Here is a 143,395-nt window from a genome sequence, read left to right on the forward strand (position 1 = left end):
TTGGAAATGTATATCCATTCCTTTTTGATTTATTATAGAGATTTTTTGGGTGGTGGAACAGTTTTTTGGTGGAGTTTTTTTTTGTTTGTTTGTTTTTGTTTGTTTTTATAATAATCATTTGCAACAATATTTTTGTTTTGTGTTTGTTTTGTCCACAATAAAGAGAATAAAATAAAGCAAGTAAAAAGTTAAATGATACTACTTAAAATATATTATAGTCTTAAACTCCTTTAATATTTATGCAATGTACACTCCTATCATAATTCTGTTTACTGCAATTTCTAATCATGAGAAATCCATAGTTGTGAGAAAAAAATTCCTACTATGACTACTAGCCACAGTGTGCTTCTTGGATGTTAGTGTACTGATGTTTAACAAAAAACAAAATTAATAACCTTTAAAACGAAATAATTCTTGGTCCTCTGTTTTTTCAGTGTTACTTGGGTTTTAATAAGCAGATATCATTTGGAAGAATTGAACATAATTTATTGAGACAGAGCAATTAGATAATATATTTGGTGATTTAGAGTCCAATGACCCATCATGGCAGAATGGAATCCCAGTGGCAATAGAATTCAGGACAGGATAGTGAATTCAGGATAGAGACTGGTAGTGGTGATGGCGAAGATAGAGGCTTGGGTGGAGCTCTGTATGACTTAAGTAAGTTGGAGAGGATGTGGTGTTGGAGTCAAATTGTTAAATGTAGTCATTGTAGTACTTAAATTTGTAAGTCTTAGTTCAAACTATGTGATCAAAGAAATTCCTTTGTTTCTGTTCCCCTCCCCAGCCTGTTGAATGGTATAGTGAGGATGTTTTACTTCCTGCCCTTTATGTGCTCACCTGTGTTTGTATATGGTGAGACCGTTAGAGGGGTTAAGCCATATACAGGGTGGGGGAGATGACCCTTTTAGGAGCAAGAAGTCACACAAATGCACCCCCAAACACAAACACACACACACTCACGTGCATCTACACACACAGATTCTCTCTCTCTCTCACTCACATGCACACACACACACACACACACACACACACACACACACACACACACACACACACACACACACACACACACACACACACACACACACACAGTGCCTTATCTTTTGTAACCATAGGGTTTTTTTTACAATGAGTGTAAACTGTGTGTCACAGAATAAAAGGGCTGCAGGGGAAGCTGGTTCTTCGAAGTGGTCTGACACCGAGGGCAGAAGGGCTGCTCTGAGATCCTTCCCTTGCTAGCATGTGAAAAACGGTTGAGCTGTTCGTCTTGCTTTGTTAACGGGAATACGTTTCTGAACCAGCGGGGCTGCTGAAGTGCAGACCCAACACGTGGGTTGCATTAATAAGAGTCTGAAAGGGAGAATGAAAGAGCACTGAGATTTAAACCACAGAATGGAGGTTAATTAGTTAAAAAAGAGGAAAGGGGGGGTTGGCCAAGAAGATGATTGTGATGATTAGTGCAATGTCAGTTTTGAGTTTTATGTTTGTATTGAGCTGTTTACAAAGATATCATGCATGTATTCATTGTACTCATCATATGAAGTTTTTCTTCCTCATTAAAATGTTTCAGATAGAGCTGTTTCACACAAGGTTATGATAAAAAATAAATTATTCCTCCTTCAATTCTACGGTTTTACATATCACACACTGCTTCTGCAATTTACTTTAATGACCTTGCATATTATGTAATGTTTACTTTCAATTGAGGCTGCATTTAAATTATTTTAGAACCCGCTTTTTAATTTTTTAAATATGTCCTCATACATTAAACGTTAGAACGGAAAGATGATTTACTTTCCTTTTTACATAACTGTAGGAATGGAACATAGTGGCAGTAAGTTACGTTTAACTGCTGATAAAGATAACATGATTTTTATATAGTCCTCATACATAAACTTCTAGGAATAAATTTTTGAAATCTCTTCCCGTTTTGGTTCCTGTTCTATTCTTAAAACAGACCGTTGTTAGTTTTTAACAATAATTCTACTTTTAAACAATGACTGTAAAATGTAATGCATAAGGACCCCAAGGATATCAATGAAATGAGTTGCCAAACTAGTTCTATTAAAGAGTGGAAAAAGGACTCATCTAAAGTCTAAGGAGCTTGGAAAGAAAAGCATCTGGACTTCTTTAAGTTGCTTGAAGACGTTTCACCTCTCATTCGAGAAGCTTCTTCAGTTCTAGGGTGTTAAGGCATCTGGGAAGGGACCTCAAAATTTGATTATAGATGGCACACAGTTGGTGAAAACCAGCTCCTAAACCACCTCCTCTTTTCAAAGATGGCCGTTCATAGTGGACATAGATGGCTTCTTTTCGCTACTCTGTCAAACCTCTGTCCAAAATGAGAAGACTGGCATCCTCAAAAGAGTGACCTTTGTCCTTTAGATGCAGATGAACCGCAGAGTCTTGTCCCGTGAAGGCGGCTCTTCTATGTTGTACCATGCGTTTATGAAGTGGCTGTTTGGTGTCTCAAATGTAGAGGTCTGAGCATTCCTCACTACACTGTACAGCATACACTACATGGTTAAGTTTGTGTTTAGGAATTTTGTCTTTCGGACAAACCAGTTTTTGTCTGAGTGTGTGGCTGGGTTTGAAGTACACTGAGATGTTGTGCTTGGAGAAGACTCTCCTGAGTTTCCTGATTTTTTCTCTTTGTATGAATCCTAATTTAGTAAGTTGTGTACTGTGATGAGCAAGGTCCTTTATCCTGGTCTCCAGGAGGATGTGTAATGTTCACTGTTCTCTCTTGAGGACAAGGCAGTGAACTTCCATTAACTAGAGGAGTGAGATCTATTGAAAGAAAGAATTTAAAAAATATATACAGAGACTTGCATGCACTTCATGCATTTCTGTTGTAAAAGTTTCAAGTATTTAAGTTTAGCAATGAAAATATTTAAATTTGCCTTGTACACTGAAGATAAAAATGGTGCTCCCTCCCTTGAGGTAATCTCTGGATTGGATGTCTTCCAAAGATGCAAAATAATATCTACCATACAGGTTATTAGCATAGATGAGCTCATTGTTCAGCAAATTCCTGAGTCACGGCCATCAGTAGACTGCAGTGAAAGCCTGATTGATAGGAACCCTAACTCAAAGTTCCTTACAGCAGTGGAGGAAAAAGAAATAATGGATATTGTAAACATGTGTAAATACAAAACATCCACTGATTGTAACGACATTAACATGAAAATTGTCAAAAAGGTCATAGAAGGAATTCATAGAACCACTAAAATACATCTGCAGCTTATCATTTCAGACTGGAAAAGTTCCAAACAAAATGAAAATAGCTAAAGTTGTTAATTATTAAATTAATTATGTTAAACAACAGAACAGGAACCAAAATAGGAGTTATCTATTCCTTGAAGTTTTATCTATGAGGACATAATAAAAAATCATGTTATCCTTCCCACCAGTTGCACGTAACTTACTGCTAGTTGCAGTGACACTGGTGGTCCTGTGCTGGCCTATGTGTGGATTGCCTCTGGCAATCCTGATCTGGGCCACCAAAGGGCCATCATCCTTTGCGGTATGTGAGCCATGTGTAAGTTGTGTTCAGCCACGGGCCAGTTGTAGACACACTGCTGACCCTGTGCTGGCCCAGATGTCAGCCTGATGTGTACCTTAATCAAGCCATGTAATAACAAAATGTGCTGGAACATAATAGTGCAAAAGTAACTGTGACAGTGACATGAACTATGTCATATTTTGAACTATGACATAATTTCATAGTTCAAGCTTCTTTAGGAAGTGACTGTGATCAGCAAAGATATCCTAAATGTGGCAGATGTAGGTTGAACAAGAAACGTGATTATTAATGTTTTATAAAGAAACTGCTTTTCAAATGTAGCAGACCATATGGGAATACTGTAATCTATATCATGGTTTAATTGTGTGTCTTTGTGGGTTTGATAGACTTAATCCCTTATACTTTCCAAGTGACATCAGCCTAGCACTCACTCATTTTTAACGAGGTAGAGAAACTTCCTGTTAAAACTTATCTACAATTTCTACACTGAGCTCAGTGGTTATATGCATGGTATCTTCTTAAAAAAACATTGTTGCGTTTGAGGAAGTTCCTTATGTCTTCCCATATGTACAACATACTGTACATTCTTGCATGTAACAGTATGTTCCACCCCTATAGTTATGCGAAAATGAAAGTAAACCACCTTTCCATTCTAAGGTTTAATCTATTTAAAAAGCAAGGAAAATGCAGAAGCAGTGTATGATATGTAAAACTTTGGAATTGAAAGAGGAATAATTTTATTTTTATTATGAAACAGTCAGCTTTATCTGAACAAACTACTTCTCTCAGCAGCCAGTTGAGTTGTGGCTTTTTTCTATACGTACCTTCCAAATGCTTCAATGATCAGGGTTTGGAGTTTGAGGCAAACTTCCATTCAACTTCTAATATTTACTGTCGCAAGCTCCTTTGAGCGCTCAGTAAGGAAGACCTACCATGCATTGATGATACCATTCTTGAGCTTAGGGTTCTGAGCTGTGAAAAAGGTTTAGGCATTCAGGGTAGCAATGTTAAGTTGTACCACAGCTGCTTCTATGTTTTACACTTGTAGGTGCCAACCATCTAGTCCAGGGGTGTGAACTCCAGGCCTCGAGGGCCGGTGTCCCGCAGGTTTTAGATATCACCCTGTTTCAACACACCTGAATCAAATTATTAGTTCATTACCAGGCTTCCGGAGAACTTCAAGACATGTTGAGGTGATAATAGTAAAATGAGAATGTGATCAGTTATGTTTTCCCCATTTCTGGTATTTTCATCCACCTTTTGTTATTAGACATATGGGAATGCTTCACTGCAACATGTATTTTGGTGTGGCTGTGTGCCTTCGTGTGTTTGATAGACATAATGTCTGATAATGTTTTATAAATCCCAAGTGACATCAGCCCTACCTTGTTATGGTCTGATGTGCATAATTTGCTCATTCTAATGAGGTAGAGAAACTTCCTGTTAATAATTATCTACAATTTCCACATTTGTTCTAAGTGCAATGGTTGTATGCATGATATCTTTTTAAAAAGCTCATTACAAACATCAAACTCAATACTGACATTACAATAATCCAATCATCTTCTTGACCCCATTTGAGCTAATCAACCTCCACTCTGTGTGATTTAAATCTCAGAATGCTCTCCTCATTTATGCAAACCACTTTCTCCCCATCGTCACCTTGCCTGAGGTCCATTCAAGCTTCAATCTTCATCTTCACCACCTCAACTGTCTAGACCCTGGGGGATTCTTTCCTAAATCATATTGCCACTGAGATTCCATTCTGCCATGATGAGTCATTGGACTCTAAAACGCCAAATTAATTAATATCTCTATCTCAGTAAATCATTTTCAGTTCTTCCAAGTGATCTCTTCTTATTTACATTCAAGCAACACACACACAAAAAACAGAGGACCAAGAATGTTTTTGATTTAAAGGTTTTATTTTATGTTTTCTTAAACATCAGTACACCAACAACCAAGAAAGCACACTGTGGCTAATCATTGTAGTATATTTTTCCTCACTATATTTTAATAACGTCAAACTCATGTAGATTTCTTTGGTTTACTGCAATTTTCAATCACAAGAAATCTACATCTACTATCATATGATTAAAGACTTATATTAGTCAAATGGAGTTTTAAACTTAGATATAGATAGATATTTTACATACTTCTCATTTCACTTTTTGCTTGATTTATTTAGTTTTATTTTCTATATTGTGGAGAAAAAAACAAACAAACAAAAATATTGTTGCAAATGATTATTTTAAAAACAAAAACCACAATGAAAAGTTCCTCCACCAAAAAAACAAATCGCTATATTAGGAAAATCTATAATAAATGAAAAATGAATCAATACAGTAAAATAATAAACAATATCTAAAATGAATCTGGAAGTGTCATTGGTGCTGTCCATGTAACGAGTCCAGATGTGGATGATCAAGATCACATCAAGGCATCAAAAGCATCAGTGCTAGCAGGAGGGTGAGGACAGGAGAGGCCATCATACCAGGAGAGAAAGTGCTACTGCAGAAAGACAGGAATTAATTAAATAAGTCATGTACAGATAAGCTCCTGATAAGTACAGAAATTCTGAATTGATATCACTGCTTTTGTGTTTGTGCAAAATCTATGTGGGCTTCAAACTGCAACAAATGATGACTATTCTTAAACACAGCTTTTTGTGTTGAGCGCTATCATTGGTATAACATCTAAATTTTTCATGTCCACACACATTGTTATAAACAGAACATGTTTGAGAACATTTTTGTGTCTGGAATTGGAATTGTGGTGGGTGAGATCTTGTAAACATCAAAGCATTTCTTAACAGGTATGTTAAAACTTTTTAGCGTTAGTTTTAGTGTTTCTGTTTGAAAGAAACACTTTCTATTTATTAAAAATCAGGAAATGTTTGAGAACATTGCAGTACCTGCCATCTGTTGTGTATGAGGTAGGAATTGAGGTGGTTGAGATCCTGTAAAAGTTAAAGCATTTTTGGAGTAAATTAAAACTTGTTAGAGTTTCACCTGCATTAACTTTTACATCTAGCAACGACACTTATTCTTGCGAGGTGCTCAAAAATGCATGAGAAAATCGTAGTATCTCTCATCATATGTCATATATATTGTTTCAAATGACATGTTGTATCTTCACATGAATTGTAATTTAATAATATGTCCTACTGTGATGAGCAGTTTCCTTTATCCTGGTCTCCAGGAGGATGTGTAATTTTTACTGTTCTTACTTGAGGACATGGCAGTGAACTTCCATTAACTAGAGGTGTGAGATCTATTGGAATAAAGAAATTAAAATAATCATAGAAAACTTAATTTTGATGTTGTGTGAAATGATTCAAATGTTTCATACATTTCTGTTGTAAAAGTTTCAAGTAATTGTACTTGAAACTTAAAATATAAGTTTAGGAATTAAATTATTTTAATTTGCCTTGTACACTGAAGATAAAAATGGCACTCCCTCCTTTGAGGTAATCTCTGGATTGGATGTCTTCCAAAGATGCAAAATATCTACCATACAGGTTATTAACATAGATGGTCTCATTGTTCTCATCAACAATTTGAGTTCCAACATCACGAGGTTTGCCCCAAGCAGGTACACCTGTTTATAGAAAGCATATGTAACATAGTGTTTAATAATTTAGTTAGTAGAATTTTTTTAAGCATTACTTCATGTTTCTGCAAACGTACCAGTGGAGGTGAGCAGATTTGGGTCAGTGGTGAGACTCGTTTGCCTTGACATTTGTAGCTGGATGTTGGGGTTCTGATCCACCATTTGGACAGTAAATTGCCTTTGTGGGCAAGGCCATTGCAGCTGGTCATCATAGACACCAGAGACAAGTTGCACATATACTCCAAAATCTGTCTGGCGGAGATATAATGCTACCCGGTAAGCATAGCCCTCACTGGAATACTGGCGTGGGCTATATATCAGGGCCGGAGTATGAGTACTGTTCCAAAATCTCTCAAAATTATTAATCTGCCAGGTTCCATCTGGACACTCAAGCTCTGACAGATTGATGTCATCAATAGAGAAGCCACCTGTAGAGTTTCCTGCTCCTTTACGAACCTCAAACTCCACCTGGAACTGCTTGGTGGCATTTAGAGGAACATGGTGGAGAGTCCAGCGAGATGTTGGTGGACCTGGAAGGAGAATTTTTGGAGTAATAGGTGGATGTGAGGTATGTCTTCATGACAAAATGTGAAACATTTATACTTTCTCTGGAGAAAATCATCATAAATAATCACGCAAATGATTCATTACCACTGATCTGTCCCATGAGGTAGCGACTTCCTGTGGAGTCCCATTTATCTTGAAACTCTCTTATCCAGATGTTAAGTTCATCTGTCTGGCTCCCATTGTTGTAATAGTAGAACTGCAGACACTGGACACGACACTTCCTCTGGGGACTCATCCTCTTTGTCTCCAGCCAGGCTGAGTCTCCCTTCTGACCTGATTCTGTGCTAGCATACATGAAGTAACCTGCATCCTGACCTACAACACAGTTCAAAATTATCTTACATCAGATCTTTAAGTCTTAAGTATCAAAAGTATTTATTATTATCTCTGGCAGCTTACTTTTGATGTTAGTAATGCTGAGGTGGAAAACTAGATTTTTCCATTTAAAATGGTAAATGGCCTGTATTTGTATAGCGGTTTTACTAGTCCCCTCTAGGGACCCCAAAGCACTTTACACACCCAGTCATCCACCCCTTCACACACACATTTACACACTGGTGGAGGCAGCTACAGTTGTAGCCACAGCTGCCCTGGGGCAGACTGACAGAAGCGAGGCTGCCATATCGCGCCTTTCTGGCCAACACCAGTAGGTGGTAGGTGAAGTGTTTTGCCCAAGGACACAACGACTGAGACTCTCCGAGCCGGGGCTTGAACTGGCAACCTTCTGATTACAAGGCGAACTCCCAACTCTCGAGCCACGATCGTAATAAAAACTGCAATAAAAAAAAGGAATATTTGAAACCTTACCTTGACCACCATTTCCACTGGGTAGATTGGTGTGGTCTGAGCTGGGACCACCATAAACACCAGTTACCATTTCCCAGCCATTGCCACTCTTTGAACAGCGGTTCATTTGACACATGGTCCCATTAGTAAAGCCACAGTACATCTTAAAGGCAATGGATGAGCCTGTAGAGATGAATTAAAAGTGCAAGGGTTTTTTTTTCCAAGGAAGATTGGAGGGAAAAGGCAAAATTGTCAACTCACAAAACTGTAGTCATCTCAAGTGAGTGAATTGTTTCGGTGTGAGCAATTTTCTACACACATTCAGCACTTTTAGGCTTAGTTAATTGTTTACAATGAGCAACAGAAAGTTGATCTTTGGAGTACCCATGATATTGCTGAAATTGCAGCCTGACACATAGCAATCCCGGCATGTTGATTTTTGTATGAATTAAACAAATAGAGTGGGATTATTTGCTGATTATAAATTGACCATAGGTGCGAATATGAGCATGGTTGTCTGTTTAAATTATTTTCAAATCATAATTGTGACTTTTCTTAAAACAAATAGACTTGATCATTGTGCCAGTTCAAAAAATGATCATAACAGATATTTTGGAATTCAATAATATATAAATTTATCATTTATCATGAATACAAGTAAAAAACCCCAGTAAAGAGCCCTACTAAGTTTAAATGCACATAGTAACTCTAAAAACAATGTAAAAACTATTTACAAATGTTAAGTGTAACAAAGAAAACGGTTACTTTCTATTGGTTAAGAGCAAAATATTCTCATGGTGTTCTTAGTAACTTTAACCAATAATCCTGGAGTATTCCTAAAACTGGATGCTGGTCCCCATAACCTTTGAGCACTTACTGCATTTGTAGAGTAGATTCAGCTCCTGAACATCACTAGTACTCATTTCCACTCGTTGACCAATAAGATTCTGGAATTTGGGGTCTTTGGTGATAATTGTAGATCCATTGCCATTGGTGAAATCATTGTTGCCATAGTGCATCACGGACAAATAGTCATATGGGACTCCGTGGATGGTGCTCTCATCACTGCCGACTATTCTAAAATTATGCTTGTAAACTATAAAAATTATATATAAAAGCCAAACATCAGATACAGTACACTTAACTGAAAAAATTTTGATAACATGAGAGAAGGTCAAATCATAAAAGGAAATATTTTGTATACTCACTATAGTGATTTTATTGATTTTATGACTCTATCTCAAATTATTAAATAGTTATGATTTTATTTTAACAATTTCAGAGTGGTTATTATATTTTTGCAGACTGCTTTATACAGCTTTAAGATAAGTATTTGAATAGAAATAGCGAACAAAGACATTAACATTGTTATAATTAGTATATGTGTTAACCAAACCTTCTAGGATGTTTTCAAAGTTAATCGTCACATAATCATCTCTGTCATATCTGGACTGTTCATGGTAGAAGCCAAGAGCATGAAGGAACTCATGTTCAACAATGCCAATGTAACCACAGCCTATTCCAATGGAGAGTTTCTGTCCATTGGAAAATCTTCGTCCAATGTATGACCAACATCTGAAATTAAAGGCAGAACACTGATGAATATTTGTCCTATAACTGGTTATGTATTCTGTAATTTATTTAGCGTAATCTATAAAATCACAATTAAATAAATTAGAGAACAAAAACATAACCATTCTTAAAAATTTCACAGTATTCATCTTGTTCTTTTGTTAGAACTATATATCCAGGGGTGCACATACAGTGGCTTGCAAAAGTATTCGGCCCCCTTGAAATTTTCCACATTTTGTCACATTACAGCCACAAACATGAATCAATTTTATTGGAATTCCACGTGAAAGACCAATACAAAGTGGTGTACACGTGAGAAGTGGAACAAAAATCATACATGATTCCAAACATTTTTTACAAATAAATAACTGCAAAGTGGGGTGTGCGTAATTATTCAGCCCCCTGAGTCAATACTACAAAAAGATTTCCCAAGCCTTGAACATCCCACGGAGCACTGTTCAAGCAATCATTCAGAAATGGAAGGAGTATGGCACAACTGTAAACCTACCAAGACAAGGCTGTCCACCTAAACTCACAGGCCGAACAACGAGAGCGCTGATCAGAAATGCAGCCAAGAGGCCCATGGTGACTCTGGACGAGCTGCAGAGATCTACAGCTCAGGTAGGGGAATCTGTCCATAGGACAACTATTAGTCGTGCACTGCACAAAGTTGGGCTTTGTGGAAGAGTGGCAAGAAGAAAGCCATTGTTAACAGAAAACCATAAGAAGTCCCATTTGCAGTTTGCCACAAGCCATGTGGGGAACACAGCAAACATGTGGAAGAAGATGCTCTGGTCAGATGATGGAAATGGAACTTTGTGGCCAAAATGCAAAACGCTATGTGTGGCGGAAAACTAACACTGCACATCACTCTGAACACACCATCCCCACTGTCAAATATGGTGGTGGCAGCATCATGCTCTGGGGGTGCTTCTCTTCAGCAGGGACAGGGAAGCCGGTCAGAGTTGATGGGAAGATGGATGGAGCATGTTTGGAATCATGTATGATTTTTGTTCCACTTCTCACGTGTACACCACTTTGTATTTGTCTTTCACGTGGAATTCCAATAAAATTGATTCATGTTTGTGGCTTTAATGTGACAAAATGTGGAAAAAGTGGTTGCAGAAGGTGAGATGGCTTCAAACAAATGATGAATGCACAGAGATGTGGTGCAGAATATCCCATGAAAAACAGTAAAGCCAGTGCCTTGAAAAACAGTGAAAAACAGTGCCTTTTATATTATATAAAAGGCACTGTTTTTTTCCGCTAGAGTGGAAACTAGCGGCACCACTTTTCCAAGAATACACGCTTCTTTTGCGGTTCGGACTCCTTCTGACATTTCTTTGGAGGTGGAGGGACACCAAAGTAATTGCTTAAAGGAGCTTGCTTCTTCGACATCTTTAAGAGTTCTAAACAAATGTCTGCCCTCCTCCAGAAAATCTTATGCACGCAAATGTGTGTTGCAACTTCTTATCTGGTGCATGTCTTTGATATTGACAGCGTATGCGCACCTGCGGACTTATGTGCACCCCTGTATATATCACAAATTAAACTAAAAGAACAAAAAATCTAATTGAAAAATCAGCATAGTCATTTTTAGAATATTTATGCTAATTGCGGCTAAGTAGGACAACAACAACAAAGAGCAGAAAAAAACATACCCATTTAACTGTTTGACAGAAATGTAATAGTCCTCAGAGTCCCTTGGTTTGAAGTCAATGCATGATTTCAATCTGAACTGGTCAAATGCTCTCAGAATGACTCCTTTAGAATTAATGTCTACCGTTGTTGTGTTATAGAGATTAAAAGAAAAGAAGAAGATATTTTAGACAACCAATAAAGGTCCTTTGCCTTGCCCATGCATTTTGCTCTAAGGCGCTAAAGCATACAGTTATAAACATTTTTTCCGGTTTTAGCAAAGGCGTGGGTGGTTACTTTGCATAACTGGATGATACAAAACTATTCCATTAAAGTAGCTCTGTGCACTCGCATATGCTGCTGTTTTTTGTTTTGTTTTTTTTCATTATGTGGCTTCTATGTGTAAAAAGAGTCCAGCTGACATGGAAAAAATGCATTTTCCGGTATGACATCACAAAGATGTGTTCCCATAGGAATAAAGAAATAAAGATTTCTTTCAGGCGTATTTGTAAGAAAACACATATTTACCAAGGTCATTATTTAAGAGGTAGGGGACTGGAGGTGTCCATAGGATGCTTTCATTAATGATGGTACTCCTCTGCTTGCCTATTGGCTAAAGTATAAGAAACATGTATATTGTGACATAATGCAGTAAGTTACTATGCACACAGATGTTTTTAGAATAAATACATTTTTATCTTCATAACAAAGACTCACCTCCAAAATATCATCATGTAAAAATTCTAAAATACAATTTAAAAAATGAGAAACAAGTCAAGTCATATTCAAGTACAGTTGCATGAAGCCAAAAGAACAAAAATCTCCTTATAAAAAGGTTTAGTTATAAGTAGATGTTGAACTTTACCCTTGTTTATTTCAGGAATGTCCTTTTCTTCACCAACATCTACAAAAACAGATGAGGCACTTTTGTATACAGTTTTTTTTAATATTTAAAAAAAAAAGAAAATTTCATCAAATGATGTGGAAAATTAAAAAATTAGAACTTACCCACTATTTCTAGTCCATTCTGTAAAAATATCAACGTAGTATTAAAATAAATGTTCCATCATTTAACATATTTTATGTAGTACTGTGAATGTATTTTTTTGTTTTTTCTTTTGTTTTTTCTTTTTTTTACATTTTAAGCTTTGATAGAAAACACACACTATACTTGTTGGTCAACATGCAAAATTAAAACTTTTTTTTTTTGAAAAAACAAAATCATTGTTTGTAGCTGATATTTAATATTCAATATTATTGTCAAAGATCTTCATTACAAAACAAACCAGACAAATAATAAAAAAAAATCTCTTTAAGTTCTCTTTGCATATTGATATTCACGATTTCTGAAATATCACTATGCAACTAATCACTTACTAGGTTTAAGGAGAATGCTTCAGAAATTGCCATGATCACAAAAATAAAAGCACATCCTTCCATCCTCATGGTGCGTCTTTGATGAAACTTAAGTCAATAGATTAGAGAGATTCTACCAAGAATGAGGAAAAGCAATCACAAAATTAAAAAAATATATAAATATTAAAGATTTATATATATCAAACTTTATGTTTGTTCTTATAGAAATATGAAACCTGTCTTTACCTTGTGCCACTCTTGTCTCTTACTCATCTGCATGAGAAGTTGTGCCTGTGACAGGAGTGTTAGAACCAGTTTTATACCACTAAAGCTACGTGCTTGACACATCAGGGAGTCATGCATATTCTATCTAGATTTGGTCCTGCTTTAGCCCACATCATCATTTCCTGTTATCTGATGTCTGTGACATTAACAAATCATGAGTATTTGCATTACTTAAAGACATTCCACTTCACACCTAGTTTTTACCAGGAAAACATGAACAACAGTTGATAACAATAATAAACTCAACATTTGACTATGAACTTTTGTCTTTTACTCTTAGTGGAGAACATACTTTTTTTATGTGTGTAATTGATAGATGACCTAAGGTACTATATTATCTTTCATCTGTCTCTGCTGTGAAACAAATATTTTGTTGTGGGAGTTGGCTGTGGCTATGGATCTAAGTCGTCTACTTCATCAAATCTTCTGTTTTCTTTTATTTGTAAAAATGTTTAAAGAGGACTGATTAATGAAATCTCTCAACTTTAACTGTTTTCAGTTGTATAACAAGGCTTTGTCTGTCAGGCTTGGATGCTGCAATATTGTTCTATAATGGCCAACTCATTTCCCTGATGATGATACTTGAGTACAAAGTCTACAAAGATTTTTTCAGCTCCAGTTTTGGAGCTTTCACCCTTGTTGGGTGAAATGATCCATAGCAACTACAATGTACTTATATACTCCATTACAAGCTTCTAGATCCAGATCCAGTGATTCTCTGTTCGACTTGTTTGGAGCTTTCTGTTCCAGGCAGCTAATGATCACTCAATAATCCATATCTCTTTGCATATGTGTTATTTATCATACTGAGTGTCTGTTCTACTCTAAGATGACACTGTGGATTTTATGCGCTTGTGTTCTACATCCAGGGCTTCCAGAATATTACAGGAAAATTAACAGGGTGTAAACAAGTAAACAGTAAAAGGTAGAGCAATCAGCACACAAAGTAACTTGTTAATTGCAGTCTGACAGATAATACAAGATAATACAAGACGTTTCCTTCAAAAAACAACATAGCAGTACAAACTAGGTATAAAGAGCATAAGGAGAATATGTATTGTGATAAAAGGATAAAACCATTTGCCACACACTGAGTAAGGACATGTTCAGCCTAGACAGTTGTTCTGTGAGGAAGCATTCAGAAATCGGCTACTTTATCACAGTTCTGCTTTATCACAGTTCTGCTTTATAAAACTGAAATGTGTCTAAAAGACAATGAAACACATTTTTTTTACTACCAGATTCTGACTAATCTATTACTGGCAAGAATCTAAACTACAACCGGCTGTTGGCAAAAACAGAAAAACAGAAAAATTCAAGCAGTATTCTAACACTTTTTAGATTCAACAAATAACAGGGTTAATAACAGGGCCTTTTTTTTTCAAGAAGTTGTAAAACAGATACAGGTCTGTTCCTACAAATGCCCTGCTGACTAATGTACTGTGACATGTTCTCTGTGCAGAAATGCAATGATAAACCAGAAATACTGGAAACCTCAACGTAAGGGTTGCTTTTCTATTCTGCACTGGAAAAAAGGCCATGGTGGATTTACTTGATTCAATAGTGCACATTGGTTGCACACAAATGTTTTACTTTGGCAGAAACTTAGACAAATAAGTTAAATCAACACAACTTATTCCTATTCAATAAACCTGTACATTTTGTGTTCAGAAAATGTGATTGAAACATGTTTAGATGAAGTAAGTTGAGCTCTTGGAATATTTTAATCCTTCACAATTTTGTCATTTTATTTCAACACTATTCAATAACTTTTACCCCGGTACTACTTGGTCACTTAAATACTACATGTTGTCTTTATATTACATAATGTTCAACAAAGTCTAGAGTCTGGTTACCATAAAAAGTAAATGGATCTGCAACAACTACAATACTCCTATCTTTAGCCTGGTTGCAAGGGCATAACCCTGAAGTGATAGATCACCAGGCAGGGTACAGCCTGGCCAGCTCACCAGTCTATCACAGAGACAAACAACCATTCACGCCAAATTGTGGATTTAAACCCAGGACCTTCTTACTGTGAGGCAACAGCACTAACCACCATGCCACCAATATAGGACCACCAAAAGTGGGAAAGCTATTATTTCAAGGCATGCAGATTTTTCTTTACATTTTCAACCTTGACAGGTTAAACCACAATAAAAAGCAATATCATACACGTGCAAGCAATCATACACGTGGTGTGTGTATAGTTTTCTGCCTCTTATAACTTCAGTGTTTTGCTGTAGTTTGAATTCTCATGTGATCTTGTTAATTTCATGAGTTCAGCAACTAACCACTCTTACTGGATTGTATCAGATCATCTCAACAAGAACAAATTAAGTTGTTAATTTTCATATAGATCCTACATGATTTAATTACGTTCAAGATAGAAACATGACATTTTTGTGTTCAAATTAAAAGGTAGAGTTTTTTAATGTAACAACCACCCAATTTACTTCTTTCGGTTTACCAAAAAAGTAAATTGGGTGGTTGAGGCAGCTGCTCGACTTGACTGAGATGGATGCCTTTGTCAAACCACGGTCCAAAGCGTGCAAGACTGAAATTCCGTGCGATGTTGTGGGATTTAACATTGCTTCACTCGAACATGATATGAACAATTTAATCTACCCTCTACAGGATTTATAAAAAATCTACACTAGATGTAATAAATAAAAAATATGTGGTCCTTACCAGGTTCTAAAATTATTTAAATACAACCTCAGATACAGCACATAAAAATATACAGTCAGAATATATAAAAAAACTGCAGAAGAATCAGAGGATGCATTTGATACATAAAACCTGCAATATCCACCCATGAGCTAAGCATTTCTACCAAAATATTCTGTATTATTAGTATTTTTACCATGAATGTGTAATACTGAAAACAACTTTCCCTATACATACACATCACTGGTGACCATTGGTGCGTTTAAACTGCTTTGTTAAAAAAAAAGATCAAGATAAAAACCTCTGCCATAGTTTGCTAACCTTTTATCTTGATATAATAATCCAAACAGTAGTCACTGTTGCAGTTAAGGAAGTTTCATATCTCTTCCCAAATGTACAGCATAGTGTACATTCTTCCATGAACAGTAACTAACTGCCAGTATTTTCCACCCCTACAGTTATGTGAAAAAGAAAGTAAACCAATGTCAAGGTGTGCCACAGCACCATGGGCCATCACTATGTTTTACATTTGTAGGTGCAGTTGTAGGTGACAACCATCTTGTCCATGGTAGAATGAGAATGTGATCAGTTGTGTTCTTCCCCTTCCCCTTATTTTCTTTCTGACATAGCTAACCATGATAAGACTGCCACTGCAAACCAATATTCTGTAAACCTTCCTGAATTTGGAAGGCTTCATCAGAGGAGGGATGCCGACCTTGTCCTATTGTAGAGTCCCCACAATAGTGTCTCAAGAAGACTCTAGACAAGAGGCTACTGCACAACTGCTGGACAATGTTTTCCCTCAGATTCTTCTGTACTTCTTCCCCTGTTTGTCTCCCTGTATAAACCATTCCATCGATGCATGCATAGAGGATGCATGCATCACAAACCCTGAAGGTCTTTAGGCCATACTAGTCGGACTTGTTTGGCATGAACTTTACAAATTTGAACCTACCCCTAAATGGCACAAAGCTGTTTATATTAAATATTCTTAAATATTCTTCTTAAGCGGTGACACTCTTTATGGTCCATTAGGTATATATTCCTGACAGTTGATAAGAATCAAAGGTTCACATGAAATTCCATATTCATTTTTGACTCACTTATGGAAGTTTGTGGTAGTAAAACAAAAACAAAAATGTTGTAAAATGTACTAAAGGTAATTTAAATATTTAAATGGCATGATATCAAAAACATGTTGTTTTTTTTTTAAGAAATAGCTAGAATATGAAATAATTACAACTTTTCATTACAAAAGTATTGCAAGCAAAAACAACCCCACAGGGTCATTTTGACTCACTTATACATCCAAGGGTTGAGTTAAAATCGCTGCATTATGAGTGATCCTGAGTGGAGTTGCATGATGTCATGGTTTAGTCACGCATATCTCCTGCATCACTTGAAAGTCAAAAGGTATCTTATGTACGAAAATAATGTCACAGCTTAAGCTTTTATAGGAAGTGACTAGTAATCAACAAAGGTGCAATCTGCATTTTGGCGTAGTTGTGTGCCTGTGTGTGTTTGATAGACATAATACCTCATATTGCCAAGTGACATCAGCCCCACCTTTTGATGGTTTGGTCTGGATCATTCAATCATTTTACCGAGGTAGAGAAACATCCTGTTAACACTTATGTAAAAAGCTCATTACAAACGTCAGTCTCAGTACAGACATTACTCTAATTCAATCATCTTCTTGTCCCTTTTTTAACTAATCAACCTGCACTCAGTGTGGTCTCAGTGCCCTCCATTCTGCCTTTCAGATTCTCGTTTATGCAACCCACTTCCTCAGCATATCCACCATATCCAAGTCATTCAGAGCTCCAGTCCTCATCTTCGTCTTCACCACTACCAATGTCTAGACCCTTGGGGATCCTGTCCTAATCCTATCACCACTGGGATTCCATGCTGCCATGATGAGTCATTAGACTCTAAATTGCCAAAATAATTAATTTCTCTATCTTAGTAAATTATGTTCACCACTGCCAAATGATTAAAATCGAAGTAACGCTGAAAAAAATCATGAACCAAGAATGTTTGTGTGTGGTGGAGCTGTGGTCCCTGGGTCAGCTGCAGGGGAGGGGTGGTGCAGTGAGCTCAAGGGGCGGAGGTGGAGGTGATTGGACTAATGAGATATTCCTTTTTATAGTGAGATGGGAGAACAGAAGGGGGGAGTGTGTGAAAAGCTGTCGTTCACGGGTGCCAAACCATAGAAATTATGTGTGTAAAATCAATAAAGCTAAATTGATCACAAGAAGAGTGTGTTCTGTTGATTTTCATTTTGTTTTAAATGGTATTTATTTATTTTTGTTGAACATCAGTACGCCAACATCCAAGAAAGCACATTGTTGCTAATCATAGTAGTATAGTCCCCCCCCACACACACAGTATATTATAGTAACTTCAAACTATGTGGACTGCACATGATTGAAAACTGCAGTAAACAAAACTGTCATATGATTATAAATTGATATTGGTCAAAAGCAGTTTAAAAGCTACACATATTTTACATATTTTTTGCTTGCTTTATTTTAGCCACTATATTGTATACACAAAATGAAAACATTGTTGCAAATGATTATTATTAAACCAACAACCACAATGAAAGGTTTCACCACCGAAAAAGCAAATCATTATATTAGAAACATCTATAATAAATCAAAAAGGAACAGATAGTTATCAGGTCATACAGAAGCAAAATCCAAAAATAACAAAAAGTAATCTGGCAGCGTCAATTGTGCTGCTCATGTAAAGATTCCAGATGTGGATGAAATACACATCAGGGTATCAAAAGCAGCAGCGCTAGCAGGAGTGTGAGGAAAGGAGAGGCCATCATACCAGGAGAGAATCCAAAAAGGCTAAAACACAAAGAAACGAATTAAGGAATTAAATGAGTTATACATTTCAGAAGAAGGTGTACATCGCCATCAGCACTGTTGTGTTTTACAGGGCATAATCTATGTGGGCTGTAAGCTGCAACAAATAATACACTCAGTTGTCTTATAATTTTACACATTGGTACTGAAAACAATTCATTATTATGGCAAATGTGAATTACAGACATTCTGATTGGCTGGTGACTATATTCTTGTGGGTCACTGCATAAATCATTATTACCCATGCAAGAAATACATGGGCAGAGACAAAAGACTTTAATATTAGCATTACTAGTGTCATCATCATCACTGGGCAAGGTCATGTGTAAGTCAAAGCATTATACGGTATGTATATGAAAATAACATGTTGATTTCAAATCCTGCATCAAATATTGAAATGATTACAGCTTCCTTTCTTTTTCTTTTGTCTACTCCATTAAGTGTTCACCACTGCAGATCAGCTTTCACCATCTCACCCTATTCATCCATTGGTACACCAAGCCTCTGCATGTGCTGCTTCACTATAGGTTTTGCTGATGACTATCCTTAAATAAAGCTTTTTGTGTTGAGCACAAAATTATACCGTGTTCAGCAGTAGAATGTCTAAAATTTCAGGTCCAATAGAGTTTACAGCTTGTGACAACAACACAATCTTACAAACGGATGATTGGTGTACCTGTCATCTGTTGTCTCTGGAATTGGAATTGTGGTAGGTGAGATTCTGTAAACAACAAAGTATTTTTAACAGGTAGGTCAAAATTCTTATATGTGTAAGAGTTTTAGTGTTTCTGGCTGCAAGAAACACATTCTATTTATTAAAAAAAAACTGAAATGTTTGAGAAATGTGGAGTACCTGCCCTCTGTTGTGTCTGGAATTGGAATTGTGGTGGGTGAGATCCTAAGAGTGTCAAAACATATTTTTCAGAGGTATCTCTAAAATTTTACATGAATAACAGTTCTGTTTCTGTTTGAAAGAAAAATGTTCGAGAAAATTGGAGTACCTGTCATTTGTTGTTTTTGGAGTTGGAATGGAGGTGGTTGAGATCCTGTAAAAGCATTTTTGAGAGGTCTATTAAAACTTTCATGGGTGCAGAAGTCAGTGCTAGAGTTTCTAGCACTAGCGTGCACTAGCTTTCAGATCTAGTAACAACAGACATACAAACTGCTTACTGCTATTTTCTTATGAATTTATATATTGTTTCATATGATATGTTTTCTCTTCATATGAATCCTAATTTAATAAATTGTGTACCGTGATGAGCAAGGTCCTTTATCCTGGTCTCCAGGAGGATGTGTAATATTCACTGTTCTCACTTGAAGACATGGCAGTGAACTTCCATTAACTAGAGGAGTGAGATCTATTGAAAGAAGAAATTCAAAATATGTATACAGAAACTTGCATCACTTCATGCATTTCTGTTGTAAAAGTTTCAAGTACAATATTTAAATTTAGCAATGAAAATATTTCAACTTGCCTTGTACACTGAAGATAAAAATGGCACTCCCTCCTTTGAGGTAATCTCTGGATTTGATGTCTTCCAAAGATGCAAAATAATATCCACCATACAGGTTATTAGCATAGATGAGCTCATTGTTCTCATCAACAATTTGAGTTCCAACATCACGAGGTTTGCCCCAAAAGGGAACACCTATTTATAGAAAGCATATGTAACATAGTGGTTAATAATTTAGTTAGTAGATTTTTTAAGGATTACTTCATTTTTCTGCAAACGTACCAGTGGTGGTGAGCAGATTTGGGTCAGTGGTGAGACTCATTTGCCTTGACATCTGTAGCTGGATATTGGGGTTCTGATCCACCATTTGGAGAGTAAATTGCCTTTGTGGGCAAGGCCATTGCAGCTGGTCATCATAGACACCAGAGACAAGATGCACATATACTCCAAAATCTGTCTGCCTTAGATATAACGCTACCCGGTAAGCATAGCCCTCACTGGAATACTGCCTTGGGCTATATATCAGGGCCGGAGTATGAGTACTGTTCCAAAATCTCTCAAAATTATTAATCTGCCAGGTTCCATCTGGACACTCGAGCTCTGACAGATTGATGTCATCAATAGAGAAGCTGCCTGTAGAGTTTCCTGCTCCTTTACGCACCTCAAACTCCACCTGGAACTGCTTGGTGGCATTTAGAGGAACATGGTGGAGAGTCCAGCGAGATGTTGGTGGACCTGAAGTTAGAATTTTTAGATTAATAGGTGAATGTGAGGTATGTCTTCATGACAAAATGTGAAATATGAAACATTTATACTTCATCTGGAGAAAATTATCATAAATAATCACGCAAATGATTCATTACCACTGATCTGTCCCTTGAGGTAGCGAGTTCCTGTGGAGTCCCATTCATCTTGAAACTCTCTTATCCAGATGTTAAGTTTGTCTGTCTGGCTCCCATTGTGGTAATAGTAGAACTGCAGACACTGGACATGACACTTCCTCTGGGGACTCATCCTCTTTGTCTCCAGCCAGGCTGAGTCTCCCTCCTGACCTGATTCTGTGCTAGCATACATGAAGTAACCTGCATCCTGACCTACAATGTTGTTCAAAATTATCTTACATCAGATCTTTAAGTCTTAAGTATCAAAAGTATTTATTATTATCTCTGGCAGCTTACTTTTTATGTTAGTAATGCTGAGGTGGAAAACTAGATTTTCCATTTAAAACTGTAATAAAAACTGCAATAAAAAAACAGAATATTTGAAACCTTACCTTGACCACCATTTCCACTGGGCAGATTGGTGTGGTCAGAGCTGGGACCACCATAAACACCAGTTACCATTTCCCAGCCATTGCCACTATTTGAACAGCGGTTCATTTGACACATGGTCCCATTAGTAAAGCCACAGTACATCTTAAAGGCAATGGATGAGTCTGTAGAGATTAATTAAAAGCGCAAGTTTTTTTTTCCAAGGAAGATTGGAGGGAAAAGGCAAAATTGTCAACTCACAAAACTGTCATCTCAAGGGAGTGAATTGTTTTGACGTGAGCAATTTTCTACACACATTCAGCACTTTTAGGCTTAGTTAATTACTGACAATGAGCAACAGAAAGTTGATCTTTGGAGTACCCATGATATTGCTGAAATCGCAGCCTGACATATAGCAATCCCGGTATGTTGATTTTTGTATGAATTAAACAAATGGGGTGAGACTATTTGCTGATTATAAATTGGCCATAGGTGCGAATATGAGCATGGTTGTCTGTTTGTTTAAACCCTTTTCAAATCATAATTGTGACTTGTTGAACTTTTCTTAAAACAAATAGACTTGATCATTGTGCCAGTTCAAAAAGTGATCATAACAGATATTTTGGAATTCAATAATATATCAATTTATGGCCTCATGAATATAAGTAAAAACCCCCAGTAAAGAGCCCTACTAAGTTTAAATGCGCATAGTAACTCTAAAAACAATGTAAAAACTATTTACAAATGTGAGTGTGAGAAAGAAAACGGGTCACGTGGTTACTTTCTATTGGTTAAGGGCACAATATTCTCATGGTGTTCTTAGTAACTTTAACCAATAATCCTGGAGTATTCCTAAAACTGGATGCTGGTCCCCATAATCTTTAAGCACTTACTGCATTTGTATAGTAGATTCAGCTCCTGAACATCTCTAGTACTCATTTCCACTCGTTGACCAATAAGATTCTGGAATTTGGGGTCTTTGGTGATAATTGTAGATCCATTGCCATTGGTGAAATCATCTTTGCCATAGTGCATCACGGACAAATAGTCATATGGGACTCCATGGGTGGTGCTCTCATCACTGCTGACTATTCTAAAATTGTGCTTGTAAACTATAAAAATCATATATAAAAGCCAAACATCAGATACAGAAAACAGATACTGAAAAGATTTTGATAATATGAGAGAAGGTCAAATCATAAAAAGAAATATTTTGTATACTCACTATAGTGATTTCATTGATTTTATGACTCTATCTCAAATTATTAAATAGTTATGATTTTATTTTAACAATTTCAGAGTGGTTATTACATTTATGCAGACTGCTTTATACAGCTTTAAGATAAGTATTTGAATAGAAATATCGAACAAAGACATTAACATTGTTATAATTAGTATAAGTGTTAACCAAACCTTCTAGGATGTTTTCAAAGTTAATCGTCACATAATCATCTCTGTCATATCTGGACTGTTCATGGTAGAAGCCAAGAGCATGAAGGAACTCATGTTCAACAATGGCAATGTAACCACAGCCTCTTCCAATGGAGAGTTCCTGTCCATTAGAAAATATTCGTCCAATGTATGACCAACATCTGAAATTAAAGGCAGAACACTGATGAATATTTGTCCTATATCTAGTTATGTATTCTGTAATTTATTTAGTTTAATCTATAAAATCAGAAAAGAAATAACAAAAACATAACCATTCTTAAAAATTTCACAGTATTCATCTTGTTCTTTTGCTAGAACTATATATTTTGATTTGATATACCTTTATTAGTCCCACAAGGGGAAATTTCATAAGGCTGGCGACCTATTGCACGCAATGGCAGCACCATCTTACCCTCTGACCATACATACATTACACAAAACATCACATGGGGAAGACAGGTCAGAGAGGTATAACAATGGGAAATGCACCACATGAGGAAAGATAAGGAGAAAAAAATAACTCCCCCCAGACTGAGCTCCAACAGGGAGACCAGTTTGAGAACAGAAAAAAAACACCTCTGCACATAGCACATGAAAAAAACTCTTAATACACCAAAGAAACACATGACAAGCAACAGGGGTGGGTAAAGGGTGAGAGACAGCCAATTTAGACAGTACATCCAGGCCTGCAGCCTGTGCGCTGGTCTCCTTGATCCACCGTCAGCATCGGAAGGGAATAAGCGTCGAAGGCGTTTGGAAAGGGAGGGGGGATGAGTGTGTGCATATCAGTGTATATGTATGTGTGTGCGTGTCCAGAGTTCAGCTGAGACAGTGTCCTTCGCCCTGCTAGGCTAAGTAAACAGTCTTCCAGCCAACCCAGGTGGCCTTGCATGAAATGGGAAGGAACAGTCTAAACAGTCGTTATCAGGGTGTTTTTGTTCGGCTCCAGCCTTGCGAACGCAGCTGGCGCTGAGAGGGTATCCACATGAAGTGATGGTGCTTCTTACTTTAGTGGGAACAGCTCATATGAATTTCAAAGCAGTTCTACAGTCCAACACTGGTCTCTCAATCTCCCATTGGAGAGCCGCGAGCTTCGCCATACTTGCGTTTTGTGATGTTGTCATTTCTTGTGCTCAAGGGGCCGATTCTGAGAACTCACGACAGTGTGCCTCCCCGAGATGTCATCCAATTTGCGTTCAGAGATGTTATTCCGAGCTAGCCCTCCGAGATGTAATCCAGTCTGCAGTCAGAGATCTTATTCTGAGTATTCACAGCAGCCGTAGCCTTTCCAAGATTTTATCCGTGCTGCACTCAATGAGCCCATTTTGAGAAACTCACGCCTCTTCCCATCGTTTCAATCCCAGCGGGCAGCCTTGTGGGGGTTTGAACAGCCGGTTCCGCTTTCTTAATTCTTCGATAAGTCAGGGCCAAGCCAGCTCCGATCAGCCAGAACCCTGTTACCATGGTTCCAAATAGGTAGATATCTTCAGCACTCAGGCTCACCCAAGCCCAAACTTCTCGTTCAGAAAGGGGTGTCAATTGCATTTAGGGACCAGTTGATCCAATCCATAATTCCTCTTTTAGGTTTTAGAGAACAGACTGTGAGAGAATGTTCCACGGAAAAGTAATACAAAAAACACGAGACTAGACAAGGACATAAGAGGCTAAGCAGGGAAGCTAAGGGAGAGGACGAGGAGAGGAGAAAAGTGCGACCGCCTTCGTCAAGAGCAAGAGCAGAAGTGTATATATATATATATATATATATATTTAAAAACAAATTAAACTAAACTAAACGAACAAAAAGTCTAATTGAAAAATCAGCAGAAATTTTATTTTTAAAAACAACAACAAAGAGCAGAAAAAACATACCCATTTAACTGTTTGACAGAAATGTAATAGTCCTCAGAGTCCCTTGGTTTGAAGTCAATGCATGATTTCAACCTGAATTGGTCAAATGCTCTCAGAATGACTCCTTTAGAATTAATGTCTACCGTTGTTGTGTTATAGAGATTAAAAGAAAAGAAGAAGATATTTTTAGACAACCAATAAAATTCCATGCATTTTACTCTAAGGCTATAAAGCATGCAGCTATAAATTTTTTTTTTTTTTTTTCCAGTTTTAGCAAAGGCGTGGGTGGTTGCTTTGCAAAACTATTAAAGTAGCTCTGTTCACTCGCACATGCTGCTGTATTTTTTTCAATATGTGGCTTCTATGTGTCAAAAGCGTCAAGCTGGTATTCAGGTATGACATCACAAAGATGTTTTTCCATAGAAATAAAGAAATAAAGATTTCTTTCAGGTGTATTTATAAGAAAATACATATTTACCAAGGTCATTATTTAAGAGGTAGGGGACTGGGGATGTCCACAGGATGTTTTCATTAATGATGGTACTCCTCTGCTTGCCTATAGGCTAAAGTGTAAGAAACATGTATATTGTGAAATAATGCAAAGTTAGTATGCACACAGATGTTTTTAGAATAAATACATTTTTATCTTCATACAAAAAAACTCACCTCCAAAATATCATCATGTAAAAATTCTAAGATAAAATTTAAAAAATTAGAAACAAGTCACTAATATTCAAGTACAGTTGCAGGAAGAACAAAAATCTCCTTATAAAAAGGTTTAGTTATAAGTAGATGTTAAACTTTACCCTTGTTTATTTCAGGAATGTCCTTTTCTTCACCAACATCTACAAAAACAGATGAGGCACTTTTGTATACAGTTTTTTTTAATATTTAAAAAAAAAATTAAATTTCATCAAATGATGTGGAAAATTAAAAAATTAGAGCTTACCCACTATTTCTAGTCCATTCTGTAAAAATATCAATATAAAATTAAAATAAATGTACCATCATTTAACATACTGTATGTAGTACTGTGAATAAATGTTTTGTTTTTTTTTCCATTTTAAGCTTTGATAGAAAACACACACTATACTTTTTGGTCAACATGCAAAATTAAAAAAATATATATATTTTTGAAAAACCAAAATCATTGTTTTTAGCTGATATTTAATATTTAGTGTTATTGTTCAACAAACTTGATTACAAAACAAACCAGACAAATAATAAAAAAAAATCTCTTTAAGTTCTCTTTGCATATTGATATTCATGATTTCTGAAATGTCACTATGCAACTAATCACTTACTGGGTTTAAGGAGAATGCTTCAGAAATTGCCATGATCACAAAAATAAAAACACATTCTTTCATCCTCATGGTGCGTCTTTGGTGAAACCTAAATCAATAGAGATTCTACCAAGAATGAGGAAAAGCAATCACAAAATTAAAAATATATATAAATATTAAAGATTTATATATATCAAACTTTATGTTTTTTCTTATAGAAATATGAAACCTGTCTTTACCTTGTGCCACTCTTGTCTCTTACTCATCTGCATATGAAGTTGTGCCTGTGACAGGAGTGTTAGAACCAGTTTTATACCACTAAAGCTACGTGCTTGACACATCAGGGAGTCATGCATATTCTATCTATTTTGGTCCTGCTTTAGCCCACGTCATCATTTCCTGTTATCTGATGTCTGTGACATTAACAAATCATGAGTATTTGCATTACTTAAAGACATTCCACTTCACACCTAGTTTTTACCAGGAAAACATGAACAACAGTTGATAACAATAATAAACTCAACATTTGACTATGAACTTTTGTCTTTTACTCTTAGTGGAGAACATACTTTTTTTATGTGTGTAATTGATAGATGACCTAAGGTACTATATTATCTTTCATCTGTCTCTGCTGTGAAACAAATATTTTGTTGTGTGAGTTGGCTGTGGCTATGGATCTAAGTCATCTACTTCATCAAATCTTCTGTTTTCTTTTATTTGTAAAAATGTTTAAAAAGAGGACTGATCAATGAAATCTCTCAACTTTGACTGTTTTCAGTTGTATAACAAGGCTTTGTCTGTCAGGCTTGGATGCTGCAATATTGTTCCATAATGGCCAACTTATTTCCCTGATGATGATACTTGAGTACAAAGTCTACAAAGATCTTTTCAGCTCCAGTTTTTGCTGACTTGTTGGGTGAAATGATCCATAGCAACTACAATGTACTTATATCCTCCATTACAAGCTTCCAGATCCAGATCCAGTGATTCTCTGTTCGACTTGTTTGCAGCTTTCTGTTCCAGGCAGCTAATGATCACCCAATAATCCATATCTCTTTGCATATGTGTTATTTATCATGCTGAGTGTCTGTTCTACTCTAAGATGACACTGTGGATTTTATGCACTTGTGTTCTACATCCAGGGCTTCCAGAATATTACATCTCCTGGAAGTCACAATATACCAGTCACAATATTCAAAAATGGTAGTTAATGAAATTAATTATCAATATAATCCATAGTTACTTGTTGTATTTAAAAGTTAAACTTTAAAGTGTTGATTTTAATTGTGACCATGACTTACTGCTATGATAAAGACTATTTAACTTAGACAGTAGGACGTTATTTCAAGGATTTTCCAGGATTGCTTACTATCATAATGTCACCCTCCATTAAATCCAGGCTTGAAGGAAGATGGGTTATTACACTTGTTACGGAAGCTACAACAACAACAACAACAACAACACACTCTTGCTCCCAACTCTCAGTCTGATGCCTGGTCAGGAATCCCTTATCAATTTTCACCAACTCATTTTTCTGATTTGTTCTTCTTCAAGCATGGAAAATTAACAGGGTGTAAACAAGTAAACAGTAAAAGTTAGAGCAATCAGAACACAAAATAACTTGTTAATTATAGTCTGACAAAGATAATACAAGAAGTTTCCTTGTATATTATGATAAAAGGATAAAACCATTTGCCACACACTGAGTAAGGACATGTTCAGCCTGGACAGTTGTTCTGTGAGGAAGCATTCAGAAAGCGGCTACTTTATCACAGTTCTGCTTTATAAAATTGAAATGTGTCTAAAAGACAATCAAACAATATTTTTTTACTGCCAGATTCTGACTAATCTATTACTGGCAAGTAATAGATTAGCAAAAACTGTTGGCAAAAATGGAAAAAAGAAAATTTCAACCAGTATTCTAACACTTTTCAGATTTAACCAAGGCACATTAATAACAGGGGTTTTTTTTTCAAGAAGTTGTAAAACAGATACAGGTCTGTGCCTACAAATGCCCTGCTGACTAATGTACTGTGACACGATCTCCGTGCAGAAATGCAATGATAAACCAGAAATACTGGAAACCTCAACGTAAAGGGTACTTTTCTATTCTGTATGCATCAAGGCTTTTGCTTTGCTACATTATTGAGGACCCAAATGTGGTTCTAAACATTTGGAATCAGGACTCAAACATGTGCTTAGAAGTAAAGTATACATAGCTCTTAAAAAAGTGAACTTATATGTAACTGTGAATTTTCCCAAATACAAATAAAAATCCTTTGATTGTTTTTAATCAGATCGTGGCGATCGTGGCTCAAGAGTTGGGAGTTCGCCTTGTAATCGGAAGGTTGCCGGTTCGAGCCCCAGCTTGGACAGTCTCGGTCGTTGTGTCCTTGGGCAAGACACTTCACCCGTTGCCTCCTGGTGGTGGTCAGAGGGTCCGGTGGCGCCAGTGTCCGGCAGCCTCGCCTCTGTCAGTGTGCCCCAGGGTGGCTGTGGCTACAATGTAGCTTGCCATCACCAGTGTGTGAATGTGTGTGTGAATGGGTGGATGACTGGTTGTGTAAAGCGCTTTGGGGTCCTTAGGGACTAGTAAAGCGCTATACAAATACAGGCCATTACCATTACCATAATGTCAATGTCTAAAGTGTGAAACTTCCAGCTTTACTAACTGTGTGTAAAACTATACATCAAGTGAAAGTACACACGTGTGCAGACTACCAAAAATTAAAACCCATGTCTCCCCTTGGCAGCACACACTACTTTCTTAATGCCACGAAGCAAACACGGGGCTGGAAGGAATGAGCTGCACATAAAAAAAAAAATCCAAAATCTTAAATATAATAATTGTGTATATATATATATATTTGTTTATTTATAGAACCTGCATACAAAGGCAAAACCTTGTTTATATTAACATTTATTAACAGTCATATTTCACTTGTGAACCACTTCATTTGATGTTTTTACATTTCTAAACTTTATCACACAACCCTTTCGACAGTTAACACTAATGCACTCAGAATTCGCAGTAGCAGCTGCCATGACACCGTATAATAACAAAAACCAATGACGGGTGTGACAGCGGTCTGTTCACCTTTCTGACACCTAAAGGAAAGAATTTTATCTTGTTTTGAGACCAAGCTGTTCCACATTCTTTGAAGCAACATCCTTATTTGCACTCTGCTTTAGAGCCACATGATTTAGACTAGCTCACACGCGAGGAAGGTATCACTCAGATTTAGTAAAAAACACAGTAAAAGTAAAACAAAGATCTATGAATATTCATCATGTTAATAGAGTTTAACATAGGTGCGAGTGCCTATGCTTGCCCCCACCCCCCCGAAAACAAACAGAATACAAGGACAGACCACTGGCTGTAAAAATGTGAAAGGAATGAGAGATGTGCATCAGAGATAAATAGAGGCTCATGTCCATATGTGGGTTCCTGGAAAGGGGAATAATGGTAAGTGTTAATGCTGGTAATTTGCACAAACATCTCTGATGTGGTGGATGATTGTCGTTACACAGAAAAACACTGTTGAAACACTCAGATAAAATTATTTCCCTATGTTAGAGCAAAGATAGGCATTGTTCTAGAACAGAAAGAACCCATCTGCAAACATACAAAGAGGCGACCAACTTTATTGGTTAACACAGAATAGATGTAATAGGTAAAGCCTTATTCTGGCTTTTGGTATAATTTTGAATAATAAAAAATAGAGGTAATGTTGATATGGCGAACTACCATCATTGCAAGCATTGAAATAAGTTTTTTTTTTTCATTTGCTGCCATTTTATTTTGCCCGCACACACTCAGTACCAATAATCTCTGCCTATTTTCTGTGCATTCAAAATGATGTTCAAAAGAAATTATTATTATCCATTGACAAAATGTTTTACTTTGCAAATTTTAAATTTGCATCCTAAATATTGAGGATGTGATTTGACTGCAGACCACTGGCTGTAAAAATGTGAAAGGAATGAGAGATGTGCATCAGAGAATTCAAGCAGTATTCTAACACTTTTTAGATTCAACAAATAACAGGGTTAATAACAGGGTTTTTTTTTCTTCAAGAAGTTGTAAAACAGATACAGGTCTGTGCCTAAAAATGCCCTGCTGACTAATGTACTGTGACACGTTCTCTATGCAGAAATGCAATGATAAACCAGAAATACTGGAAACCACAACGTAAGGGTTACTTTTCTATTCTGCACTGGAAAAAAGGCCATGGTGGATTCACTTGATTCAATAGTGCACATTGCACACAAATGTTTTACTTTGGCAGAAACTTAGACAAATAAGTTAAATCAGCACAACTTATTCCTATTCAATAAACCTGTACATTTTGTGTTCAGAAAATGCGATTGAAACATGTTTAGATGAAGTAAGTTGAGCTCTTGGAATATTTTAATCCTTCACAATTTTGTCATTTTATTTCAACACTATTCAATAACTTTTACCCCGGTACTACATGGTCACTTAAATACTACATGTTGTCTTCATATTACATAATGTTCAACAAAGTCTAGAGTCTGGTTACCATAAAAACTGAATGGATCTACAATACTCCTATCTTTAGCCTGGTTGCAAGGGCATAACCCTGAAGTGATAGGTCACTAGGCAGGGTACAGCCTGGCCAGCTCCCCAGTCTATCACAGAGACAAACAACCATTCATGTCAAATTGTGGATTTGAACCCAGGACCTTCTTACTGTGAGGCAACAACACTAACCACCATGCCACCAATATAGGATCACCAAAAGTAGGAAAGCTATTATTTCAAGGGGTGATGCAGAACTTTCTTTACATTTTCAACCTTGACAGGTTAAACCACAATAAAAAGCAATATCATACACGTGGTGTGTGTGTAGTTGTCTGCCTCTTATAACTTCAGTGTTTTGCTGTAGTTTGAAATCTCATGTGATCTTGTTAATTTCATGAGTTCAGCAACTAACCACTCTTACTAGATTGTATCAGATCATCTCAACAAGAACAATTTAAGTTGTTAATTTTCATATAGATCCTACATGATTTAATTACGTTCAAGATAGAAACATGACATTTTTGTGTTCAAATTAAAAGGTAGAGTTTTTTAATGTAACAACCACCCAATTTACTTCTTTCAGTTTACCAAAAAAGTAAATTGGGTGTTTGAGGCGGCTGCTCGACTTGACTGAGATGGATGCCTTCGTCAAACCACGGTCCAAAGCGTACGAGACTGAAATCCCATGCGATGTTGTGGGATTGAACATTGCTATATTATTGACTTACTTCACTCAAACATGATATGGACAATTTAATCTACCCTCTCTGCATCTTAAGTAGTTTCTACAATATAGAGTTACACTTAACTTTAATGCATGAGGCACTTACATAAATCCAATAGCTGGCCAATCCCTTTTTTTCAGTGTGTATGCCTCAAGCCTTTTGCTTTGTTATATTATTGAGGACCCAAATGTGGTTCTAAACATTTGGAATCAGGACTCAAACATGTGCTTAGAAGTAAAGTATACATAGATCATAAAAAATGAACTTATGTGACTGTGAATTTTCCCAAATACAAATAAAAATCCTTTGATTGTTTTTAATCTGTGTGTATAACTATACATCAAGTGAAAGTACACACGTGTGCAGACTACCAAAAAAAAAAATAAAAATGAAAGCCCATGCCTCCCCTTGGCAGCACACACTACTTTCTTAATGCCACGAAGCAAACACGGGACTGTAAGGACTGAACTGCACATAAAAATAAAATCCAAAATCTTAAATACAATAATAATTGTATGTGTGTGTGTGTGTATATATATATATATATATATATATATATATAAAAAAAAATATATATATATATATATATATATATATATATATATATATATATATATATATATATATATATATATATATATATACGTCGCCCGGATCAACAAGGTCCGCGTCAGGTGTTGAGGAACCAGGGCACCCTGACGAGAAGTGGGCTACTGGAACAAGAAGGCATCGGTGGGCAAGAGACGAAAACAGGGCGTTGTTGGAATGCTACTACGCAAGTAACCCCGGCGGAAGGGGCTACATGAATAGGATGAGGGACCTATGGATTCTTCGATTCCCAACATCCACAATGACGGCGAAACAACTAGTAGCTCAGTGTTCCAACATTCGAAAGAAGGGACTGCTTTCACAGCTAGAGATTGACGAGGTACAACATAAATGCTACGGCAAGGAGGAGTCAGGACACCAGGTTAAGGGGGGAGATATCATCACCCCCACCCGAGATTGGGTACAAAGCCCCAAGTGCGGTAGGAGAAGGATCGTTGAGTGTGAGAGGAACTGACCTGAAATATAGGATCATGGCCAAGCTTGAAACCTGGATCCCCCGAAGCCGGTTACCAAGATTACGTGAAGTACCCTCAGAAGGTCTGCTAGAGGATGTTAATGCAGCACTACGGACAATACCTACAACCACGATTACCGACACTAACAAGCTGATCTACAATACGGCAGCAGTGATCAGTGAGATGCTTGGCTACAAGTTGAACAGCCACACGGGGCAGTACCCTCCATGGAGAAGGAGGCTAGAGGGCAAGATCAAAGTAGCACGGAGGGAGGTTAGCCAACTAATGGAGTTGCAGAAAGGTGCGACAAAGAAGGTGCATAAGAAATACAGCAAGCTGTCCAAACCTGAGGCCTTGGAAACTGCCAAGCAAAGACTCACAGCCTTGGCCAGCCGCTTGAGGAGGTACACCAGAGAGATAGAAGGCAGGAGAATAAACCAGCTGTTCTCCACAGAACCAGCAAAGGTGTACTCTCAGTGGCAAGGGAACAATAATAAGAGAACAGCACCACCAAGGCTGGAGACGGAGCAATACTGGAAGAGCATATGGGAGAAGGAGCAACCCATAACGGCAATGCTCAGTGGCTAGTGGATCTGAGGGCAGACCATAGCGACCTCCCTGAACAGGGTCCAGTAACCATCACAGTGGCAGATATCCAAGAAAGGATCTCCAGTATGAAGAGTTGGACAGCACCAGGGCCCGACATGGTTCACGCCTACTGGCTAAAGAAGCTGACTGCACTCCACGAGCGTCTGGCAGAACAAATGAACCAGCTGCTAGTTAACGAGGGACACCCGGAATGGCTAACCGAAGGTCGGACGGTCCTGATCCCCAAGGACCCCAAGAAGGGACCAGTCCCCTCCAACTACCGACCAATAACCTGCCTCAGTACTACATGGAAGCTCCTGTCAGGCATCATATTGGCTAAGATGAACAGGCACATGGGTCAATACATGAGCGGGACACAGAAAGGAATTGGCAAGAATACCAGAGGTGCAAAACACCAGCTACTGGTAGACAGAACAGTCAGCCAAGTCTGCAAGACCAGACTGACCAACCTCTGCACTGCCTGGATTGATTACAAGAAGGCCTATGACTCAATGCCCCACAGCTGGATACTGGAATGCCTAGAATTGTACAAGATCAATGGGACCCTAAGAGCCTTCATCAGGAACTCAATGGGAATGTGGCGTACAACACTAGAGGCCAACTCCAAGCCCATAGCACAAGTCACCATCAAGTGCGGGATCTACCAAGGAGATGCTCTGTCCCCACTGCTGTTCTGCATAGGCCTGAACCCCCTCAGTGAGATCATTAACAAGACTGGCTACGGATACCGACTACGGAATGGAGCAGTTGTCAGCCACCTCCTGTACATGGATGACATCAAGCTGTATGCCAAGAGTGAACGAGACATCGATTCACTGATCCACACTACCAGGCTATACAGTAATGACATTGGAATGTCGTTCGGGCTGGAGAAGTGTAGTCGGATGGTAACAAAGAGAGGGAAGGTAGTCAGAACTGAAGGGATTGAACTACCAGAAGGCAACATTGCAGACATAGAGGACAGTTACAAGTACCTGGGGATCCCGCAGGCGACTGGGAACCATGAAGAGGCCGCTAGGAAAGCTGCAACCACCAAGTACCTGCAGAGGGTCAGGCAAGTCCTGAGGAGTCAGTTGAACGGTAAGAACAAGATCCGGGCCATCAACACGTACGCCCTGCCCGTGATCAGGTACCCTGCTGGGGTAATAGGCTGGCCAAAGGAGGAGATAGAAGCCACTGACATAAAGACAAGAAAGCTCCTTACCATGCATGGAGGGTTTCACCCCAAGTCCAGCACCCTGAGGCTGTACGCTAAGCGGAAGGAAGGGGGCCGGGGACTGGTGAGTGTCAGCACCACAATCCAGGATGAGACAACGAACATCCAAGAATACATCACGAAGATGGCCCCAACTGACAGCGTGCTCAGTGAATACCTCAGGCAGCAGAAACCCAAGAAAGAGGAGGGAGACGAGGAACCATCATGGAAGGACAGGCCCCTGCACGGTATGTACCACCGGCAGATAGAGGAGGTGGCTGATATCCAGAAATCCTACCAGTGGCTGGACAAAGCTGGACTGAAAGATAGCACAGAGGCACTAATCATGGCAGCACAAGAACAAGCTCTGAGTACAAGATCCATAGAGGCTGGGGTCTATCACACCAGGCAAGACCCCAGGTGCAGGCTGTGTAAAGATGCCCCAGAGACAATCCAGCACATAACAGCAGGGTGCAAGATGCTAGCAGGCAAGGCGTACATGGAACGCCATAACCAAGTGGCCGGCATAGTGTACAGGAACATCTGTGCCGAGTATAACCTGGAAGTCCCGAGGTCAAAATGGGAAATGCCCACAAGGGTGGTGGAGAATGACCGAGCTAAGATCCTGTGGGACTTCCAGATACAGACGGACAAAATGGTGGTGGCTAACCAACCGGACATAGTGGTGGTAGACAAACAGAAGAAGACGGCCGTAGTGATCGATGTAGCGGTTCCGAATGACAGCAATATCAGGAAGAAGGAACACGAGAAGCTGGAGAAATACCAAGGGCTCAGAGAAGAGCTCGAGAGGATGTGGAGGGTGAAGGTAACGGTGGTCCCCGTGGTAATCGGAACACTAGGTGTGGTGACTCCCAAGCTAGGCGAGTGGCTCCAGCAGATCCCGGGAATAACATCGGAGATCTCTGTCCAGAAGAGCGCAGTCCTGGGAACAGCTAAGATACTGCGCAGGACCCTCAAGCTCCCAGGCCTCTGGTAGAGGACCCGAGCTTGAAGGATAAACCGCCCACAGGGGCGTGCTGGGTGTTTTTTTATATGGATTTTATTTTTATGTGCAGTTCATTCCTTCCAGCCCAGTGTTTGCTTCGTATATATATATATATACATATATATATATATATATATATATATATATATATATATATATATATATATATATATATATATATATATATATATATATATATATATATATATATATATATATATATATATGTATTATTTATAGAACCTGCATACAAAGGCAAAACCTTGTTTATATTAACATTTATTTTCAGTCATATTTCACTTGTGAACCACTTCATTTGATGTTTTTACATTTCTAAACTTTGTCACACAACCCTTTCGACAGTTAACACTAATGCACTCAGAATTCGCAGTAGCAGCTGCCATGACACCGTATAATAACAAAAACCAATGACGGGTGTGACAGCGGTCTGTTCACCTTTCTGACACCTAAAGGGAAGAATTTTATCTTGTTTTGAGACCAAGCTGTTCCACATTCTTTGAAGCAACATCCTCATTTGCACTTGTTTTGTTTGTTTTTTTTGTCTTTTGTTTTTCTTCCCCTTTAGTTAAGGCATTGTATGTCTGTCTGCTTTAGAGCCACATGATTTAGACTAGCTCACACGTGAGGAAGGTATCACTCAGATTTAGTAAAAAACACAGTAAAAGTAAAACAAAGATCTATGAATATTCATCATGTTAATAGAGTTTAACATAGGTGCGAGTGCCTATGCTTGCCCCCCCCCCCCCGAAAACAAACAGAATACAAGGACAGACCACTGGCTGTAAAAATGTGAAAGGAATGAGAGATGTGCATCAGAGATAAATAAAGGCTCATGTCCATATGTGGGTTCCTGGAAAGGGGAGTAATGGTAAGTGTTAATGCTGGTAATTTGCACAAACATCTCTGATGTGGTGGATGATTGTCATTACACAGAAAAACACTGTTGAAACACTCAGATAAAATTATTTCCCTTTGTTAGAGCAAAGATAGGCATTGTTCTAGAACAGAAAGAACCCATCTGCAAACATACAAAGAGGCGACCAACTTTATTGGTTAACACAGAATAGATCTAATAGGCAAGGCCTTATTCTGGCTTTTGGTATAATTTTGAATAATAAAAAATAGAGGTAATGTTGATATGGTGAACTACCATCATTGCAAGCATTGAAATAAGTTTTTTTTTAAATTTGCTGCCATTTTATTTTGCCCGCACACACTCAGTACCAATAATCTCTGCCTATTTTCTGTGCATTCAAAATTATGTTCAAAAGAAATTATTATTATCCATTGACAAAATGTTTTACTTTGCAAATTTTAAATTTGCATCCTAAATATTGAGGATGTAGTTTGATTAAGTTTGAATAATATGAGAGGCAGGCATGTGGAAAAAGCTCAAATGTGTACCTATTGAAACAAACTGTGAAAATGTATGAGTTCAATTTCAAAGAGTGCATTTTCATTGTATAGTTATATTTTAATTTAATTTAATTAACATTACAGCTTTATTCTTTGTAAATTTGATAAGTTTAACTTGTTGTACTTGTAATCATCTAACTTTGTACAGCAACATTTGTGTGCATCTTAACCTGACCTAACTGCAGTCCAGAAATTTGAACCACTAAAAACATTATTTTATTTACATTTTACAATAACAACAAATTTGTATAACATTTAGTAAATAATGGTTTATTTGCTCAATAAAATTATTAAAAGGATAAAATAAGCTTTTATTAATAATTATTAATGGTCCAATAAAATAATGCTTCATATCAACATCATGTGCACTTATGGTGATGTAGTTTAACCTAGTTTTGTACTGAGAATTCTCAGTAGGAGCTATCATGACATGCAACAATGACAAAAGGCATGGCAAGACAATGACGTGCTATTTTCCATTCTGAAGAATAAGGAAAATGGGGTTTTTTTGCAGTCAAACTACCAGCATTTACGCATTCTTTTGCTGACCAGCTGACCATAAAGGCCTGATTCACACAGTCTCCTCTGATCAGTTGATATAGAGATGTGTCTGCTACTAGAACTCTGTGTGGCATTTATCTGGGCACTGCTAACTTGTGATATCTGACACTGGTGACTCTGATGAATTTATCCTCAGCAGCAGAGGTGATTCCTGGTGTTCCTTTCCTCGGGTGGTCCTCATTGTGAGCCAGTTTCGTCGTAGTGCTGAATGATTCTTAGGACTGCACATGGGGACACATTCAAAGTTTTAGCAATTTTCTGGACTGACTGACCTTCAGTTCTTAAAGTAATGATGGACTGTTGTTTCTCGTTACTTAGCTGATTGGTTCTTACCATAATATGTATTCTAAGAGTTGTTAAATAGGGCTGTCAGCTGTGTACCAACCTGACTTCAGCAAAACACAATTGATGGTCCCAAATCCATTAAGAAGACAAGAAATTCCACAAATGAACCCTGACAAGGCAGAGCTGTAAAGTTGAAACCATATCAGGTGACTACATCATGAAGCTCATTGAGAGAAAGCCAAGGGTTTGCAGCAATGCCAAAAAAAGCAAAGGTTATCTACTTTGAGGAATATAAAATATAAAACATATTCATATTTATTTATCAATTTTTTCTTTGCTACAATTCATATAATTTATGTCATCAGTATGTATCTACAGTGTAGAAAGCAGTGAAAATAAAGAAAAAACATTGAATGAGAAGGTGTGTCCAAACTTTACCACTCGATGGCAGTGTAACCTTGTTTTAGGACAGAAAACCTTCATGTTTACAGTGTCACATGGGGCATTGTAGTTGCTAGGAAAAGCTTTTAATGTTGTTGTTTTTTTCTTTTATGATTGACAAATTGATATGACCTAAAAAGTAATATGTAACAATGTAACAAAAGTATTAGACTTGAAGGTTTGTTAAGGAAAATGACCAAGTATGCGGTATGTATTTGAGTATTATATCTGTACATATCGAAGAATTTAAGCCTGTAGGAGTAGGAGTTATATAAAAAAAAAGGCAAATCAAGTAATTTCAACAAATAGAATGACAGTCATGTAGGAAAGTTGTACTATTGATATTCATACATATTCTGATTTTAATAGCAGAAAACAAATTATGAACAAACCATGAACAAATAAGATTTATTACCATATCATAACAGCTTTATTTATAAAGCAATTTAAAATAAAACCAGGGTTCACAAACTGCTGTACATACACAAATAGCATAACCACAATGAAATAAAAATAAGATAAGATAAAATAAAATAAATAAATAAATGAATAAAATCAAATAAAACATGTTAAAATAAATTGAGCCAACCCCTAAAAGAGAGCCAAAGGCTTCAGCATATAAATATGTTTTAAGAAGAGTTTTAAACTCAGAAAGAGTTTTCACAAATTACCTGTGGGGAGTCAACACCAACAGTCTGTAGAGCTTAGAGGACCGTGTCAATAGTTTTAAATAAGGCGTGAGGCTTACAGGAATTTGCCTGAATAATAGCAGCAAAATGTTTTCTCTTAACAGTTTTCTGATATGAATTCCAGTAAAACTGTAATATTTGGTATGAAAGCTGAAGTTTATCCTTCTTCCATTTACGTTCAGCTCTCCTACACTTTCTTCTGACAGCACGGGTGGCTTCATTCAGACCTGAACCCTTCAGCTTAAAGGGGGCCACCGACTGAGTAAAACCATGAGCTGAGCTCTTCTGGATCATTAAATATAGAATCAGGAAAGCTGCTGTTCTGATTAAAAACAACAGAGAACTGACCAGCAGTGGATGGGTTAAAAATACCACCGCTCTGAGCAACAGCAGGAGGATTAACTTTAGTACAAGAAAGGGAAACCTCAAGACAGGCTTATGGTCCAGCCATACAGCATCACAGACCTCTAAGTTAAAGACCGGTAAACCGCGAGTTAAAACAAGATCCCATATTTTTGTGTAGGCACAGACACAGGTTTGGCGAGTGTACGCTAAAAGAGAGTAAACTCAAGCACATAAAAAATAGCCTAAATAGCACAAACAAACACAGCAGGAACAGAGCTAGATGGCAAGCCCAACACACTGGTGCCATCTTGGGCACAGGACCAAGATACTTGATAGCCATCACGTGGGAACGGCAAAGCTAGACTGTGTACAAAGGGAGGAAATTCAAGATAGAAAATGGGCCATACAATAAGACAACATCCTCTTGGGGCAAAGAAAACTAAAAGTCAGTGCTTTGAAATGTTCTGGTCAAAACCATGACCTGAAGGGTTCTGGACAAGCTGCCCATGTCAGGAAAACACCAGCATGGCAGAATTGAATGTGTTCCTCTAGGCTGGTGACTAGGACTGATCAATGTAAATGTTTAGTTGCACAAAGTGGTAAATCAAATATTTAAATAATTGATCATTGCCTAAATTATTAAAAAAAAAATCCATATTTAGTTAGTTTTCCTTAATATACTCTGAAAACTTGCAGAAAATTAAAAAAAAAACCCACAAAAACATATGAGGTTGTTTTATGATGTATTTATAGGGGACTCTGAAAACTTCCAGAGCTGTAACCAAACGTTTCCAGCAGAGGTACATTTGGAGGTTTAAACACTGGCATGGAAAATGTGAAAATGATGATATGTTGCATACAACAGTTTTCTCATGGCAATTTCAAATGATTCTAAATTCCAGGTACTAGGTGAAATTGTTATGTTAGATTTTTCTTTCTTGTCAAGAACGTCTCTTCATAACAACACTGCTCTAAAGCATGGCCATATTCATATGATTGAGAAACAAACGCCATGACCTGAGATCATTTCTAATGATCCAATGACGTGCGATACTTATCTTATCACTGCTTGTCAATCAGAGAAGAAAAGGTCTAGTAACAACCTGTTATCTACATCAAAACAAAATCAGATCGCTGTTTGCTTTCGTGGTGTACAAGGCAAGATGTGTCTTGTTCGGGGGAAAAAAAGAAAAAAAGAACCTAGTGGACTGTGTTGTAGAGTTTAATGGGAGCAGATACCAGCAAAGGCTCCTTAACAATACCTTTTGGCCATTTTGACTGATAAGAGAATCTGAATAGTTCTTTTTGCTCCCCACACAAGTGCTAATGAGGTATAAAGACAGGCTGAAACACAAATATTTGTGATCAGATTTGCATTTCAAAAGTCTCACGGAGCTTTTATAGCAATTTGAGGAGCGTGTCTCTCATTGAATGCAATCCTTATCACTAACTGCATTTAGGGAAGAATGGATGCTAAGGATTTAGATTTATTTATGTAGGACAGACCTTTAGACATACAAGTAAATTGCCCATTGAATCAGTCAAAAACAAAGCAGAGCAGTAGTAAATAATCAGGAAACAGATGTTTCGTGTGTGTTGTGTGTGCATGTGAATGCGTTGTTATTGTTATTGGACTCTGACCCTCCACGTTGGATGCTGGCACTGTCAGTAGGGGCAAGATAAGAGGGATAAGACCAGGCGTTATACAGTTACAACAACAGGATGATGCACAGTTTCAGGGTTTTGTGGGGGGTGGGGGGTTCAATAAATGCAAAATATGTCAAATTTCATGACAATCTAAAATCCTAAATTCTTTGAATCGAAGGGATTAACTTCTTAGTCACTTGGATTACATTGGTCAGCTTTTTTTTTAGTTTTGCTGTTGATATATGTAATGTGTAGTTTTAATGGCAAGCATTGAGAAGAACAAAAGTGCCTCTGGGAAAACTAGAAGCCGAAACTCTTGCAGAAGCCAGGACATGTTAAGACATTGGAGTCAAAATACTTTTTGCCTCCTGGGGGAAAAAAAAGAAAGAAAAAAAAAGCAAACACATGCATGAAGAGACACACACACACACACTACTGTTTCTTGTGACCCCGTGTGGTCCCTCCATCTATTTGTGCATCACTCAAACACATGGAAGAATTCACTGTTGTGTGCTTTCAGAACCACTTCTCATCATACTTTGTCATAGTTTGTGTTGAAACAAGATCGTGATGAGATTTCTTTCTAGAGTTTCACTTTGTGTAAAAGAGAGAAGTCGATACAAAAGTTAGCCAGATGAATAATTTCCAGATTTTTGTATTTATTTCAGATAACTTAGTGAAATTACAAAAGGGTCACAGTTTCAAACGTCACAACACAATAAAAACTGAATATTTACATTTTTGATAAGTGCAGGGATTTGTTTTAATATGTTTGCACTTATCCATAAATAATGTGGTGGAGGGTGGGGTGCAAAGACTTTAATATTGTCAGATATTCAATTATTGTATTTCTTCAAAACAGAGGTAGACCAGCAAGTCTTTGAAAATGATATAGTAGATGGAGGGTGACTTAGTTTGTGTTGACAAAGGACTGGTAGAGGGACATGAGTTGGGCCTGGAGGTCTTGGGCATAGGGGTCGAGCTTTTCCTTAAGGTCTTCTGCATAAGGGGCAACCATTTGTTTCACCAGGTGCGCTCTGTGAGTGAGCTCTACATGGACTTTTTCAGTCATAGGGGCAACACGTTTTTGGAAGTCCCGCAGGTGCTGGTCCACTTTCTGCTTCAGGTCATCTGTGTAGGGACCCAGTTGAGACTGCAGATCCTTTACACTCTTCTCCAAGCTGGTCTTTAGCTCCTCACTCTTCTGCATCAGGGTGGTCCTTAGGGCTTCAGAGTCCAGGGAATCTGCATAAGTAACCAACTCTTGCTTGAGCTGCTCCACTCTCTGATGAACCTGGATCTGCATGTTCTCAGTGTAGGGCTGGAGCTTCTCCTTGACTGTGTTTAGTTCCTGCGTGACACGTTCTCTCAACACATCAGCCTCTGTGGTAACTTTGGTGATCAGGTCCTGGGCTGCAGGCTGAAGCTGTTCCTGGAGGGTGACTGCATACTTGCTGGCTAAGTCAGCGCTTTCTGTCAGCCGGGCACTAGAGGACAGATAGTGATTGCCAGATCATCAGTGGCTTGAATGACCCAATAACAGTCATGAGGCATATGCTCATCATAGGGCCAGTCATGCTAGTGCAGTGTGTCAAAGAACTTACTTGACTTCTTGTCCAATTGGAGAGTTTCTTATCATCTGGAGTGTATCATCAGCTGTCTGTGTGGCCTTGGCAATGTAATCCCAGAAAACATCGCTCAGCACTTCCAACTGTGGCTTGGGAGCATCAGCATAGAAAAGGTTGGCATGGCAGCCTGTTGGATGGAAACACGCGTGGTGTGAGAACAGTACAGATGTTCAGTTAATTATTGCCATTGCCATTAACTTTGAACTATAATCAGAAAGTCTTGATGCATGCTCAATCATCCAGGTAAGGAAATCACAAAAAGTTGATTGTGTTCATCTGGATGTAGCGTTTTCAGTGAGAAAAAGGTTTTGTCATTCATCCAAGTGACTTCTTTAGTCTCTGTGAGAGACTCATCCAACTGGCTGACACTTGGATTCTTTCAGTGAAAATGCTACGTCCAGATCAACAGAATCACGTTTTTGGGATATAATTAAGAAGCTTGAAAATTACCAGAGAGCGCTGCGACGACTAGTACCATAAACACCTTCATGACTGCAACTAGCTGAAAAACAATAACAGTCTGATTAAGTTTTAAGTAGTCTTAAAAAGGTCATAACTTTTAGATTTGCTTCTTAAAATGTTGTTTAAAACATAGTGAGATTCTCACCTGCTTTGGGCTTGTGTATCTCTTGAGGTTTAGTGTATGTGTGAGTGTGTTGGAACAGTGCTTCCGTGTATATATACTGATGTCAGATGACAGTAATAGTTAAGAGCACAAAGTCCAGAAGTCCTTGCCATGTTGTAACACCACTTTTTTCTGGTTACTATTGTGGTAGCACTTCTGGATTTTAGTATTCTCCTAATGTGAATACATTTATCACTCAACAATAAATCTTGTATTAGTTCTTCTCTCACCCCTCTCTATAAAGTCTCTAGGGTATCATCGGCTTATTAACTGCCCACATTGCTGTTCAGCACTACCAGCCTCTAGATAACTTCAGATAACTTTGGTATGCTAAGATTAGTGGACTTTGTATGAGGGTCAGTGTGACTTAAGTAGTATGAGATGCTTAAATGGTTTCTTAAATTGAAAACTGTGGTTTAAAAAGACCTCAAAATAATCATGTATAATAAGATTTTCTTTCACTTAGGGTACATAGGTACATTATTTTTTAGCTACTGACATAGTGGTACCTTATTCCTTTGATTGGCATAGATACTGGGGTATGTTAAGTTATTAAAAGAAACTGTTAGAAGAAAGAGTAAGTAAATGTTATTTCCAACTCTCTGGAATGACTTAAAATTTTCATCATAACGACAAGCAATCATTAAGGGTGGAAGCATATCTGACATATTTACATGAAGCACGCTAAAAGCAATTTTCTGTAAATAAGACCTGTCTATGAGATGTATGCATTATGTTGTACATCATGAATTGTGCATAATGAATTGACCCACAGGAGTATTGAAAAACAATAAGGTTTAAAAAGAGAAATGTACTGCTTTTAGTGTCAAAAACAAGTAGAAACTGTTTGATATTTGATTTCCTTAATGGAATATTAAGGTAGAGGTTAATAATCTACATTCAGTTATAATACAATATGCCAAATGTCACTATCCATAGTAAAAATGTTTGATTTTCTATAGCTTAGAAAAGTAAGTGACACCTGTGGAAGTAACTATTCTCCCACAGGTAGTTTCAGTTGATGCTGATATTGTTTATATTGTTGGTAAGACCTGAGCCCTATAGGCAGGGATAGCTCAGTAGGTAGAGTGGTGGCCCCATGATCGGAAGGTCGGTGGTTTGAATCCACTGAACTGCTACCCTGAGGTACCCCTGAGCAAGGTACCATCCCTACACACTGCTCCCCGGGCGCCCAATGGCTGCCCACTGCTTCACAGAGTGAATGGGTTAAATGCAGAGAGGAATTTCCCCATTGGGATCAATAAAGTATACTTCCTTCCTTTCTTTCTATTACTATTATATAACTTGTCTGTGCAGACTTCTAGGTCTGCAGAGATAAGACCTAGAAGACAATGACATTGGATTCTATTGTACCTACAGAACTGTCTTAATTCCTCATGGCATATATTCAACTACTGGAAACATTCCTCTGAGATTCTGGTCCATACTGACATGAAAGCATCACACAGTTTCTCCAGATTTGTTGGTTGTGCCTCCACGATGCAAATCTCATGTTCGACCATATTCAAAAATTGATCTATTGGATTGTTGGACGGAAACGTTAATTTGTACTTTTGTCAGACAATTTTTTTCAGCTTTATAAATAGTCAAACTGCACTCACAGTACTTTCTAGAGGTACCATTTTCAATAAAAAAAAAAAAAAAATTCTGGTAAAATTGAGATTCAAGTTTCATACACATCCACTTGAGAAAAAGAGAAGAACAACAGGAAAAAATGAAATAATTAATACTCAGAACTCTAAAGTGGTTTCTGGCAATTGGACTATGGCATGTCTGACGTGAAACCGCAGCTACTTTGGCCTTCACAAGCTGACAGTGCTCAAGTCTGCTAACCTTTGGTCAGACTTACACATAGGCCTGCTGAACACTGCCCTGACACAGAAGCAGTGTTGCTGGCAAAATGTAATACTAAGAGAGACAATAAAATACCTACTGTACACGTAATCAAGTAGGACAACAAAGACATTAAAGAGATAGACTCTATCTGTCTTGGCAGAGGATTATCACTGACTTGGAAAAAACCTATCAGCTAAGTGATTACAGACTAGCCTGTGTGGGTCGGTTGAGGTTAGACTTATGGATTTTGTATCACTCTAACAGTGGTCAATCATCAAAATACAGCATTTGAGTAGTTTTTAAATTGAAGACAATAGGTGTTCTTGGTTTTTTCTTGTTTTTTAATGGACAACTCACAAATGATGACTAATGTGTACTTGTGTATATTGGGGTATACGCTCAGTGTGTATTCGTGTCAAAGAGGCGTGCTGCATGGATTATCTGGCACAAGATGTCAGCAAAGATAGCTGAGTGAGGCAAGGTGACAGCAAAGCACTAATGTTTGGACTTTGTGATCATTGCTGTCTGCCTTGCTATATAAGCCTCAGTTCCTCACCAGTTTAATACAAGCACTACCAAGTGGACTTACAGATACACTAACAAACTCAGGTAAGATGGAGAGCTAAAAGAAACTTTCTTTGACTGTTAACTGTGTTGTTAACATGCTGTGGTAACTAACTGGTCTTTTCTTGTTACAGTGTCTAAGAGCCATGAAGGTCCTTGCTGTGCTCGTCCTAGCTGTTTTCACTGGTGAGTATAAGAAAAATCATTATTCTACTATAAATTTTGGCTCATGAGAACATATATACATAATTAGCAACTATTCCGCTCAAGATAAAGAAAATCGTTGGTGTTCAGTGAATATGACCTGTATAAATGTCAAATCCCAGTGAATATACAAAGCTGAAATATCTGCACTACTCTGAATTTATTCATGTCTCCATTAAACAGGCTGCAATGCCAACCTTTTTTATGCTGATGCACCAAAGCCACAGCTGGAGGTGGTGACTGATGCCTTCTGGGATTATGTTGCCAAAGCTACACAGACAGCTGAAGAAACCGTGAAGATGATTAGATCATCTCAGTTCGGACAGGATGTCAGGTAGATCATACAAAACTTGCTAATTATGTTAACAGACAACAAATTATAGTATTGCCTAAAATATTCAGGATAAGCTAGAAATATAACTGCGCTGCCTTGTATTCACTATCTTTTTTTTTCTTATTATTTTAATCTAGTGCCCGCCTGACAGAAAGTGTTGATGCTGCCAACAAGTATGCCGTCACCCTCCAGGAGCAGCTTCCACCTACAGCCCAGGACCTGATCACCAAAGTCACAACAGAGGCTGATGTGTTGAGAGATCGTGTGATCCAAGAGCTGAGCACAGTCAGAGAGAGGCTCGAGCCTTACACTGACAACATTCAGACACAGGTCCAGCAGAAGGTTGAGCAGCTCAAACAGGAGGTGGCCACCTACACAGATTCCCTGGACACTGAGGCCCTGAGGACCACCCTGACGCAGAAGAGCGAAGAGCTAAAGACCAGCCTGGAGCAGAGCGTGAAAGACCTGCAGACTCAGCTTGGTCCCTACACTGATGACCTGAAGCTGAAGGTGGACCAGCATCTGCAAGACTTCAAGGAGAAAGTGGCCCCCTTGACTGAGCGGGTGCAGAGTCAGATTGCACAGAGAGCCCAGCAGGTGAAAGAAATGGCCACCCCCTACGTTGATGAGCTGAGGGAAAGGCTGGACCCATATGCTCAGGACCTCCAGTCTCGTCTCACCTCCCTTTATGAATCCTTTGTTAAAGCCAATTAAGTTAACATCCACCTCACATGAAATAGAAAAACGTGCATCTAAAGTGCATCTAAAGAATTCCAAATACCAAGGACATGTTCCTGGTATCTGGAATTTAAAAAAAACAAAACAGACGTTGTATGATATATTTACAGTTTTAAAAAAAGTTGATACATACAAAAAATATGTGTTGGTCTGTGACCACAAACAGTTTTCATGTTGTAGAAAATAAAGTGAAAGCAAAACTATAATTTCTGAGCGTGTTGTCTTATTTGAGTCAAGGTGATGTTAGATAAGTGTGGGTACCTGGAAAATATATTTCTTTAAAATTTAACACAAGAAGTAACTAGACAAAATTTTAAAAAAAAAGATTTGTACCATGACCTAAGAGATTTATGGTTTGTTCATGTTAGTTGGCTTTAAAAGCACTTTTTCTCAGGACTGGTGATTTGATGACTCATTAATAGCTATTATAGAAATTTTTTCATGCTATAAAGTACATAGATCTGTATGAGGTTTTACTTGTAGATTTGGGCTACTTGGACAGCTGGAAGGAAGCTTGTACATTGCCATTTAGCAAAAATCACTGGTTAAGCTTTCTTGTTTGTTCAGTGGCTGCTTGCAAAGGTTGGGCCCCCCGGCACACCCCTGTTAGATAAAATTGTGGGTATTGGACAGGGCATGTTCAGGTTTGTTTCTGCAAGTCTGGAAGTTCATAAACATCTCCAGCTCCCACTTTGTTTTCGCTTTTGTGCCTCCATCCCCGCTGCCAGATTGCTCCCACGCTGCCTTACCCAATGGCAAACAACATTCCTCTGCTCTGCCCCAAGCTGTCACAGACTCTCCACAATGTTAACTCTCCAAGATCAGCTTAAAGTTTACAATATTATTCTTACTATTATTAAAACATAATATCTTGGTTTAAGAAAAACTGTATGACAATGGAAGAAAAAAATAGGAGAAAACAAAAAAAATGTTTTGAGCTCCTGGCTCACTTTTAATTTTGCTCACTTTGACACAGAATTCGGTTGAAAAAAAAAATACAACATAGACAAAAAAAAAAAGCTGTGTCATTCTGAAAAGCACATGCTGGTACATTTCACATGAAGTGCTCTCAGAATTAAATATGAGGCGGGGTTAACCCCTCTCTGAAGAACTGCACTGGCAAATTGTTCAAAAGTGCAAGAATGACTTTTCTCGGTGTAAAGCTCCAAGAATTACTTCAATAACTAATTTATTTAATCAGTAGAGGTAATTAGTGATTGGCAGTATGAAAGTATGAAAATGTAATTATCTTTCTGGTGATAAATAAACAAATAAATAAATAAACCTATTTCCCAATAATATCAACTGACTTTGTTGGTGACCAAGGATGAACATGTTGCTGTATGATCTCTGTTGCTGGATCCACATGTAAGGCTTTATTAATTTAACCTGAAACACTGAATGCAATGTTGGCTTTCACTCTCAGAAGTCTGCAGTGTAACTTTTGGTTATGGAAATTCTGCTGTTGCAAGCATTTTATTCGAGTCAGCAAAGCTACACACACACACACACACACACACACACACATATATATATATATATATATATGCATGCATGCTACAGTCATGCCACTCCCCCTATCAGGGATTCAACCCACAGATGTTGAGGTTGTGTGGGTTGTGTGGTTTTATAGCTTTTAACGTGAAAACAGGCATTAACTACAGTAACCTCACTGACTCATCTAAACAGATGACTGCCTATTTAATGGAGTGAGATCATCCCAACCAAAAAGTCAAATTCCTTAAACTTTATTCAAGTGAACAACATCAGGGTTACTTTTGTTCAAACTTCTGTTGCTGTGAAGCAAAAAAGGAGAAGCCGTTACAGTCTGGATGACTGTGCCAGATGTTTTATTATATTACCTCATAGTTCCTCTTGTTTCTCTCTCTTTCACTTCTCCGTCTGTCTTGTTGATCTTTGTCCTGATGGCATGGCAAAGTTAGGATGAGACTGAGTTCCTGCAGTCTGGCCACTTGTTACACGCATGGTCAAGATGGTCTATTTTTTTCTGCAAGAATAGTCACAAAGCCTCTTGTCTGTATTTGTAATCACCAAGATGAAAATGAGTCTTAGTAGCTAATGTTGGAGACTGTTGCATACAAACTGTTGAACATGCTCCTCATGGAAATAAGATCCCAAATGTTGCATGACAATGTTTTTGGTAGTAAATTGTAATTTCTTTGTGTTTGAACAAATGAACTGTAGTTGAACATACAGTATTTTAGCTTGTGACTCCTGCAGTGACATACACTATACCCGTTTTTGTCTTGGAATAAGGATCGAAAGGTCTTTATTTTAGCACAGCTGTACCTAAACATTCTGAGTTTAACTGAAAAAAATAAATAAATCCCATTTTCATGACTTCTTTCCTCTCATTGTTCTCCCCTTTTAAGGAGAACAAAGGATTTTTCAAATACCTCTATACAGACTGACCTCTTTGGGTTATCATATTGTAATGTTTTCACGTAAACATGTTAATTACCTGACCAAACCCATTTGAACTTTGGCCCTAATTACAAAAGAGAAAAACCAATTGGGCTGACAACAAAAAAAACAAGGCCCGAAGGGCAAATGTCATTAGGCCTATACGTGGGCAAGAGTGAACTCAGCCTGAAACTTGTTAGGCAGAAATATGTGATTTTTATCAAATGTAACAATAATAATTCACAGTCAATGCAACAACAAACCTTTAAAGCTTTTAAAGTAATGTAAATGCAGGAAAAATATGCACAATGTCCCATGACTGTCCTGTCCTGCTGCTAAACAAATATTTGGTGTTTAACAAGCAGGGGTAAGTAACTTCTTTCTACACCAAACTTCCTCTGACTTACACCAGTTTCAAAATCCTGGAAATTTTCAGAATACGATTGGTTGTGAAAGCCTTCAACATAAAACCCATGTTTTATTTTTTCCTCTGTCACATCTGTATAATTTAGATCTTTTGCTCAATATGTTCACTTTGTTCATTGGATTTATTACCTGTAATCCTTCTTTTGTACAGCGGGCATGTTGAGGGTTACCTAATGTGTCCCCGAGTCTGAACATGCTCATCATGTTGGGGTAACGCCTTCTGGCACTTACTGGATATTTGTTTTATTTTATGTCTGCACAAGAGAAAAAAAGATTTAGAAACTAGAAAGTGGAAAATACAAGGAGGTACATATTATATGCAAACAGTAAAACCACTCATACTATATTCAGTTGAATGTGAGAGCAGGATTGTCATGCAAATGTGCCATGTGTTTGAGGGGTTGCATGTCTATGTGGGGTGAAAAGGTGAGGTGTCAATACTGTCTGTGTATTTAGATTGAAATGCATCTGTGAAAGGCTGCTTTACATCCTGGAGCCAAAACATGAGGATTTGTATTCAGGGAGCACATGGTGAAAACATCAAAGAAATCATGCAAAGTTGTGAACAGCCTCCTAAGTTATTCAAGCATCTGTAACAAACCAACAATGAGCACTAGAGGGGGGAGGGGGGGGGGACTATTTGCCAAATGGCAATACTGCAATAAAAAGGAAAAAATACAGGAAAATACAGGAAAACACACAAGGGATTTGCGAAATAAACACCAATGACACTATCGAAAACTTGTGTTTCTGCATGCTCACAAACGGTTTAATTATTTTGGCAACTGTTCAAAACAATTTAAAACGTATGAGTAGGCTACTTAAGATCTTTTTGATACATTATGTGGGTTATGGCTTTATTTGTATTTCATTTTGCACTAATAATCTATACGTCAATAAGGGCATTAAATCTCTGACGGAGAAACTTTTACTCTAAAGTTTTTATTTTTTTACTTCTTTAGATACTGCTTTTGCTAATAAATTTAAGAATAAAAACGTGAAAACTGAATAATGTGACGAATATTTGTCGTTGCGTTGAACGTGGAACTTTTACCCCGTTTGTTCTCGTGACAACCAGATTGCTCAATCCCCCCTCCAACAAAGCACACCGTTTAGGTTTCGGTGGCACGTTAGGCAGAAGAAAACATGATTATCTGCAGACAAATCAACATCATCATCACCATCGCGTGAGCGTGCCCGCGCGATCGCTCTCTGCGCAACACGGGCAGAGACAGCCTCCCAGGGCTATAAAAACCCCCAGTCACCAACTAAAGAGCACGGAGGAATCTCAACCTCACAGGTGAGTGAAATACGATAGAAAGAACGGAGAAACATGCTGTCCTCTTTTGTTTGATGCCAAGTCTTAGAAATTATGAAGTTTCACTTTAGTTATTGGCTGAGTATGTGTTAAACGTAAAACTCGCGTTGTTTTTTTGGGTTTTTTTTTTTTAAATTTCCAGTCTATATCGTAGTTTATAAAAACACAGTAAATAGTGTGGAAGATGCAAATGTAAATGTTATTGTATTGCTGATTTTCTGAGCGTTGCTTATGCTTTTCATAGGTGTATCTGACTGTCTAACAACCATGAAGGCTGTAGCCCTGATCCTTGCTCTGGCAGTCATCACTGGTAAGTGGACTTATGTGCTGGTTTAGTATTTATCAGTCACACTTTATTATATCTGAGTTACTTTATTTATCCATGCTTTCTATGTGTGCCCACTATAGGCTGCAATGGCCGTGCTGTTCGCCAGGCTGATGCCACTAAAAATCCATGGGAGGAAAGTGTGGATCGCTTCTGGGAGTACATTGCCAAGCTGGGCCAAAATGCTGATGGAGTTGTGGAGAACCTCAAGGCCTCTCAGCTCAGCAGGGAGTTAGAGTAAGTGAAGCTGAGCAATTAATCAGTACTTTCCTTTGTTTTTCCTTGCACTGAACAATGCATTGATTAGTGTTTCTTGTTCTTCTGCTTCTAGCACTCTGATCACTGACACCATGGCAGAGCTTGAAACATACAAAAATAACATTCAGACCAAGCTGGTTCCCTACACTGAGACCTCCACTGCCCAGCTTTCTCAAGACGTTCAGCTTCTGATCAACAGACTGCAGAAGGACATGCTGGATGCCAAAGAGCGCGGCACTGAGTATCACAGTGAGCTCCAGGCTATGGTGGACCATAACACTGGTGATCTCGAAAGCCGCATGAACAACTTCATCCATAAACTGCAGAAGCGCCTCAATAAGGACATTGAGGAGATTCGCAGGTAAGTTGGGCAGAAACTTTTAGAATTCTCTCTTGCGTTTAGAAATATAAACTTTAATCGAACCATTCCTTTCTTATTTTAGCACTGTGGCCACCTACATGGGTGAGATCCAGTCCCGTGCCTCCCAGAACCTGGATACAGTGAAGGAGCATGTTGAGCCCTATGTCCTGCAGGCCAATGACAACAGCAATAAGAAGCTGAGTGACATCACTGCTATGTTGCAGACACAGGCTGAGGGCCTGGGTCAGCAGCTAGAGACCCAGGCTGAGGGCATCAGGACCCAGCTGGAGGCCACTGCAGAGGAACTGCGCACCTCAGTTCAGGGGAAGATTGAAGAGATGACAGAATTGTTCTCCCCCTATGCCACCAAGATCCGTGAGCAGTTTGAGGAGATTGTAGACAAGATCAAGGAGTCAACCACTGCCTAAAGAGAGACTCTGAAAGTGGTAGATGGTTGGTGAAATGGCTACACTGCTGATTTCTTTACACCCAGGTAAAATGAGAAAAGGAGAAAGTTGCTGATGATCTTTACACTGAGTGTTCTAGTGTTCAGGATATGGGGCTTGAATAGAGAGACAAGGGAGGATAAGGTGCAGAACAGTCAACAGGTGTGTTCTTCCTTCTGCACAGTCACCCTTTCTTATTTTCTCATTGACTCCCTTAATCAGTGAACACAAGCACCACAGTCAATAACAACCTTTCTTATGCAAAAAGACAACAATTATTTGTAATATCCTTTGCTTTTCTACTATGAATTAACTGTTATATCCGTCTATTCCCACAAGTTTTGTATTCAATTTCTACATTTTGTTTGGTTATTACCGCAGAGTTTCAGCTTGAGCTTGAGATTTCATCCCGTTATCCTCCGATGCACATAACAACAATGTCTTTCATTTCAATAAATGCAGTGAACAACGATGAGTGCTATCTCGTTTCTTCTAGAAGTGATACCGAACCAACATAAAGGAGTCCTGTTTATTGTTGTTTCTGTGTTGCACTTCACAGAGAAATGGATCATAAAATTACTTGATGCAAATAATCAGTGAGTAAAATGTAACACCTGTCTGTACTTCACAAGTGTGGTTAACATGTTGTATGCCCACCATGCTGCTCTCTGTAAGTGCACTTTCTTTAACTGCAGTGTGCTAAACAGTGCTGAGTAAATAAAGAACCTAGAAAAAATAGTTCCTTTCACTGTTTGTTTTTCTTATCAAACATTAATGAGCAATCTATTATTTAACTTTGGGTTCAGTTACACCTGATGAGTGGAAACAGCTGATGCTGTTGGTGACTATTTTAAATAATTACATTACTGCTTCATAATGTAGACTAGATGCAATTAATGCTTGGAAACTGGATTATTTTGCATAACGGTGCTATGGCATTATAAAGTATAACATGTCTAACATCATCTATAAAAGAATAGCGGCCTTGATGGCTTTTACTAGTAAGATTATCAAGCCATTTAAAAAACGTAGCGCCCCTGTGCTGCTGTCACATTGTTACATTTGGCAGTGGTTACATAAGACCATGTGAGTATTTATATAATGGCTTATATAAAGCAGGGGTTAGCACTGTTGCCTCATGTTAAAAAGGTTCTGGGTTCAAAGACCAGCTGGGTCGTACTGTGTTGCTTTTCCTTGTGGTTAAGTTTCCTCTGGGTGCTTCAGTTTCCTCCCACGGTGCAAAAACAGGCTTATTAGGTTACTTGACTAATCTAAATTGCTCATTGGTGGAACGCATAAAACATGATGACTTATATGTCTCTACTTGTCCACTTTGTGATTGACAGGTGACTTCTTCCCGGTGTATTTGCTTCTCACCCAGTGTTAAAAGGGATGGGTTCAGTTCCAAATCCCCCCACCTACATCCTCCATAGCAATCATAATGGATAAGTGCAATAACAAGAACATTTGAAATTAAACCCAGGCTCCTTGTCTGTTCCTCTACTCCACCATAAGCATCAGGATTTTTTTGGTTTGCCTTCCTTGTTCAGCCACCCCCTTACATCCCTTAGTTTACCCTTTTCTAGTCCAAACTTGTTAAAATCTCCCCTGAAATTCCTTTCTCTTGATCCCAGCAGGCATTTGGGAACATTCTGTGCCACAGATTAAATTACCATTGAGGTGATGGTTATCTTGCTTAAAATTTATTTTATAAGTAAACCACCACCAATATAGAATAAGATACTTTGACATATATAGAAAACTGCTTATGTTTCCCATCTTTCCCCGTATTTTGTCCAAAACCTTTTTCAACTAGCGGTTTTAGTAGTGTAAGAGGATTTTAAGAACAAAATTATGTTTTTTAACTTCAGTTCAAAGGCACCATTCACAGGAAAAAAGGTGGCTTCAGCTGTCATACGCTGGAAATTGTCCTTTAAATGAAAAAGGGTAAAAATGGCTGTTTAAACACAGCATGATTTTCTCTTTGAAGTTTGAGTCCGAGGCCAGTAGGGGACACCATTTGTCCCCTGTTCAGATTTTCTTCTCCACTTGAATCCAGGAAACACAAAGATGCAGCTGTGTTTTCTTTTTTGGGAGAATAAGTAAACTATACGTGCCACATAAAGAAACATAAACGGTGCTTCGAGAGCACACATTTTTGAGGATTAAGTTTCTGCAGTCGAGACACAAAATGACTTTAGAAATTTCACATTATTTGATAAAAATACAAATTATTGTGAATACAACCTGAAATTAAAAGCAATACAAGAATAGTGAAACACAATAAAATGACTCTTGATGAGAAGTGTAAGATTTGTCCATGTTCCTGCCACACCAAACGGTTTTCTAATGGAAAAACTTTGATAACACTCTACTTTCCCTGACTTGCTGCTTTACTTTTTTTTTTTTTTTTTTCAAAATAATCATCAGTTCTCTCTGATACAGAAAGTTATATCTATTTTATTGTATGTTTTTTTCCCTAAATTGACTAGATTTAATCAGTTTCTTTTCTCTTCAAAACATGTTTACCCTTTCTACCAGTGCTAAAGGGCATTGCATGTAAACTGAAGAGTGACTGATGATATGACTACGTGTTTATCCTCGGTGAAATCACTTCTTTCAGGAACCAGGGTTTATTTGGAACAGACAAGTGAAACTCCTACAGTACACAGTCAACTGTGTTAAAGGATCAGTCATCAGTGGTAAAAACAGGAAAACCACAAGCATCCTGCTACCTCAGCAATTCTGCTCTGTCTGCTGTACTATAGGGTGTCTGCACTGTAAGTGCTAAGAATTAAAGGAAAAGAAGAAGAAGGGAAAAAAAAACAGCTATTTAGCAGGTGCTATCTAGCCCATGACTGCTAGTAACCCCAAAAACATCCCTGCAGAGATTTTACCTCCTTTTAAAACCCCCACTCTTCTCACCATCCTTTTCACCTTCTTCAGAGCTGGCACACAACATCAGTCACCACAGGGGCCTTGGCCAAACACAAAAACAGCCCTCCTGTAAGCTTGTTATTCCAAATTGTGAGCACACAAGACATGCACTTTCACGCCCTATGCCTCCTACAATTATTCAAGAGGAGTTTCTGTGCACGCAAGCTCAAGCTCATAAATAAGCCCACCAGCCACTCCATTACAAAAGAGATGGAGATGCTGAGGCATGTTAAGTCGTATTTAAGTCAATTAGACCAGTCATCATAGCAGTAACACCTTATAGGCCAAGTCATCAGCAACAAATGGACATTGGCCTTTTGCATCAGACTGCTTGCTGTGAAAACAAAATGTTAAGCAATGAGGTCTTTGAATTGGTAGATGCAGACTTCCTGGCTCTAACTCAGCTCATAATAGGGATTACTGTAGTTCATTCAACTGTACTGTTTTTCCGGTGCAAACTGACAAATTGGAGCATGTATAGTTTTATCCACTTACTCCTTTTATAAGCAAGGGGAGGTTTGTATAAGACAGATATGAAAAGAACTTTATCTGCTACTTGTGACTTTCTAAAACCAAACAAATAACAAAAGATGTCATGTTACATCAATGTTAATGTTCATTAGGGTTGAGCTATTATGACACTATCCGTAGGAGTAGAGGTGGAAAAAAAAGTTGCTGAACAGTTATTTAATGATAGCAGTTAAGGTTTGCTCCAACCTCTAAAATATCATGTAAAATGCAAGAAAAGAAAGAAAAAAGAACATTTAAGAGAAAGTTTGTGTTAAAAATGTGCACCATGTATCAAAAGCAGGCAGATTTAACCAGTATTCATTGCAGTCTAGTCACCCCACATTAAAAAGTATTAAAGGCAAAGTGTTTGATACAATTAAAAATTTAGCCAGAGCTTCAGGTCCAAAGGAGGTTCCAAATGGTCAGTTGGTGATGATTATATCACTATTGAACTATTGTTCTTCTACATCATATCTCACCTTATCTACTAAGCTGCTGTTTCTGCCATGAATGCACATGTCTTCATATCCTTGTGATTTGATTTTTTCAAAAATATATATACACATACTTATATTGTCTTTATGCTTTTCAATGTCTCTCATGCTTTTTTTCTGAGTACTACTTGTAAATAATAATTACACATAATACATCACTTCATGACTGTAATCTAGAGTCTCTCTCTCTCTCTCTCTCTCTCTCTCTCTCTCTCTTCCTCGCTCTCTCTCTTTTATCACCGTGGTGGATATCACACAATCTTGCTGCATAATGAATTTGAGCACGTCTCTATCACAAACAACATATCTTGTTGCTGGTCAATGTGCTGGTCAATAAAAGGGGCAGAGACGACTCAAGGTCACCACTTGTACGTGTTGTCTGGTGTTTGCGTCACTCTCCTAAAACCAAGCGCTTATAAAGAGGGACGCACATAGGCTTTTAAAGGCATTTGATTTTTTTTCTCTTCTGAGACAAAAAACAGGTATGTATATTTTTTAAATTTATATTTATATATATATATAGTATTTTATAGGACTAAAAAATAATCTTTTGAAAGTTTATTAAAGATTGCAGAGACATGCACTTTAGTAGACAAAGAGCATGAAATAATTCAAAACCTTTGTTTGTTTGTTTGTTTGTTTGTTTGTTTTGTTTGTTTGGTTTTGTGTGTGTGTGTGTGTGTGTGTGTCTGTGGTTCTTTTTGTTTTGTTTTTTTTCTTTAATAAAAATATCATGACCAAAGGTGCTTTATCGGTAAAATGGTCAGTTTTGTAAACTCAAAGTAGAGAAATAACAGACAAAAAGTAAAAGGAGCTGTCCAGTCACCTTGGTGCTGACAAGCAGAGGCGCAATTTTTAAAGAAAGATAAACGTTAACTGTTTTCCACTTTCATTAGTGTTCCTCAGCAAATGTGTGAAAAAAGACAAAAATCTGTCCCTTTTATATTCTCAGTCATTTACAGCAAAAATGAGACTGTACCTTGCAGTTGCCGTGCTGATGCTGGCTTTTGTGGCATACACAGGTAGGCTACTTGGCTTTAAACATATCCTGTTCCAGTCATGCTGTTCTTATTTCACATGATGCGAATTTCCCTCTCTTTGAATATGCCTCCATCTACAGAGGCCCAATACGATACCAGCTTTACGGACAAATTTGACAGGTTTGGTCAGAAATTGACTGAAATTGGTCAGTCCATCGCTGAAAAAACTAAGACTGCCTTCGATGATATACACAACAGCGAATTTGGAACCAACACCAGGTACTCATACATACAGGGAATAAGCATATTTATTCATATAGGCACACACACAATTCAACGCCATCTAACTTGTGTTTATTTTGCCCAGGAACTGGTTCTCAGATGCCTTTCAGAAGGTGAAAGACAAATTCGGGGAAATGAGTCAGTAGAAAAGCGGACAGGAACCTGTCGCTAGCCAGCAACCAGCCTAAGATGCTCACTCTGCTCGTGGGTGGCCGATATTTCACATGTCACGTTGCTCTACACAGACTAAATAATTATGTTACCTGTAAAGAGTGTAATCTTTTCTTTTTTTTTTTGAAAAGTGCAATAAAGAAATTGCAAATATTTTAAAACATAAATTGTGGGTGATCCTCAATTTGTTGCCATGCAAAGCAAGAAAACATGACATGACGTGTGTGGTGTGTGTGTGTGTGTGTGTGTGTGTGTGTGTGTGTGTGTGTGTGTGTGTGTGTGTGTGTGTGTGTGTGTGTGTGTGTTTGTGTGTGTATTGTTGTATTCACTGATTAAAAGAGTTCTTGATTGTACTGTGGCATGATAGCAGTATAATCTTGTAGGTCAAGTCATCAGCAACAAATGGACATTGGCCTTTTGCATCAGACGGCTTGCTGTGAAAACAAAATGTTGAGAAATGAGGTCTTTGACTTCCTGGCTCTAACTCAGGTCACAGTTACTATAGGTTAGAGTTGTAGTTCATTCTCCTTTTTTCATTGCAACTATCTGACAAAATGGACCACATAAAGTTTTGCCCACTTACTCCTCTTTTAAATGAGGACAGGAATGTTTAAGCCGCAAAGAAGGAATAAAAGTCTAAAGAAGGTAGGATGTGAAAAACAGGGAAATAAGACAAAAAATACAGTTTGAGCAACGGAAACAAAAAAACATTCACGTCTGTTAGATAAACTGCTCAGCATTGTAGTAAGCACTCAGTTAATTTAAAAGTAATCATCTAACATGTAAGTAATGGCGATTGCATATTTCAGCAGAATGATTTTTTTTCCATTAAAGTTTTACTGTTGCTGATGCATAAAAATAAAACTTACTTTCCCCTTTCATTAAGTGTGTGTGTGATACAATGAGACTTTTAATTAAAAAATAATAATATTTATACAATTGCAAATGTTTGTAAGTCAGACTTCTCAATTCTTGAATCAATACACAACAGAAGTTACAATAAGGCAAACAAACAAACAAAAAACGAACAACTGAAAAAAAATATTTTCAGATACAGTCTGATCTTAACAATTTACATAATCTTTACAAAGACAAATTTTTATTCAGTATTCAATGCAGTCTAGTCATTAATTATTAAAAAGCAATAAAGCACTTTTTCTTTTTACACAGTTTGAAATCTTGGCCACCACTCCAGATTTTAGAATTGTTAATAATTATATCACTACTGAAATGTGTTATTTCACGTGATGAACTGATCCCTTAGGAAAGTACATATCTAAATATACTCAATATACAATTTAAATTTGATGAATCTTTCTGCTTTTTTTAATCAATGCATACATTAGAATACATTTCATTACAATTAATGTCATTCAGAAAGTGCTGTAACAAAGTTCATAGATTTAATTCCTCCACTGTTGCCATGTGCCAACACAAGCTACCTAAACACTATTCCCAAAGACATTGATTATTTTATTAGTACAGTTACATCCTTGCTGCATATGACCCTGGATACTCTGGATACTCCTCTGAAAAAGAAAACCTAAAATTAGAAGTAAAATCAGAAGTACTTGTCAGCCTTAAATGAGAACCCAAAGCTGAAGATGAAATTCTGTCTCACTAATGTAGAAGATCCTAATTTATCCTGGAAAAAGACCATCTAGACCATCTTTCTACTTGTCACTGATTGAAGACAATAAGGACAACCTTGAGTTTTTTGTTGTTAGGCTGACAAAAAGTCATAGCTCTGTTTAGCTAATGATCAATAAAGCCAGTAGTTAAGTCCTCTGATCTTAACTAGTAATGACTTTATTAATTCCCACACAAATACAGTCCTAAAACTATTAGAAACATGGATTTAAGATCTTAGTTTTGTTTGGCTTTTCTCTTTATTATTGTAGTCTTTACCTTACAAGATAAAATATCTACAGCCAACAATTGTTGAGATTTTTTTGACATACTTGTGACTATCACTTGTAAATGATAGTTAAACAAGTAGTGGTTTTTGAATTCTAATCTAAGAGTTATTTTTCAGCACACAATCTTGCTGAATAAAATTGAGCATGTCTCTATCATAATCAGCATTCTGCATTTTGCATTCTTTGTCTAACATTTAGATTTGTGTGATGGTCTGAAACATTTAAATGTGACAAACATAGAAAGAAATAGGACATCCGGAAGGGGCAAACACTTTTTCCACAATACTGTAACTACATCAGTGCTGACCACTAAAGTGGGCAGAGACGCCTCAAGGTCACCACTTGTCCATGTTGCATGGTGTTTGGGCCACCCTCCTGAAACGCAGCGTGCTTACAAAGTGAGATGCACATAGATTTTTTTAAAGACACTTCTTAGATGGAAAACAGGTATGTTTTTCATTTTTATGACTAATACTGATTTATTTTTATTAAAGCTGATTTGGATTGATGATTGATTGGTAATTTATTTCAACATGGGAACAATTTACAGGTATATTTAGAAAAGAAAATAAGAGAGAAAAAAAATACTATACAAAATACATACAAAAAAACTTTCTGATTAATTTACATGTTGAAAGGGAGTGGGAAGAAGTAAACACTTATTTAATCCCACTCCTTTGCCATAAATTATAAAGCTGATTTTATTATTAAAGCTGAAAGCTTTTTAATTTATGTATTAGTTTATTAAAACTTTATATACTGGCATGGAGACTTGCAGGTCAATGATGAAAAGAATGAGCTTTTCTCAGGAAACTAATGTACTCAAAACATCAACTTTTGGTTTGTTTGTTTGTTTGCTTTACAATTATTCATATAGTAAACTTTGATATTTTAAAGTAAACATACACAGGTAGGCCACTCTTGGCTTTAAACCTATCCTGTCTCAGGTTTCCTTTCTTTGCACTCCTTGTAAATTTTCCTCTCTGTGATTATCAGATTATCACCTCCATCTGTAGAGGCTTTTCCAGTTAAAAGTTAAGAAATATCAATTTGGTTTGATTGAAAGTAGAAAAGATGACAAGATCCTATCACTAGCCTGCAGCTAGCCCTTCACCAACAAGATGCTCACTCTCATGCATGAAGGCTGATATTTCAGATAACATGTTGCTCTGCACACATAAGTCTGTAATCTTTGAAGATTTTTTTTCAAGTTTTCATCCATACAATAATAATGTATATTTTATTGATCCATGTGGGGAAATTCCTCTATGCATTTAACCCATTCACTCAGTGAAGCAGTGGGCAGCCATTGGGCACCCGGGGAGCAGTGTGTAGGGACGGTACCTCAGGGTAGCCGATTAGTGCATTTGATCCACTGATCTTCCGATTATGGGGCCACCACTCTACCTATGGAGCTATCCCTGCCCTGGAAAATTCTGTAATAAATTTAAGCACTGATTAAACGCTTCCTGTCTATTACAGAAGACCGTCCATATGCTTTGCACACCATTGGATCCTAACTGGATTGAAGTTTTTAAACTCTCACTTGTTGCTTAAACTCCATGGAAAATCAATAACAACCTGAGAGGTGTGATTAATTTTAACAGATGAAATTATTATTTATTATTATTATTTATTATTATTTCAGGCTTGTTTATATATATATATATATATATACCACTCGGTCCCGTGTGTCTAAACGAGCCATTTTTAAAAAAAAATGTATTTATTTTTGCTTCCTTTCATTCATATATATATATATATATATATATATATATATATATATATATATATATATATATGTACATTGTATAAAACAAGCCTGAACCACAAAATTTATTTATTTTTTTATTTATTAGCAATTAAAACTTAAATCAAATAGCAATTTGTATGTATGATTTACAAATTAAATTGATTTCAGAGTTGTGATTTATTGCTTTTACATACAAGCAGCAGAAATGAGCTTTTTCCAAAGGTTGGCTGGCCCCTCCATTAGTGATTGGGTAAGGATCTCTACCTCATTAGGGAGTGTATTCCGAGTAGAGCTGCTACTCCTCCACATTACAGGTATTGCACTGCAGTGGTTTGTATCATATCTATCTAATAGACTCCAATTTGTGCATGTAAATGGAGAGTCCTCTTCACACACTGAGGTTAATTATGGAGTTCCACAGGGTTCAGTGCTAGGACCAATTCTGTTTACATTATACATGCTTCCCCTAGGCAGCATCATTAGAAGACATAGCATACATTTTCACTGCTATGCAGATGACACCCAGCTCTATCTGTCCATGAAGCCAGATAACACACACCAATTAGTTAAACTGCAGGAATGTCTTAAAGACATAAAGACTTGGATGGCCACTAACTTTCTGCTTCTCAACTCAGATAAAACTGAGGTCATTGTACTCGGCGCTGAAAAGCTTAGAAATCTGGTATCTAACCAGATTCTTACTCTGGATGGCATTACCTTGGCCTCCAGTAACACTGTGAGGAACCTTGGAGTCATTTTTGACCAGGATATGTCCTTCAACGCACATATTAAACAAATATGTAAGACTGCGTTCTTCCATTTGCGCAACATCTCTAAAATTAGAAATATCCTGTCTCAGAGTGACGCTGAAAAACTAGTTCATGCATTTATTACTTCCAGGCTGGACTACTGCAATTCATTATTATCAGGATGTCCAAAAAACTCACTGAAAAGCCTTCAGTTAATCCAAAATGCTGCAGCAAGAGTACTGACAGGGACTAGAAAGAGAGAGCATATTTCTCCTGTTTTGGCTTCCCTTCATTGGCTTCCTGTTAAATCCAGAATTGAATTCAAAATCCTGCTCCTCACATACAAGGTCTTAAATAATCAGGCCCCATCTTATCTTAATGACCTTGTAGTACCATATCACCCTATTAGAGCACTTCGCTCTCGCTCTGCAGGCCTACTTGTTGTTCCTAGAGTATTTAAAAGTAGAATGGGAGGGAGAGCCTTCAGTTTTCAGGCCCCTCTTCTGTGGAACCAGCTTCCAGTTTGGATTCGGGAGACAGACACTATCTCTACTTTTAAGATTAGGCTTAAAACTTTCCTTTTTGCTAAAGCATATAGTTAGGGCTGGACCAGGTGACCCTGAATCCTCCCTTAGTTATGCTGCAATAGATGTAGGCTGCCGGGGGATTCCCATGATGCATTGAGTTTTTCCTTTCCAGTCACCTTTCTCACTCACTATGTATTAACAGACCTCTCTGTATTGAATCGTATCTGTTATTAATCTCTGTCTCTCTTCCACAGCATGTCTTTATCCTGTCTTCCTTCTCTCACCCCAACCGGTCGCAGCAGATGGCCGCCCCTCCCTGAGCCTGGTTCTGCCGGAGGTTTCTTCCTGTTAAAAGGGAGTTTTTCCTTCCCACTGTCGCCAAAGTGCTTGCTCATAGGGGGTCATATGATTGTTGGGCTTTTCTCTGTATCTATGAAGCGCCTTGAGGCGACATTTGTTGTGATTTGGCGCTATATAAATAAAATTGAATTGAATTGAATTGAATTAAAAGAATTCCTCCTGGGTGCCTCCTGGGTGAGGTGTTCTGGGCATGTCCCACCGGCAGAAGGCCCCGGAGCAGACCCAGGACACGCTGGAGATTATATCTTTTGGTTGGTCTGGGAACTGAGAACATTGGTCCTTGGTACTCCCCTGGACAAGCAAGGGAAGAGGGAGGTCTGGGCTTCTCTGCTTAGGCTGCTGCCCCCGGATAAGGAGAAGAAGGATGGATGGATGGATGGATGGATGGATGGATGCATAGATGGATTATTGCTCACACTGTTTATTTTCCATCCATCTATCCATTCGCTTCCGCTTATCCTTTTCAGGGTCGCGGGGGGCGCTGGAACCTATTCCAGCTGTCATAGGGTGAGAGGCGGGGTACACCCTGGACAGGTCGCCAGTCTGTCGCAGGGCTAACACACAGAGACAGACAACCAGTCGCACTCACATTCACTCCCGCATTCACACCTATGGGCAATTTGGATTAATCAATTAACCTATCCCCACAAACTGCATGTCTTTGGACGGTGGGAGGAAGCCGGAGTACCCAGAGGGAACCCACGCAAACACAGGGAGAACATGCAAACTCCACACAGAAAGAAACCGGCCTGAGGGTGGAATTGAACTCAGGACCTTCTTGCTGTGCAGCAACAGTGCTAACCACCGTGCCCTGTTTATTTTAAATAAAATAAATTATCTAAAATATATGTTTCAATCAAGTGCCAGAGACTGTCAACTTGATTAAAATAAATAAATAGAAAATGAAAAAAACTGGTTGGAGTATCAAGTGACTAAAAGCAATATTGTTTTGATACATCATTTCAATGTGTCTGCTCAGATTATTTTTGTTTTTTATAGAAACACATAACTATGCTATTCCAATTTTGTCCATTCTAAAAACAACAAAAGGTCTGTGAACCACCTTTGAAGTACTTCCAGAATCCAGGCCTAAACACTGTTATATGAACTTCTTTAATTACCTACCATTAACATGTGTGGAATGTCTAAGTAAATTTGGAGAATTATGTATTTGTCTACCAGTGGCCACTAAAAATCTGACTAGTTTTTTTTCAAAGGCTACCAAGTAACATCTAATAGATATTAATCCATTTGTGTCAGTAAGTTGAAGCAAAGGTCAAGTGCCAACATGGCTTTGTGCATTTCACAACACCTGGGATAAAGCCACTGTTTATGATGAGTTAATAATCAGCAAGTTGTTCCAGTTCATTGATTTCTGTTTCCCTGAAGAGAACAACCTGACAGAGGTCAGCTGCTGGTGCAGACATGGGCGCGCAATTGATATCACCTGTTTGAAATTGTTGTGAAATTAGTTTCACTTTAAGGTAATGTCAGGTAAAGCTTCAAAGCTTTAATCTTCTTGAAGGTGAGATCTTTTGCAAAGCTGTTTATACATCACTTTTATCTTGGTGTACCTTATAAACAGGCAGTGTCTGCATAGTTTTTCTTCTGTTTTTTTTTCTAAGTTGCAGCCTTTTCAGGGACACACATACACAATGTTTACTTTGTACTGTCCAGATGTTTAACATAAAGCAGTTTAAAGACAAGGGCAACAGAATTTTGATCCAGCATATTTAGACAGCTGCAAGACCAGGTTTGTGAGTACAGTGCTCTTATGAAACATAATCTGAACATTAGTGCTGAGCTGTTTCCATATGGAAGAGCAGACTCTGTGGACTGCAACACAAAATCAATTTTATGGTGGACTCTGCCCACAAAAAATGCTTCGCTTAGCTGAAAATGTTTATCTGTCTGAAACTTTTGCTCCAGATTTTTACTTAAAATCTGTGGTGCTGGAAGACAGACTTTGACTTCTCTGTAAATACAGAGCATATCAACGTCTGCCAAAAATAGAGATACCTAAACCAAAGTGTATTTGCTCAGCGGTGGAACTCAGCTTCGGTTGATTAGGGAAAGATCCCAAGAGTTTGGGACTTTATTTAAAAAATTAGATTTTACTAACATTCATATTGTAACACAGTGATACTTAACATGAAAGACAAATCATAACACATTGTAAATGGTAGATCTGTGTTAAATGGATTAAACCAATTTTTCCCAAACAAGTAAAAGTTCCATCTTTCAAAAAGGTATAAATCTAACTACCTAAACTAAAACTTAACTCAAATGTCTTTGAATGCCCTGTCAGGTGTGAGTGTTTTTTTTTTTAGCTAAGACAACAAAACTTTTCAAAGTCAAATTAGGGAGAAAATAAAACCATAATAAGACTTGTTGATTTGCTACCGGTGAATCAAAGAAAAAAAAAAAACTGATGAATGATCATCCGATCAGGACCAATGTTCACATTGCCAAATACAAATAAAGTGGCTAGATAACATTTGGTTCATTTAACTCCTGCTGACCAGAGCCAGAGGAAATGGTAAAATATACTCTCTTGATCATGGTAGTCTTAATGACAATGCACAAATCTGTGTTTTTCTTGTAGCTGTCAAAGACAAAGAACCAGTATTTTTTTTGATATAATCTGCTATATAAACTGCATATGGACTGTGCTGACAAAGAGTTCTGTTATATTAATAACAATATCATGAACTGTTATGATGTATGGGTTTCTTTAATTCTCCATGACAGCGCCATATGAAAGCACTTCTTTTCAGTCTTTTCTTACTAATGCAAGGTATGACTTTACAAATACTTTCTTCAGCATTGATTCTGTCATTTCTGATCACGTTTTGTTTTGTTCTAATTGACTGACAAGCATCTTTCTTTGCAGCATGTGGGCCACTTCTGGCCCAAATAGAGCCCACAAAAGAACCTGACTCACCAGGACTGCTGCAGAAGCTGGCAGAGAGGGTCAGGTATTTCAGAAAAAAAAAACCTGTTGACCACTGAATGCAGTTCATTCACAAGTTCAGACTAGAACTCTTTGTAAATGATCAGTAAATTATCAGAATTGTTAAAATATTTAGTTTGATTTCACTTATTGTGTCAAAAAGTTTGCACAATAACATATTTATTTGTGTATTATATGTACTTTGCTGCTTTTATCTCACAGGGCAGCCAAAAATAAAATCCTGGTGCTTGGGGAACTAACACAAGGCTTTGCTGGTGCTTATTATGAAGACCACATTCAACCGGTGACTGACAGCTATGTTAAATGGGCCTCTGGCGTCAAAAGCTCAGTGTGGGAGAGGATTCAGACTACCATCGGCCACTACACACCGTTTAACACAACTCGAGTTGATTAACTCACTTAACGAGAAGCTGAGAGTAAATCAGTATTCTTACTAAACGTCATGGCTTCACTGCTGAAGTGATCCTAATTTAATGTTTATCATTAGGCTTGTACTAATGTATGATGCATAAAAAAAATCAAATGAGTTGTTAATAAATATCCTTACAACATATCTGTTTGCCTCTGCTGCAGGTTTTAGAGTTTTTGTATTTGTTTGGTTGTTATTAAACAAAGAGCACACCAACTGAATCCGATTAACCAACATTTTGGTTTTGGTTTTAATCGAAGCTGAAAAGCTTGTCTTCTTGATTACGTGAGTACAAGTCACACACAGGTGCATTAATCGACAAGTAAAACAAATCTCAAGCATTAAATGGATGCATGTGGATATGTGAAAAATAAGGTTAAAAAGAAAAAGAAAACAGTGAGATGAAGATATACAGAGGAGAAACCTTTTTAAAACACTATTGAAAAGGGAACTGATCCCATTGCTGGCAGAGTATTAGGGTGAAAGGTGAGGGCAGAATGCCCAGCAGCCATTGCTCAGTACAATGCGTTGGGTTGCGTTCTGAATGATTGACCTGTTGACCATTTGACACCAATATCTGAGTACATACTATAAAATCTGCTGTTAAAAAAGTGCTGATCATCAAGAGCCGATACAGTTAACATTATCTTTTGTCATAACAGATACAGACACACGAGCTGCTTTAGTTTTTTCTATAAAATGAGGTGTAATTGTTATGACGTTCTGCAAACACGCAACTTCCACAGTGCCACAGTGCATCCTGCCATATGGATAAGGATAAACGTACATTTCAGAAAGATTACATAACAACTAAGCCATATTTCCACATTCTGCATTTAAAGAATGTCACGTACACTGGACTTTGTGTAGGTGTATGCGTGTGTGTGTTTGCGTGCATGTGCATGCAAGCATGTGTGTGTATGCTCATCAGATGACGTTTGTTTGCAGTCCCCCCCTATATCTTCCTGTCCAGATGTGCGCTCTGAGTTACAGACAACTCGGTTTGAGAGAAGACTGTCACTTCTTGGATCTGTGCATCCAACGCAACAGCAGGTAATCCCTTTTTCTTCCTGCAGCTGCCCTTGCAGCTTCTCTTCTGCAACTACAGAGTAGATTTCACTAAAACAGCTTTTCGTGAAATATTTAGGAAATGCAGTTTTGCTTTAAATGTTAGCAATTTAATCACCTTGTTCATGATCTTCAGTTGTTAAAATATGAAAACAATTCAATAAGTTGAAATGTGAATTTCATTTGCTTTTTCGTCTTTTGTCTTTCAGAAATGAATGCAAAATATGTTTTTGCACTGATCTTGGTGCTGCAGGGTAAGTCACCCTGTAAACCTTAAATGTTCTGTAACAGTTACGATTCAGTCAGGCTTTTGAGCAAATTGAGTTTGATGTGACTGTTTTTAATCATGTTTGATTGGCCCAGTCTAACATGCTTTTATTGCACTCAGGGATTTAATGAACACTGTGTCATGGATGAATATTGCACGTATTTATATGTAGCTGACATGCAACACAAGTGCTTAATTTTATAATACAGTGAGCTGCTGTAGCAGAAAAATTTCAAATTTAAATACCGACCAAGGAAATCTGATACTGAGAGTGAGGTGCCAAGATATGTGGGACAGTTTTTATTTGGCTTTTAAATAACATTTACACACTAACCACCTAAACAGTTGAGTGAAATTTCCCAATGCAACAATTAATCTTTTTTGTTGTCTCTTTTTAACATGTGTATACATCAGTAATTATTGAATTTACTTGCAACTGTTTTAATAGTACTAGTTCTCATCTCTCTCTCTAAAAATCTCAACTCTGTTGCCTTCCAGTCTCTATGAGCCTGTGTGCACTTCCCGAACCATCGCCAGAAATGGTTGAGTTATATAACACCCACAAAGCCACATTCATGAAGAGACTGATGAATTTTTACAACAAGGTGCACGCTGCTGCCACTCCCGTTGTGGAGGGCATACGTGACAATGAGCGTTCACAGGATGCCAGGGAATTTGCTGAAAATCTGCAGAGCAAGCCTGAGTACCAAGCCTTTGTGAAAGTTGCCACGTAAGTTTTCACCTATAACTATCCTAGTAACGCCTAATGTTTCACAGGCGGCTCCAAAAGAAAATAAACCTTTGTAAGTTGCTAATGTCATTACTTGAAACATAATTTGCTATTAGATGCTACTTAATTAATGTTTAGATTTCACAATTTCAGCACAAACACATACAGACAGTTTTTATGGTTTTGTTGATTTATTTGGTAAATTCTTCAATCGTGGATACTTTTAAAATCATCCATTTTTCCTCTTTTCATCAGTGCTATCGGTCAGGAAGCAATTCCCTTAGTGGACAAGGCTCGTACAGCAGCACTGGGTGTCTATGAATACTACCTGCGCCCCCACATTGGCATCACCCTGGGCAGGGGCATTGACCACGCTAAATCAGTCCTGGACGAAGTCCTGCCTGCTGAGTAAAGAAGACCAGCTGGAGCAAACTGCCTCTCAGCAGCCCTTGTTAGATGATAGGTCATAGTAACTACACCGGAGAAGAAGAATACAAATACAATTCTTTGCCTCTTTTAAATCAAAATACTTGTCCAATCATGCAGAGTTAAAACCATGAAAAACATGTCAACACCACATATGCAAATTGTGCATGTACAGTATTTTATGTTTGAAACACTAACCAGAGTTTGTGTGTGACTGTGTATGTAATGTGGGCGTGTTCAATAAAATTAAGTGAAAACTCTGTGAAATATGTTTCTTCATATACACTCAGATCCTCTCCTGTTATGATACGAGGAAAAAGTTCTAGTCTTTGATAATTCTGTTATTTCCTAATCTTCTGATGTATCTTTTAAAGTATGTATAGAGTTTTTTCATACATTTCATACTTTTAATTATGAAGAAAACACACTATTTATTACAACATAAATTTAAAAAGAAAACTCAATTAAACACCATGGGTTTATTTTTTACTCACTGTGGTTTTGCAGTGAGCTGTCCCCTTGATAAAACTGGAAATATAATGAAAAGGTGGTGCTTTAAACACAAGCTAATAATATCATTAATACCCTGAAATAAGTCAAACTCTGTCCCCTGAACAGTGAATTTGTATAATCCCATATGAAAACTTTTTTTAGTGACAGAAATACTGAAAACACATTATTAATGTCTCTTTTGTATCTTTACATAAATTGATTGTTAACCTAAAATTACTGAAGAGAACTGTACAATAATCTCAGACATTTTTATTTGAATTAACTTTCCATAATTTGAATATTAATACAGGTTTCCTGTTGAATAGCACTTTGCAAGAACATGTGGAATATCTGCCTTATTCTACTCATATGAGCAGCAAACAAATACTCTTCCTGCGTTCACGACAGCAGAAATCACTGATTGAATTTATAATGCAATAATACACCAATGTTATTTTCAGCTACAGCAATAACCATGCCGAGATGAGCCATCACAGCGTTTATTCAGTTGGGTTGAATCAAAAGTGCAAATTCTCAAACAGTTTGAACCCCACTGCTGCCCACAGCTGCACTCAACTGACCTGAGTTCTTGGGGTCGCACACAACATGACATGTGAGACTGGAACACATGATTGGATTGAATGTTTACTTAGGCCTCCATCAACATGTAGACATCACAGGGGAAAGCACTTAGCTCCAACAAATAAAAGAGATAAAACAGTTTTTTTTGTCACATTAACAATTATTCCCAGCACAAACTGAAATGTTTTTAAACCAGTCTCCTCGTGAATTCTGGCAAATTCTGTCTTCTCCAAAAAGAGATCTAAACATCTCACAAATTCAATATTTTCGTAGGTCAGAATTTTATTTGAAATTGTTTCCTCATAAAATTGTTTTTACTCTGGCTAAAAAACAAACAAAAAAAAGCACGTGCTTGATATTGACAAAGCTGTCTGGACTCTGAATTCTGTTCACCAAATGTTCACCCATGGCAAGCAAGAAACTGTCACTTATTACCCAGAGCCAAAATATTTACTTTAATATATAACCACAGCCTCAAGGCTAAAAAGACAGATTTTGTCTCAAGAATGAATATTATAAGTATGTTATAATTATTAGGGAAAATAGGAAATAAAGAGCACGTGAGGACAAAACAACATAAGATGAACAGCCAGCTTTAGACTTGTATTTTCATTTCAAATTGAAAAGAATCAAGACGGGGATTCAATGTTTTCCGCTTGTAACTGTGACCAAACTTCTCCTTTCCTGACGGTTTTTGAAGAGACAAGTGGAAAGAGATTGTTTTTGTTCTTAAAAAACTAACTAACTAACTAAATAAATTCTTAAGAGTTTTCAATGCAACACCATATATTCATTAATGTGGCTGTTTCATAACCAGAATCAGTGTGGGTGACGTGTTCAGCACCCTTTAGACTTTGGACCATTTTAAAAGGACTTGGGACTGTTGCAGTGTGTTATGAATGACTGAGTCTTGTTATACAAATCTAAAGTGCCTCCTTATGTAGACTGTGAACAGCACAAGGAGTAACAGTCTGCTGATACTGACCTTATCAATGGAAAAGAATTGACTGGGCCACATTTATTTGTCAGCATTCTTCCACAATGCTGTTTTCAGTCTATACTATTAAAGTCACTCCTGACCACAGCTGTGCTACCACTGTTACAAGTACCTTGTCATGCTTTATTCACTATCCTTGTATTTGCATTATCCCAATATCTGCTTTATCAAGACACAATGGTGAACCACTCCAAAAAAAAAACGCACAGCTGACAGCAGTCCAGGTTTATCTCCCACAGAGTGCACTTTGGCTCTGAGAGCAACAAGTCACCACTTTTACACTCCTATATAAACAGGCTGGGCCGGCACTACCTCTTACGTTGTTTTCTTTTCACAGTCACTTCTGCAGAGGAATAGAGTGAGTACCAACACTTTTGATTCATTTACTGAGCAGTTTTAAAATAGACGCATGCTGTTTCACTGTGTATGAGAAAAAGCCGAAAGATGACCTAACCGTTTGGGAGATTTGGGGAGATCTTCTGTGTTTTAATGTTAGAAGTGGACTAAAACAACATATATGCACAGTTAATATAACAAACACATCGGCTGGATGAGTGGGTAAATCTTGGACAATGTCTCACCCTAGTGGATGGAAAGAAGGGAGCTTCAAATGTTTTTTTTCCTCTACATTCACAGATCCAAGGACCATGAATAAGCTGCTGGTCATCACTGTGCTTGTTGCACTTTTTGCACTCAGTAAGTTTGTCCTCAGAGAGTAAAGCCAACAACACAAATATATAATATACCAGGAGGTTTTTATAATTTAGTGATAATAAAACTTTAAGCTTTTCAATCCTAACCTGTTTGTAACATAAGCGAGATCTCTACAGAGTAATAATGAGCACATTCAGTTCAAGAAAATGGATACAAACCAGATGACTAAATGATATGTTTTTGTTTTTCATTTTGGTCAAAACTGAAATTCACATCACATATTCTGATATAGAAAAGCTATTGAATGCATTGACATACCATTTTTAGCGGGAAATGAAGTTTTGTTTTAAGTGAAGACATTAGGGTGAAAGACTTTTCTTCTTCTCTGTCTTTTTTTGCCTCTCGTGTCTTTAACCCTCTAACTAATGTGGCCTGTTTTTGCATAGGTGCTGAAAGCTTCCGTGTGCCAAGGCAGGTTGATGAGGAAGAGCAAGGGACCATCACAAAAATAACAGATACTGTCAAGTCCTACTATGCAGGTGCGGTCAACACTGCCAGTGATTACCTGGAACAGATCAAAGGCCTGAAGCTGGAGGAGAAGGCAAAGTAAGACATTTTGATATTAAGATGAATTCAAAAAAATGTTCATTTTAATCTATAACTGCTCTCATTCTGTGTTTTTACCACAGGAATCTTTACACTGAAACTTCCAACATTATGAGCACCTATCTTGGCATTGCACATGACCAGCTTTACCATATTTTTCACCATTAATAGTGAAAAAAAAGTTATCCAATGACCTCCACAACGTTACATGGTTGTGTAAGGACTTTCAACCTAAACAAGAAAGGTTCAGAATTCATTTTACATTCTGTCCTTGGCGATACTCTCCCCACACGCAAGTGTCAAACTCTCTAACACAATGGACGAGGTGCATTTTGTAGCACTTTCTCAATCCACTGCATTGGAGGTAAATAATGATAACCACCCAATGGGGACTTTAGTCCTTTGAAAAACAACTAAGAGCTTGGAATGAGAAAATGGACATGAGAATTTGGCAAGCACAAGAAAGGGAGCATTTTAAGATCTGCTACCACCTGCTGATATGCTTGTTTCCTCACAGTACCATGGCATCTCTGAATAAATTTCAGTGTTTGTTATATCTTGAAATAAAATATTTATACTGAAAAAAACATAAACAGGTGTCTGTGGTTGGTACATGGTATTTTTGTGAAGTGTTTGATGTATTAAATTCAGCCCATTTTGCCCCCATCTGTTTGTGCAAGATCGGTGTCATCTTTCAACTCAGTGATGCAAAAGGTCGTGATTTTGTCTGTACGAATCTGCAGTGAGACACAAGACTTTTATCAGCTCAGGCAGCACAAGAACAGAGGCTTCTGTTGTAATTAATAATGGATGAAAAGAAACAACATGCAAAATGTGAGCGGCGGGAAATTGACAGAGATGAATAAACAACAAAGACTCTGAAGTTTGTTTTATGGATACTGACAATCAGTGATGCAAGAGCAAGTGATTTTTAATTAATGCACAAGTCTACAACATGCGGCTTCTTCTGAAGCTATTACCAACAGAAACAAACCAAGCAAAAAAAAAATCTGCTTTAAAGAATCTTGTCTTGTGTAGTCGTTGCAAAGGATATAGACTGCATCAGAGAAGCACAGAACAAATTACACATTTGTGTGGGTTTTAAGGACTACAGTGATCCCACACTACCACTCATGGTTTATGTACAATGACTATAATCACTGGAACAAAAAGAATAGACAAATATTAATATTAAAATAATGGTTTTAGATCCTTGAGTTGCAACTGAACATGCATACAGATCTGTCCAGACTGGATGAGTTTGAAAGGAGCTGCATTCTCCAGTGTTTTCTCCTCTATCCATTAGTTTTCTTAACCTTCTTGTCCAATTAAGGCTCACATAATGGGAGCAGCCTATCATAGGTGACATAAGGTGAAGGCAGGTGACAGTCTGGACAGGTTGCCAGTCAATTGCAGGGTTAACACATAGAGACGAGCAGTGATTCCCAGCAGAATTTACAATCTCCAATTAGCCTAACACACATGTCTCTGGACTGTGTGAGGAAGCTGAAGTACTTAATGAGAATTCATGCAGGCACAGGCAGAACATGCAAACTCCACACAGAAAGCCCCAGCTGGCTGGTGGCTTCAAACGTAGGAACTTCAATCCCAGCTTTTATTTGGAAAAAATCTGTTTCCATTTGCTTTAAACATGTATTGACAATTAAAATGCGTATCAAATATTTGTATGTCAAAAACAAAAAAGAAATTCAACTGTACCTATTAATTAAACATCAGACAGCTGAATAACACTGAACATATTGAATACCTCTAAAGCTGTTATAATGTCTGCAAAACATACATTCACATTTCATCAGTCAGTTATTTGCTTGCCTTGAATGTTGATTTTTTTCCACAAAACAAAGTTCATGAAACATTAACAAGCTGTGTGAGATCTCCATCTTTTAGATTTTTATAAATATTTACAAATGATCATGTTATTAACTGATAAAACAAATCTGATATTTTTTAAAGACTCAAAGGACAAAATAAAATTATAAACAAACTTTGTTTTCCCAAGAGGCCATGCAGTATTTGCAGGGTTTTGAAATGATATGATAAATATTCCATTTATAAACAGAAGCGGGAATCCAGTCATATTGTCTTTTTTTTTATTACTTCTTGTACGATTGCAAAAGCTTTTCCCATTTATCTATGACACCACTGACCGCTATAGAGTCCACTTAACCTTAAAAAATGGCTTTAATATTGCCCACTGAGCCAAAAGAGACTGTGCTGCAGGTCTTGTATGTTATAAAAGATATTAACTTGACCAAAAAACACAAAAACTGTAACTAGAATCTGTTACATCTGAATAAAAAATGTGATAAACCACAGGCAAGAGTCTTTTTATGGTTTTCAGGAAAGCAACAAATTGGCACAGGAAGGAAAGCATATCACCCTAAATGAACTGATAACATTGTTACAAAGGTTACAGCTGAGCAGGAAGTGGTGCTGGAAAGTGATAAAGCAGTCTGTTCCTCCAACTGAACCCTAAAAAGCTTGCAGATATATAAAAAAAATAAAATAAGGACTGATCAAAGTGCCTTTACAGACTATACAGAAGAAAACTGCAAAAAAATACGTGCATGAATCTTCCCTTGTGGTCATTATATCCATATATTCAGGCTCACGGGTAGATATTTCCAATCTTGTGTCCACAATAAAGTGAATAAATATTATAAAGGACATTTCTATTTTCTCTTTGATCTTTTTGACGGGTTACAAGAGCCTCTCCCCTGAGGGACAGCAAGATGTCCCAGCCTATGTCTAGACCCTGGCATGTCTATTGATCTGACAAATATCCTGCATAGTAACCTTGGGTGATTGTGAACCCACATATTTATTAGTGAATGATTTTGCCAAATAAAACCTTAAAATTAAAAAGATAATTTTTGGTTTATTGGTCTGATTTGTTAAGAAATTAACGTCCCTAATCGAAGTCATTCAAAACCAATGTGGAAATGGCAGTGAATGAATTCAGCGGCATTCCACTAAACAATCATATTTGATGAGATGGGAAAGTAATTTTAAGAGGACATGTAATCTGTCTGTGTCAGATGAGTCAATCAGTCATTGTATTCAGCTTTGTCATTTTGGTTTTGTGTTGTCAGTGTTAGAAAGCCTCAATAAAGCTGACAGAACTGCTGCAAATCCCAATTGGGATTTTGCTTAATTAAATCACATTCATCAGCCTGCTGTTCATGTCTGATTAAAGCTCACTGTTCTTCAGTCACGGGCCTATTCCTGCCAGTGGCCTAAGAAGTCTGCCTGAGGATAATAAATTTGATTTTCTTTTCTGTCCTTTGCACATCCTACCAAACTGCTGCATGTCTTGGGGAACATGACAAAGGCACAGAGCAGAACATTTATGTTGCTTTGGGATCATTCACAGTCCCTACCATTCAACTCTCCAGAGTCTAAGTTGTTGTACATCTGGCTGAACCTGCCTATTTGCAGCCTATTTCTCTGACCTGTTGCTTGCCTGGGGAGACTTGCCATGGCAGTGGTTAGGGCTCCACTATCGCAGATCAGCGTAAGTGGATTTAAAAGTGATACTGTTGCTTTTATCCCTCATTAAGAATTTAGCATAGCTGCAGATAAGCTGTTTTTTTTTCCTTTTAATCTGGTCCTCAAATATGCTTTTTAGCTAAATGTCCCAGGAGTTTCATTTTTTTTTAAACAATTTGGGAAATGAGCTTTTATATACTTTTTTACTGAGAGTGAGATAAGAACTCTTGATTAGGTAAACAAGACATATTAACTAATTGGTGAGCATGTTTCTTTCTGTAATCAGACTATGAAGGGAAGCCAGCTGCTAGACCCCACTGGTCTACTCAATGTCCAAATCATATATATGAAACATGATCCTGATCTGTGAATGAATTAACAGTTTCAGTACTTTGTTTCAATCCAGCCTCCTCATATGATCGATGTGCAACAGTTTAATCCTCTCTGTAGCGGTATATTATGCTACATAGGGTTTCAGTTGGTTCAAAAGTAAACAGTATTCATTTTAGGCCCATGCTTGTTACCATAAACTGTAGTGAAGAAAAACTGCCATAAACAGACACAGCAAGATATGAGACTGAGGAGCTCTCAGCTGCTGGTGTCTTTGATTTCAGACGAACAGGAAAATATTTGGGGAAATATGTTTTTTACCTTCTTGACAAGATATACAGTAAAAGACTCTTAAGCTCCTAAGCGTGTCCACTTAGTATAAAGCCACAGCCAGCAGTCTTACGTTAGCTTACATCAGCTTAGCATAAAATAAAGAAATAGCTTCTGTCTGAAGGTCACAAAAACCACCTACTGACACACTTAAAGCTTCCTAATCATCGTGCGATTTCTTATCTGTCTATTTCATGCAAAAAGCTGAATTTTAAAAAAATGACGTATGGTTTTACAAGTGTAGAGCAAGTGATGTCACTGTAACTCAGCGATTCTCTGAACTCTCTACTTTCTATTCTACTTGAGCTTTCTAAACCTGTCTTCAAAATAAGTACACCAGAGAACAAGCAGTGCCTTCTGAGCCGAAAGCACAACATTTGGGCTTAATCTGGAGAGACACACAATTCAGTGGGTATATTTCGGGGGAAATGTTGGGTTCATCAGCAGGTGGGAATGTATGTGTTATGAAGCTCATTATTATTCTGGTCATCACTGCTTTAACAAGGCATGAACATTCTATTTTAATCATGGCTTTCTTTAATCAGGGGAGTTTATAATTGCCTGCCAAAATGCCCAGTCAGTGATCAGGACTAATTAAAAGAGGTAGACCTTGAAAATAGTATTTACTCAAGGTTTAGACCTCATGCTCTTGTGAGAGAAGTGGCAATGCATAAAAATAGGAAGCAATCCGTAGACGTTCTGAATAAAATGAAGGAAGTTTTTGTCAAAAAATAGGTCGTTTGATAAGAGATGGCATGGATTATACCACAAGTACTGCATTGTTATTGTTCACCCTGGCAGAAATCCAGGGTGTCTCTCTGAAACAGATGAGCCCACTCACCACATGAGGAGCATAACTGTACTTGTTGTGGATGACCAGACTTGCATGAACACTTTGCCTGAGTTTGTGTACTGGGGCCCATTCATGGTCACAGATAACTGCTGGGTGAGCATGGCCAGAACCTTAGGAAGCTGCCACTCACACAGCTATGTTCATTCCCTTGACTTCTGTTGCACCACTTACTCTAATTTGTCATTTGTCTCTTGCAGTATCAGATAATTTTCATTTCATTTTAATTAAATTATTTGCATCTGTTTCCTGTAAAAAGCCCCAATAGAGAGTTGTGTTCTCTCCCCAGAAGAAAATGGGCAGTGTGATGGTGTGTGACCACCAGCTGCAGAGTGTGCAATGGTACAACCAAAGCTGCAGCAACCTGGTTGACCCCACCGTCAACTGGGTTGACACCAAGCTGTGCATGTACACTGTTTGGAACAAGCGTGTGATGGATGGCTACACATCATCTCTGCCAACTGAAACCACTCCAGGGATGATGGCATGAATGGGGAAGCAGAGCGACACATTTATCTGCAGATAAAAACACTATTATAAATACAACTCCTGCTCCTAGGGATTGGATCAGTGACTGATCCAGTCCAGAAGCTCCAATTCCAGTCATTTCATATATATGTATTTGGTACAAATGATCACATATATTTCCTCAGCAACGTTTCCACAGCTAAGTGTTGTTCACCAGCATAAATCCACCTCTGTTGTTATGTAATAGCAGCAGTAAACCGGACCTGTGATTTATACAAATGACAGTGCGAGTTTGTTTTGGTCCATGAGGAGAACATTACCCTAAAATGAAAGTTATGTTGATGCTGTGAAAAACAAAAAATAGATTCAATATCATAAACTTAAAGCTGTGCTCATCAATACTTATATCAATAATAGATCAAAGTAAATGACAGTTCTAATTCTCTAATGTGTAATATGAAAGATGGTGCCCATAGTGAAGCATCCAAAGAGAATTATAACCCAGTTCCGCTCCCTCGGATCAACATTTTTTTTAATTTATGTGTTTTTTACAGTCCATAGCATTTGATTCACTTTCCCATTGCTGTAGTTTTAAACTGAAGAACACAGCTTTTTTGATCTGATAAATTCACACTGCACTACCTTTCTTGTGCTAAACTGCAGGCAGACAAACCGACTGGTGATTATAGTGGAACATTTAGCAGCTAAAGAGCCATATATTTTTCTTCCCGAGTTAAAAGAGGAGCAAATGTTAAAATTACATTTGTCAGGTGGTTGGGGACATGATTATACATGCATTATAATGTTCTTCCATATACTGGCTGTGTAACTGCACATATTGCACTGTTAGTCATAATAATGATACTCCATCCCACTGTTATATCTCACTGCTGGAGCTTTGGTGCCACAACTGGCCAACAAACGTAATTTCATGTTATACGTAATTGTACCAATTTAACACTTAATAATTTCCAACTAATAAGTAAACATAATATCATTAAGCCAAGCAGACATTTATGTTTTTGACTGAAATGTACTTTGTACTTTGAAAACCAACTGTACAGTTACATGTTAAAAACTCTGTAATTATATTTATAACACTAAAATCAAATTAAGTGAACCTTACTTTGCCTGATAATGAGGTGTGCAGCACATTATGCAACTGATCCAAAGGCAGTAACCTGAAGCACCACTAGATGGGGGTAAAGCCCAGTAATAAAGAAGCACACACAGCGAGAGAGAGAGAGAGAGAGAGAGAGAGAGAGAGAGCGCTTGTCAAAGTGTGGACAGGTGACCTGAATCTTACATTCCTTGCAATGTTTTGCCTGAACTCTGATCTGGCATTTGAGCTCTGTCAAGACACCAGTATCTCAGAAATATGTACAGCCATAAACACGCAGCTGCAATGCAACATTACCAAGACACACTGAGAACAAAGAAACTGGAGAACACATGGGGGAGTTACAGGCACACACACATACACACAAAATACACTCACAAAGACACAAGTACTGACACAAAATCAAACCCACACACGCACGCACACTTACATGTGAAGTGACTGACAGCTGTGTCCATAATCACCCAGGCAGTTGAACATAGGGGCCACTCTGCCATCTGTTCTTAAAATTTCCCTCCCGTTGCTCATCCCCCCCTTCCTTCTCTTTTCCCACCTCAGTGGGACACAGAAAGCAAACTGGGGGGCTGACTTTGGTAGCTGAGATGTCACTTTAGAAAGCAGTGTGATATTAATTGCATGGGGAGCCGCTGTTTGTGTTTGCTTCTTTCTTTCAATTTGGATAGCCATTGTTCGTAATGTTGGGGGATTTGACTGAAACCAAACTGATGTAATAGCTGCTATGTCACTAATTGCCTTTGTAATTGATACAATAGAAACTTCACTTATTCCCTCAGGCAGGATACTCAATATAGCAAACCTCAAGCCCTGTGGGATTTCACACCAAATATATTTTAGGTGGCTTTCTACGCAGAATGCCAAATAACATGCAGTCTGGAGGCTTGGAGTCTACCTACCCCCAAACAAGGCGTGGTTTCTGGTGTGTTTTGAAGATCTGAAGCACCAAGCATCAATAATGATGCTACCTGAACTCTCTGTCAACTGAAATAGATTATCATATGTGCTTTTGCAAACACCCCGCGCCTTCTTTGTAAACTCCAGTTTCAACCTTCAATTTTCTCTTCAAATAAAGAGAATCAAGGTCTTTCAGTAAGATTTAACGGGCATATATACAGAGGGTTTACGTCATTAACAGCAAACATTAGGCTTGGCTCGGTAAACTCATACAACAGAAAAGATAATACAACATTTTTCATGAGCGCCTACTAACAAAACCTTTTGCATTAGAATATTTTCAGCTAATGACTACTTTACTGCACCCTAAATGTGGCAGGTCAAAAGTTAAAAAGTTAAAAGTGTTTTTAAAAAAAAAAACAAAAAACATGCTGAGATATTATAAGGTCAACCAGCTAAAAACAACATCAACCTTAACGTGACACAGATTTACTGTTAATGGGTCAAATAGCCTCAGGAAATGTACTTCCTTTAAACCACTTGCATATAAATCTCTAGTAGAGCAGGAATGCCTGAAATATTATGCTGGATAAGAGCCAAATGCATCTTTTAAGGTACAAATATCCATATTCTATCCAGAATTTAACAGTGCAGAGGATCCACAGCAATGCTAGCGACTATGGTAAGGGACAGGGACTATGGTAATTTATGCTAACTGCTAATGTACTTATGCTAACATCTTCACAGTCACAATGCTAATGTTGGGATGTTTAGCATCCATCTATTCATTTTCTTCCGCTTATCCAATTCAAGGACCATATTTACCATTTATGTTTAGCTTTAGCATTATTTTCATTAGTGAGTCGATGTGAATGCAGGTACCTGGTCAGAAACTAAGGGGAAAATTCAAATTTGGATCCAGTGAGGCAAAATAAAAAGTTGATGAATATCTGTAATTATCACATCGTTTCATTCCAGAGAGAATGCCTGGAAACTAAGCAGCCACTTGTCATCTATGTAGCCCTCAATTTTGTTTGTATCACAATCACTGGGATTTGCAAAATCACACAAACAAACACACATACAAAAATAAAACTGCATAACCAATTCCTACCATGGCATAATGCAACTAACTTTAAAAGTAGCAACGTTGTTTACTGTACGGTAACATACTTGAAATCTTGGAGTTTCCTGGCCTGAAGAGGTCAAATGTACCTTCCTGATCTCCCACTTAGAATTTAATAGGCCAACACAATCAGAAGTTGCGCAGGTAACATAAATATCACTGACTGATTAACAGACTGTGGAATTGTTTCTCTAAGCCCAGTTAGCTCTAATATGCATACCTTTATTAATAGTTAACCATTACATTTGTCTTTCCTGTTATACTCCCTGCTACATTCTATAAATTATTTCCCAATTTCAAAAGGTGCTCCTTACCTCCTACTCTCTCTCGGGGCTTTCATAACTCATGCATGCAAGCCTGGCCCACATTGAAAACAAATATCATCTTCAACTGCCCAAACACTGTGGTATAAACTGATTAATGAGGGAATTAAAATGAACAATGATTCATATGGGGGAATCTTTTTCCTGGGGTGTGACAGAGTTTATCAGTGGTGGGTACAATATCTGTAGAGTAAAGGAAGACTTCTCTCTCCCTTGCACTGTTTCTCTGGCAAACTGTCACCATCACTCATCGCCAGCTTACATTCTCTGCATTCCCCTGTGGCACCTGGCTCCTGAGAAGCAAAAAGTGGCAAACACGCACTGAACTGCACATTCACAAACTGAGAGAAAGTGCACACTGCATGCACACCTTCACACTCACATCCCTCCATCATGTAATTACGCTTCCTTACAACTGACAGGTCTTTTTCCCAGAGATGTAAATGAATATGGTAAGCTGACATGGAGTGCATTAGCACAAGCCTGTGTGTGTACATGTGTGTGTTTGTTTCCTTGCACTAGACTAATGGCTCATTGAGAAAAGCATAGGCCAAGTCAATCATGCTGGATCTCTCCCTGTCGCCCCATTGAGACCTTCGGCTCATCGGGGGAGATAATTAGTCTGAAGAGCTTTAATGATGCAGGCCTAATAGCTACAACGGCACACTAAGCGGCAGCAGTGTGTCTGTGTGTTCACATCCATGTGTGGGCTGTGGTGTGGGCAAAGGTGTGAGACGTGTCTCCAAGAGTGGATGAGTAAGAGAATAAGTGATTAAAATCATGTTTTGTTAATGCATATGTTTGTGTGTGTGGATGGTGCTACTAAGGGAGCTGATGGGATAATGAATGTTGTGGCTATCAGTCTCCAACCTGCTACACACACGCATACACAACATCCCTCACTCAGCTTTTCTCCCACTCCCTGCATCATTGTTAGCATGACAGTGAAGCAGGGAGTTCGCTTATAGCCTCTGAAAAACACAACCCTTACACACAAAACCACCACCCTGGTGTGTGTGTGTGTGTGTGTGTGTGTGTGTGTGTGTGTGTGTGTGTGTGTGTGTGTGTGTGTGTGTGTGTGTGTGTATGAGAGTGTATGTGTGTGGGTGTCCATGTGAGAGAGGCAGACAGACATTTAAACATTTATACTGGAATTTATTGTGAATTTAAATGAGCATGTGCACATGAGCAGTTTAGTAAATGCTGCCACAAAGTGCTCTGCAAATAAATGAATGAATACATAAAAGCAGAGACTCAATATTCAGCCTAGAGTGCTAAAGGTATACTACTAAACACAACACCTGACAATCTGAGTGTTCCTAATAATCTTTTTTTTTTTAAATCTGTGTGCACCCTAATAACTTTAATCATTGTTTTTAAACTGTTTTATAGAAGGTAAAACCAATGCAGTAGGACCCAAAAACAGCAAAAATACACAACTCCTGACTAAACCCAGTTTAATGCTTTTAAGTTTTAAGAATTCAGAAAAAGCTACAACATAGGCAAACAAAAAAAGGAGTAAAATATACTTCCATCTCAAAGCCACTGTTTCTCTAAAATGATAGACAATGATATTTATTATTCACACTGTTATCGATTTGTTTTCCCCTAGAAAAGCAATAAAGTGCGACCAAATCTTGCCTCAAATAATCCAATTTAAGCTGCAGGGAAAACCTATTTAAAATTCTAAGATGGAGGGTATGACAAATCATTTAGCCAATGCTCCAGTGAAGAGGTTTCAGATGTATTCAAATAATAAAGTTTCTTTGCAAGCCGATATTTTTAAGGAAAAACAATATCTCCATGTGTTGGATATGCTCAGCATGGGTTCAAGTTGCAATATTACATCACTGCTTTGGCAAAAAAAATCAAAAACAATTCCTGCACTAAAACAGAAATTTACTTATTATTTTCACATTTGTTTATCAGAGCACAAGAGCACAAACAAAAGCCTCAAGGTGGTTTTGTGTTATAAAAACCAATTTTTCTTCAGATGAAAAGAATAAAGCGAGCAATAACTGAGCATATTAGTTTGTTTGTGTGCATGAGGCTACAACTGCACATATGAAGTAATGGAAGTGCATCTAGTGATCACGTATTGCCTTAAACTGGGACGTGGAAGAAAGAGATCAAACAGTGATCACTCTGCTAATGCATTAGTACACCTATATAGGCCCACACATTCAGTGATATTACAGACATGGATTTCAGTAATTGCTTTTCTCCAAAAAGGAAGCACTGCATACAAAAAGGCAAACCCCACAGGGACTGCATTTGAGTTCACTTGTAATCATCACACACTTCTGTAAAAAAAACACAAAAAAACACGTTACACTAGACTGGTGCCGTTGCCATGGATACACAGCAATGCATTCAGCCTTTTTACGATCTTATATTTCCAATGCAACATTCTTTCTCTGGGAGGTTTGTTAACACTTCTGTAGAATACCAGAACGTGTTGTTTCATGTTTGTAAGTGTGTCCCGAAGGGAAGAAGATGTACGTGTGCCTTTGAAATACGGGAAAAAAAGCTTTTCCTGAAGGCACGCTTTACATCAACAAGGCAGAAAATACATCCATCAACAAATATGCAACATGTTATTGTATGAGCTGCTGAATACCACAGCAATTAGGTAATTTCATACCTTCCACATACACAGACACATAAACTGTGTCACACGCACAGCACCACATACATAATGGTCCGATGGTCAACACCAGGTAAGCCCGACAAACTCCCCTGAGCTATGCTGCGGCTCTCTGAAAGGTCTGTCACAAAGAAGTCGACTCATATATCACCGCAAATCTGGAAAGTCCCGACCTGCAGAAAAAACGACATCCACAGAGGACTGGAGCTGCCACAAATTGTGTTCATTTTTGAAAGTTAACAAAAGACATGTTCGACAAATGATTGGTACTCATGATTTCAAGAGTTTTTGGAGGAGGGTTAATATCGGTGGTCCTGCTGTAGACAACATTAAGTTGACAGTTTGTTGGAGAAAGACACAGTTTCTGTAGTAAAATCCACAATGGATTTTAAATCAAACACTCAATATGTAATTGAGCACTCTGAGTTTTTATCCAATGGGTTTTTACAAAAAACCTCTAACTACTTAGGAATTATAACCGCTGTTAAAAATAGTCTGCCATTGTCAGAGACTCATAAAAATGGATGACAAGTTCCATGGCTTGGTGAGGCCTTTTCCCCAGTTATATGTGCTATATATTACTATTCATTCAGATGTCTTAATGTGCCATAATCCAGTCTGTAGCAGTTGATTTAAACAAATAACCAATAGGTGTAGACTATAAAAAGAATAAGAAAAGATGCCACTGTAAGAATAAATATAGTAAATCCTTTCCCAAATTATACAAGTTTACCAACTGCAAGACACCTCTGACAAAATGTAAAACAGCATGTTCCACAACATTTAAAATGAATTATCTGAGTGTGCATTTGGATTACATTTTTGCTGTTTTGATTTCTGATAAAAACAACAACAACAACAACAACAACAAAACAGGCATCTTGTGACAGCCAGATAAAAGATAAACAAACATGAACATGCTGAATGAGATATTGTTGATTTGGGTTATTTTTGCTGATAGGAAAAGATATAAATTTACTCAGTTGGGCTGTTATTGTAGGCCAGTTCAAGCAAATTTCCTGTCACAGAATAACAATCACATCAGCATTATTTGTGCTTCCCATCTATAATGCAGCATATTTACAACAGACTGCGTTTTCCTGTGATTTTATTGTACAACTGTGCCGCCATGTTATCACCGATAACAGCCGACTTGTATTTATTTTATATAAACTGCTACTGCTGTTGCCACAAGGGTAAATTGCACCCTTTCCTGTGCAACAATAGCTTTCCATTTGGAAAAGTCTGTTCCCCTGGGGGCTAAAACAGCAAATATAAAATCTTTCATGAGCTGGGCATAGATTGAATCAATAACGTGCCACATCTTTTGCCAGCAGAGCAAATGTTGCAAAGAACATACAGATTTATAGACACAGTGCCACATTCGTGATGGGACAAACATCCAGGGATATGACCCTGACCTTTTTCATTACCGCAGCCAAAGGTCGGATGCTTTGTTGGCAATTTTCTAAATTATTTTGCACAATGAAGCATAAAGACAAACACGCATGCACACTCTGAGAGGAGGGAGGGGTGTTGGGCAAACACAATTAGCAAAGAATGTTAGACCCCACCCTGCAAGTGGTTAGAAAAATAGCTGACACTCATACAGTTTACAGAATTTAAGAAGAGACAGCTTCACAGAGCACAAAGGCTGTGACTAATATGCGTAGGAAGAAATATATACTGTGCATTTATATTCTGTGGCATGAGAAATGAGACGGCAAAGCAGTGCAAAGAGCAGGTAGGAGAAACTGTGGAATACAAAGTTAAATAAATGACTCTAACTCACGCTTCTTATAATATTTGAGAATCTGCAAAATATCTCCCAAATCAAAAAAGAAGAAAAAAACCCCAGTCTTGCATTTATATACATTGCCCTTTTTTCCCCTCTATATGTGAGCTTATGCTGAGCTGTGCCCTGTGATCCAGCATCAAATAAAGTAGAACGGTCTAGTAAGCTGATAAGGATGTAGCTGGGAGAAATACCAGTGCCCTCACAGTGCACTTACATACAAACTGGAGATGGCGAGAAAAGAAACCTTAACACTGGTAACACACTGACACAGGAGCTGCAAGTGATAAACACTCCTGTTTTTTCTATTGCTGGCAGAGACCCTCTGGCTCTGTAATAATAAGGGCTCTCTCTTCACTAGGAAGTGAGTATTTTTTTTTCTTTTCCATTGAGGTAAAGGTAGTGGGAAGGGTCACAGCTGTGAAAGAACATAAAACAGGCAGAGACTGAAAATGGAAAATAGGGTATAAATAATCCTATCCTCGTCTCGCTCAACACCGTTGCCCTTGGTTAAAAAAAAGTGACACACACACTAAATCCTTTTTTTGAATATGGTAGCAAGATACACAAGGCAGAATACACGAGTGTAAGAAAAGGAGAACATGCTTGGATACGATTGCAAAGCTTCATCGATAAGTCAGCAGAGCATATAGTAATTATAAGGTGTAAGTTACTCTGATTGTCACTGCTATTCTTGTTTTACACACAAGAGCAGCAAGCAGTTTTCAGTGTGAGTGTGTGCATGTGCATGTGTAATGGAAATGGAAAGAGGAGATATAGGAGAGTGATGGAGTGATATAAGCTGGCATTCTGCTGCTGGGTGATGCAAAAGCAATCACTTTTACTGCGTGTTTGGCCTCAGGAAAGTGTGTGTTTGTGTGTGTTCTATATGTATCTGCAGTGAGTGTTGAGCAACAAGGTCAAATGGGAGTCTTTCATTATGCTATACAGGTCAACCTCCCTCCAGGTGTGTATGCCATATCAGAAGCTCTGGTTTAGCGCACACAAGTACAGTTTCTGTGTGCACTGATGTGTTTTTAAGTGCAGACGATCACTGAAAACACAAGTGTGCAAGCGCGCGCGCGTGTGTGCGCGTTACTCTCCAGACAGCTGCCGTGCTGTAATGTTAGCCGATGGGAGGAGCCTGTAGAATGTAAAGAAGTTCTCAGAGGAGAAACTCTCAACAGCTGCTCTTCAGTTCCTTCGGGCTGTTCTCCCTCTTTTGAACAGCAACTTTCTTCTCTGATCCTCTCTCTCGCTTTCTTTCTCTCACTCCCTCCTACTTTCTCTCTTTCTCTTGACTCTTTCCCAGGGGATTTTTTTTTTGCTTTCAGCAGTTCTTTAAACCCAGCAAGTATGTGTAAGAATATACTAACAGAGCTGCCTTGGAAGTATTTTAAAACATTACTCAGTATTTCAGTGTGTTGGAAAACTAGTCTTAGTGCAGTTTATTAGGAGTTTTTACTCGAAAGATAATCTGTTTTATAGGTTTTAAAATGGATGCTAACTGTGGGTTATTGGTGTGATAATAAAGATGTAATTATTAGGTCAACAAATATATACATATGCCAAAAAGATTAACCAGGTAATAGCCTTGTTTTAACACAGATTAAGTCTGGATAATTCATTCATGTTCTGCTTATCCAAATCCAAGTCAGAACATGGTGGTAGGTGGGTAAGCAGGGTACTCCTGACATCCCTCTCCCCAGGTATATGTTTGCAGATCATTCTGATGCTTGCAAGGTGCTTGCAAGCCAAATGAAATATATCACCTCTCCATTGACTTCTAGGCCTAGCCTCAGATCTTCTTCCAGTTGGATGTGCCCAGAGATCCTCTGAAGCAGAGCTATCAAACAGAAGGCTCCCGGGCCAGAAACAGCCCAGCAAAGACTCCAATCTGGTCCATTGGATGGAAAATGTGAATGAAGGCATACATTGTGGACTTTTAACTTTATTTTTTATACATTTAACAGCTTTTCCTGCTGATAAAGGCCTCCTCCTTGTGCATTTTGACAAGCTTTTGCTTCTTTGTTTGTTAATCATTAACAATTATCAATCAGCTACGACTTTTATTTCTTACAATTTAAGCCCAAAGAGTCATGCTAACAGATTTTTCATTTATTACAGCAGCATTTCTAATCATGGAGAAAAACTAAGACACAAAGTTGAAATTGTACTTTTTCTTATATTAAGATGTCTTAGACATTAAATGTACAGTTCAGCTTCTTTACGCTGACAGCGATGGAAGTTTCGCTGGTGTGGCCCACTAAGATCAGAGTGGGATGTATGTGGCCCTGATGTAAAATGAATTTGACTTCCATGCTCTAAAGGGGGGATGATGCCCAAACCACCCCACCTGCTCCTTTTGACACAAACTAGCAGTGGCCCTTTTATCAGCTCACTTTCAGATACCAAGCTCCTAAGGCTGAGCCCAAGCACTCAACAGAGGAAACTCATTTTGCCATCTCGTTTTTGTGTCCTTATTCTTTGGGTCACTACCAAAATCTCATGAATGTAGGGTGGGAACTAAGATTGACTGATAAATCGCCTTCCGGCTCAGCTCTCCCTTCACTACAAAGGTCTGGCCTACATTACTGTTAACACTGCATCAATGCAGCACTCCACCCCATACTCCATCCTACCATCAGATCCTGAGATATCTGAACTTCTTTGCTTTTGGAATCCTCCCTCCTCCAACAGAGAGGGAGCAATACACCAGGTTAATCATTCATCTCACTAGTTGGCTAATACTAAGCCAAAATATGTGTAATAACAATAACAAGCAAGAATAGCAATAACACTAAGCTAAATACTAATACACCAAGTACTTAAATATGAGGTAACTGGTGACAACCAAAGTGATCAGAGAAAAAAACAGTGCAGTATGTATGATTAAAAAAGTAATATCATATTAATGGGGTCAGAACCTTACAATAATGAGATAACATGAGCAGATGATTGTTCCTATTATGTGCAGCCTAATACCTCTATAAAGCACATACAAATTATCTGAGGTAAAAATGGGTGATTATCATATCATAGTAATGAGTTGTGTGCTCCTAACATTTGCTTTTGTTTAAAGGTAATAATATAAAATTATGCTTAATGGTTCAAGTTGTTAAATTGAAAAACTGAGTGAAAAATGTGAATTGGGGCTGCAAAATGCATCTGCTGAAGGCTTTTAGACTCTAATGCTTATAGATTCAAAATAGTTTTCTCCAAAGGAGGAAGAGTACATGACTATCTACCACCAGCAGACCACCATTAGTTATTTCACATGAGGGATTTGTGTTGTCTCAGGGCGCTCCCTCTCCCATTTTGGACCAATAGTTTAAGCAGTTCTGCTTAAAAATAGTCCTGACCTTCTGTCTAAATACATGCACTAAATCGTGAAGTTGACTTAGGCTGTCATGGAAAAATGTAAGTGAACTTTGACCCTTATGGATTGATTCATGGAGCACAACATTCCATTAAAATAGATAAACATAGAGAAAGTGAAATTTTCAAAAATAGACCTTTGTTTAAACACATCGATTCTACATATTTATTGTTTTCAGCTCATAAACTCAGCTGGAAATTCATCTCCGTCTATTGTACTTGTCCTTCATTCCCTCACACTAAACACAAAATTGCCAAACCAATTAAAATTCAAATACAACCAGCTGTGCCTTAATAACTAAACATCCCACAGGTGGTCCGGCTCTGCTGAGTGACACGTACTCACACGATTGCTGAAACTCAAGCGGCGGGGGATCTGCCGCTATTTGGCTTAATAGAACGCTCGCTGATACAATCAATGAAACAAATCTTTCTCTCGGTGAGATACGTATCAGAAATACAACAAATAAATGCAAACTCACACAAGTATATGCACACACACGCACTTAATACACAGGTACCAGCTCTACGTTCTGTGACTCATCATTGCGTCGAGACAGTAAACAGAGTCAGGCCACACAGGATATTAAACCTTAGGACTGCGAGAGATAAACATTTAACACAAGCGCTTTCATTTTTATCATGCTTTTTCTCCTTTCCTCCTCCTATCCCCCTTATTCCTTTAGAGCCCATATTTGTTTAAAGCCTGGAGCCAATGTAGATTTATGACCTCTTTACAAGGCATCCTGTTTTGTCCTTCATCACCAATCACTACTTTCATTTCCTCTCATCCTAGCAGTAACTACCTACTACACCATCTCCTCCCTTCAATTCACTCTCCACCCCATCCTGCCTTTAAATCTATTTTCAGCTCACTACATCTACCTTTCTCCCCCCCTTTGTCCTCTTTGCTTTTTGAAGTCTCGCTATCAATTATCTTCTTCCCTTGGTGCAAGCAGTCCCCTATTAATCTCTACATACATGCTGATCTTATTCTTGTTTCATTGCTCTGGGGGGGTCATGTGTGCTGCTGATTATGCAGGATGATGGAGCACATATTGCCGGTGAGGTTGCCACTGGAGTCTTGTTCATCCTGGATTCATCTCAACAGTGCTGAATAACGCAGTGTATGTCTGTTTATGTCTTTGTATACCGTAACGGTATGGAGGACCAAACCTGCCAAAAAAAAGACAGATTTTGGCTATGCTGGTTACATCTAGGACTGTCCAGTTTCTCAGCTGAACTATGACATATCTTGAATGGGTTACTGGTTATACAATAAAGCAGAAAAGGGACATTGTGGGAAAAGAAATGGGGGAAATAATGCAGGAGTTTTGCATAGATAAATAAAAATGGACATTAAACTGTAAATTTTATGGGAAGGTAAATAAATAAGGGAATTAATACAAAGGTAAATACAGGTAATTATTTGGTCAAAAGGTGTCAATTTATTTTTTAAAAATGAAGCCAATATGCAGAAGCAGCGTGTAAAAATAGTACAATCTTACTGGACCCATAGGAATTAACAAGATAAATACCAGCAAATCAACTATACTTAATGAACTGATGATCAGCAAGTGTGAGTACCTCAGGAAATGCAGAAGTTTTGGATGGAGGACTGCAGTATTTAGATGTGCCTTATCATAATACCAAAGCAGGAAAGATGTCAGCAAGCACCTTAGAGAAGCAGCTGTTGTTGCCCATTAATCTGGGAAGGGTTATTTGGCCATTTATAGATAATCTGAAGTCCACCATTCTACAGTGAGAAAGATCCTTCATAAGTTGAAAACATTCAAGACAGTCACCAATCTTCCCAGGACTGAACACCACAGCAAATGCACTTCAAGATCAGACTGTGCAAGGCTTAGAGAAACTGCAAAAATAAGTCAATAAATAAATAAAAATGAAACATGAAAAAGACAAAAGAATTATGGCTTGTTTGGAAAGGTTGTCAGGAGAAATTCTTTCTTCTTTAAAAAGAACATAGCAGCACTGAGGCTAGGGTTTGCAAATATGCATCTGAACAAACCACAAGACAAGCCAAAGTGGAGATGTTTGGCCACATTTGCACAAACACGATTTACCAACTTGATTTAAGCGTTTTTGTTGTTTTTGGGGTTTTTTTTTACAACAGCCACAGGAACTGGGAAACTTGTGTCGACCATAAACCCCTATGTATACCAAAGATTGGAGAGTCAAATCTGGGCCATCTGTTTGGCAGCTAAAGTTTTGCCCACATGACACCATGCAACAGGACAATGATCACAAGCACAGCATCAAATCTACAACAGAATGGCTCTAAGTCCAGACCTCAACCCAACTTTTTTCTTTTTACACACACACACACACATATATATGTGTATATATATATATATATATATATATATATATTATTAGAAGTGAAAGTAGATATACTTTTTTGACTGAAAATACAGAAGCAACTTATAAAACAAAATATTTATGGAAGTTATGTAACAGCAATGAATTATTTTCATAGTTTAAGTCCTCCAAAGTGCTGAGACCAACCCAATGCTACCGAGTGGCCATCAGATCCAGGTTGAGCAAGCAGAAGGGACAGACAGTGACTGTCATCCCTCAATAGGCCAACACTAAATTACTAAATCAGTTTAAAGCTACTGTAACCAAACCCAGTGAAGGGAGCAGGAAGACTCTCAGCAGGCAGAGCAAGAGATAAGGGAAAAGGGAAAGGACACTGGGTGGAGTGATTATAATCCCCCCTCATTGTTAGCAAGACTGAAAAGCACTGATCAACTTGTTCTTTGTAAAATTAAGCATAACAAGATCTCAAAGTGCACACACAAACAGCACGCTACAAAAATGTGCACTAAGTCAATATACTGTCAATCCATATCAGACTTTTAGAGCTTGTGATTACATTTCAAACAATACAATTATTATTTATTCAGCAGCATTACTAACGCTGAATAAATAATGAGAAAGTTTGTCCTTGGAAGTCTTTTAGAAGAGCAACTGACTCTCAACTTCCCAATGAAATGCTACATATGCAAACAGTTTTGTAAAATAATCTAGTGCATACCTTTAAAATAGTTTCCTTAGTCAAAAAGTATCTGAAACCCAAAATGCTTTAGTGTGCTTTAGTATCTCGACCGCCATTACATCAGCACAAACTGACACTGACATCTTTACTTGCATTTTCTAATTCTCTCCTGTCGACCTGTGCTCTTATCCTGCTTGTCTCCATCTTCGCTACTTTGTATTCAAAGCACAGATGGATTTCAGTGGGTCACATTGATGGGAGACTTTTAATTTCCTAATGGAACACGAGTGGTGTAGTGGGTGCGTGTCAGAACAATGGCGCTAATAGGCCCACAAGCACAGAGGCTGTGTAGATGCACGGTGTTGGGCTAAACTGTCAAAAGGTAATACAAGGTTATGACACACACTATTACAAAAGCTAGGAGAGGAGATTTTTAATGAAGAGAATGAACCAGCATTTTTTTTTCCTCCTCACTCTTGATTAATGGTTGGTTTTGATATATCATTATAGCCGCTATTGATAAGAATCATCCTACTAAGTGCTACTGATCTATAAACAAAGCTGCACCGCAATTGGTTGATGATTGATGGATTCATTTAAACTGGTTCCCAAGTATAAAAGCGAGTCGACAGAATGCTGCATCATGAAGTCGGCAGCAAGCTCATCCATAAAGCAGTTATTGATGCAAAACATGGGCTTCCTCGATTTGTCTGCTCTGTCACAACAAATCATGGAATCAATCAATGTGGGGGAAATTTACATAATGCCGGTTATATCAAAGAGATTAAAATTGGGTGCAAGCTAGGAATCAATTTAGATGTCATCTTCAAGGAAGTGCAAGAAAAAACACACGGATGAATTACATCAAGAGCAATTAGATTTCTGGTGTGTGAATATTTTAGAGATGGTGTTCAATGCTGTGCAAGGATTTTAGCTGGCACATTATATGGCCAGACCTGCGTCCTTCAAACATTTTCTTAGTTATTAGAACATATTAGTTTTTTTTAAAAAAAACAATTTTTATCTACTTTTGTCATAATGATGAAAAAGGTGATGAATCCAAATTCCAAAAATACCAGTGACCACCCTTAGCCTCCGTATAGACACTATTGTATCAATTTCAAATTCCTATAGTTATCCCATCCCAGTTTTTCAGAAAACCTTTTTCAGACCTTTGAACCGATGATGCACCTCGCATTCACACACTTAGGTATTCACACTGCCCACCTGTCCAGCTGATGGCATACCCCATCAGCCTGTGTTGTCATGTTGCAATGACAGGAATAACAACACAGGGAGGAGCCGTGCTGCTCTCTAGCAGGAAGCACCATGCCCTCCTGTGTTTTAAATGAACTTTAAAACAGCATGCAGCAACACTACATATGAGCGGGTGGAGGAAGGTTTGGGGTCTTCATTCACCCCGTTCTGTTAACCGTCGGGGCTGGGGGGCTGGGATGCGGGGCTTCCCTGCTAATGCAGATAAGGAGGCGGACTGCTTTCCTCCACCCCAGAGAGAAGGGCTACATCTCCTGGGTCTGGGTATGGTTTGCCCCTCTGGGGGCAGGGGTACCCAGACCTGGGATATAGAGTTTGTTTGGGGAGTGTGAATGTGTGTACAGTGCCTATTTGTGTTTGTCTCCATGTCAGATGAGTGCCAAGTATTTGTTTGTGTATATGGGGGTGGGAATGCACACTTGTGTCTCCGTGCGCCTGTTCGTCTGTGTCAGCTTGGGTCTTAGACTCCACCTCTCTGGGAACATCTCAGGCTCTCCAAGGTATGGAGGCCTATCTCCCCTCACCACACTCTCTGCCAGTGGCTGATGCCCTCAGACGTTGGTGTGTTGGTGGTTCTTGGTGTCTGGGGCTGGGCGCTCATGTATGTACCAACTCACCCCTGGTGGCCGATTGGCGGGGCCTGGCGCCTGTGGCCCGGCTGGGCCCCCCTCCGGGGGGGTGGGGGGGGGGTGGGGGGGTGGGGGGGTGGGTGGGTGGTGCCCTGCCCGGTCCTCTCTGGCACAGCCCGCGGGCACGTCACTGCAACCCCCTCTGGCCTCTGCTCCGTGGCTGCTGGGTGACCTCTCATTTGAGGATCTCCTCAGCTCTTCCCAGGAGGGTGGCACGGTGATTCACCTTGGTCCTTGGGGCCTCTGGATGTCTGGGGCCTGGATCTCCTCCATACCTGCTTCATGCCCTGGGGGACGGGGCTATGGCGCCCACACTCCCTAGCAGACCGTTACATGGAGAAACCTTTTGAATACAAGCGAGCTGATCCACACAGGTGTGCAAACGGGTGTTTCCAGACACAAACTACACCCTTCCTGCCTGCTACCTCAAAGCACATGTGTGCTGCACAATAACATGTAATATTTAGTATCTACTGTTAGCTAGTTTATTGTGATGGTGTTGTATTTATTATGTTGCTCTTTTTTGTTTGTTTTTGGTCTCTTCTGGGTTTTTTTATCCCCTTACAGGTGATCCAGGTGTTTTGTTTGTTTTTCTTTTTTCTTCTTCACCCATTCTCACCATCTCTTTTTTTCATTCACTCTTCCAGTCCTATCCCCCAGTCATGTCCGTCTGTAATAACCAAAAATCAAATAAATACATAATTATAATAAAGTCAATCAAATGGACCAATATGGCAAGGCCATGATGATCCACTTGGTAAAGTAAACCCACTGGGCATCTTTCTTGGCCTTCAGACAACAATTCTGATGGCTAAAGATCCAAACGGGACAGGCAAAAAAGAAAAAAAAGGAATAACAACACAGAGAATATTTGAGTGAATGGGGTAATTTTTCTTTTTTTTCTTCTTTTTTTTCATTATAAATTCTACATGGCTGGAGCAAAACAAAAAGATACATCAACACGTCACAACAATGTACCACAAAATATACAGTATACAGTAAAGAGAGAAGAGTAAAGCATTTAAATGGAATCTAAAAAAAAAAAAATTCTCTTCTCTCAGCGAGTGGAAACGCATTGGAAAAAAACATCAGTAGTTCAAATATTAACAATCCCCTTTCTAAACAACTTTTATACTGTACCATATTATTTTGATATAAAACAAGTGGGAAAAAAAGAAATCAACTATCTATCTTCACCTGCCCCCACAGGGTTGCTAACACTCAACATTTTTGGGAAGATCAGCAGACAGACAGTGAAAACATAATGAGCTTTGTGGGCACAGAGAGTGGTTTGAGGTGACCTTTTTAAAAAAATATATAAATCAAGGCCAATACTTCCAGTGTAAAACAAAGTAAAAGGGCATGTACCCCTTTATCAAAGCTTTTGTTTTCCTTTTTTTGCCTGCCGACAGTGTAGGGGATAAACAAAAACATCGTACCTAAACACAGACACACCTGCTGTGACACTCAAAAGCTTTCATTTGGTAAAAAATAAAAGGTAGATACCCCAAGAACATCCCCAGTCTCTCCCACACCTTCCCTCCCCTGCCTGTTTCAAACTAGAGTGAGCCTGTGCAAGTGATTACTCCCAACAGGTGAATCTGCGACTGAATTTGTTGTCATGGGAAAACAACAGCACAGCGGGCTACTGTTTGAGATTGTCAACCATTTCAACAAATTACACCAATTTCACAGCGAAATCTGGTGAAAACTGGGCTTTCTGAGCAAAACCACTGTGTGCTGTGATCATGCGGATGGTTCCTCAGTTTTCACTTCACTGGCCCCAGCTTTCATCCTGAAGTAGGGGACCAAAACACTGTGAAACACTGAGAAATAAATAGTAGCCATTACTGCCGGCAACTCAGTAACCACAGACACCTTGGACTCCACATCATGCACAGTACTCCTCCTGCTTGATAGGCAGAGTGAGCATTATTTGAATTTACAGAGGAAAACACAAGCACATAGGAAAACAAGTGAACAGTTGGTATACTGGCATAATATACAAGTGCGCTGCAAATGACAGGAACAAATTTGTACAACCTAATAGCTTGCTTGTTTGGTTGCTTTTCAGCTAGATTAAAAAAGGAAAGCAATTTTAGAGACAGAATTGGTGTTATTAAAAGCCTGGATTGTTTCTACTGAAAGCTAATTAGAGATACTGAAAGACATACATATATATATATATATATATATATATATATATATATATATATATATATATATATATATATATATGTATAAACAGTCACAGGTGGCAAAACTGCAATTAAACAACACTAATGCAAACACAGAGATTCTTTGAACAAAAACTTGACAGTTACGAGTGCCAAACAGTGTGCTCGGGGATTAAATGTGAATGTGAAGCTTGTTAGGGAGGTAAATCAAACAGAGTAACAGCCGGGTGTGTTTTTGCCTAATGTTACCAGCAGAAAGGAAAGATATTTTAACTGCAGACTCCAAAACAGAAAAGCTGTTCAGTGTTATGCTTAAATGCAGACTAACACTAGAAGAAAATGAATTTGAGGTTTCCTTTGGGGCCAATAAGAAGATTCTGTCACTGTGTCTAAGCGTGTGCCAATCATACTTCTTAGTACAGCTCTTCTCTGCAGAGGAGTGAAAGACATGATTGGTAAATTAATGAATTATCCAGTGTTGTCAGAATATGATTTTGCACATGTATCGTTTTAAACCTGCGGTAGCACAAGTTGGATAGAGGTCTAAGAACTCTATCTTTAAAAAAAAGGCAAAGTAAAAATAAAAAAAACTCCACCCAACTTGGCTATTGCAGGTTATAAAACAAGAATAGCCAATGCTGAACATGCTGAGCAGCCACACCGCTCAACATAAACCCATGTCCCTGCTCCACCTCTCATTGCCCCCACAATTTTAATATCACCAGTCTAGTAAAAAAAAAAAAAAATTAGCCCTGTTGTCTTCATATCCTGTTGTCCTCTTGGCTTCATCCTTCTGGGAGCCTTTTTCATCATCTGGTTTTATCACTGTCAGAGAGAAATGACAAAACTTAATAAATATGACCAATATGCAAAAACAAGAAACAAACATGCCTATTTTTTTGACAACTTCCAGAAAATATGCATTTATTGTCCACATCAAATGCAATTAAATGGAAAAATAATCCATAACTTCATAAATTCTTCATACATATTCTTTTTTTCTTCTTATTCAACAGTTAATTGCTGGTAAATTAATTCATTTAGATCACGGCACAACAATGACAATAGCGTAAAATCATTTGAATGTCGTATAACATTGTATGAAAAATATCTACAGCTAGGTGCCCAAAAGATCCAGCAGCTTTCCTGGTTTGTGGATGAAATCTAAATCTAAAGCATAAACCAAACCCATGGTTTTACAACACTCAATAAATTTGCTTCTGCATGGCATTGAATAGTGCTGTTCTGTCAGCAGAGATGCACACAACGTATTCAATAGGAGGTTGGAGGGTTTGAAGTGATACTTCAGATTTCCCCTGCTTTTACTTTTTGATTAAGTTTAGGTTAAAGTTTGGGATTTGGGCTAAGATCTGCATATTAACAAGTTATTCTTACAAAGTGTACATGTGAGGCACAGGGAGTGAAACGTCTGGTGCCACTGCCAAAACCACAGTCACAGCACTGGTGCCAAATAGACACCTTATGTTGTAATGTTTTCTTTTCATATCTTGCAGTATTTTCAGAGAATTTTAGAGCTTTATTACTTGGAGTTGACAGACGAATATAAGATACACAACATTTTATCACAAAATACCACTTTTTATGGACAAGATATCACTGCCGTGTTATTAAACTTTTATAGACTTGTGTTACTTTACTTGGCATTGTAAGAAAATCCTTTGTCAAATGTAGAAGTCGAGATTTACTTTCAGAATCCAGTGAAGTGCATCTGTGGCACGAAGGCTGTTTTCATATTTTAATAGCATCTCAGTAAAGAAATATTAACTTGATTATGTATGGAGAGACAGACTTTTACATCTTTCTTCTCTTCTTGTTATATCCATTTCAAAAGCGAAGGTAAATGTCCCTGATATCTCCTTGCAGTTATGAAATGTCATCCAGTTTGCTGTCAGCAGTTTCAAAAGTGACATAAAACAAGACTTTGAAATTCCAGTCACACATGCCACTACAGTAAATTTAAAGATGAAATGTTCTACATTTGTGATGACATTTCTAGATGACTCCCCGCAGCTTTCACACCACATCATGATGGAGGAACCACTTTTTCAAGCCAGCTTCCCTTGAACTAATACTGACTTTAGACACTCAATCGGAATGACGGAGGTGTGTGAAGAGATTTCTGGTGACTGTATCGCTCATGTTCATGTCAACCAGGTATCAAGGATTCTTTTAGGTTAGTAATGTTTGCAGGACTGTGCTCATCCTTGGTGATGCTAAAAATACAAAGAGGAATACTGGCACTACCCCTTTTAAATTACTATAAGAGGCTTTTACATCACTAACATTTTTTGATGTTTTCAGCAAAAAGTGAAGCCTGACCACAGACACTGGCTGAAAATAACCTTTATTTCTATGCAAACAGTCTATCAAAATATGCAAAGGCTTTGTTTTTATCCACTGTGCTGAATTGTCCTTGACTTGCTCCTGCCCGCTATTGTTCTGTGGTGTGACTCACACTCATGAATGCAGAATCAGACAAAGTCACCTAAATTCTTAGAAAAGATCAAATGTAGAGGTCAAGTGTTTACTTGCTCAGCCATTATAACTGTCAGCTGTACCATTCTCAATTCAGATTCATGGTTCTATAGGCCTAACCTGTTCTGTTGCATTTTTTTTGTTTAAGAGACCATCCTCTTCATTGGGCTTGTCTGTCTTCAGCTCCACCACAACGCTACTGTTCGTCATTCCAGAGGTCCTAGAAATAGAAATGGAATAGAGAAAAAACAGTGAAAACAAAAGAAAAAGTCAGCAAGTTAAGTGTTTGCTTTGTTTTACAAATGGATGTAGACAAGAACGAATCAGTCTGACAACTTGTTTGCAAAATAAACCTGTGCAGCATTAATGCAGTTCTCCCAGTGCACCTGAAATGTATGTATCCTGTAACTCTATTCTGCAATCTTAACATTTACAAATCGTACTTTATTGTGTCAAATCTCCAAGCAAATAAATAAATAAAACCCTGCTCTTGCTGCTAATCAGGATATTCTGATTATTTAAAATTAAATTTATTCTTGCAAGACAGATGGCACATTTGCAATTAAAAAGGATTATGAAAACAAGCTTAGGAAAGTTGTTATTCTATATTGTAAAAACTTCAGATGTATTTTACAATCAGCAACATCGTCAGTGCATACAAATAGATATCTATAGTCTTTTTAACAAATATTCCGGCATGAGCAAACCAAACACTTTTGTTTTTTTGTTACAGATTTTCCAACTTTTTAAGCACTTTGACTTATAGTGGTTTTTAATTCATGTGATTATTAATCCCCCCTCCCATCCCTTTTGTCCCTGATCTCTACTCACACTTCCTTTGTGTCCTTCTTGCTGCAAGACAGCTTGTTGTTCTTGCTTAGGCAGTAGAGGAGGCCAACCAGCAACAGGAGGAGCAGAACACACACCACCACAGCTATCACCACCGCACTGGAGCCTCCCTGTCCAGCTACAGTGCCGCAATGGAAGTACATATGGGAGGAGGGATGGGGGGAGGGTCGGGGGGCAGGTGGGAGGTTTGCGAGGTGGAGGGTTGGTGGGAAAGTTTGGGGAAATTTGATTGGAGGACAGATTTTTAGGGGAATCATGGAAGGGTTGATCATGGTGGAGGAGGTGTGAGGATGGAATGGAGAGTTTTCGATTTTCGAAAAATCAGTGGTAGGGAGAGAGGCATCGTTAGGGGTGGTTGATTGGTGAGAGAAAGAGGAAGGAAATTGATTTGATTTGGTGTTATCATGGGAGGGAGAGAATGGGAGGATAGAGAGCGAGAGAATGAGATTTGATGGAGTCCAGGTGAAGAGAGTTGATGGATGGGTAGTTGGAAAGGTGGAGGGCAGAGGATAAGGGGCAGGGATTGGGATGTGGGGTTAGTCTATCTTTTGAATGCAATGACTGAAATGTGATGGGACCCAAAAACAGGGCCTATGTCTACACAGATAATACTAGACAGCTAATGAGAGCAATGAAACAACACTGAACATACTCACCCAACCACCTACACTTGTATTACTGTACTTGTGAAGACATGACGCTATAATATGTTTTCTCAAGCTAACATTACTAACCCTACAAACATTACTGAAGCCTATTAAGATCCAGTCATAATCGAAAACTATATTTGTTTCTGCTCCTGCCACTGTCCAGGGGATAAAAAAATCTGCCCACCTGCAACACATCATTAACAAGTAAAATGTGAATTATTCATTGGTTTTACAGAGGGTCATTTGAAATGTTATTGTGTATTGGTTCTGAGTATTGATTTTCTGATATCCCCAGGAAAATGTTGGCAGGAGTACTTTTAGTACTTTTCTAACTTAAACTGCAGTATGAGCCTGATATTACAGTCTGTGGTGTCCTTACAGACGAGGTCAAAGATGCTTCCTTTCCTGTGTATGCTAAAAAAGGAAACCTGGAACATTTCCACCAAAATGTTGAAAATGAGTAGGATGCATGAAGTCTTCTCTGAATCCCGAAGTTATAAAATTCAATTGACGTTCCCAAAGAATACATTTTTTAACTAATTTGAATATTTTCATGACTATTTTGTTAAGTTATCACTTTTTTAATTATTATTTTTACTCACTTTTTCATAATGTGGGGGTTTGGGGCCTGTTTATTAGACAAAACAATGGCATTTGGATATGCTCTATAACATTTTGGCAGGCACGTGTTAGCTTTTTTAGTTTTTAACATTAAATTATTTAGGAAATAAGCAGGCTGATCAAAAAGGAAAATATTCATGATTGGTCTTTGAATTGTGTGATACTTCATACAGGACCTATCGCTTCTCTAGAAGCATATCTTCTCAGCTACAGTAATACAAGTACAGATACACAAAAACTCTTGTAAACACAAATACATGAAACCTTTGTGTGTGTAAACAGCCATCAATACACACACAGCAACTTACATTTGTAGACGAACACCATACACATGTCAATAGGGTTAGCGATACAGACCTGACGTTAGCACAGGGTTTCCAGAAAGCAGCACTTTAAGAGAAAAAGAGTTTCTCAGTCCCATAGCATAGCAAAGCAACAACCACAACACACACGATGTACACCACTAAAAAGATACTTAGCTAAAGTTACTTAATCTACACACAGCATCGGATGAGCGGAGAAAAGCAGAAAAAGCAAGGAATAAGAAGGCAGCTGGAAAGAAGAGGTGACCAAATAGACACAGTAAAGAGACGAAGAGAAGAGTGGAAGGAACAGAATAGAATAGAATCCTTTATTGTCCCCAAGGGGCCACAAAAGCTTTTGGTACCATCCACAAAATATAGGACAGACATCATACAAAGGTGACAAGAGAAGAAGAATAACAATGTACAATATCCACAGTGTTCGGTAGTTAAGAGGGCAAATATACAAGGTTACAGTACAGCAGAGGAGAGTGTGTGTGTGCGCGTGTGTGCGTGCGTGTGCGTGTGTGTGTGTGCGTGTGTGTGTGTGTGTGTGTGTGACATGGAAGGGCTGGGGCAATAGGAAGCGGATGGAGGGGAGTTTCTAAATTACAGGGTCTGTACAACAAAGAGTCCTGAGAGAAGAAGGGAGGAGAGGAAGAGGAGGAGGGAGAAGGCTCTACCTTCAGCTGAGTTGCCAACTGCAAAAAGAGAGGAGGAGAAAAAAAAACAAGAAAAGAGAGATCACGAAGGTGTAAAACAGCAATTCAGGCACCAGCTACAGCTTTATTATCAATAACTTTAGTGAGAGCCCATTTTAAAAAGCAAACCATGAAAGAAGCAAGCTATAAAGGTTTAGATGCAGTTTACAAAAGGTGAAAGAAGATCAGACTGTAGTTGATGTTATTAGCAGGCTAAGAGGTTACTGGCATGGCATTAAGACACACTGTGTTACCTTAGAGACTTGTAATCATGAAATTATAAAAAAAGAAATTTGTCAGTTCAGATCGTTATGTATTATTATGTATTTTACAAGTTTTTCTTCACTCATAACTACTTGTGTTAGATCTTAAATGTTACTCCTAGACACTTCTATAGCAATGAAGATGACATACAAATGAGTTTTAGTGCTGTGGCTGCACGGATCATTGCAATTTGTGGGCGTTATTCTGTGTGTTCCCTTTGTGTACACACACAATAAGACTAACCGTTTGGTCACGTACACAAAGTATATGTCATTTCCACAACTGGCTAACTGTAAAAACATTTGGGTTTTTTGCCATAACTTTCATTTCAATAGTAAACAGCTTTTACAGAATTGAAGATGATATCCAGTTTTCCTCACTGCATCCATGTAAGTATTTATAAGAAGAACTAATGAGCAGTGCATTCCATTTTAATTTGGTAATATGCCAATCTCTCTCTACTGAATATGTGATTATGCTATGAAACTTTTTTTTTTGTTAGTAAGTTTTAAAATATAATTTGACTAAAAACAGCGAACGCTGGTTTCATCTGTTCTGCATGTCCAATGCAACTTTTTAACTGAATCACATTTTCAGCTTAATGAGGAAAACCCAGTGGAGAAAGAGAGCTTGTTACACTGACCTTGTTCGAGAGAAAGTGGGAAGACCGCGATATCTTTTCCATGCTCATTTTCGACCTCGCAGGTCACCCCGCCATTTATGATATCAGCAGTGGTTTTCAGGGTCAAAGTGCTCACCCACTTGTTACCTTTCACTGTTACCGACTGGAGGGGAAGATAAAAAGGAAGGAAGAGAGATAAAGGAAAAAGGCCAAAGTAAATTAGTGTCGTTTGTCAAAATCCTTCTTTTGCCTATATGAGTTTGCAGTATAATTCTTCTTTTATTATTACTATCCACTTGTCTTATGAGTCCCGTTCCTATTATTTTAAACAAACTTCTCACATGTGGTATTTCTCTCTACCTCTCACTTACAAACAAAAATCTGCTCATGAAAATTATTAGTTGTGCTCTCATTTTTAATCTTCCAAACATCCCTACTAGTTTCTGACATTATCACATTTTTCAAAAAGATTATTAACGTTTTATCTTATTTTATCAGTTTATGTAATATTTAATAATGAAGGCGTACTCCCTCTACAAGTTTCTTAAAAGCTGTTCGCTTTTTTCCCCCTTTAGTAGAGCTTTTGAAGTTTTACACAGTACTCTACCAAAAGTGATCTTAATACGTTATGAAACATAACACTTTAATCTTCTCATATTGACTCTAATGGGAACATAAAAAGTAGCAGGGCGCTTTTCATTTGAAATACGCCTTACTATTATTTCCAAATGAGTTGCAATACGTTCATTTTACTGATTCCTGTAAACTGGAAAGACTCATTTTTCTACCTACCTGTTCTCCTCCTGAGGGCTGCCAGGTGAAGTTAGGGGAAGGCGCACCGTATGCTACGCACATCAGGGTCACCTTGTCTCCTTCCTTTCCCACCTTCACAGGAGCAGGAGGGTCAATCACTGGCTTTCCTGGACAGGGAATGAGAATGTCATGGGTAAACCAAGTGAATAAGGAAGCAACTTCTACTTCCAAGCTGCTCCCAATTCCTTCCTCTAACCAAAACAATACTCTGCACACTCTGGCACTGACCACTGTTATTATACTTTGTGTATTGGTATAGTGGTAGCAGTTCAGTGTGTAGTACATAGCAAGAGTTCATGAGTTAGTGAGCTATATCAAGCATAAAATCAGAGTTTTCTGTCATTCTAAAGGCTCTATTTTCACCTCACTGTATCATCGTGGTAACTTTTTAATTTCTTGTCTTATGTGCGGAAGTATTGTATTTTATTGTAAAATTTTTTGCATTATTTATAGATTTCTATCACCGTTTTATCGTCATCATCTGATATTGGCTCTGATTTGAGTAGGCGGCACACATGCAGATCATTTCTTTTAGGGAAAAAGAGTCATGTGACATGTGAAACACCCCGTTTCTCTGAGTGTGCAGAAAGAAGGACACAGAGAAAGTTGATAATGACCATCTTGATACTACTCATTTTACCTGGAGTTTTTGGTTTTGTCAAGCCAAAGAGCTCAAAGAATGCCTGGCCTCGCTGAACATCCTTTATAGTATATAAACTCTTCTTACAATAAAGTAGGAATTCCACTTTTGTTTCCGAACAGTAGGCTCTAGAATGCTTACAGTTACCTTAAAGGATTTAGCAGTGGAGAAACATGACAGCCTATACATCATGAGTACATTACTGTGGTTTAAATTCTTCTATTTACTCTGAGATAAAGTTTTTATAGTGTTCCTGTGAGTGTGGGTGTACTTGTTTCGTGCATGCACTTTTACCTTTGACTGTGAGGTTGACGCTAGCCTGGGACATCAGTCCTGGCACAGCCGGAACAGCTCCAACACAAACATATTCTCCAGCATTTTGATAGGAAACATTTTGTATTGACAGAGTCCCGTTCTGAGACAACACCTCAGAGCCCTGCAGAAACACAAGCACACTGAAGAAGAACTGGACTCATAATATTAGGCCTCTGCTCTTTTTTTTGTGTGAGTAGAACAGCGCTGTGAATATCTAATTTGATGGCACACCACTGTGATGGGAAAGCAGAAAAGGAATCTTCACACACACTGTTCGAAAGCGCAGTGATAACAAATCAAAGTCAGTCCTCCATGATGAACCTGTCTCTTGCAATTCTTCTCAGCTTCTTCTCATAGGAATTCATCTTTCTAAGAACAAACACATTCTCTGCCCAGAAAACCAGCTGCCTGCGAGTTTCCATCACACCCAAGAGACACAACAATAGATACACGGGTTACAACAACAGACCTGACACTGGAGGAGCACTCTGCACATAACAAGTGGAGAAACAGGAAATGAAGACTAAACACACCAAAGGCACATTTATGTGCAGTTTTACAGTATTAAAATGTACCCAGATCCTTGAAATAGACAATCGTGAACAAATAATCTGTAAATAAAAAAATGTTTTTAAACATATTAAAGACAGAAAAGATGCTGAGCTTGCTGTAGCTATCACTATGAATTTCTGTGTCAAGGAAGAGAAGTTTTTTTTGCTACCGTAAAACTGAAAATATCCTCAACAGTGTGAAACTGCATATGTAGTTGCAGTGTACTGCAGGCATAACATTATGACCACTGAGATGTGAAGCAGATAACACTGATTATCTCTCTGTCATAGCACCAGTGGGGTATATTAGGGAGAATGTGAACATTTGGCACTCCTCTGACATCAACAAGGCATTTTCAGCCAAAGGACTGCCGCTGACTGGATATTTTTGTGAGAAAATCAGTATATCACCAGTTTCTGAAACACTTGAACCACCTTCCTTCCTTGTCCTGATGCTCAGTTTAAACTTCAGAAGGTAGTCTTAACCATGTCTACCTGTCTACATGCACTAATTTAAAGGAGTGTGATTGGCTAATTGGACACTTGCATTAACAGGTGTGTCTAATACAGTGGTCGGTGCATTGAGCCAAAATAAGGAATGAATTCTTGTTGACTTGGTGAATGTTGTTACTGTATGACACTGACAAGTTTTCATTTTAAAAACTGAGAATGCTTAGAAAGAACTTATTGGAAATGTGAGGATTTTATTTATGATTGATTGATTTTGTCCTAATGTTGACTCTGTACCTTTATCAAGCTTCAAACCGACTAAACAATCAATCATAGTGCCAGGCTGGTTGGTGTTTCGGATTTTATGTGAAAACCAGAAAGAATGCACACAAATACCACAATTCTTTTAAAGGGGGGGGGCACACTTATTTAAAACAAAAAAGAAAGAAAAATTGAGAAAATGATGACACACACCTTTTTCCACTGAACTGTATGAGCACGAGAAGCCTTGGTCCTACACTGCCATGCTGCTTTGTCTCCAAGCATGACAACTTTAGATTCAGCTGGTGTCACTTTTACTGGGTCAATGTCTGACAGAGAGAAAACAGAAAGCAATTAAAAATAAGATGGGGGGGAGTCGACTGAAAACTATAGACCTTCTACACATTCTGAGGTGTTAAATAAGTGCCAATTCACATTAAACAGCATCTTGAAATTTAAACAACTATGTAATAATGCTTTTTAAATGGCTAATGCATAAAGTACAAAGCTAATGCACTTATTCTGAAGTCAAGCACATTTTGAGCCCAAGTTAAGCCTATTCCATACACTTTCGAGGTTATCACGGCTTAATGTGTGTGATAAGATCAGATTAAACAGTGTGCTTGGGATAACATTAAAGTAACAGATGAAGTGTGAAAAATTGAATTGGATATCAGCCGGCTGACTGAACTTCATTAGAGCCTATTCCATGGAAACCTTTTAATTCTATGATTTACTGATGAAAAGAAAGGCTTCCTACATGGGAAGAACCACACAAACCGGAGATGCATTGTTCTTTCTGTGTGTTAACCCTCTTTAATTCAGCAATGTGTGTGTCTTTATGTGTATTTGGCTTACTCACATTCGACAGCGAGGTCAATCGTCTTTTCCAAGGTAAAGTCAATCTCGAAATCGAATGCTGTGCACTTGTACGGTGCAGCATCAGAGCGCTTGACAGATTTCAGTATGAGAAGACCATCTTTACCTTGGACATCTACTCCCTGAATATTAAAAAACAGGAATTACGGGTAAAAACCAAGCAAGAGAGTGACAGAGGTTGCAGTGGAGAAACAAATTTGCAACTAAATGTTGCCTTTTCTTTATCAAATGTGTGCATGAAATGATCTCATACATTTTTAGCGAACTCAAATGGAGGCTGGGGGTTCCCATCAGTCTCACATTTCATGGTTACAGTATCACCCTCTTTGACTGGTAGACTTGTGTTAAACAGGGAAAAGTAGATTTTGTCAGAAGGATCTAGACAGAGAAGAACAGACATGGAACAGATGAAAATTCCTTCAGTGGTTACATTTCACTGTTACACTATACATCATCAATCATAAATGAGTAATGCATTCCAGAAGAAATGCTTTCCCAGTGCCTCCTCCTGAGCCAACTGAGTCTTTTTCCTAAATGGGGTTTCTATCATATAATTCTCATCACCTTGATGTAGGTATAAGGACAGAAGTGAATATTTCTATATCTTTTGACTTTCTAAATGGGCGTGTGGTGGATCGGTTGATGCACAATAAAGATATATACAGAATCTAACATAATTAAATAAGAAATTGCAGAAACAATGTACTATTGACCTTCCTACACAAGAAGAATTATGAATTAATTTGTGTGTGAAGCAAATAAAAATTTATATGTGGTTAAAATATCTGATTTAAAATGTTCTTGCCAACTGGAATAAATTAATATGTCACCAAAGTTCATAAACCAAATGCAATTCCTCCCAACTACAAGAGGGAAGGGAAAGACCTCTGACTCGATACGCTCCCAAACGGCCTGCGCCCACCACTCACAGTTTAGGTTGATCTTGATGCGGTTAGAATCCATCGTTTCGATCTTGTTCCCTGGCATGCTGTACTCTACAGTACAGTAAAACTCAGAATCCTTGTCCTCTTTCATGGGCTGCATGTACAAGCTGCTCGTTACAGTGATGAGACCCGAAGTCTCCTTCACTTGTTTGGCAACCATGTATGTTTCTGACGGACAGGAAGTAAGGAAAAAGGGAAAACAGTTCTAAAATTAAAGGAATGCAGCAGATCACAAATGAACGCATACGGTGAAGATATATACATATCTATATATATCTATTTAAATAAAGAACACATACTCTCTTGTTTGTCTTTGACCTCAGGAAGGGGTTTGGCATCTCTGAACCAGACAATTCTTGGAAGAGGAAACCCATTCTTCGTTTCACAGGTGCCGACCTGAAAAAACGACAATGGAAAAACTATAAGAGAATATGTATTTTTGGTCAGAATCGATAAATGCGCAATCAACGCATACAGACCTCTGAGCTAGAAGGAGTTCCTGCAGTAATGGCCTGAGATGTTGTCAGTTTTGGGTGTTCGGGCGCAGCTGAGACAGAAAAAAGGACGAAACAAGTTACAATTACTATGATTCCCTTAATGAAAACCATTTTACAAACAGTATGTGCGCATAAACGCTCAACTTCCATATTTGTAATCCATCTCTCCTGACTTTCTGTAATTAAATTACACAGCAAATAGCCTTCTTCACATGATTTCATTTTGGCCTTCTTTGTGTTGGTTGAAGCGGGGTCAAATCACACATAAACACTGAGATAATACCGATATAAAATTTTCCATTATATAATATAAGCGGAGATATATGCGGGGGCAAGTTTGGGGCATGTCTAAGAGCAAGAGCTGTGTGTCAGCCTCCAGTGACGATGTAGTACCTGAAAAGGGAGCTGCTTTAACAAACTCCTGTGACGCATGATCCCTTGCAAAATACAAGAAAACTGTTCCCTCTGAAAGAGTGAACTACAAACTAGTTGCATCCCTACAGGCAAACACACACTGTCACATACAAGTAACTGAGTTACTTCAGTTAAATAAAGTAAATAAAGTAAGAAGGCATTGTTTTATATGCTATGCTTCTATGCTTACATTTGACTCCTGCTCCGTCACTACTCTTGCAATATAACGCTGCTGCTAATGGTTCTTGTTTTAGTACATTCACACTACAAATTAAGCAGCTTGTGGCTAACACTTGCTGATGTAAGCGTCAAACATCAACCAAACACCAACCAAATGTTGATGTTGGACACACACTGGTGCACACACGCAACCACAGGTGTGAGTATTCGCTTACGTCAAGGTCAGCTTATCACTGCTTGCAACTGTTATCCACTTATATTAATAAACAGTAGATTTCTTTCTGTGTCTAATTCATTACTCAGCATTTTTAAACTCTGGTCATTCCCATATGCCAGATGCGCAGAAAATAATTTAGAACCACATTGACGACTTGATTCATTGTGTGGGAGCAACTCTGCCAATAAAAAATGTTTAGCTTGTAAGTTTCCTGAGAGAAAGACCCCAGGCTATTGTAGCTTAACCCACTGGAGACCCCATAACTCAGTCCCATTAAGTTAAGCCAGGGCAGCCACACTATAACTCAACCCCAATGAGTCAAATGGTCAAATGGGAACAAAGAATAATTGCTATTCTATGAGACAGCCTGTTTTCTTAATACTGTGGGCCTTAAGTACACCTCAAAGTCCTTTGTCAAATAACACTCTATTGAGGTATTGTTGAACACACTGGTGTTCTCACAATTAATAGCTTATTTTATGAGGTTTTTTTTAACTTTGGTGCCTCTGAGTGTATAAATGTTAATGGATAACCTGAAAGCTTCAAGCGGACTGATCACTAAACAAAAGGCTATTCTGTCACTCTCACAATGCATATTCTCCCCTTTTCTCCCTTTAATCCAGATACCAGCGAATCCTACTCATTTTGGTGCTTTGGAGGGGCAAAGACAGAGTAGTCTGCACCATGATTAGCTGGCGGCATGTTAGTGATAAATCTGGACTCTTAAAAAGGAGAGATATATTAGAAATGACACGTGTGATTGAACTATTCATCAGTAGTGTCAAGAGTGATTAGGTTGTGGTTAATTGAACTCTGGAGATCTTATCAAAAGGAAATGGTAATCCCAAGTATTGGAGAAAGCTCCAAAGAACTACATGCAGTGAAAGAAATAAGATATTCTTCAAGGACAATTTTGGTAAATTATACTAGATGATAAAACTTTTCTAAAGATATATAGAATGGATGTAATGTAAATATTTACAAATTCAAATCAGCAACATGCATGAGATACAATTAAGCTACCTCGTAATCAAAGTATGCATTAATGCAGATCTCATATATTAAAGTCATAAACATTAGTGGCAATGATAACTAAATGAAAACTTAACTTCGGGGAGTAACCTTGAGGTCAAATAAAGGGCTAAAGGGCACTGGCAAACTTACAAAAGACCTTCAGAGAAGTGGTACCATCTGGAGACCCAGCAGGGTCAGTGACTTGACAGGTGAAGTTTAGCTCATCAGAGGGTTTAACAGAGGAAATGGTCAAAGTGAAGTCTTCTCCAATCTTGATCCGATCTGTCAGAGGGGTGCCAGGGTCAACCTTTTTCTCCTTACCCTGGCAGAAAGCTATACGTGTTCTAGTTCCCAAATCCTGAATGGATGGTTCCAAGGAAGAACATAAGATAGAAGTCAGATGAAACAAGAACAAGAAAATTGTATTTTTTCACAGAGCATTACCTTTTAAACTTTGGGTGCAAAATAGCTCTAACGTCACTTTTTTTTCTCTCTGTTTTGTTTTTTGCTATTTAGAAATGTTAAAACTGTGGAAGAAAATGAACATCTAGAAATTACTTACAATGTACCATTCAACAATTGTGCCAGTTGTTAATGGGGTGACTGTGCAGGGCAGTGAGGCATTCTCTCCCTTTAACACCTCCACTTTAGGCTTCACAACCACATTCACGTTTCCACTGCTTACGACTGAAAAGAACACACAAAAAAGAAAAAAGAACAAGGATCACTGCAAAATGCAACATGTAGCAGAATTTTACAACATATATGGAAAGACACAATGTGATATTACGGCAATAATATTGTTGTATGATTGAAGAAAAAATAGTTTTTTTGCATATAAATATTTCTTGTAATTTCTGCTGCCCTCTTGGTGAGGTCTGGTAATCCTCAAATACATATCAGTTACAGTAATTATTTATCCCTTGGACTGCTACAGTACTGCACAGCAGTCATCTCAAAGATAGGCAACTATAAAACCACTATATGTTATTAGATTGAAGGCTTCTGTTTGTTTAAAACCCTCAGGGCTTCTGATTGTTCAAATTCTGTGTTACAAGAAACAGGCTCAGACGTGTAATGTCTGTGAGGGACACAGCACTAGAACAGACCTTTTCATGAAGCACCTTGGGCTTTTTGCACTCGTCAGCACTCACATAAACATCAGCAACAAAAAGCTGTAGTCTATGATTACCACATGCCTAATGAAAACACATGTAGCCACGAACAATTCACTCATGCATTGATCCCCCTCTGCAGACAATATTATAAAGAGTTACACATAGTTGAATCCCTTCAGAGATGATAACTGACACCAAGAATTACACAATCTGCTACAGCAAAATATTATTATCTTAAGCGTATACGCCATGTAAAACTGACATTAAAAGAAGTATTTAACTGATATCTCTTAACCACTTCCAATGTGTAAGAGACAAGCTTTAGGTGTATATCTCAACATCATTAAATCCGGACTACAGTAGCTAATGAATGCAAGCTACAAGTATCAGTCCTCCCATATAGGTGTATCAGCAGGAGTGAAAGCTGTTAAGGGACCAAGGGGGAAGCTACAAATCCCTGGTGACTGGCACTGTCAGTGTTCTACATTCAGTAGAGACATTAGGATACACACAGTGTCCCAGATTTTTATGCGAGAATATGCAGCTGGGAACAGAAGCACCCTGACTGGTTCCTGTGGGGATAAGGAATAGTACAGCTCTTTAAACTCTCTTCACATCCAGCTATGGACAAACAATGTGACAACTAGAACACATTCCTCAGAGGAGAGGCTAGAAAAAAGCACCGATATTAATGGAGAGCTGGAAAGGAAAGGAAAGGAAAGAAAGGAAAGAACGAGAAAGGAAAGAAAAGGAAAGGAGTTCAATTTCTGCTAATGAAGTCAGTGCAGCAAATACTTTATTATAAATCATATAGCGGTAGTCATACCCATGCCAGCAGACTGCTGTGATTGTGAAGCTTTAATGCATTGAAACAAATGACAATGTCACTTGGGTGACACTCGGTGATTCATATTATATAAAAAATATTTTGCCAAGAATAGTTATACGGATGACATTTCAAAAATCTAAATGTCTTTATCTGTTTAGCTACACTTCCTAAGAAACATTCCCATTTTTTTCTCACAGTACTGATGCTACAGATCTAGAGTCAAATTAATATTAAAATTGGAGGAATACATATGGCTAATGAACAACCTACCCCAATATTTTTTATGATATCATAAATTAATTATTGCATCCATTTCTGGACCAAAAAATCTACAGCTGAATAATTCATTTGTTGTGAGAAAGCACCAAGAGTGCAGAGTATGGACTGCTGGGGGATCAGAGCTGTTTGACAGCCTAGTTTTAATAACAGCATGGAGAAATGCAGATGGAGAAGATGAAAGAGTGTTTGCTCAAAATGTCTGAAGAGAGATGAGAGCAGCTGAGCGATGGTCACCTTGTTAGGAGTCTACTGTGAGGAGAGAGGGGAAAGGATGCAAGGAAAGACGGAGAGCACATATAGATAAAGATAGTGGAGTACGTACTCAGACACAGAGTGTTTGCTCTTTGTTTTGCATGTCTGTTAGTGGGACACATTCCACTGGGGTCAAATACCGTGATTCACCACATGGGTCAAAGGTCAGTTGCTGACATTTTGATGAAATGACTCACTTCCTCTGCATTTCCTCTTTCACTTGCCTTAGATCTATTTTTATCCCCATGCTTGTTTTCATGTATATTTATCCTTTTTTTTCCCTCTACAGTCCCATACAGCATCCCTCTCTCTCATTAAATATTTTGGTTGGTCAACTCAGCAGCTCTCAAATGAACCAACATTAGTTTTACAAACCAAGTGTCATGTTCTGAGCTTGTAAGAGGGATGTGGCCCAGAGAAATCCACTGTTTCTGCGCCAACACAAACAGCGAGGCAGACTAGCAAATATACGAGAATGCGTGAGTAAATGAAGTGCAGCACTTTCAGACAGCACTCAGGATTTAAGAGTCCCGTCGAGTGGCGCATGGGAAAAACACACACTCAAACACACCACATTAAATCAAGTGACTTTCTGGCAGATCCACAGAGAGCCCAGGTCTTTAGCTGGTTGGACGATTTGGTTGGCTAATATCCACGTTAGTCTCATGGCTCAAAGGATGGTAGTACTCATTGACCTGGCCACCACTTTGGCGCAGACTGCAGTATCCCCACAAATGTTTAAGTAAATTGTGATCTGGTGTGACCTGGTGTAAGGCAGCCTGTCCCTGTTGTCCAGCTTGGACTGACTAACTGCAACTTACTGCCATCTAATTTATAAATGCAGACTTGCCAACACTCTGCAAACAAGCTGAGTCAGTTTGTGTCAGCGAGCACAACTCATGTGTGACATTAGGGCTGGGCCATATCATACCGTTCACGGTGATACCGGTATAATTTTGGGCAACGATAGAAAAATGAAATATCGCGATAGAATATGAGTAAAACGCGCATGCACAGTGCCTTTGTTTTCATACGCACACATCGGAAAAAGCATGGCGGCGAAAGCAAATCGTTGAATGAAACGATGAACCAGAATTGGTTTGTAAAAATGCAGCTACTTCAGTGGTGTGGAACTGGTTTAGCTTTCGTCAGACACACAACAAAGCACTATTTTTGGTAGCGCATGCTAGCGGGCCGTCATTATTACCGTGTTTTTTTTGGAAAATACGGCACACTTAAAATCAATCCTTTGATTTTTCTGAAAATCGACAGTGCCCCTTATAATCCAATGGACCTTATGTATGAATTCTGGTTGTGTTTACTGACCTTGAAACGATTTTATGTCGTACACGGCGCTCGAAAATCTGTCAAATGTTTTAGTACTACTTTGCTAAGCTACGAACCCGGACTGCTTGATGGATTGTCGGAGCATTACGGCTACCGTAGTCAGGAGCCTGGCGGAGTGATACGTACTGTGCTTCAACATAATATTACCGTATTGTGTGTGTATAACCTCTTTTTAAGTTTTGTGGATATTCTACATGGTTATGCTGAGGATATGTCGGCCAATTTCCACTGGAAATGCCTTTTGGTTAAACTGTCAGCAAGGAATTTGCATTTGCTCTGTTAAATTTTTATATAACTTTAATGCACATAAAACAGCTGCTTGTTTAAGTGAAAATACATTGATGTTTTTTTTGCACTAATAAAGTTGTGTAGTTGTAAAGTATTTTGTCTAGTGCCAATTATATCGTCAGTTATATCGTTATCGCAAATTTTCAAATGTATATCATGATAAATATTTGTGGTCATATCGCCCTGCTCTATGTGACGTGCCTTCTCACAACAAGAGACTCAACTCAACTGTTTGCCATTTGGTTGTATTCTGGTTATAATGACAACTAACTGTCATCTTAGCAGTTATAGACTTAGTCCCAGTCTCTAATGTAACCGTTTTAAAGGCAGAGAAACTGCAAGTTTATTGCCCACAGTTTCAATAATTTTGGTTGTGTCATGGTCTCAAACTGCTGTTTTCCTTAATGTGACTGTAGCATTACTGTGGACAATTTTATAACACTATCATAAATTTGCTAGGCACAATGAAATAACCACTACTGAAGTCTTACTTCAAGAACTGTTAAAAGCCCTGTTTGTTTATTTTATGCGACTATAATAGTCAGCTACTATCTGTCAAAACAGCCTGTGTAAAAGCGTTAGCATAAAGCCCAGAACAAAAAAGTCCAGTCAGGATTACTGGAAGAGAAGAAGGAATATTATAGCTTAAAAGAGCTCATCTGTACCCTGCCCCTCTCCCTATGCCAACCTCTTTCTTTGCCTCCAACTATTTGTCACTTTACTCTCGGTCACGCTCTCTTTCAAATGCATCCTTTGGTGTCATTCACAGTATGTTTGAGTCCAGAGGGAGGTCTCCTGCTCTGTGTTTTACACATGAGGCAGCTGGACAGGCAGAGATAGGCAATTAAAGCATAATTACAGAGTCCTCTGTCCAATCTGAGCCTAGAGCAGCATCTGTGTGCGCGCAAGAGTATTTGTGTATTTAGAAACATAGGCAGTTGGCTGTCACTGTATGTGTGAGTGAGTGTGAGAGAGAGAAAGAGAGTGGTGGGGGCTGTCTGCGGGAGTACTAGCTGCATGGGGGTCTCGTTAACTGATGCGGGCTAGATAATCGGATTTAGCCAAAGAGAAGGAAAGTGTGTGTGTGAGGTGGTGTGCGATGGGGTGCATGACCGGATAGAAAGACAGATGGGAACAAGACGGTCAGACTGTGACCTGTACACACACTCTCACATGCACACACACACACAGTTACTCTTACAGTATATCTATAATGCATGTGATATGTATGAGCAACTGAACCGCCCCAAAAGCTATAGTTGAGCACATTGTGTGTAGAAAAAAAAAAAAAATCAAGTCTGCAGTCAAAGTATCACGGTGGAGTGCAGCATATCCAGAGAGTCCCACATCTACTGAAAAGTTAATGTGAAACCATCTTTTATACGCTATGTGTCTGCCTCGTTTTGCCCTTTTCTTCAACTTGTTTTTCTGCCTACTTCTTGTCTATACTCTTGTTATTAACACACTGGCACACACACAAACACACACAAGCGGGTGCCCCTCATTATGAAAAGAACCAGCTGGATCCTCTTTCTCCTGTCCTCGTTTTCTCTGTTGTTTTTGCTTCACCTACTGCCGCATTCTGGACATCAAACCAGGAGCCTCTTTCTCTCTTCGACTCTCCTCTGCTTATCCCTCATTCTCAAAGAGCATTCTTTAATACCCAATGCACAATCTTGCCTATGTGTCTTTTCTGTGCACGATAGCAAAAAGAATAGAAGAAAGAAAATAATGACAGGAGAAGAAAGGGAGAGTGGAGAAAAAGAAAGTGGAAGAAGAGACAGTATATGCTCAAAACTAGCCTAATCTACAGGGGAATCACTGGAATTTACTAACTAGCCTTACTATTTGATGACACTATACCCCTGCTGTTACTAATAGGACCTGCTTGCCTACCTTCCTACTTGGGTAAGGACTGATGGATGATGCCAGTATTACATTTCAGTTAACATGTGTCAGAGACATTAACTCTGGTGCCAACACTGTGATAAAATGTGCAGGAAGATCATCAGGAATCAAGTATAAAGTTGGAACAGGGGGGAAAAAGGTGTGTGTGTTTGTGAAAATGTGTGTGGTCCAAAACATCCTTGGCCTCTAACAGGATTAGTGTGTTTGACTGTTGGCAAAGCAAACAGCATGCAGCAGGAGACACTGCCATCAATGTCATAAGAACAGAGTCACCTACAGCACAAGGCTACTAAAAAAAACCACATCTATAATTCTTCACTTTCCACTGACCAGCAGCTTTTACAATAGAAAGCAATATTTCTCCATCTCTTTACACTTTTCTTCTATTTTTTGTACGAACTGCAGCTGATTCTCTTCTTGTTCATATTCATCTACATAGAATGTACAGTACTGTAGCTACCAAGGAGACATGCATTTTTCATTAGCTAAGCTGTAGGCTACACAGTGGCTTGTGTTGTTGGGTCTTTGTGTATTTAGAGACTATTAATGTTCAACTGAACCTTCAGTCAAGAGTCTCATTTTCTATCACAAAGCGAAATAAGGAATGAAAGCAAAAAAAATTACAACTTAAGACTGCACTTCTTTTTATCAGTGATGGAAATTAATTGTATTAAAAGAGGTAAAAAAAACAAATTGCTGCCAACACATAGAAGAAATGGACACTATCACCAGAAATACTGTGTGAGCAGCACGCAGGCCAGAGTGTGTGGCAGCGGGTCATGGCAGGGTTCCCTCAGCTCAGTGATACTGATATTGGCTGTTAATGTTGCAGACTGGATCGTACTCAAATCGTGTGTTTACAGGGCCCTTCATGTTCGCTCACTTCTCACATTCATCTGCTACCAGGGAACAGTCGGCCCGGCTCTGGAAATTCACTTTGTTCGGTGAGTTTCATTTTGGTGGACAAATTCAATCCATGTCAAAAATTCACCCATGAGGGCCAGATATAAAAAAGCTAAAGTGAATACAAAGAGTTCAAATGTATTGTGACATGGGTACACAATATATATGTGTGTGGTAAGTAATGGTGTGCGTGTGTCTGTTAGGGGTCTGGCTGGGTCACGCTGCCAGAGTCGGGGTGGGTCCTTGTATGGCCTGGAGTCGTCAACGCCTGACTGATGAGAGAAGAACAGGTGCAGCGCGGGAGCGGCAGCTGCTGCAAAACACACACAGCAGACACACATCCCACACAGACGTCCCACACACCAACCATAAATGCCCCATAGAGAGGGCAGGGAGAGAAAGGGGAAGTCTGCCAATCAAAAAAAAAACAAAAAAGCAACCCAAGGTTTGTGGAAGTAAAACTTTTAGCTACCAAGGTGATGAAAAATAGAAACTATTTTTTGTCAAACAGACAGAAACACAGCACAGACTCTCAGTCTGTCTCCTTGGTAACTGCTACTAATAAGTGTATCTATACTAGATCTGACTGAGTGCTGCAATGTGGGATTCCTGTTAAGTGTTGACCTCTGAGAAAGACTTTCAGATATGAATCTGATGGCAATTAGATTCCCACTGTGGTTTACTTTATTAATGAGGGAGAAGAAAAGAATGAATACAATAGAGTGAAGAAAAAATGTGAAGTCAGAGTCAATACTGGGGTCAAAGGACAGTTATTATATGAGCGATATGGCCATAATGTTGCTGGTGGGGGTTTTTTTCTCTCCAAGTGCTTTACATCCTATAACGCTAAAAAGTAAACATGTCTTGTTACTTTCCCTGCTCTCACCACAATATATGTAAATCAGTTTAGTAAAACATCTCATACTCTGATGTACTAACACAGATATTTTGCAGTGCATGCAGAGCAAGTAGCTCTTTTTGTGCTACTTGTGTTCGCCACTGTGTTGATACATACCACGAGAAAGACGTTTCCCCAAGTGGGAATGAAAGCATTTCAAGTGTCTTAACAGAAGATTCATGAGAGTCCCAGAAGAACTTGATGTTCTAAACAAATTCCTTTATGCCTGATTAATTTGCAACTGCAATTTGTAACTGTGCTTCGAAATTAAAATAGATGGTCTGTTAGTGAATATGCACCAAAGAATTGATAGAAATTCTTGGAGCGTTCAACAGCTCCTAATAAAAAAGGAAAAAAGAAAGAAAGAAAACATAAAAAGCCAGGGATTGACTGTAATGAACTTCACAAGAATTCCCAGGCAAAAAACTCTTCTTTGAGGATTGTTTTAAGCCAATGTTACACAGACAGCAGCACTCAAGTACCAATTACAGCAACCAGAGATTTACCTTCAATCTTGTAAATCTCATCTCACCGTTCACAACCCAGTTTAAAGCCTCCTTAGTCATAACTCTGGGTCGATAGCAGAGGTCTATTGTACCTCGAAGATGATATCTGATCTAATTGGTGTCAAACACAATAATATGCTTAGTGCTCATATTTCATTGCTTGGTGCATCTGGGTGCTCGTGTTTTTTATCGATTGTTGTATCTGTACGGAGTTTTCAAGTGGGTCTTGATTAAAAGGAAGATAGATGGATCCAGGATATTCAGATGCCACATATTAACAACCAGACATGCGGGATAGGAAGATGCCTTGCTGTCTTCCTGTCTGGGCTTGTACTGATGTACCACCTAAGAAGAAGTACAATTCACACCTGGGACCCTGCAGCAAAACATAACCCCCACACCCCAAGCACACACACACACACACATTCAGGTTGCTACAACTTTTTTATGAGAGGGGAGGCAAAGGAGAGCCTGTAAAGGGAAGACAGATTTTAGATGTCAAATAAGATTTCTGTGACCTGTTATTAACTTTTTTCTTGCATTAGCTTAATTTGTTTCCTCTCTTGGGCTGCAGCATCAGCCTTCTTGCTTAAAATCTGTTTTATCTTTGGCGTCTGAAGTCCAAGGCATGCTCTCAATGACGCTGAAGTGATTAGCACTTAAAACACGTTTCACTTGATGTGGATTCAGAGGTCGAGCTTCATTTGAAATGAGTAAGGGAGACAGAGGACAGAGTAAGGAGGGAACATGGAAATTAGTTTAGGTCTGATCTTCCCGGGGACTTGATGTTGACGTAATGCAGCTGAGCCAAATATAAAGCTTATAGCAGTTAGCCTTGATGGCATCATGGGTGCATCCATCTTAGTGCTGCAACATGCAGAGCCCCCGGCAATCACAAAGTCTGATTACTCTACATTCCAAGCTGCCTGTGTGTAGGAGAGCGTTGGAGTGGAGGGCAAAAAGGTAGCATCACAGTGGGTGCAGTTACGACAGATAAATCAAAGCTTTACTAGTGTGTGCGTCGTGTCATCTTGCGGCAGTTTAGGGGTTCAGTACAAACAGTGTGAAGAGGGCTACAAGGTCGGCCCCTCACTCTCTCTTTTGTGTGCTGCGAGATTCCCCTTTGTCGGTCTTGCTGCTCCGGCAACGGGGTGAGAAGTCAGCCCCTTTCAAACACAGGAGTTTGGAGCTATGTGGTCAATAAGAGCATGTTTGTATGTGTGTGAGGTGGTGTGATTGTCCTCTTTGACATGAGCCTGTGAGTCAGAAGGAGAAAATCAGGACGAGGATAGACGGTACAAGCCATGTTATATATATATAAAAAAGATTACAAAAGACAGGGCATGAGCAGAATATGAATGTGCCGAGCTGACACTGCAGTCCTACGCCTCTTTCTGCAGAGGCAATTGTAAAAAAAATATAAGAAAAAAATGAGAACAAAGCCAGTAAACCTTACAAAGAAATTATAAATAGAGCTATTATACATGAGTCTTGTGAGTTTAAGTGCTGTGTAAGGGCTTCTGCAAAAGTAGGTTTGATACATCACCTCACTGATAAACCAAAGGATTCTCTGAGTGTCCTTCCCCATTAGAGTTGGCTGGGTAAAACCGAACTCATCTCTCATACAGACTAATTCTTTTATAAGGCTAATGTCTTTTAGCTGACACAATCTTGTACCATTATATCTGACTCCATTAACAGTGAGTTAGCACAACAATGGCCAGTGTCTTGCTCCTAGCAGAATTCGCATTAGGGGTTTAATATCGGAAAAAAAGAAATACGTACAAGATTGGATAAAAATATCAAGTAGATTTCATTACTTTTTGAATCAAAGGGCACAAAACAGAGAGGGTCGCCAATTACAGCAGTATGTCTCCTCCTGGCTGCCTTTCATTTTCATTGGGAACTCAATTTGGTGAAAGGGGTAAGGCAAGAGAGGGTGGGTGTGTATGTGTGTCCCGATCGAATCTGAGAGAACCCAATCAGTGGATGTCACTAAAAGGGCAAAGATGAGAAAAGGTGTTAATATTTAATGTTTCAGGGGCCTCCGAATCTGGGCATCCTTTCCATCTTCTCCCTCTTCCATCCATCCTGCCTCAGGCGTTCCAATTAACATACCCTGTCCCCCACCCACTACCCCCACCCCAACACCGTCTCCCAGTCTTTCCTGCTATTCCTGTCCTTTCTTGAAACACAGCCCGTGGCAAAAATAAAATGTATAAATAGGATGAGAGAGGAGGCAGGAATGGTGAGATATGCAGAAAAAAAAATGAGAAGAGGAGCTTGACTGCAGTGTGATGCAAAGTTTGAATGAAAAGTTGAGAAAGCTAGAGGGTCTCGAGGAAGAGGGAAAGCAGGAGACGCAGGAGAAAAAGGAGGAGTTAAAAATGACGTGCAGGAGAGGGAGAAAGACGAAGTGAGGGAAGGAGAAGCTCTCTTGTGTGTTTCCAATTCCACTCTGCCTCTACCTATTTATTAAGGTAAATGACTTGCTTTAATGGGCCAAAATGATATGCAGTGTTTGGCAGAAGCAATCTGCTTGCATATGTTGTCAGTAATGTCGCTGCCGTCCATAATAGGCTATCCTAATGAGGTGCATTCAGTGATGAGAGAGGCAGTAAAGATTATAAATTGCTCACAGGATCCCATAAAGGACGGGGCAGCCCTGGAAAGATGATGGATGAATGACAAGAGACTGACAATCATGAGGGGCAAACTGGAGTATTATAAATGTTCTGTTTGTGTATGTGCTTTTACAGATTTCAGCAAAAGCAGAGTGATGTACGGCTCTTATAGTGATTTAAGTGGGTGACTCACAGCAGGCTGATTTTATCCTGTGTCCTGAGTTTTAGTCCCTAGCAAGAGTCAAGCTCCAGCCCACATTTCCTCTGATGTAACTAGAATCTTTTATTAAATCTCAGTGCCTAATGCCTGCTTTGCCTCAGTTCCATAACAGAGAGCAGAGCTTTAGCCGGAGCAAAAACGTAACTGTTTGTACAAACTATGACTGGCCAACTATATATTTTTTTGTACAATCACATGGCCATGAGTTGCAATGTCGTCTAAAATAATAAGTTCACATCTAAATGTGACACATTTACATATTTCAGAGAAAAGCCTCAACAAAAGAGGAGGTGCCACAACATTGTGTGCAGAACTAGAGTTTAATAGCATACTCTTAGAAGAAAGCTTTGTTTAAAACTACTCATGGTTTATCAGGTTTCCATTGTTCAGCATTTTGCAAATGTATTTTACAATTTATTCCTCCGTTTTCGTGAACAGTACCGCCTTGGTAATCAAGGCTTTAAGTGAAAACCAAAGCTTCATTTTGTTCTTAAAGGGGACTTGTGGTCCATTATTTTCAGTGTTCCACTGAAAAAAAAATAATAAAATAACAGGTTAAAGGAAAACTCTTCCCAGGATTCACCATCCTTCCTTTTTTCTTTATCAAAGCCAAAACACACATGGATCCACACTGTTTGGAGCTAGCAGAAACAAAATGGTTGGATTATGTTAAGTTAAGCTACGTCCTACATATGAACTATACCAATGGCACTAGGGGGAGCAATGGCTGAGGTTAACGACTGTGACACAGAGACATCGAGACTTCTGTGTGCAGCCAAGAAATGCACTTTAAGTTATAGGGTAGAGCTTTAAATATTGAATATGCTTTTCTAGGCCAACCTGAAGGGGCTAAGTGGTTAGGTTCCATACCACAAGCAGGTGCTTGTGGTATTGGGTGGGTGCTTGTGGTCTACCCACCCACCCAAAGTAGCTGAGACCCCAGCCAGGTAAGCTCTTACAGCATGTAGCTTCCCTCTTTCCCCACATTTTCTGTCCATATCTATGTCTAATAATATCTGTTTCTTCTAAACCTGGTTTCTTCTTTGCTTGTGTAAGATAAGACTTTATTGATCCCACAACGGGGAAATTTTTGCGTCACCTCAGTATAAATGTAGGATAGACAAAGTAGAATAAAAACACACTCATGTCACACAACATGTCATACTCCAGATAAAGAAGCTGTTTCTCCCAAATGAAAACTTGCTGGCACCTCTGCCTTTTACACTCAGGCCACATTGTGAGACAGAGGAGAGACGGAGGGCGGAGAGGCTGACTCAGTATAAATAAAGGGAGAGACATTAAGACTACAGTTAATCTCACTAAAAGGGTTAGGACAAAGTGCTGCTGCTTCTGCTGTCTCTCCCGTTTCCTCTCTCTCTCAATCCTTTAATCAATTCATTCTGCAAGTCATTTCCTAACATACTCTGCAGATAAATACTCTGCATAAAGTGGCTCTTATGCTCATTTACTGTAAGAAAAACCCCACCTGAACATTGCCATTACAGTGTTTATATATATGTGTGTGTCCTTGAAAATACAATGGCTTACAGTTTGACTAAGGTTTAAAAAAAAAGGGAAAAAGATACCAGAAGCCTGTGGTCGAGAGGGGAAACAAGATAAGCTGTAAGGTGAGGAAAAGGTGAAAGCCAACATGTCTCTTTGTGGGTCTTTCTCTTGTTGACCCTATTAACACACACACACACACACACACACACACACACACACACACACACACACACACACAGTAAAGACTAAAACAGGTTGTCCTGAAGACCCATGTGTATATAATTACTTCTGAGCACGGAGACGAATGTCTCACGGTCTATTTACAGTAGCCTATTTACGGTATCATACTGTAACATTCACAAACAGCGAAACAGACCCACATAAACACACCTGCCTGCCCTTCACATCTCAACAACTGACTTCCACAAACACTGCCTCCCTCCGTCACCTTTTTTTTTTACCACCTATCATTTCTTTCTGAATTGTAGTACCCAGGTGTTTTGTTGGTCTGACAAAGGCTCTGCTCCTGGGTGGATGGGTTATGCACACACTGCACAAGCTGCAGTCAACAAATAACACGGTGGGTATATAACAGCAAGACGCTAGAGCTCGCGTAGCAATCTTCTTTGTGAGCTTTCCCAACCTGAAAGCTGTTTTGGCAGTAATGTGAAGATGACAACACTTCTCTCTGATAATAAATTTTAACATCAGTTGAGGCTCCAGTGATTAATCAATATGTGCAACGTAACTGCAAACAATGTGTTGCTGCAAACAATGTGTTACTGCACTTTCACTTCTTTTCACACATGAAAGAAAAGACATGTTCTTGGGAACAACCATATTGTCTAAATGTAAACACCAAATGACCTCACCAGTGGATAACAGAGGTTTTAAAATCATAGACTTAAACTGTCAGACTAAATATCCAACTTGCTTACTAAAAAAAATGGATAACAAAGTTCTGCTCATGGTTTTCCATTTCAGGGTTTGTTTGCCTTTTTTTTGGGGGGGGGGGGGGGGGGGGGGGGGGTTGAACGGAGGAGTTTGCATGTTCTCCAGGTGTTTGCTTGGCTTCTTGGTTCTTGGTAATTCTAAATTGCCCATAAGCGTGAATGTGAGTTCTCTGTGAATTGTTGTCTGTCTCTCTGTGTTGGATTAGCGACCTGTCCAGTGAGTACCCCTCACACCCTATGGTAGCTGGGATATGCTTGAGCCCCCCTGTGACCCTGGATTGGATAAGCAGGAGAGGATGGATGATGGATGGATGATGGATGGATGGATGGATGGATGGATGGATGGATGATGGATGGATGGATGGATGGATGGATGGATGGATGATGGATGGATGGATGGATGTGTGAACAGAAAACACCAGAGAGGAGTTTTCATTTTCACAGGAAACTGGCATCTTGCAGTTAGCCTGTTTAGCATGATTTCTCCACATTTGCTTTTACTGATTAAATTCAGGGGGTGTTCATTTACCTTTTCTGCTCCACTTTAGGAGAACTGTCTATGTCTTTCACAGTCTTCTTCCCCAATCTCGCTCTGTCTGTCTGTAGGAGTGCTGAATAGCACTATATCCATTTCATTTTAGACACAGCCCTCCCTTCACTTCTAATGAGCCTTCATTTTGGCAGAAGAGATAGAAAAGCAAGAGAGAGGCACACCATTTCCACTACTTTAGCTGATAGCAGTTCCCTCTTGAATTCCTCTTCTAATACCCACATGGGACCAGACGAGAGGGCTGGAATAGGGAGAAAATGGTGGAACAAATGGATATCCACTCTCTCTATTAGCTTCCATTATCTGCAAGCATGATTTCATAACTGCCGACTAAAAAGGCTGCTCTATGTGCCTGTGTTGTACGTTTGAATGTGTTCCTTGGCTAAGTCAGGATGCACAAATCTGGTGTGGACGGCTCAAAAACCAGAGAGAATTGCCCGTCTTTGTGTCCAAGCTGAAATACGAGTGCGCTTGCTGAATAAAGAGGGTCTTATAAGGGGGTGAGAGTTTTCCTTAGGGGGTCAGTCAGTCGGGCATGACAGGAAAGGTACCGCTGTAATGAGATAACAGGCCGCTGGAGTACGCCTTGATTCATTCCTCTTTTCTTTTCTTTCTCTGCGTCCCTTATCCTTTTGCTGTTTTCTTATCCAGTCATTGCTCCGTGTTTTAAAAACAGGCCATCGTGCTCAGCAGGCTGGTTAAGTCTGCGTGTAAGGGGCAGATAGAGGGATAGAGAGGACTGGGTAAACCCACTGGAAGGCAGATAGGGTGAAGGTGAAAGAAAAGAGCCAAAAGTGTGGTAATGAAAGCTTTAAAAGGCACATGCCTCTTTGTGCATGTGTGTGTGTTCCTGGAAGCTGACTAAAGTGCACGATAACAGCTTGGAAACCTTAATTTCTAGAAGAACCACAAAAAAAAAAATGAAAATGAGGAAATGCAGAAAGGCAGTGGTCAAGAGATAGTGAGAAACAGTATATATAGAATGGACCACTGCTCAGAGACAGGCCGGGTAAAGCTTAACTCCACTCCTCAGCCAGCACAAAATCACCCTTCACCTGCCCTTCAGCTCTTCCCTCTTCTTAGGTCTTCATGGTCTGGACAAACAGACTAATACAGTGTTGACAGTGAAAACACTCGGTGTTTAAGAGGTACTGCGAGTCTCCGCTAAAGGTGAGCTCATTCAATTCGTGCTCGGAATATATGACTCTCGACTCGGCACACTATATGTTTTGTTGTTTCCTTAAGAACAGCAAAATTCACTGCCACTGCTGACCTCCATACAGTATATCAGCAAAACCACTAGACTCTAACTTGTCTTCCTCACCTCTACATACTAGATCAATTAGTCACTTGAGAAAAAAAAAAATTAGCATGTTTGGAGGGATTTATAGCTCTGATTTAGAGCAGCCAAAGTCATGATTTTATCTGAATGACGTGTTGGCTTATCAACACTTGCTGTCCCAACAGCACATAAACCTGGGATTTAAAACGATGTGTCTAGCCCTGAATCTGCACTCTCCTGACTGACATACCTCACACATAGCAGACTGTTATGCATACACAGAGACAAAGAAACACACATTCACTATGTTTTAATGCCCTGCACCCACCACCCCCATCCCTCAACCCTACCTACCATGACCCCCACTTTCTGTTTTTTTGCCTATTATGGCGGATTAACTTATAATGCTTGGATGAACTTCAGTAAGTGTGGGGTACAAAGTCACACATCAATAGACACACCAGCACTGGCTGGCTGGGTGGCTGGTAGATATGGTCACAAGCCCACTGGCACAGACACATGAAGCCTTCTGGACTACACCACGACACATGCGGGCATGCACACAGAAAATGTGCGCACACACAAACACGCATTTGCATACAGGAACCAGACTCCCATGGTGCAACAGAGGGAAAGGTGCAGAATCCAAACCAAAGCCTCGATTAATCCCCCTGATCCCTCAAAGATAGAATAATTCAGAGTTAATTACTATTCTCCATCATTTTCCTCCTCCTTCTTCTCCCTGATTTCTAAATCCACTAAATTCCCTCTTTTCCTTCATAAGGCAATCATTTGAATGTGCTGTCTACTGTAGATCCTTCTTTGTTTCTACTCCCACATTTCCATTTGTTCCTCCACCGGTCCTCCTGTGCCTTGGCACATTCTTCTACTACATCTTGACTAACTAAAAAGAGAAGCAAATGTGCTTATAACACCACTCTTCCTTCTCCATTTTTCTCATTCTGACACACCCGTACATGCACGGGTTTTGGCAGCAGCTGACACAAAGTTTGGCATAGAGGTTGTGTCTTTGGAACCACGGTGAGTTTAATTAGAGTGGAGAGGGACCACATGGCTGACTGACTGGCTAGTGTTAGGCCGGCTGAGAGGCTGGGAACTGGAAAAACCCGCTAACAACCACACTGTAAGACGTTAGGTGGTAGGAGAAAATATACACGGCCATGTGCACACATAGCTAACTGCAACATATTTATGGATGGAGACACAGTAGCTGCACACTCATTCGTATGCAGGCTGCTTTTCCAAATAGAATTCTGAGTCAAACTGATGCCAACAGTTTTCTCATGCAGATAACTCATTATAAAAATGAAAAAAAAAAGGCCTTACTGATAGTTAAAAGCATTCCACATCACTGTTCACATCCCACTGCATTACTTTTTTTTTCTTGCATGGTATTTTGCTGCATGTGAAGGACATTTTTCAAACAAGGAAATGAAAAAAAAGAATGATTTCCCACTAAGTAGTTTCTATTTTCTGCACCAACACTCCAAGACAGGCAAGCAGATAAGCTGGAGACTAGAAGATAGCGAGGTCCTAGCACTCAGCCATACATGGGTAGGGCAAGGAGACGGAAGAAAGATGTGGAATGCACACACACACACATTTACACACCCAGTGAGCATATTTCAAATATCACTCAGCATATGGACAGGGCAAGCATACATATCATGACAAGCATTCAGATCATGTATTTTACACACACACACTGATTTTAATGTAATTCCAGAGGAATATGAGCTCGCACACAAATGCACATCTGAGTTAGGCAGACTGTTTTAACCTTCTAGCATTCTTTGCTAATCTGCAGTATAATGGCACACCTGTCTTCTCCCACTCTCTATTAGCTCTTCAGAAATACAGTGGGGGTTCAACAGAGGGAAAGAGTTGGGGTGGGTGGGGGTGGGAGTTTGGTGGGCTCAGCAAATATATTCATGAACAAGCAGCTGTTCATCTCTTGATTAGATTTTTTTCACTTTCTTTATGCGTCCCCGTGTCCATTCTTACTCTTCCAGACTTGATCTGTTTTCATTAGGAACAGACTATTTTTTTAAACAAGAGAAGCAGGGGGTCGCTTTTGCTTTACAGGGCTGTATGTTACCACAGTAACAGACACATAGGTTATTGTCATAGCTAGACAGGCATTATTGGTAAAAGCAGTATTGGGAATACGAGGGTTTCTTCAGGGGCAGGGGCAGGTCAGAGATTGGAACAGTGCAGCCAGTGGGGTGAATAACTTGAGCAGTGGGTAGTCAAGAGTAGATAGGTAGGTCACATTATTATTGATTGCCTGACATTATGTGGACAACAGGGGAGTCCACAGAGACAGACGAATAAATTGTGGCTTGACATCAAAGTCGAGCTGCTGACACTGAGCCTATAGGGGACAGAAACTGCCCAAGGCTGGATTAGAGGTGGATATATACACGGTGGCACGCACAGAGACAGAAATAAACACACAATGAGAACACTGTCGGCCAGTTACCTGATAAAACCAAGGTTGTAACGACAGAGCCTGAAAATTAAAATGGCAGAATGAAGCACGAGGAAATGTCAACCATGAATAATTTCAATTTCAAGCTCTGATTTTTTTATGAAGCCACTTCTCATAAATTGGACATTTTTCTGACTTAGGCACCACTGATGTCTTACTCATTTACACATCAAGGCTCGCCAGAGACTTTCAGAAGGTGCATTATTCCGGTCCTCATAAAATTCCAATCTGCTACCCCGTACATTTTTCACTTTCATTAATGCTTCATTAAATTATTATTCATAGCTTGGATCATGATGTGATTAGAAAAGAAATGGGAGACAACAGATGAAATAATTAGGCAAATGAAGCAAAGATTTAAATAATAATCATTCATTTTAATTTGAACGGATCTCAGGGACACTTTTCTGGTGAGTCTGCGAGATCAATCGGAAAGTAAACACAACAGGAGAGCAAAGTTATCTGAAATGATAACTAGACGACTGTCCAACATGACAAGGCCACCCCTTCGGCAGGCCTTTCATCTGGAGGCATCAGGCCTGACTCAGAGGGCACCATCTATCATTGTCTGCCAAATGATTGACCGCCTTTCCTTAGATAAGCTAACTGGAGCCTGGAGATAATATCTGGAATGTGTGAAACCTGAGAGAGACAAAACAACACGTGTCTCAACGTGCGCAGACCTGCAGGTCCAGGAGATGGAAAACAAAGATACTGCGGGGCTAATGTGTGGACAGGGGGAGGGGGAGGTACAGGTGAGGGCTCTCGAGTTTGCTGGAAGAGTCAGCACAGTCAAAGAAAGAACAAATCAGCGGGGTGTTGTCTTGGAAAGAGAATGCGACAGATGAATGTTGGTCGGTCAATGGGAAGCGAGTAGAGGCTGAGAGGGGAGAAGGTTAGACGGAATAATGTCAATGAAAAATGTCGAACCCAAACTCTGCTCCCCTACCATGCTTTTGAACCACGAAGCATTCGCAGTCCCTTTTTATAACCCAGACAACACAAAAACAGATTGGACCTATTCTATGCCAGTTCTCCGTGATAACACGGTGCCTGTGGCCTGCTTTTCACAGAATAAAACACAGGGCCATTAATCCTTTTCGTCTTTTTAATGGTGTACATATTCAAGGTCAAATGCTGATGTGTGATGTTTTTGGCCTCCCATGAGATCTTCACACCAGATGGATCTCTGACCCTTTGAGTTGTGCTTCTTTTCACAAAAACACAGCAAACACACACTAAAAATCATCCTAACATGAATACACAATACATATAAATGTACAATTATGCAAGGCCTTTGTTTGCCACAGACATTTCATCAGTATAGTGGTCTTTAGTATGCTTTCTCTTTTGATAGAAAATGGCGTGCATGAGAGCAACATTAGCACATGAGTCATCATCTAAAATTAGGCTAATTTTTAAAAGGTTGAAACTAACTGGGGGGGGGGAGGGGATTCGTTTTCTGCAACTAAAACCAAACAAAGGACCCGCTTATGGTTAAAGCAACCATCAGTTCATTCAGGTCTGAGATGATCGGGCACGGCTGAGGACGCTGCTCTGTGTGGGAGATACGACGCCGCCGCGCTGGCGAGCCTTGCGACCGTTTGCTCTCGGCACACTGATGGCGTGATTCACATCCGTGGGCCGCCGCGGGTCACCCGTGTAAACGGAGGGCAGGAAAACGAGGCCCACAGGGTTCAGATTACAGTAAACAGGTTTGTTCATCACTTAAAAGCTTAAAAGCTTAAGTGACTTTGACTATTTTCAGATAATTAAAAATAAATCATTAGATTTTTGATCATTTTGATCATTTTTAGCTTTTATCATGTCAGGATTTGCTACTTTTCTGTCATTTGTAGCACTACAGACAACACGTATCTTTGGGTTACGAAGCACAGGAAATAAAGACGTGCAAACATGTGACAGCCATGCGACACCGTGTGACAGGAAATGATTGTTACCGACTATTCTTTCTTTCCATTTTGTTATCAGATGCAAACAAACACCCCATCTCTTCTTGAAACATCCACGTTTGTCTCAAATTCTCATGCAAGATACCATATCAAGGAAAACAAAACATTTATGAAGTTAGAATGACTCGAGTGATTTCATGAAGAGATTACAGAGATGACAGACGCTGACAGGAAGGAAAAAAACACTAAAGTAAATACACCAGACTGGCCTGGAGATGTGAAGCTAATTTTCAGCATACAAAGATCAAAGGAAAAATGAAGCATATGAAAGGAGTGTGTCAGGGTGTCCTTGTATCACTTTAATCATGGCTGCAGCATACCACAGAGGCTGACTGTGTGGAGAGTGATTTGTTCCTCTTCTTTAATTAAAGTGTACAGAAAAGTCATATTAATGAACACTAATATTTCAGTGATTATATTTTGGTGCTTTCTGACCCAGTAGGCTTGCTTTGGGTTTTTTACAAAGCAGATGGTCCGTGTGGGCATCGTAAGTACTGGTTGTTTAGCATAATGGAGGAAATAAAACATCATATGTTTGTAAGCCAAGGATTGCTGTGCACATCCAAGAGAAGGAGGTTTCTGTAAGTTTTTAGGGGTGTTGAAGAACAACTATCGACACCTCTACAACCCTGGCACCATCCATCCCCTCTAAGAATCTGGTGATGTAGTGACATGAACACATGTGATGCTAGAAGAAGGAAGATAGCATTGATGAATGGTTAAAGAACAAGGAGGAGAAAAGGGAGTCAAACAAAGGGTAAAGGACTGGAGATAACGATCACGATCAAGATGGAAAAAGATAAAAGTGCTTTTATGTTTTGCCAATTTTGAAAGCAACATATGGGAAAATGAAAATCAGCGCAATGTAACACCCATTGCTAAACTGAAGTGAAAATTAAGAAAAGGGGGTGAAATGAAATACATCCTGAATATTACCAGACATCTGCGACCTTCTGGCTATATCCATAGCTGTTAGCTATTCCTTTCATTACAGGAATGGGGATGGGGGAGGTGGCGAGCAGAGGGGAAAGCAGACGTAACGCAACTGAACTCATTTTAATAAAACAAACTCAAAGGTGATGACGCTGCCTTGCCGGATCTCGACTCGTCATCATCCATACTTTACTGATAAAACTGCTTTCAGGATCATGAGTAAGCTACTCAATTTACATTTTCAGAATTGTTTTCATGATTATATTTTGAGTTAACAGTGTTGGGAGGTTTTCTGAATGAATGTATCTTGAGTCCGTATGTCAGAAAAGAACACAGAACTGCATGCTGTTGGAAAACCTATAATTAGATACATTCTGCAGTTATGTTGGGGGCTCTTGGGCAAATCTTGACATTTATGATGGGGTGTTTGAGAGAGGTTTTCACTGGCAAGTAAAAGCTTGTCCATACAGGTATAAGGCAGGGGTAGAATGAGGAGGAAGGAGGGGGATATCTGTCAAATCCTTGAAGAAGCAAGTAATACTAACCAGGTGTGACCTAAGGAATGTGAAAGAGAGGTGAGCTAAGTTGATGGACAGGAGACGTGGAAGCTGTCTGTCATTAGACCTCCAGAATTTTCCATGACTTCAGCGATCCATCTCTAAGCAGAAATACAGCTGGAAGGGAAGCGGGGCCAACCATGTGTCTCAATAATGAGCTGTGAGATACAGGCTGAGGTAGCAGGGAGACATATGGAGGTAACACTTTAAGTTTTAGCCATGCACAAGTGAAGGCAGATGGCTCGAAAGATTGGGGACAGTGTGTTCCTAAGATTAAAGAGGTTTTATATTCAGAGTATACATTCAGCATACTAGCGCCCAGATGCTCACCACCCTTTCCTGTCATGAATCACACCAACTGGTTGCTTCACCTCTAACATTTCACAAATACCAGGAAACATATGGAAGCTGAACAGAATATAGTTTATATACACGAATTAGAGCTGCAACGAATAGTCAATTAACAGAAAATTAAGGGACAGCTACTTGAAAAAGAGTTTATAGCAATTTGGGGAAACCTTTCTATTTAGTAAAGATGGAGGAGGTAAACATTTGCTGGACTCATTGGTGGCTAAATATACCCTTATTAACTACTAAAAAAACAGACTTCTTTCAGCTGCTCTCTTTAGGGGTCACCACAGCAGATCATCTTCCTCCATTTCACTCTTTCCCTACCATCTATCCCCTCATGTCACACAAATGCACTGCATGTCCTCCTTCACTACATCCACAAAATCTCTTCTGTGTTCTCTGTCTTCCTCTTTCTTCCTTCCTGGCCATTACTGTAATTACTTTACATGAATTCCGCATAGTAAACTCTACCTCTCAGTAATACGCATTATAACTGCATGTAAAAGCAATCGATCACAGTTTCTATATTCATCTGATAATTTATTCCATTTTGGATTGTGCTGCACCAGAAGCCAGTTGCAGCAAACAAACAAAAGCACTACAGTGTATCAGTGTTACAGCATAATGTGGTCAATGGGCAGACCTGTGGACCGAGCCTGGCTCAGCCTGATATGGCGGCTTGTTTCCATGGTCCAGAGCCAAGCAGCCAATCATTTGGATATTGTCTCATGTTTGTACTGGAGGCTTTAGCTGCCCTTTGTGAGTCAACTGACTGATAATCCACTGCAGGGGCTCTGACCACATAGTCAATCCACTGCAGGGGCTCTGACCACATAGTCGAGTGGGAATAGATGACGAGAAACAGCAGAAGAAGGCCCTGGCACTGGGATGTGGTGTAAAAAGTCAAATGAGCGAAACAAATTTGAAGGACTAGCAATGATGCTAGCAGTAGCAAGAAAAGATATGAGGACATAAAAGTAGCTGAATGAAGGTGAAACAGGCAAAAAGGCCTGGGTGGCTAATAGGAGAGATAAAGAAAGAGATAATGTGAGAGCGTAAGATACAGCCGGTGCAATTAAAATCTTAAGTCTATGACTGTCCGGTTCTTTCTGCTTCACCTGTACCCACTGCCAGTTTCCTCCTTCCTGCTAAACTAGCTAACTGTGCATTGGGAGAAAGCCAAGAAAGAGTGGAAAACAGGAAGAAGTGGGTAGAAGGGGAGGATTATTCAGTGAAGGACAGTCAGTACTGCTTTGATACTTGGATATAAGCAAGGCAGGAGAAGAGAGAGCAGACTGGTAGCAGCAGGAAGACAAGCATGACATTGTTTGGCTGGTAGCATCATAACCATAAGGTCTGGATCTCCTCAAACTGCTCCTAGCATGAAGCACCTCTAAGTGTATATAAGCAGAGAATTAGCATTAGCTTTGCTTATTCCGGCACCCTGAGCCTTAACTATCTTTGCCCTGTCATGCCGATAGTGGGCCGGGCTTTGGTGCTCTTGTGAACCGTTACACCAACTGCCCCTTTATCTGTGCCAAATAGGCACACATACACACAAACACAAACAGATGGGGCAAGGTGGAGAGTTTGTATGTGGGTGAGGGGCTACAGAAAAGGGTGTATGTGATAGATGGTAGATTTTTGGCTAGCTTTAACCTGCTAACTTCCTTGCCAAGGAGAACAGGCTTTTTCTCTGACAGGCTGGATCATATACCACCAGCTGGTAAACTAGGAGCCACAACCATTGCAGCGTCGTATGATACACTGTAAATCAAAAAAAGACAGAGTCTAATAAAAGAAACTATCACTGATCAAAAAGAGAAAAGTTATGCTAGCATCCTTAAGAGAGAAAAAAAGATTGAAGAAAAATTTTACTTATGTTGAATCAAATGGGGGGAGGGGGGGGGGGGGGGGGAAGCCAGTAAGAGTAAGAAAATGAAAGAGAAAAGAAAAAGTGGGATTGTTCAAGCCGTTGAGGACCCTTTCTGCATTCTCGTGTGGGCTTGCCTACAAACTCACCACTGTCCCATCACAAGCTGGTACTGCCATTGACATGGGATTGGACACACACACACACACACACCTATTTATAACGTCTGTTAAGTCCGGATTCTAAGTTATGTTGGGGTTGCAGTAATGTTCACATGCTTCTAACAGCTTTAGCTGCTTCAAGTGACGGGTGCCCACACACAGAGCAACGTCTGGCCCCACACCCAGCGCGAACTCTCCCCTTTGTGACATGTACACACATCTACTAGTTCTGTTAATGTGGTTTGCATTCTAGACATGAACTCCCACATAGTTACAACTATACTTCAGTAAGTACCATACTTCACTGGGCAACCCTGCTGCCTTCCTCTGCTCCCTTTACTCTGCACCTCCTCTCTCCTACATGCCTCTCACTCCTTTCTTTCCTTGACTCTCTCCCTGTCTTTCTTTCTCTCTCTGCTATGTGCGTAATCTGCCCAGTATTAATACCTGCATTCCAACAGCCTACAGGAATGCCTTAACAATGTAGCACTGTTCAGGTGCAGAGAGTCCTCCTTGTAAAATACATAACACAGTGAAGCTCTGAGGATTCCCAAAGCTACAGCATGTGTGAACGGTTGAGTGGAATACACTTGTATTTTACCCTGCCTCATAGCTTCTGTCTCTGCTATTACTCTGCTACTATCTACTACTACTGCCTAAAAACCTCTCATGTCACATAACCTCTAATCAGGACAATGTAGGAAAAAAAGACGATTAAGTATACTTGTTCACATACAGAGGTCTACAAATCCAGGGTGCAGGAAAGATCACATAAAAAGCTGAGATATGCAGCTTCATTTGTATTCACTAGTATAATTATCATTCAAGTGATGATAAATTATGTCGTCTTTTATGCCCAGATCCAAATTAGAGATGCAATCATAACTTTTTTTTGTCTTTCTTCAATATTGCTATAGTTAAAATAGCAGTTAAATGATTACAGCATCAATTCTTAGTTGCACTCCTAGTTTAAATCAATAATTCCAAGTGAAATAATCCATTATATGTTTAGCTCTGTGTATGCAGTCTGCTTTTGTTACGTGATTGATCATATTGTGATATAGTTCAATGTGGGAGCATATTTTAGTTATCATAATATTGATTTCTAGCTGTAAGAAAAAGGGAGCGATGAAAATGAAAAGCACTGACATACCGAATGCTCCATCATCCTCCCATCCTCCCTCTATCCCTCCCTCTGCCTGTCCCTCTTTGTCAGGCCTTATTATTGAACATGTGTCCTCTCTGCCCCTGCCATTAACCAATCCCACCCTCACACACAGCTTTCAATGCACAGGCACACGCATACACACAAAGAGCAGTGCACACGCCTAGACTGCTAATCAACATGAAGAGTTGGCATATCTTTCATCATTCTCCGCGGAGACAAATCTCAAAGAGTATGAGTGTGCGAGGATGGTGTGAGTGGGAAATGGGATCAAAGCAGGTCCACCAAACTCCTATCCTAGACCTCTCAGCATCTCTCAAAGACCAAATACCCAGTCTCATGATTCACAAGTGCTCCATCAAATTACTGCATCAGTCCATAGAACGCTTAGTTCCCAACCGCTTGATAATAATTCAGTAAGAATAATGGTTAAGTAAATGTAGTCTTAATGCTGCACTATGCCTGCTGGGGCAGAATGCGAGATGCTTTTGCGGCGAACTACTAGGATTATAATTACTTTAGTCCTTAATAACAAGAGACTAAATCAATTAGGCACTATGTTAGTCTGCCATTATACCCACAATAACTATCCATCATATCATGATTGTTGTTCCGAAGAATTCACAGACATGCAGTTGGGGAGTCATTTAGCCGATGGAGTGATAACCCAATTGAATGCTATTGATTTTGGATGTAATATTCATATGGGCCAGGAACACATTTGGACATTTTTCTGTTAGACTAAATAAAAAATGAAAACATGAAAGTTGACTCCTCTTGTATTACCGAAATATGGAGGCAACCGGGGAACAAACCCACACGGTTCAGTTTCGTCTCTGCCAACAAAGACGGGCATGAATGCTCTCTGCTACTGCACCAAACTGATGCAACTTTACAAATACTGTTACAAAATCAGAAAGTTGCTGCTCAGCGAGTCAAACCCCTTCTGGTTTGAATACTGTCATTAGCTAGAATGTCAGTTATAGAAAAAATGACTCCTTTTCCTCACTGCATCGAAAATCCACGGATTTGAGAGATGCTGCTTCTATTGGCTCCTTCTGCTCGAGCTGTGGTGATGTTTCGACAACACATGCTCAGGAGGATAAAGGATGCATGTATTAGGTCCTGATGGGGTTGATAGACAGATGATGAAATTTAAAAAAGAAGTTACTGGATCAGAAACACTAATGAGTTTGAGAGACGAAGAGAAGTTTAAGTCGAGAGCAGTAAAGAGACTGACAACCAAATTCCAGAGAGAAATGCAACAGAGCAAAAGAGACTTCCACAAGATGGGACTTGCGGAGAACATTAACAGTCAGGACATGGAAACGTTACTCCTCTTTCAAACTCAAGTTCACACAGGCAGAGAGGAGCAAAGAAAACTTAAGTGTTATGGTCGATGCTTCAGCGTGGCTCTGGTAAAGTAAAGCTTCCATAAAACAAAGGCCAACTATGTCCTCGGGGTAATTCTTTAACTCAAAGCCTCTGAAACTGACACTGGAGCTGTTCAGTGACTATATTATGGACTTGCTCTCAGGTAACATGCTCTCACACATAAAGGCATGAAGTCATAGAAAACATCCAATTCAAAGAACCAAAAACCCACAAAGGTGTTTGCTAGAGGTGTAACACAAACACCGCCTCTGAGCCTAACCCACAGATGCCTCCACAAGCCCCCTCCCCCTCCTCCGCATTCTGCTTTACCTCTTCCTTCCCATTGCAAAGGATTAATGTTCACTACTCCAGTCTCCCAGGTCCCCATGGCCTAGTTAAAGCAATAAGATCTCATTGTCAAACAGTGACCAATCATACTGGAGAGGTTAACCGCTGGTGTTTAACCATTAACTAGATTAAACTCAAGGGGCACAAGAATGTTCTGACAGATGGAACAGGGAGATAGGGCATGAAATGTGGCTTAAAAGACAGATTACTCATTGAGGTTTGGGAAAGCCACTGGAGAAGTTTGAGTAAATAGAAAAAACTCTGTTACCTTCTGAACTTCAAGTCACCCTCATCTCCTTCTTATCATTATGTGATACAGATAAAAGAAGTAACAATCCCTCGAGGCTCCACTATAGTGCAGCCCCACCCTCGAAACAATTCCTGTGAGAGGGGTCCATTCAGGTCTCTGTCCACATTTAGAAAACTATACTTTAGAGGCACATGAAGTGTGTAAAAATTCACCCTCATTTTTCAGTAGCCTTTATTAAAATGTTTGATAAATACACGATGAACCACAGACCAACCAAGTTTAGTTACGAGTGCATTCACAGCACCAGTTCTACAATTTTACTCTCTTCTTCCGCCATACCAGACAAAGCCAGTGGTATGGAAAGACACAAGGTGGTAATGGACCCCAAGTGTTAGTGTGTGAAGGAAGGGGGGTGACAGGGCTTTTTTGGAGGGGTTGCATTCAACAACTGCTGCTGAGGCAACTGTTGATGTCTGAAAAGCAACAGCTTGCGGGGCTCCCTGAGGACCTTCTGCCAGCCAACAGTCAGATGGAGGCTTTAAGGTTGGAGGGGCACAGGGGTTAGGATTTCTTCTCCACTGCCAAGAAAACGATCTTCTTGGCCACAGATGCAGGCTTTCTCCGTGACATTCCCCATTCCTAATTGGCATTCGTCAATCCAGACACACTCAGTCTGACTGATCTTACTCCCGCTATCTCTGCCTTTATCACTTTTGTCAGTTTTATCTTTCTCATGGCTGCTATTTGATTGATGTTGTGTGGCAGAGACAAATGGCTGTAGCTCGTTTTTGTTTTATGGCACAGATTAAAACACTGGATATATATAAAAGAGCTCAAGCCATTGCTCCTATTTTGTACCTTCCTCCCCCAAACACAGCGAGACATAACGGTTTTTATCTGCATGTTGCTTCGGCACTCTCCTGCTAAATGGACTGGTAGCACTTAACCTCGTCTCTTGAAAAAGCTTTGTGTGAATTTTCAATTTTGCTGCAACCCTGAATTGCAACCGCCAGCCCCAATTTGCCACCACATATACACATGTTGAGGCAAGGGCGCACAATTAAGGAAGTGCTTCTTTTCAAGGTTGTATTTGAAAATACCCACTGCTGTCAACTTCCTCCCCTGGGATAAGAAGAACAAGACTACACAGTGGCAAGACAATAGTGAGCTGTAATCATCTCTCATCCCATCCCTTGATCTGTCTCCATCCTACCCTTCCTCTCCACTTCCTTCCTTCGCTCTTTACACACCCACTAATGGCAAGCCTTAAAACAAACAGGCCAAACCATATGATTACATTGGTTACTGCTTAATATTTGTGGCATTATTATAGAGTAGCAGCTTTAATATTTTTCTACTAAAACAAATCTAAATAAATATTCAAATGCAAACTGTGACAGAGACAGACATGATTACTGACATGAGTGCACTGGAAAGTTCAAAACAAGGACGTGTCTAGTGGCCAAAAATCTGTCATATAACAGCTCTAGAGATGGGTGTAAAAGCAACCAGAAGCCTCGCCAACAAAAAAAAAAAAATTAAATCTTTATAAGTCATAATTCAGGGACTTTAAAAAATAAAAATTTTCAAGATAAAAGATATAAAGACCAACCAGACCAAGACAGCATGTAAAGCAGAGAGAGGAACACAAAGATGAGACAAGTAATAAGAAACATGATTATAGAGTGAGAGAGATGGGAACATAGACAAAGCAAATCTGGAGAAACAGACCTTTTATTTGTTTGTGTGTGTGTGTGTGTGTGTGTGTGTGTAATCACAGTTTTGCCTTGCCATTCTGACACTCTTGTTATATATGAAAGTGACAAAAAACCTTTCCATTACATTTGCGAGCCACATCCTTCTTACTGACTGATTTTTCCAAGATTAACCACACAGTCTACCATCTGTAGATTCCCAGTAGACTATCAGGGCTGAGTGCCAGCTCACGAGCTAACATTAGCGCCCTATCGAACTGCTGCAAAGGGCTTTAACGTTTTACTCACTGCGAATTATAAACACCAGCGGGCATGCTAAAATTCCCTTCTCTAAACCCAGTGATTACTAAATGGACTTCCAACCACAAGTCAAACCTGAATGTGCCCTTTACTTTGACTGAATAATGTTCAATTTGTGGCCAGAGGTTGTTCGACTGAGTCAAATCCATTTAAAGCACAAGAATGCAACCTGGCAGTGAAGAGACTCCAGCTTTTCACCTATAAAACTGTCTCGAGATGGTGAGGTGAAAAGCGCATTTTAACTGTTTGTTTATATGTGGATTACTGGCTGTGAATTGTGGTGAGAGGGGGCTTTAAAGCGAGAAAGGAAGTCCTTTTCCATAGAATTTGAGGTGACAACAAACAAACACACACATCGCAGGGCAAGCTATGACGCGTCCACAGGTATGCCTCTCATTCCATCAGTGATTTATTTCGTTACTGTCACACAGACACATATATTCCCAAACATCATAATTACAGCCTTTCCACTCCAAACCCACCACCCCTAGAGGCTTAAATAACACTGAGATACGTATGTTGCTTCTTCCCAGTATTGAACGTCAGACTCCAGTGCAGTGCACATTAACTAGGTATCTATGTGTTTCAGTTCTTTCAGTGCAAACATATCCATTATAGGATTCACAAATTTAAGAATGGATACAAGCGTTCCTCAAAATTCAAACCAAGTGACCCAGGACAGCCGTTAAAAAGGTCTTCTAGATTCTACCTCCTTGCGGCTAAATGGCTCTTTTTCTGACCTAATACCATAATAATTACACATCGCTGCAGGGGGTGCACTTTTGAAGCTGGTCTGGCAGGGGGCACAGAAATTAAACGTGAGGAAATGACTGTGGGAATTAGGGCGGTGTTAGACAAAGAGGCTGACCGTACATGTTAGGGGATAACACCTTGAACTCAGCTGATGCTTGTCACAATGATTCTCTTCACTTGTTCGTAACCATCTTGACTATCTTTAGTAGTTTTTACCATAATCCCACAGTACTTTTCATTAGGATAAAAAAAAAAACCCTTTACAGTCACTTTAATGTGTGTGTTTTACAACACAAACAACACAAAAACACTGACCACAGAACTTTAAGCAACTTTTTCTCCAAAAAAGGAGGCAAAGCGTGAGAAAGGATGAAAAGAGTATGGGCACCACGACCACATGTTCCTTTAAATTACCATTGGCTGATCATAGATATGGTGTTAACACAACTTATGCAAATACCCACTAACAAATTTTGATAAACTTATTTTTGACATATACAAAACCACAAAGAAGCCACTGTTGATTACAAATGTACTCTATTACAGGGCACTTTTTGAGGCGTGAAGGGTCCAGTTGGAAATAAAATATCCATTAAAGTAAGTGAACTTAAGAAAACATAAGGTAAAAAGTTTGGTTAAAAATGACAGATTCAGATTTTTCTGATTTGTTTCTATTAGGGATGCCAGAGAAAGACATTGCAAGAAGCATAGTGTGAGAAAGTCAACCACCATCATCTACACCAACACCACAGGCTCTTTCTAACACCACAGGTTGGTCACAGATAAAAGGTTGAGACAAACATTTGCAGTAAATTCCCACAAAAAAATACTCTTATCATTTTTGTCATACACACAACCACAAAGAACGCACTGTTGACTTAAACTCTACTTTTCTTTATTCTGCATCACAGAGTGTGTCTTCTAGAGGTATTGGGGGGTGTGGGAGGCTATAACCTGTAAGTATACTTAAAACAGCCTTAAACTTCAGCAACTTTACTGTTTATATTTTACAAAAACATTAACACAAAACACTAACTTCACCAATTGATTTTTTTAATTGCTTTTTTGTCTCAGGTGTAAATATTGTGTTGCTAATTTCCAACAGACTTACAAATTTTTTCAATGCTGATTCCTTGTAGCAAGTAATACAGGAAAAATGTCTGAGTGAACGGGTCAGTATGACTCAGGGCGTCAGCATGCTGAGCACCTAAGGGTGATCCAGGATGCCATAGAACACATACACATGTGTCACTTAAATAATTACTGGCATGCCCGTACATACGGCCTTTTTCCTTTTGAGTAAACTAAGAGCATGTGCATCCAACACATCCAATGCAGAGGTGCCCGTTGGCTCCAGTACACATAGATGGGAAGACCTAAAATAAATAAATAAATAAATCCTAAGCCTCTATAAACTGTATCCGTCTTTAGCCCTCAGACTGTGATAGAAAAAAAAGTAGAAATAAATATCATTACCAAAAGAATAATTTTACTGTCCTTTTACTTTTTAACCTCAGAAATAATTATGATATCTTTTAATAGTCCAACTTTTCCAGTGACTGTAATCCTCTCTGACCTTCTTCGTTGCACACTTTGAAGTTCTGTAACTCCTCACTTCCTTCACTGTTCCTGTCAAAATGTTTACAGTCAGTAGAGGGTGCTGTCATGGTATCTGTGGTTATCATGAGTGGTTGTACCATTTGTAGATAACTTTTTTTCCCATGCCCGAACAGTCTCAAACAGTGGTTTATATTTGCGCATCTGTTCTATTTAGCTCAGGTCCATGTTCACCAATGACACAGTTGGAGCTTGCACTGCTTGCATGTAGAAAATGGAAATGCAAGTGGAAGTGAAATGCCCTGACTGGCATTAAAGCTTAACTTCTCCTATGTGCACAATCTCTACTTAAGAGACAGCAGATTTGAGAATGTAGGTCTGTATGAAACAATCCCAAGATAACAAGATGGTATTATTAGACAAAGCCAAGCCAAAAGAAAGACAAAGAAAAAGAGAACTTCGACAAACTTTACCTCCAAGGAAAAAAGGAAAGGAAAGATTTATCCTCAGACTTAAGCAGACCTTCCAGCAGCAACTCTAGGGCGTGGCACAGAGGGAATGGGGCAGGCGGGTAGGGGGGAGCACAGCACCTGGAGCCAAGCCTTTAAATCAATGCGGCACAGCTGCCTGATGCGTGATGCACTACTTACTTCATTAATTACAGAGCACTTTTTTGTAGGTACCTGTTTAAAGCTCAATAAAGGGCAGACAGACAGAAAAGCACAACTGTTGTGATGTGATGCAGGAAACAGAGTGTAAGAAAAGACAAAAAGATAACCATCATCCTTCAGGTCATCTTAAGTGCTGAACCCACAATGTCTATTATTGCCATAGACAACCACAAAGCTACCACTCTTGACTACACCTCTACCTTTCTCATGCATGCAGAAAATGCCAAAAAAAAACATGATGTAGTCCATGTTTTAAGGAAATTAAGCAATGAAATATTACAGTGATAGTATGAGGAGAAATCGCCTCACACTTAGAACAGCTATAAACCTGATGCAGCTCCACATCATCTCTCTGAAATATGGGCTTTGATCACAATCCTAAACTTTTCTCTGACAAAGAACATGCAAGGCCAAAATCAAGTTGCATTTAAACTGGCTTAGTTTCTCTGGCAGCACCTAGGGGTGCTTAGGGTAAGGCTCACTGCCAACACAGGAGACAGAAAATCCCGCAGATCAGACATCAAAGCGCTGGAAACTGCACCGCAGCAGCCAGACGTGAATGAGACAGAATAAGAGAGTAGCAACATGGTCTTCACAATAAAAGCTTATGACTTTCACTCCAGGGTAAGAGATTCACTGAGGTGATCAGAGGATTTAAAGCTTTTTGTAGATTCTCTTCCAGCTACGGGCTACTTTATCTGAACTTGGACATAATTTTTTATCTTGTTGGGGGGCGTTTTATTTGTTTGTTTGTTTGTTTGTTGTTGTTGCTGTTGTCGGGTTTCTTTTTTGGGGGGAGGGGGGGGGGGGGGTAGCACACCAAACTAAAGTACCGCAGTCAAAAAGTGCATTTAGCTGCAGAAATGCAACTCCCGCACATCCACACACAGCCAAAGGTGCAACATGCAACATCCCGTTAGTGAACAACTCATCGAGACTGCGCGACCTGTGACTGGTGCAAAGCTGAACCGGGAATAAATCCGGTTTCCACTAGATTCGGTTTGTCCTGCTTCACTCATTTGTTAATAAGTCGGTTACGGTTTCTCAGGACAAAACAATCAATTACACACACGGCAAACTTAATGAAATAGCTCAGAACTTAATAAGCCGCTGCGGCACGCAGCCGACAGACAGGTTTGTGGCTTTAGCGGCGGACATCTCAAAGTCGGACTCCCCTACTAAAAAAAGAAAGTATACATTTTCAGCCCGAAGGCATAGAAATCCTGTCAGCACGCTGTCATCAGCATGGGAAAGTTAATCAGGAGGAGTGAGTCCGTTTAAAATATAACGGAAAGTACTAAAGACACTTACCTTGAAATACCCAGAGGAGCAAGGTGCACAAGAGCAGCGTGCGTTCGTATGTTATCCCGTCCATGGCCGCGTTTCCAACTTTTTCGGGAAAATGTATTTACGGTGTCTTTTAAGGGTGAACAGAGTGGAAATCTGGCACAGCAGCAAGTCGTTTCTTCTTTAAACGCTCCAAAGCTTTCTGAACCTCTCTCACTCTCTGTCGCTCGCTCACTCTGGAAAATGAGTCCAGCGCACTCTTCGTGTCTCTCTCTCTCTCACACACACACGGAAATTTGATGCTGGTGGCAGTCTACTTGGTTGATATATTTGCACAAAAGGTGACCCCCTCTCCGCTCAAAACAACCCCCTCCTTCCTCTCTCTCTCTCTCTTTCTCTCTCCCTCTCTCTCTCCCTTGCAATGAAAAGACTTGCCTGACTAATCGTGGGCCTATATGTCCATGGGGGCCCGCAGGATCT

The 143,395-nt window shown here is 39.0% G+C and overlaps 10 protein-coding genes across 14 annotated transcripts; 6 read left to right on the forward strand and 4 right to left on the reverse strand.

The window, feature by feature from the left end:
- Positions 1-5,964: 5,964 nt before the first annotated feature.
- On the reverse strand, positions 5,965-13,150 carry LOC102777341 (meprin A subunit beta-like). 2 transcript variants are annotated; one of them, XM_087848296.1, is made up of 16 exons: positions 13,082-13,150; positions 12,713-12,731; positions 12,570-12,608; positions 12,422-12,447; positions 12,233-12,317; positions 11,728-11,845; positions 9,891-10,069; positions 9,372-9,590; positions 8,516-8,677; positions 7,793-8,023; positions 7,219-7,671; positions 6,959-7,129; positions 6,697-6,802; positions 6,434-6,488; positions 6,266-6,315; positions 5,965-6,037 (listed from the first exon to the last, which is right to left on the reverse strand). In XM_087848296.1, exons 1-16 carry the CDS (start codon positions 13,148-13,150, stop codon positions 5,965-5,967), a joined length of 2,055 nt encoding a protein of 684 aa, XP_087704422.1. The 2 variants fall into 2 exon arrangements, with proteins under 2 accessions (XP_087704422.1, XP_087704423.1); XM_087848297.1 differs by lacking the exon at positions 6,266-6,315 and having other exon boundaries at positions 5,965-6,040; positions 6,444-6,488; positions 8,525-8,677.
- Positions 13,151-18,724: 5,574 nt separating this feature from the next.
- Positions 18,725-26,247, reverse strand: LOC102777626 (meprin A subunit beta-like). Of its 2 annotated transcripts, XM_087848294.1 has the most exons (16): positions 26,179-26,247; positions 25,824-25,842; positions 25,681-25,719; positions 25,541-25,566; positions 25,353-25,437; positions 24,896-25,013; positions 23,009-23,187; positions 22,489-22,707; positions 21,619-21,780; positions 21,209-21,439; positions 20,628-21,080; positions 20,367-20,540; positions 20,144-20,249; positions 19,745-19,789; positions 19,568-19,612; positions 18,725-18,873 (listed from the first exon to the last, which is right to left on the reverse strand). In XM_087848294.1, the coding sequence occupies exons 1-16, from the start codon at positions 26,245-26,247 to the stop codon at positions 18,795-18,797; spliced, it is 2,049 nt and encodes a 682-aa protein (XP_087704420.1). In that variant the 3' UTR covers positions 18,725-18,794. The 2 variants fall into 2 exon arrangements, with proteins under 2 accessions (XP_087704420.1, XP_087704421.1); XM_087848295.1 differs by lacking the exons at positions 19,568-19,612; positions 19,745-19,789 and adding an exon at positions 19,893-19,937 and having other exon boundaries at positions 21,628-21,780.
- Positions 26,248-41,360: 15,113 nt separating this feature from the next.
- On the reverse strand, positions 41,361-42,978 carry LOC102777911 (uncharacterized). The gene is made up of 4 exons (XM_006808196.3): positions 42,943-42,978; positions 42,786-42,837; positions 42,312-42,462; positions 41,361-42,194 (listed from the first exon to the last, which is right to left on the reverse strand). Exons 2-4 carry the CDS (start codon positions 42,823-42,825, stop codon positions 41,618-41,620), a joined length of 768 nt encoding a protein of 255 aa, XP_006808259.2. The 5' UTR covers positions 42,826-42,837; positions 42,943-42,978; the 3' UTR covers positions 41,361-41,617.
- Positions 42,979-45,330: 2,352 nt separating this feature from the next.
- On the forward strand, positions 45,331-46,863 carry apoa4b.2 (apolipoprotein A4 b, tandem duplicate 2). The gene is made up of 4 exons (XM_006808197.3): positions 45,331-45,426; positions 45,516-45,567; positions 45,769-45,919; positions 46,057-46,863. The coding sequence occupies exons 2-4, from the start codon at positions 45,528-45,530 to the stop codon at positions 46,631-46,633; spliced, it is 768 nt and encodes a 255-aa protein (XP_006808260.1). The 5' UTR covers positions 45,331-45,426; positions 45,516-45,527; the 3' UTR covers positions 46,634-46,863.
- A 3,788-nt stretch (positions 46,864-50,651) lies between these two features.
- On the forward strand, positions 50,652-52,953 carry apoeb (apolipoprotein Eb). The gene is made up of 5 exons (XM_006808199.3): positions 50,652-50,807; positions 51,070-51,135; positions 51,234-51,387; positions 51,482-51,769; positions 51,852-52,953. Exons 2-5 carry the CDS (start codon positions 51,093-51,095, stop codon positions 52,195-52,197), a joined length of 831 nt encoding a protein of 276 aa, XP_006808262.2. The 5' UTR covers positions 50,652-50,807; positions 51,070-51,092; the 3' UTR covers positions 52,198-52,953.
- Positions 52,954-56,486: 3,533 nt separating this feature from the next.
- apoc1 (apolipoprotein C1) lies at positions 56,487-57,756 on the forward strand. The gene is made up of 4 exons (XM_087848302.1): positions 56,487-56,638; positions 57,109-57,178; positions 57,277-57,415; positions 57,504-57,756. The coding sequence occupies exons 2-4, from the start codon at positions 57,124-57,126 to the stop codon at positions 57,562-57,564; spliced, it is 255 nt and encodes an 84-aa protein (XP_087704428.1). The 5' UTR covers positions 56,487-56,638; positions 57,109-57,123; the 3' UTR covers positions 57,565-57,756.
- A 7,570-nt stretch (positions 57,757-65,326) lies between these two features.
- On the forward strand, positions 65,327-66,424 carry apoc4 (apolipoprotein C4). The gene is made up of 4 exons (XM_035915507.2): positions 65,327-65,436; positions 65,649-65,694; positions 65,791-65,875; positions 66,073-66,424. Exons 1-4 carry the CDS (start codon positions 65,434-65,436, stop codon positions 66,263-66,265), a joined length of 327 nt encoding a protein of 108 aa, XP_035771400.1. The 5' UTR covers positions 65,327-65,433; the 3' UTR covers positions 66,266-66,424.
- A 786-nt stretch (positions 66,425-67,210) lies between these two features.
- On the forward strand, positions 67,211-69,039 carry apoa2 (apolipoprotein A-II). Its single transcript, XM_035915506.2, has 4 exons — positions 67,211-67,333; positions 67,558-67,602; positions 68,115-68,346; positions 68,602-69,039. The coding sequence occupies exons 2-4, from the start codon at positions 67,560-67,562 to the stop codon at positions 68,756-68,758; spliced, it is 432 nt and encodes a 143-aa protein (XP_035771399.1). The 5' UTR covers positions 67,211-67,333; positions 67,558-67,559; the 3' UTR covers positions 68,759-69,039.
- Positions 69,040-71,059: 2,020 nt separating this feature from the next.
- On the forward strand, positions 71,060-72,696 carry apoc2 (apolipoprotein C2). Its single transcript, XM_006808200.3, has 4 exons — positions 71,060-71,201; positions 71,480-71,539; positions 71,944-72,103; positions 72,187-72,696. Exons 2-4 carry the CDS (start codon positions 71,491-71,493, stop codon positions 72,269-72,271), a joined length of 294 nt encoding a protein of 97 aa, XP_006808263.1. The 5' UTR covers positions 71,060-71,201; positions 71,480-71,490; the 3' UTR covers positions 72,272-72,696.
- Positions 72,697-94,691: 21,995 nt separating this feature from the next.
- bcam (basal cell adhesion molecule (Lutheran blood group)) lies at positions 94,692-143,258 on the reverse strand. Of its 3 annotated transcripts, XM_006808201.3 has the most exons (17): positions 142,940-143,258; positions 110,235-110,359; positions 109,823-110,030; positions 107,830-107,897; positions 107,650-107,746; positions 107,336-107,518; positions 106,660-106,784; positions 106,390-106,528; positions 105,741-105,856; positions 104,245-104,386; positions 103,290-103,417; positions 102,519-102,660; positions 101,594-101,611; positions 100,966-100,998; positions 99,320-99,455; positions 98,609-98,708; positions 94,692-96,817 (listed from the first exon to the last, which is right to left on the reverse strand). In XM_006808201.3, exons 1-17 carry the CDS (start codon positions 143,001-143,003, stop codon positions 96,815-96,817), a joined length of 1,827 nt encoding a protein of 608 aa, XP_006808264.2. In that variant the 5' UTR covers positions 143,004-143,258; the 3' UTR covers positions 94,692-96,814. The 3 variants fall into 3 exon arrangements, with proteins under 3 accessions (XP_006808264.2, XP_006808265.2, XP_006808266.2); XM_006808202.3 differs by lacking the exon at positions 100,966-100,998 and having other exon boundaries at positions 142,940-143,257; XM_006808203.3 differs by lacking the exons at positions 100,966-100,998; positions 101,594-101,611 and having other exon boundaries at positions 142,940-143,257.
- Positions 143,259-143,395: the final 137 nt, after the last annotated feature.

Source organism: Neolamprologus brichardi, chromosome 11, assembly GCF_056152115.1.
Source record: "Neolamprologus brichardi isolate AB-2024 chromosome 11, ASM5615211v1, whole genome shotgun sequence".
Classification (NCBI taxonomy): Eukaryota; Metazoa; Chordata; class Actinopteri; order Cichliformes; family Cichlidae; genus Neolamprologus; species Neolamprologus brichardi.

Coding starts and splice junctions, on each gene's coding strand:
- apoc4 (XM_035915507.2), top strand. Junction 65,695..65,790: donor TCTTTTCTTACTAATGCAAG/GTATGACTTTAC, acceptor CTTTCTTTGCAG/CATGTGGGCCACTTCTGGCC. Junction 65,876..66,072: donor AAGCTGGCAGAGAGGGTCAG/GTATTTCAGAAA, acceptor TTTATCTCACAG/GGCAGCCAAAAATAAAATCC.
- apoc2 (XM_006808200.3), top strand. CDS start 71,491: ATGAATAAGCTGCTGGTCATCACTGTGCTTGTTGCACTTTTTGCACTC. Junction 71,540..71,943: donor TGTTGCACTTTTTGCACTCA/GTAAGTTTGTCC, acceptor GTTTTTGCATAG/GTGCTGAAAGCTTCCGTGTG. Junction 72,104..72,186: donor AAGCTGGAGGAGAAGGCAAA/GTAAGACATTTT, acceptor TTTTTACCACAG/GAATCTTTACACTGAAACTT.
- apoa4b.2 (XM_006808197.3), top strand. CDS start 45,528: ATGAAGGTCCTTGCTGTGCTCGTCCTAGCTGTTTTCACTG. Junction 45,568..45,768: donor CGTCCTAGCTGTTTTCACTG/GTGAGTATAAGA, acceptor TCCATTAAACAG/GCTGCAATGCCAACCTTTTT. Junction 45,920..46,056: donor CAGTTCGGACAGGATGTCAG/GTAGATCATACA, acceptor ATTTTAATCTAG/TGCCCGCCTGACAGAAAGTG.
- apoeb (XM_006808199.3), top strand. CDS start 51,093: ATGAAGGCTGTAGCCCTGATCCTTGCTCTGGCAGTCATCACTG. Junction 51,136..51,233: donor TGCTCTGGCAGTCATCACTG/GTAAGTGGACTT, acceptor TGCCCACTATAG/GCTGCAATGGCCGTGCTGTT. Junction 51,770..51,851: donor GACATTGAGGAGATTCGCAG/GTAAGTTGGGCA, acceptor TTCTTATTTTAG/CACTGTGGCCACCTACATGG.
- LOC102777626 (XM_087848294.1), bottom strand. CDS start 26,247: ATGAGGATGAAAGAATGTGTTTTTATTTTTGTGATCATGGCAATTTCT. Junction 21,781..22,488: donor GAATCTACTATACAAATGCA/GTAAGTGCTTAA, acceptor TAATCTCTACAG/ACTCATCCATTGCCTTTAAG. Junction 19,790..20,143: donor AAAGGACCTTGCTCATCACG/GTACACAATTTA, acceptor TGACACTCTTAG/GATCTCACCCACCACAATTC.
- apoa2 (XM_035915506.2), top strand. CDS start 67,560: ATGAATGCAAAATATGTTTTTGCACTGATCTTGGTGCTGCAGG. Junction 67,603..68,114: donor ACTGATCTTGGTGCTGCAGG/GTAAGTCACCCT, acceptor GTTGCCTTCCAG/TCTCTATGAGCCTGTGTGCA. Junction 68,347..68,601: donor GCCTTTGTGAAAGTTGCCAC/GTAAGTTTTCAC, acceptor TCTTTTCATCAG/TGCTATCGGTCAGGAAGCAA.
- LOC102777341 (XM_087848296.1), bottom strand. CDS start 13,150: ATGAGGATGGAAGGATGTGCTTTTATTTTTGTGATCATGGCAATTTCT. Junction 12,448..12,569: donor CATTCCTGAAATAAACAAGG/GTAAAGTTCAAC, acceptor ATTGTATTTTAG/AATTTTTACATGATGATATT. Junction 9,591..9,890: donor CTTTGAAAACATCCTAGAAG/GTTTGGTTAACA, acceptor TAATTTTTATAG/TTTACAAGCATAATTTTAGA.
- apoc1 (XM_087848302.1), top strand. CDS start 57,124: ATGAGACTGTACCTTGCAGTTGCCGTGCTGATGCTGGCTTTTGTGGCA. Junction 57,179..57,276: donor GGCTTTTGTGGCATACACAG/GTAGGCTACTTG, acceptor CTCCATCTACAG/AGGCCCAATACGATACCAGC. Junction 57,416..57,503: donor GAATTTGGAACCAACACCAG/GTACTCATACAT, acceptor TATTTTGCCCAG/GAACTGGTTCTCAGATGCCT.
- bcam (XM_006808201.3), bottom strand. CDS start 143,003: ATGGACGGGATAACATACGAACGCACGCTGCTCTTGTGCACCTTGCTC. Junction 110,031..110,234: donor CAATTGTTGAATGGTACATT/GTAAGTAATTTC, acceptor CCATCCATTCAG/GATTTGGGAACTAGAACACG. Junction 106,529..106,659: donor CATTTGAGTTCGCTAAAAAT/GTATGAGATCAT, acceptor TTTAATATTCAG/GGAGTAGATGTCCAAGGTAA.
- LOC102777911 (XM_006808196.3), bottom strand. CDS start 42,825: ATGAAGGTGTTTATGGTACTAGTCGTCGCAGCGCTCTCTG. Junction 42,463..42,785: donor AGTCGTCGCAGCGCTCTCTG/GTAATTTTCAAG, acceptor TCCATCCAACAG/GCTGCCATGCCAACCTTTTC. Junction 42,195..42,311: donor CCAATTGGACAAGAAGTCAA/GTAAGTTCTTTG, acceptor TCTGTCCTCTAG/TGCCCGGCTGACAGAAAGCG.